Source organism: Plectropomus leopardus, chromosome 17 (assembly GCF_026936395.1).
Source record: "Plectropomus leopardus strain MGB_pleo_1.0 chromosome 17, ASM2693639v1, whole genome shotgun sequence".
Lineage (NCBI taxonomy): Eukaryota > Metazoa > Chordata > Actinopteri > Perciformes > Serranidae > Plectropomus > Plectropomus leopardus.
This window is the reverse complement of record NC_142192.1, coordinates 31,152,368-31,282,328: the sequence shown is the minus strand read 5'-3', so window position 1 is coordinate 31,282,328 and position 129,961 is coordinate 31,152,368. Positions and strand designations below refer to the sequence as shown.

Here is a 129,961-nt window from a genome sequence, read left to right as displayed (position 1 = left end):
TGGAAAAATTTGGAAATCCACCCTTTAAAAAAAACCTATAAAGCTCTGTGTGAGCTCTTTTAGTCCTCCCATGTTTTAAGTGTGTTAAGTGATCAAAATTGAGTGAGATAAATATATAAATTCCACTATAAGCATATCCATACCTTGGGTATACTTTGCAGTAGTATTTTTTTAAGCAGACATTTTTGTTTTATTGTTTTTGTTTCTGTATAATATAAATGATATCTTCCACATCATGCTGAGGATGTCAGATTAAAAATTACTAGGAAATTGTAAATGAACAAATTAAAACCATCTTTAATCTGATTTTCGTTCATGTAAGGTAAGTTAAACCATGTCCTTATTAACACATACACACACACACACACACACACACACACACACACTAACAGAATCATCAGGGGACTGTTTCTGCACCCTGACCAAATCGGGCCTCTGATTCTGGTCAAATAATCTATTGTCAAAAAAAAAACCAAAAAACAAAATTGATAGAAAATGTGTTGAGATCATTCCCCATAACATTATTGCAAAACACACACATACACATACATGCATGCACACATGCACACAAACACACACACACACACACACACTTTAAGTAGTAGTATTTCAGAAAAAAACCCCGATACAATTCTGGTAGAAAAACAGAGATCATGAACAATATCAACACAAAATGAACACATTTGAAGAGAATGTTAAATTTGTATGTAGTTATTTAGAAATTTAGAATTTACTAGAAAGAAAGCCAGCATTTTTGTATTGCACAAGCAGACCACCGTTATATCTTTGGGCTAAGCCATGTTGTGATTCATAAACATGCACCAAAAAATTATTAGTACTGGAGTTCACTGCATAGTCTTCATCAGAGTGTTTCAAAGGTGGAAATGTCAAACAGAAATCAGTGATGTGACAACTAAACAAACAGACATTGATGGACAGTTGATATCTCCAATGCAAGGTAATCTTAAACTTCACTGACGTAATGTGTTTCTCCAAGTCTTGACATGTGATTCAGGAAACTAATAGTAATGAATAATCAGTGAGACCTTTGTGGGTAATTCTGCTCCTCATAAAACCTCCTGAACATTGAAAACTGAGGGAGTTCTTGCCAGAAGAAGTTTTAGCCGGCTGCAACCTGCAATTCACCACTAGATGCCACCAAATCCCCCTAAATTTTTACCTTGAACAGTTTAAAGTCACAATGGTAGCTTTTGTTCTATGACTTGACAGATGTATCAGTGTCCTCTTGCTTTCTGTGCCCAACAAACTCTTTTATAAACGGCTGTTTGACACCTGCAGTCTCAGATACAGTCCCAGCACTCAATACCTTGCAGATGCTTGTAATGTGTGCACATGAATATGTGTTGGCCTATATGTTCACAATTGAATGTATATTTGTTTGCCAAACAACAAACTGGGATGCAGTAGATTTTAGCAGTAAAAAGTGAAAACATATATAACATATATAAATAAATAATATAACCTACCTCCAGAACTTTCAAACACTTCTATTGTGTCTCGCTGATACTGAATACACAATTCAGTGTACTCCCCCAAATGCTCAGGAAAGCTGGTGAACATTTTTTTCATCCAGTCCACTTTTGGTTCGGCTATTATTTTGTTGCTGTCACAGGAGCCCACCTGAACTTCATCAACCACTCCGACACGCACAAACTGTGGGAAGTTTTGAATTCCAGTAGATGCAGTTATTAAATACTTCAGTGAGTGTTTCACTGCAAGACATCATCCTCAATATACCTTTATTTATACAACACCTTTAAAAACAGAGATTACAAAGTGCTCTGGCAAGCAAATTAAAAACTGCATCTGTCTGGAGGGAGTAGACACTCTGCTTTTAATCTGATCAGAGTCATGTGCTCTTGATTAGCTGATAGCAGACAGATGAGCATGATGAACAGAGGCAGGAGACAAAAAATTAGGGAGGGAGACGGCCCCCACTCGAGCACACACAGAAAACACAAAACACACATATGTTTAAAGAAGTGTTCATTACTTTAGAAAAAAAAAATCAAAATTAAACTCACATTTTGTGCTGCAAACATCTAATAATTCTTGGATTGAATAATTGGATTCTTGGATGAATAATTCTTCTTTTTGCAAATTATATAGTAAAGACAAGCATATATAATGTTTACCATGTTTGCCATCTTAGTTTAGTGTGTTAGCATGCTAATTATCATTAAACACAAGAACTGCTATTTAGCATACTTAGCTTTGCAAGCATATCATCATAAATCCAAATAATAGGACAAAAAAATTACATAAGGCAAGGCAAGGCAAATTTATTTGTATAGCACGTTTCAGCAACAAGGCAATTCAAGGTGCTTCACACAGAACATTGAAATACAACAACAGGGGGAAAGGAAACACATTTAAAACATTAGAAAAGAAGCATGTAAAAGGTGATTAAAAAAAGCAAGTGGGATAAAACGGACCCTCAACAACTGATACAGAGAGAAAGAAAGTCCACATATGGTGTTGCTAAAAAGCATGCTAAACACATGCAAGTGATAATTCTTTTATCCTTCTCTTCTAAAATAACTATACAAATGAAATTTTTATTATTTCATTTCTCTGAGCAGAACCACCAGTTCAGTCGGTCCTTTGTGGATGTAAAACAGTCAAAGTTACCTGGGGGCCATTTGAATGTTAACAGGCTGGATCCCTGAAAAATAAAGAGATTAGTGATGTCAACGTTACAAAATTCATTATATAATTTGAATTAAATACATGTGGTCCATCAGGCTGGTTTATGACATTTCAGAAAATCCCATCAAATTTCAGAAAACACAACCACATTCAGAAAACTTAACAATTCACAAAACAACATACAATAATAAAGTTTCACAAAACACAACTACATTTCAAAATGTTGTTTTGTTTTCTGGATTGTTACATTTTGACCCTGAAGGCCAATGTACAGAGTGTCAAGACATTTATGTAGAACTATCATGGGTATTTAATAAGTGAATTCAAATTTGCATTATAATGAAAGATGAGTAAAAACATTTTGTTTCTCACCATTATTTTTCCTTTTGCACATAAAGACCCCAATGATGCCGACTGCCAGCAGGATCAGGACTATAAAAACTCTGATAATTAGAGCACCAGCATGGACCTCTCGGCCTGAAACAGCAGAACATTTACATGAGAGTCACTTGTATTGTTTGAACTCAAAAAATGGGAGGGCGACAGGGCAACCTAACAAAAAATTGCCACAAAATAAGACGGACATTTTTAAAAAAGTTACAAGAAATTACCCAAAACTGAGTAACAAAAAAAGAAAGAAAAGTGAAAAATTAAATACATAAATAGATAAACAAGAAAATGAACTCAAGAAAGTGCTAATATACTGTTTTCTGTGACATAGTTTTAAATACATAATCAGTTAGAATAAGAGTTATTAAAATTTTATGAACTTTTTTTGCTGTCAAAAATGGGATTAATTGTTGTTAACTACTGAAATTCTGTAATTAACTGCGGTTTTAAAAATCATTTGACAGCCCCAGTTACATGTTGCCGACTCATACATTCCTCTCAATCATAACTTATGATGCAATATCAGTGTGTGGCAGTGTCACTTTCTGCAGAGACTCTGCCCGCCGCCTGTATTTTCTTATTGTTTTCTAATTTTTTGTGCTCGACAGGTGTATGGGAGTAAACATCCATAGCGCTCAGTTGAGGTTGAAGCTTTATAAAAATGTAGTGCAAATAAAATTGGGGCTAAATGCCAGATGAGAGTCTGGGGTTGTTTTTTTTACTTTCACCTTTGCTGGTGAGTGTTTACAAATAGTAACCAACAATCCTTCACAGAATACCTGTTACAGGAGACAGTTTTGAGTGTAAAATGAAGAGCTGCATCCTCAGCAGAGACTTTAGTCTGATATGAGAGTGAAGTTTAATGTTTTCTAGTGTTATAACTGTGACCTGCTTCCAACTAACGGCCTAAACCACATGATGGTATATTAGCGTCTACAGGAAGGCACTGCTCACCACAGTGTAAAGGAAATCACAAGGTCTTGTTAAGAATAGACGCGATTAGCTGAAATGTTCAAGAGTCCAGAATAATAGTGGATTTGTTGCTTGAATTTCAAACAAGTGCACGCAAATGTCAGTAAACTTCATAATGGAGAATAGAATAACCATAATTATAGCCTGTTAACATGCATCATCTGCACTCACAGAACTACAGTTAAAATGTGTTTAATACACGCTTAAGGAATTAATACACACACTGCCGCAGTTTACCACAGTGACACTAGAGGCAATGCATTCTATGGGAATTAAAAACTGTCAGTTACTGAGAAATTCAGGTGAAGAAGCCTAATTAATACAAATGGAGGTATGGTTGCATCAATAACATAAAAATAAAAAGCATGTACAGCATGTGAGGTAAAGTTACCTAAATATCCTTTTACCACCTTCTTTGTATCACTATCCATCCAATATTTGATGCAATATTTCAGGACTCCTCTGAGCAATTATTAAAATGTGCAGTATTCTTCCAACTCTTGAATGTAGGCTATATTTAACACTTGACACATATACTGTACTAGTTTTATATTTTACACACTTTACACACACAGCACATATATTATACATTTTTAGAATTTAAATATTCACGTACTAATTGTTTATTCCTGTATTTCTTTAAATTTATATTCTTACACACTTTATACTCTAAGCATACTTTTTTATTTTTGATATTTACATTCAAGTGCTTATTGTTTACTATTATTGTATTTCTATTTTATATTTTTACATACTTGTGCTGGTACTTATTTCCATTTGCTAAACTTCTCTATGCTGGCATCAGAGCGACTGTAACAAACCACAACTTCCCCCGAGGATCAAAACCCAGCTAGCAGGGAATATTCCCACAACATTGGTTAACGTTAGCTACAAGTTGCAACAATGTTTTAAAGAAAGCTTTTTAATCTAATGTTCAGAGAACATTTTAAGAATGTTTATCATTTCAAATAATGTTCCTATAAGGTTAAATGATGACTAAGACATAATGTTATAATTGCAACAATCTGGGGATGTTTTGGTGATGTTGAGGGGTGATGGATCATAGAATGGTCTTTTATAAAATGTTCCCACAATGTTACATGAGAACAAAGGAAGAACATCCTCAAAGCAACATTCAGAACATGTTATTGAGGCCTTTTAAAAATAAAATGAAATTGTCATGTAATGTGATATGTTAACAAAAAAACCCAAACGTTTTTGACACTGATAGAGAATGATATCCTGACTAAATGAAGAACATTCTGGAAAACAAAATAAAAAGAAAACTTGCCACTGAAACAATACTTTAACATTGTATTAGTTTCATTGTACCAGTCTCAGAGCATTGTTAGATAAGCTGGATAAATACTTCTGATTCTGATTCATCACCTCTGATAGACGTCTTACCTCTGTTAGTCCTGATTGCTGATTTGTCCAGTATGGTGATGATGTCGTCCTTCATGCTGGAAAGCTGGAACACACACTCGTACCTCCTCCAGTCTTCAGGAGGGACTTCTGAAATGTTCAGATCACTGCTCATCTGGAAGGATCCATCGTGGTTGGGGAGGGTCTCTCCGAGATCCACCTCCTCATGAATCTCCTCTCCGTCTTTCCTCCAGAATATCACGGCTCTGTCGGGGTAGAAACCTGTAGCGTGGCAGCTGACTGCAGAGGACGGAGACTTCTGGAGGAGAGACACTGAGGGGATATCTGCACAGAGAGTCACAGTATATTTTACATCATATTCACTGTGATATTAAATTACATAAGGATGCAAATCGCATCATGTGATTCTACCTGTTCTCAGCAGAGAGATCCTCCCATAGTCCACATACTTCTTCAGCCGGTCAGGACACTCCTGGGTGAGGAACTTTTTAATGGAAGCCATTCCCGCTTTGTCATTGCTCCACTTGTGTTTGGTGATTACACCCTGCTGTACTGGAGTAATCCATGTCTCTGTCTTAAGGTCAAGTTCGATGAAGTCTTCTCCATCATACCCGTACTGATTAAAACCGTTGATCTTCCCAGTCTCATCATCCCACTCACAGCCGAACATCCTCTGGAAAACGTGCTTACCTGAGCGACAGAGACAGAGACTGCAGTCAACTGGCAGCTGAAACAGCGATTTGAAATATGCTGCTACTTATATACAAATGATGATCTTTACATCAGCAGCTTTTAAGATTGCCCTCTCTATATTCTCATGTCTTACATTTGTTTGCTGATAACAAAGTAGAATAAAAATGTTTTGAAAAAGTGAAACGTCAAAATACCTCCAGTTTGGTTGAAGCGCAGCATCAAAATCTCGATGGTGGAACTGAAGAAGCGTTGACCAGCACGACACTCATCAGTGTACCAGTCCAGCTCTTTTGCATCATCTTTTTTTAGTGTTTCCATCCAGTCCTGTTTGGGTTCTGCAACTGTGGTGATGCTGTCGCAGTAAATCACCTCAACTCCATTAACCATTGCAACAGCAACAAACTCCGGGACATTTGGGACTCCATGAGATCCGATGAAGAACATTATCAGTGTGTGTGTCACTGTGAAAGACACAGGTTCTCTGTTACACATTTAATCATGTGTGATTACCTGAGCACAGCAGACATTTTTTAAAATTCTTTCACTAACTGTTAAAAAAGAACTTGCAGCTGTTTTAACTGTAACAAAATCATTCAGGTTTTTCCTAACTTCCACCAAAAAGTGTGCAGATTTTTTTCAATCCACATTTCAGGTTTTGACGCACCGGCACCTTGTTCACCACAGACTACGTAAAACAAGGTCCACTTGCAACAACAGTAGGTGCTCCACATTAAACAGTTATTTGAATTAAATTTAAAAAAATGCAACATGATAAATGTTTTTGCAAATGCAACATGTTTACCATGATTGTTTTTTCAGTGCATTTTTTATAAACTCAATAAATTTCCAATTTTAATCGTCAAATTGTAAATAGTCTGATTTTATTTTAAATATCTGCCTAATTTCCAGTAACTTAATCTAGAAATGACCTCTTTTGGACCATCTGATTTGTTTGATTGATACCTCTAAATTTCAGAGTTAAGTGTGTATATGGCAATGTGTATATAGTATAGTATGAGTGATCATCTAGCAAGATGGAAATAGTCAAACTCCTCAATCCACTCCTAAAATCTATCCCAAAAGATTTGCAGCATAAGTTAACAATTGAGCTTAGTTTATTTTGTTACATATGAGAATAGACATTATTCTTAAAACCACCAATCTAAAAGTTTAGTCTCAAGTAAACAGATTTCCCAGAGATAGTAAGCTATGCCCTCATGTTGAGCCTATAGATTATAAAACTTTTTTTGCTGTAAAGTTGGGCATTTTATTATTATCAACAAAAAATAGAGAAAAAAATACAAACAAATGTCTATTAAATTAATCTGCTGTTATAACAACAGGATGATATGTAATCTTACCTGGAGATGTGACACAACAGAAGAGGAGCAACAAATACAAACTTTTCATCATGTTTTTGGTAGAGCTGATCTTGAGCTGAAAAAGTGAGGCTTGTGTTCAGGCACGAGAGATCACAAACTCAAATTCAGGGAAAAACCTCAAGCCCAAGCAGTTGAGAGTGTAAGATGAACAGATCTGATGGCTGGACTGGAGTTCAATTCTGTTTGTATAGTTGGCACATTTTTCATAACATATCCATTTTGTGAAAAACAAAAAATATCATAAAAAATCTGTTATGTATTTTATTTACAAAAATCATTAAAGTATTTTTTGTTATTTTGTTTTTAATTAGTTTTGTACGTCTTCTTCCACAACATCATAGAGACCCCCCTCTCTTTTCAGGCTAGTTGGTTCATTCCATACACAGTGAGAGAAAGCTGTGTACAACGTGTGATATGCAATGTAAAGACAGGATAATAGAGTCAAGTTTTTCTTTATAAATACATAATACTCAGGTTAATACCAACAGCATCAAGGTTTGAATTGCTGTTTCAAAGCAAGCAACTGGTTTTGCTTATGCCCAATCTTGAAGTGTATAAGAGACAGAGAGACATACCGGATGCAGAGAAAATCACACAGGAAGAGAAGGGCAGAGTTGCAACACTTTTCTTCACCAGGAAACTATTGTGACGTATGTTTTGACTAACACTGTGTAGTAGTTAAAGTGTGATATCAGATCATGATATCGGTTGTCTCATAATGTTTTGTCTTTTCTGAGTCCAGGGTCTGTTCCAATTTGTGTAACTAGATTACAGCATATTTCATAACAAATAAATTATGATGGGTTTTTCAGTGAACTATTAATTACATAAACTCAAAGTGACTCAATTTTCTTTTTGGTGCATTATCACTATACTCTTTTCCTGATGGGCAGTCTGGTCCTGTGTTCGCATGTTTGATGGATGTGAGAGAAATCAAACAGTGGTGTATGCTCTATGAACCAGCACCTGCACTTCATATCGTGAGGCTTTGTTGCAGCTCGCCCTCTGTTGGTACGCAGCAGTTCAGATTGTGACATCACTGTTCATGCTTGGTGGACAGGTGGGTTTTCCTTAACCCCAAATTGCACAAATTGAAACTGTGAAAACAAAACACACCGAATGAAAACATGTAAATTTAAAAAAAAACTCCAATTCATTGCAAAAAAGCTTTTATGCTCACATGAGGTGGTATTTCAGGCGATTTGAAAAAGGCCACATTTTGCAAAATTGCAATGGAAACAATTTTTTGGCTTTTATAGGTGAGAACTGGCTCCCTCGTGATGCAGCAGGTACTACAAGACCTGATATTGCATCACATAACTCTTAAACAGTTGAGTAGATCATCTAGAAGTTTTGAATTCACAGTTCCTCTGTGAGTTGTGGATGCTGTCCGGCCACCTTCTCAGCTGATGCTGTCCAGTGACGAATCATGACGCAAATTAGAGTTAAATGTGTAAATAGCACTGTGTGACAGTGAAGGATCCCCATCGCCCATCCCCCACATGTCCTGAAATCTGAGAAATGTTTTAAAATCTGTATAAGTATATAAGTGTGTGCTTGTACTGGGGAGCTCTGTTTTCTTGCGTCTGTGCTCACCCGTCTGTGTTAGGTACATCTATTTGCTACATATCAAATCAGGATGAAAGAAAAATCATTGTAGCAGTAAAAAGTAAAAAATAAATTTGCCAGTTTGTTGTAAGCGTTGCATCAAACTCTCAATGTTTGAACTGAAGAAGCGTTGACTAACACAACACTCGTCAGTGTACCAGTCCAGGTGTTTTGGATCATCTTCCATTAGTTTTTTCATCCAGTCCTGTTTGGCTTCAGCTCTATTGATGTTGCTGTAGCAGTAAATCACCTCAGTGTCATCAACCATCACAACACCCACAAACTCTGGAAAATTTGGGACTCCATGAGATCCAGTGAAGAAAAACTCCACAGTGTGTTCAACTGCAGGATAAAAAAGAGTTTAGTTTTTAAGTTATATTATCACCATGGTTACTCCACTGTGGAGATTAGTTTAAAGGTGCTTTCTGGTGCATAAAAAGTATTTTCACTACAATTAATAGGCCCTTGTCATAAACACAGCTCAGACTATGTTATGAAATATGACAATAACCTTAAGCGTAAAGACATTATTATAAATGCAATGTGACAATGTCAAAGTGAAACTATGATTCCTAATGTCATGATTCACATACAATGACCAACAACTTTTACAGTAACAATAATAACAAGATGTAATATCACAATGTGGTCTTACCTGTAGATACAGCGTGACAAAAGAGAAGCAACACAAATAACGTTTTCATCTTGTTTTGATGAGTAAGTCTAAGCCTTGTTAAACATTTACCTTTGATACTGAACCTGTGGAGCGTAGGGCGTCACCATTAGAGTCATAAAGGAGTCTATGATCAATGAAACGATCATGGAAATATGCTTTACTGCTGCTACTTACAGAAACATTTAATGTCATATCTAAAGATGCATGGTGTTATAGACAGATAGATAGATAGATAGATAGATAGATAGATAGATAGATAGACTATTTTAGAACATGTAAACAAACAAAGATAAAATTAAAACAAAATGACAATAACAAAATGGATAACAATCTATACATAAAATTCAATTAATAGATTCAAATAAGCGACAAGAAGTTGCATCATACATGTTAGAAAAGAAGTAGGAGGCAATATAAACTTATATCCTACAATTTCTCAGCTTATCAGTTAATTTGTGAAGTTTATCTCTAACATAAAGAAATTACATACACTAACATATTTACAAATGCAGCTTAACATGCAAACATACACAGATATCCATAAACTTACCTATATATATAATTTGTATATATACTTTCCATTCCTGGTAATAATATACAGTATAGTGGAAAAAAGTACATCCTAGCTAACAAATTTTGGTTTCTAAACCAGTCAGGAACTTCCTTTTTCTTAAGCTTTGAATGTTTATTGAGCCTTCCTGCATAATATTTTACATGCAACTTACATGTCTCCATAAAGTGTTTTGGAAAGGAATGTTGTAAAAGTTATGGAAGTAAAAACCTCAAGGAAATGTTCCAGTAATGTCATGGGAACATTCAGTGTTAGCTGCTTTTGATCAGATGAAAGTAGCAATGTAACAAGTAAAAGTACAAAAATATCTGTGTAAAAATATACTTAAAGTACCAAAAGTAATTGAAGAGTGACTTGCATTTTTAATTTTGACTTCGGTAAGGGACATACAACATGAAAATGTAGTAATTTATTCATGTTTTAAATAAAAAAGCCACACTCCATCAAACCCCCTCCTCTGAAAAATAATACAGTCCAACATTTAAATATTTTCTTCTCTTCACCTTAAACTACAGCTGATGGAGGCAGCGATAGTCTAGCAACGATGAATGTTTTTCTCAGTGGAGTATGGTGTTTTTGGGCTTCAAATCCCCATCGGTAAGGGCTTTCTCACAGCAAGGTAAAGCAATGAAAAATATGTCGTCATGAAATATCACTCAAAAATATTGCTTAAGTTGTGCCCAAATCTGTAATGTAAACCTGCTTACAGTCGTTCAAAAGCAACGTTGCTCTGTCAGTCCTGCAGCAGTCATTACTTTATCTCTATGAGAGACCTATGTAGGAAAATTTTGCTGACCCCTGATCCTCGACTCAGTTCAGCATCTTCTTCTAGTCTTCAATGCCCACCTGTCAAGTGGTAGTTAAATATTAAAAGTGCATTTTTTTACTGTATTGGTGTCCACATTATTACAATAGTTTATATGGTGAACAGAATATAAGTTGCTTGTCCACAAGGGGGGGTTGTTTGAAATGCTTCCTGTTAGAATACTTACTGTTAGCAGGCTACAACCCTGAAATATACATAGCAGAAAACAATGTTAGAAAATGAAGAATTAGAAAAAAATATGTACCTTATGCATCACTATCACTTGTCAAATAAACGCACAAAGGAAATATGCAGAATCTGAGGTGCCTAGGGATGTCCTGATCTGATCTCAGACATTGGTATCAGGGCCAATCATAGCATTTTGTTATTTTACAGAGCCTGATGCGATCTTTTGTTTAATGTCAGTTATCACAGAGGTGTTTTTACTTTCCTGCACAGCAACATGGTGCACAGTCTTTGTTAACCGCTCCACTCAGCTGCCCCTGTCTCCTCTCTGTTAAGCTATTGTGTGTGTGAAGAGCAACATCTGAGACTCGCAATACAGGAAAAAGTCATTTACCAAAGTTATGAGCACTTGTTTAATTTTAGCCCAGTGTGACTCCCCCATTTGCCTTTAATTATAATGCACAGTGTTTCTCTGCCCTGCTCAGAAGAGAGAGGAAGATATGAGAGTAATGCAGAACTTACTTGGATCGGGGCGAAAAAACATGATCGGGACATCCCTAGAGATATCTATTCTAAATGCAGCGGTGGAGTAAAAACATCCTTGTCCCTCACCATGATTGTTCCTTCTCCAGAAAAGGATCCCAGTGATACAGAGTGCCAGCAGCAGCAGTCCTACTAAAACTCCAATAACAAAACCAGCAGGAAACTCTGAGGGAGAACCTGGAACCAAAGCAGAACATACACACTATGGGTTCCTTCATGATGTTGAAACGTATCAACTCTTGCTTTGAATTTTGCGTCTACACCTCCTTCCTTTCCTTGTTTCTCATGCGCTAACTACTCTATCCTTTCCTTGTAGCGCCATCTGTATGTAAAAAGCCATTAAACTTTGCAGTACTTCTCAAAGTAAACATCAGCACCTTTATCTTTCTCTCAGTCACTTTTGGCCAATACTGTCTTTCATAAAGGCACAAAAAGTCACTCTGTAGAATTTTTTATTGGAGCTCATGTGGGGGATTTTTTGGGCATTTGTTTTAAAAAATATTACCGTATTACAATGCATGTTCCACGTATCCTAATACAACAGATCGCATGATATCTAATGAATTAGTGCTGCTATTGGTTAGGGTAGGCTTAGGAAAGTAAAGTAACATAGCTTAGGTTTAGAAAAGTAAATTTGTGTAAGTAAAGTTTAGGAAAGTAAAGTTACAAAGGTCAGGTTTGGGAAAAGAATCATAGTTTGGCATCATCACATCATGTACTTAACGTAAAGCTGCATAGGTTAGGTTTAACATGGTTTTGTGTACCTTAAAATAAATCTTACTCAAAGTTCACTTACTTTCAGATGAGACATGAAAATTTGTCTCCTGGGGAAAAGTTCTGTTTTACATTACTTATTTTACATTATTACTTCCATCATGTGATTGCAGCCTTCACAATTATATGTGTCATATATAAGATCGGTTGCATTCATTTTTGCAGGCTATAGGCTTTATACCAGGCATGTCAAACTGGTCCACAGGGGGGCCGGTGTGGCTGCAGGTTTTTGTGCCAACCAACCAAGAGCACACAGTTTGACAAATCAACTGTCTGAAGACGGAGATCAGTTGATTAAATGAGTCAAGTCTGGTGTGCTGCTACTTGGTGGGAAACAAAACCTGCAGCCACACCGGCCCCCCTGTGGACCAGTTTGACATGCCTGCTTTATACTAACAGTGCATGAGCACATCCTGATGTGTTATGTATCTATTATGTTTCATATTTACGCCTGTGTTCAGTGCTTTACCTGGCTGCAAGACAAATTTTCTTAGGGACAATAAAGCTAAAATTGAAACTGACATAGTGGCACTATACACAACAGTTTCTCAAAAGTTCCTCTTAGGTTTATGGCCTAATTGTCCACCAAGATTCAGAGTAATTTGTATCAATGTCTTTGGGATTTCCAAACAGGTAATAGATAAACACAAGCTAAAAAAAAAAAAAAACACTATCATTGCAGATCTCATTCTTACCCCAGTTGGTTCTGATTGCTGCTTTGTCCAGTTTGGTGATGATGTCCTCTTCGTGAGACAGCTGAAACACACAGTCGTACCTCTTCCAGTCTTCCGGTGCAATTGATGAAAAGTCCAGTTCAGCACTCATCTGGAAGGATCCATCGTGGTTGGGGAGGATCTCTCCAAGTTCAACGTCCTCGTGAATCTCCTCTCCGTCTTTCCTCCAGAACATCACGGCTCTGTCGGGGTAGAAACCTGTAGCGTGGCAGCTGACTGGAGAGGACGGAGACTTCTGGAGGAGAGACACTGAGGGGAGGTCTGCAGAGAGAGAGCTACATATGAGTATGCTGAGAAACAAGAATGGCATGTGTGTGTCTGTTTCCTTTTTGCTGGAATAAATAGGCACACTAGAAACCAAGAAGGCACATGAACATTGAAACCATGTACAACATTACATCTGGCCATGTGATCCCACCTGTTCTCTGCAGAAAGCTCCTCCCATAGTGCACATACTTTTTTAGCCAGTCAGGACATTTGTGGATGTAGTAGTTTTTATTGTATTCTAATCTAGCTTTCTCTGCATCCCATCTCAGTTTGGTGATGAAAGCCTGTGGTTTCGGAGCAGTCCACGTCAGCGTCTTCAGGTCCAATGCAATGAAGTCTTCTCCATCATAACCGTACTGATTAAAACCAATAACCTCTCCAGTCTCATCATCCCACTCACAGCCGTTCATCCTTTGTAAAATGTGGGCATCTGAGAGAGCAAAGATGAAAGTGGCATCAATTGGCCATTAACAGAGAACATCACATTTTCACCACAGAGAACTGGAGAGAGAACATTTTTTAACCAGTAAAAAAAAATGTGATATGAATATAAACATACTGTACCTCCAGTGTGGTTTAAGCGTCGCTTTAAGCCTTCAATGTTGGCTCTGAAAACTCGCTGATTACCAGAACACTTCAGAGCATACCAATCCAGGTGTTGTGGGTCATCCTTGATTAATTTTCTCATCCATTCCTGCTTGGGCTCTGCTGTCTTGATGTTGCTGTCACAGTAGCCCACCAGCACTTCATCAACCATCGCAGCACCAACAAACTCTGGGAAGTTTGGAATCCCAGATGTTGCGGTAAGGAAATATTTCAGGGAGTGTTTCACTGCAAGAAAAAGAGAGTTTGTTATAGAGTTAACATTGTAGGACTCCTGGTTTGTCTCAAAGTCAATGGGTTTTTTGGATGTGTTTTTGGTTATAAGCCTGAAATAAGGTCTTTGGCTAACACAAGATCAAGAACTTTATTTGCCATTTTTACATGCACAGTCAGGCAGTACAGGTCAGGTACATAGGGATTTTTGTGCAAGCTCAGAGTAAGACAACAGAGATACAAATCATAAACCAAAAATGATAATAATAAATAATTGAAATTGAAACACACACTATAAAAAACAATAAGTTTAAATAAGTTACAGACTATAAAATGCTATGGCTTACATATTGCAGTTTTTATTGCACTTTGTCCTGAAACGATAAATAACTGTAGCAGAAATTGGGATTTACATAGATGAGGTAAACATATCCTCTACCCTCCTTATGTCTTCTGCCACCAGTCTGACTGGAGTTGGAAAGAAGCTGTGATATTTTAAGCTTTCATGTGTCTTATAAAAGGTTATTGCCAACAAGTGGCTAAATTAGACTACTGTGCCAAACACGGCTTTGCAAACTGCAACCCAGTGTAGTTCATTTATAGCTTAATCCTAGGAGTGGTGTTAATTTGTGAGTATTAACTTTCTCAGCAAAATCCTTAGTACAAACATAAACATTTGTTTACCACAGAGCATATTTTCTGCAATAATACAAAAAAAAAAAAATGGATACATTCTTATTTGTGGAAGGTATACAGGCTAACTGAAAAGCTGATTTGTTAATATTTTGGTCATTATTGTGTCTATGCTGTAATATTGCCTTGTTGTATGATTTGTTTGCTGTAGTTGATGAGTCTGGTGTGAAGGATTTATGTCCTTTACCAGAATATTTCATTAAATGTCATTACATTTATACACTTCATATACAACGCTATTATTCTACTTTCAACTTAACTAAATGGATGAAACAGCTGTAGTTTTAATTTTAATTTTAGCAGATTGAGAATATTAATAAAAGAATATATAAATCAATTAATAATCAATGTATTATTATGGATTAAGATACCTAGCTGCATATCAAAATATAAATTATTATTATTATTATTAGTAGTAGTAGTAGTATATGTATTTGTATTATTGCTATTAATATTCTAATTATTAATTAATTTATTTTATTTATTTGTTTAATCCACTGTGAACTTGTGTAGGCTTACTTACAGCAGATATTTGCTCTCTTGCGGTTGTGTTCTCATGCAATTGCTGCCAAGAGAAACTATTAAACTTCGTAGTTATATTTTTTGTTTAATTGTGTCATATAAACAATAACATGTAGGAAAACCAAATCCGCACGTCCCCTAACGTTAACTGACGTCGGTGTTCTGTTTCCTGGCAGCAGTTAAAGTTGGCTTTATGACTCCCAACCGCATGACGATTAAATCACTTTATCACTGTCATACTTATAACTAAAGAATATGTTTGTTTTTTTCTAAGAACCACCGTATTAAAGTAACATTACAAGTAATGGCGTTATTAGAAATTCGTTGTGACAAAGGGAAAGTGAAACTATGATTCATAATGTCACACTTCACATACAATGACGAAATCAGACAAGTTACAACAAAAATAAACACGAAGTAAAGTGTGAGTCACACTGGTCTTACCTGTTGACGCAGCTTGACAAAAAAGGAGCATCGCAGGTAACGTTTTCATCTTGTTTTGATAAGTCTGGAGCTCAAAAGAGAAAGCTGGTGTGACATTTGTCTTTGATAGACTGAGCCTGCAGGTTGTAGGGCGTGTCCATCAGAGACTTCAGCTGTGTCTCAATCCAGGGACTGCAGCCTTTGAAGGCACAATATTTCTGAGCAATGGCATGATAATGGAAATATTCTACAACTGCAATTTTCAGCAGGAGCGGACATTCTCCCCTGTTGGAGAAATTAGGATTTAAGGGCATTTTAAGGATTTTGGGACGTTTCTCGGATTTCAAAATATTTCTTGGATTTTAGGACATTAGGGGTTTGACTAGGACCTCTGTCAGAAGGTGCAGGGGGTCCTTGGCAATTTCCTTTCTTTTTTTTTTAAACAAGCTCAATATTTTTGATGCTGTTTTACGCAGATTTGGCACTTCATGTATACTATACAAATACAATTCCCACCTTGAATCACATTATTTATTTTTATAGCCCACATTCTCTAACATGGCCCCCAGTTCAGAGGAGCAGACATTCATCCCACAGCCAACCACTAATTCATCACATGTAGGCCTAACTGAAAACGATCTTCAAGGTGATACCACAATCATCATCATCATCGTAGATCATCAGACAGATTATTGACAATTAATTAATATCCATCACATTTAAACAGACTTTTCAAATTGCTGCACTATTCAGGACAAAAAAGAAAAAGATCGTGACACAAAGGGCTAATTCCTTGGCTTAATTGCATTTTGTTTGAAATCCCTCCAGATCCTCCTCGTGAACTGTATCTGAAATTATAAATGGAACTTTTTTTTTCCTGCTTATGTGGCTCATTTTCTGATGACTGAAAAATATTTCTCCTGCAGCCTAAGTGGAGGATTGTTGTTGCATCTCAACTAATGGTGACAAACGGTTCAAAGGATTTGTTCAGTTTCTGGGCGGGAAATGCAACACATCTACACACATGCTGCACAACAGCAGGTGTAACTCGCTTTTATGCTATTTTGATTTAATTTCACCGAGCCAGAGGGAAAAGATGGATGAGAGTAGGGTTGTCACCCATTCAATACATCCTGAAATCCCAAAAAGGTAAAAAAAAAAAAAAAAAAATGTCTTGAAATCCGAGCAATGTCCTAAAATCCTGGAAATGTCCTAAAGTCCTATAACTACCCCAAATCCTAGAAATGCCCCAAAATCCTAGAAACGAGTTAAAATCCTGCAGCAACTGGCCTCTGAACTCCTGCAATCTTGCAAAATTGCCCCCCATGCATAGCAAGATGTTTATCCTTACCAAACAAATATAACTAGTGAAATAAAAAAGTTCACTATTTCCAAATGAAATGTTGGCCCAGTAAAGTAAAAGTATAAAGTAGCATTATATGGAAATACTAAAATAAAGTATTAATACCTAAAAAATTGTATGTCATCTAATTTGGCTGCTGTACTTAAACATTCCACCACTGCAAATACGTTTATGCAAAAATATTTTTATTATCTGTAGCAAAAGCTGAGAACCCATTTTCCCTCTGACATTTGTAACCAGGCTGCACACGTTTATCACATATATGCTTTATAACAGACAAACGGACATACATCCTGTTCTGACTCCTGCAGCCTGAAGTGACGATTCAAATACTACAAGCATCTCGCGATATTTCCACTGAACACTCACCTGCTTTATTTACATTTTTAAATCAAATATTTTTTTTTATTTTTGTGTTTTATAAATATTGTAAAATACGACGACGTCCTATTATAATATAGTCTCATTATAAATAAAACATAATTTCCATCTAAGCGATGACGAGGGGAGCACAGCGGGAGGAACGTTCTCGCGAGACTTGGTTGAGTTAACTTGAGTAAATGCCACGTCTTACCAGCAGCATCAACGCAGGGACAAATATCATCAGTTTACCAAAACACGCTGCATTCAGGACAGAGAGAAACCAGCGGCGCAGCAGGCACTGATATCGGACACTATCCGGTGAGAATAATTACTCTGTTACTTCATTGTGTGTCAGTTTCGGGACGTTGATCCCGCTGCAGCAACACGTTAGCAGTTTGGTTGCTAGCTAACGTTAGCCGGGTGGTTAAAGCTCGGAGGATTTCTGTGTACAAGTTTCGGAAACCGGCGATCAAAGGCCATTGATTGATGAGCGGTGCTCCTGCTGTTTACCGTGAGATTAAAGCTAACACCTCTTCAGAGTTGAGAGATTATCGGCTTTGCATCCACGTCCGATATTTGAATCCGCCAGCAAATAAACACAAACTCAAAACAAAGCTAACTAAGAGGGATGATTGTTGAATTAGCTTCAGTTAGCTCAGTCTGCACCTCTGGTCTGCAGCTGCAGGAAAAACTGAACACACTGTACAGTTTTACAACAGTGTTACATGACAGTGTTTATTAAAAGTCCATTTCGAGGTACTCCACTCGTGCATTTCCATTTAATGCTGCTTTATACTCATGGGCTATATTTTGAAAGCTAATATTTTAATTTTAGCCAAATCTATAACAGCTGTAGTTACTTTTATAGATTCAGATGAATAGTGCAAAAATACAAATCAATAAGAAGACAAGATAATTTAAAAACAAACAAGGAAATGACCTGTAAAAGCACCTTAAATAATGAAAATACTAATATTAGTTATAGTGATGATTCTCAAAAATTAAAAAAAATGTAATTTTTCTAACTGACAGTATTTGGCATTTTGCAGATTATCTGTACCAGTGTTTTATTTTAATGATCGCCAATAAAACTAATTACTTGCAAAAGTGTCAGCATGGGAGGAACTTTTACTGCGAATGAAAATAGCTCCCTGAGGTTTTACCTTCCTTTTTAATTTAAATTTTCACTTGACTTTATTTTTAATGCATCTTCATTTTGAGTTGTTGCAGTGACAAATTCATAATATTTATACCTGTGTTGCAATATAACAAAGTACATTTACTGTACTGTAGTTAAGTACAAATTTGAGGTTCTTGTAAATAAACAAATATTTTATAACAACAAAGACAAACAGATGGTTCCTCTTTATTTTAACTTAAACTTGCTGTGAATCGACAGTGATAAAAACATGAAGCTAATGGTTAATTTGCACGTCCAAAATAATGTTTAAGGCTACATAAATAGTTTCTCTCAGTCATCTGGAAGAGTATATTAGAGTTTAAGTTTAACCATCTTACAGCCTTTATTAATTCTGTGTCTTCTTCACTGTTCTCTTCGTCAAAGGGGATAATATGGGCTGTTTACGGCTGCTGGCACTGACACTGGCCACATCTGCGGTACTCCTGCTAGCCTCCCATTCAGCCGCCGCTCATAGCCATTCCCACGGCGACCATGGACACGCCCATTCCCACGGCCACCATCACCACGGCCACCATCACCATCACGGCCACTCCCACGGAGCACACGATGACCACGAGGAAGTGAGGATGTTCCACGGAGCGAGCAAGTGGAGCGCCGAGGCCAACCTCCCTCTGCATGGAGAGGAGGAGCACCACGGACACGCACACGATCACGGACACGCACACGATCACGGACACGCACACGATCACGGACACGCACACTCACACGATCACGGACACGCACACGATCACGGACATGCACACGATCACGGACATGCACACGATCACGGACACGCACACTCACATGATCACGGACATCAGGAGGATGTCGTGCGAGTGCACAAGGAGGACAGTGGACACGGACACTCACATGGAGGAGACAGGGTGAAGAGGGAGGCAGGAGGAGAGAAGAGGGACATAGTGGAGCTCTGGACACAGGTGTGGTCATGGGTCAGACTGGGAACAATGGGTTGCCTTAAAAAAGTTTTAAAATGTCTTAAAATTTTTTTCTTTTAAATTTCATTTGCTAGAAATGTTTGATCTATTTTAGTGAATTGGCTTGATTTCTTTCAAAATGTGAAGAGAGCAATAAGTAACTTGGGGAAAAAATACATACAAAAATAGAAAGAAATTAGGAAAAAGTCGCAAAAGATTAACTAAAAATTTCCAGCAAAAAAGAGGGAGGGAAAAAGGTTAATAATATATTTTTTTTAAAAAGGAAATTACCTGAAAAAAACCTGCTTAAAATTAATAATAATCAAAAAAGATAATTAGATACACAGTTTTTGGAGATTTTTTTTCCTAGCTTTTATGAAAATAATTTCCTAAATCTACAAAATCTTGGAGTTTGTGGGACGTTTTTTTCCAAGTTGCTCGTTGCCTTTTTCACATCTTTGCAAAGAAGAAATTAGACCAATTCTTTTCGTGTTCAAAGGTTTAAATATTTGTGAAAGATTAACAAGAACAACAAGAAAATTGATGTTGATCCAGGTTTCAAAAGGTTAATTAATCCTTCTTTTAATTTCTTTTTGTCAAAATGAGTGAAGCTTTTCCCACATGAAAGCAGACGTTTCTGATGTTACAAATCTTTAATCCCATCACTTTTACTTCATACTCTCCCCTTTATGACAAAATACACATTAACACGGGGCAACACTTGTACTGCTTAACTTTAAATTTTCCCTGCAATGATTGAAAAAGAAAAAGATGGTTTGCATAGAAATGTGGCTGAAAAAATACCCTAAAATGTTCCTGTTTCCCTGTCTGCAGGCCATCGGAGCGACGCTGCTGATCAGCGCTGCTCCGTTCCTCATCCTGTTTCTGATCCCAGTTCAGTCCAACAGCGACCAGCATCAGAACCTGCTCAAGGTGCTGCTCAGCTTCGCCTCCGGTGGTCTGCTGGGTGACGCCTTCCTCCACCTCATACCGCACGCTCTGGGTAGGTAATTGACCCATAGATGCCTCTTTCTTCTCTCCATCCATGTAGGCTAACTTGAAATAGCTTGTTTAGGTAGATTTGTAAAGTCAAATATTTAAATTTTTGCCCGCTTCTTTAACTTACAAAAAGTCTACAACAGAGAAAATAGTCCCGTCTTGATTAAAAGCTGTATTTCCATCCTTATGCTTTAATGGCGGATAATCTACTCCATACACAATGAGCAATGAAACATTTCTGCAAACTTTATACGAAACAAAAAATATATTCATTGACCTGCTGACGACAAACAAATGTGCATTAAAAGCACAGACACAGTAGCAGGATCTTCAGTTTTGTCTGGGTTTAATATCTGCTTCTTGGTCGTTTTTGTCGTGCACAGAGCCGCACTCTCACCACGGAGAGGGAGACCATGGACACTCGCACGCAAGTGGAGAGTCACATGACCACGGTCACTCCCACGGTACGCAGCGACATCTTTCTCTTTCAGTTTATGTGTCATCAGTTGTTGCTTTTGTTATCTCAGAGGTGCAAAAATAACACATAAACAACTTCAAGCTCGACGCTGTAATGAGCACGCGTGTCACAGTACCAGAAACTTAGTAGTCGATACCAGTGGCAGTGAAACTTTACGATTCTAGACATCCAATTTGGTAAAAAACAAGACAATAAGTTCTGTTTTCTTGAACATACACTGAGGGTTTCCCATTTATTTTTGCAGTGTCACCACAACTAAATCATCCGTCACCACAAATAGATTTTCAGAGCTGGACTGGGTGTTAGACGCTTTATTCGAATACGGGTTATTTATGGCACTTGGGGCGGAGACGGCGAAGCGGAACTTCAGGCGCATTGAAAGTGAGACCTAACGGTTCGTTCTGCTGCATCTAAAAGTTAACTTTCACCCCCAAACTGCTGCTTCTGGCATGTGTTTGGTGTCAAAGTGACAGTTAGTCATGAGCAGAAGTAACGGGTGTGAAATCAGTAGATGTGTCAAACTCTTTTCATGTATCCCAGTTTGACGCTCTCCGCTCTCTGCCTGCTCAGGAGCCGCCCACGCTCACATGATGTCGGTGGGTCTGTGGGTTCTCGGCGGGATCATCGCCTTCCTGGTTGTAGAGAAGTTTGTGCGTGCGCTGAAGGGAGGCCACGGACACGGACATTCCCACGGGCACTCGCACGGTACGCCGCTGCAAACTGAATGATTTTTTTTATGGTTACACATAAAATATTGATCTACTGAACAAAAGTATGCTCATTCTTAATTTGATGATTTTATTTTGTATATGTGACGGCTGATCTGGTCTGAGGCTCCACTGAACTTGATTTGACATTTTCAGATGCTCCCAAAGAAAAGGACAGTGATGGAGAGGAAGAAAAGGAGAAGAAGAAAGAGGAGAAAGGAAGCACAGATGAGAAGGAGCCAAAGAAAAAGGAGACAAAGGGCACAGGTGAACATCAGAGAGTTTTAAAGATTTACTGCCAAACAAAGTAGATGAACCCAACAGCTCCATCCGATGGAAATTTACTCAGCTGCACTGTGAAGGCGACAGGAGATATCGACAATTTAAACTCAAACATGTGACAGTAAAACATGATATTTACTAACCTTAGTGTTTGTTGTTTTTTAGAAAAGTGGAGTTTTTCTTTATGGTAAGATTAACTGTGACACAAAAAAAACCCCAAAATACTTACCTGGGTTATTTTGATTATTGAAGAGAGAAGGTGGGAGGAGACATTTACACCTCAGAATATGGTGAGCTGCTATTTAAAGATATGAAGGTTAAAAACAGCTTTGTGTTAAAAATCAAACTAAAGTTTAAGAAGAGTTTTGAGACATCCAGCTGTGCTTTTCAGCAAATGTAATTTTACTTCAGAAGTTAGGCATCAAAAAGTTTTTTGTTTTTTTTTTCAGTTTTGAAACTCAGATATTGTTGCTAATATTAATGAATATTATACTCTGGATACTCCAAAAGTATCAATATATTGTTTTGGTTATACTGTGCTAAGTTGATTTTTTTATTATATAAATTATTAATATCATAAATAGAAATTAAATTTTTGGTTGCTTTTTCAGCCCATTTTGCTGTAATAAAAAATGACTGAAGTAAGATGAACAGACTTAAAAAGATAGAACAGATGTTGACGGTTTTCCTTTGGGGACATGACTTGCAGTTGAAAAAAAATAATAAATTGGCAAAACATGTTATCATAATACTAAGCATTCCGTTAAAATATTTACTATCAAAGTTAAATTGTATCATCACTGAAGTATCGTGATAATATCGTATCGTGGGGCCTCTTGTGATTCTCAGCTCTGATGATAATGTGTTACATAGTTTTATTGTGTAAATGTCGACATGACAGAATCTGCTCTTTATTTAAATGTTTTTTCAGAACAAATCAATACCTGAATGGCTGGACCGTGTCCAAAATCTCTCAAATAGAGACAAAATCATAATGCTTAATATCTACCAATATTTGCCTTCATTTTTGAGTGTAAATGTACAACTGAATGAAAAAAAGGTAACATGGTGTCTGAAATCTAAATTTAAACTCACTCAGGGATGGCACATGGAGGGTTAATTGTTTAAAGATTTGTTTGGTGAATTAGGGAGCGGTTTTGGTCTCAGCCCAAGTCGAAGCTTTCGACAGCTGCCAACTGGCCTCGTTTACTTTAATAAAGACATCATCATTAGTGACTCACCATTAGCTTTTGCTGATCACGTTTTTAATTTGCCTGAAGGGTTGAAAGTTAAAATATTGCTGAAATGTGTTTGTCTCTTGACCTCATTTCAGTCACGTTTATGCAGGTATGTGCTGAACGAGTCATTTCAAGTTCAGAACAATGTGGCCTCAATCTGAAAGAAGTGGCTCATCTTTAACCCCAGCAATGCTCCGTCAGCCTGTCTGATAGATATATATATACATATATATATATATATATAGATATATATATATAAATATATATACATATATATATATATATATATGTGTACATACGGTACAGCAGGTTTAAAACAGCGTGTTTATACACTCTTTAAGCCCCTAACCTCTTTTATTCTTCACTCACACAGACATCAAGGTGTCGGGTTACCTGAACCTGGCAGCCGACTTCACACATAATTTTACCGACGGCCTGGCAATCGGAGCGTCATTCCTGGTGGGTCCAGCTGTCGGCGCGGTAACCACCCTCACCATCCTGTTGCACGAGGTCCCACACGAGATCGGAGACTTTGCCATCCTCGTCCAGTCTGGCTGCACCAAAAGAAAGGTAGCCGATTACTCACGTGGACTCTCATGATAGACAGAAAGGGCGTTTTTTACCAGTTTTAAGTTGGTAAAAAATATAAAAGTCATGTTCACATCTGGGGAGTTGGGCTGCGAATACATCCAGATTGATGCCCATCCCTATTAACTACAGATTTTATTTCTCACCTGTATATGAGCTAAGGCTTTTTGGATTGGATTTTAATTGAAGTTTATCTATTTATTTATATATGTTAGTATGCATTTTAGTCTGACCTTCAGATTTTTTTCCCATCAGGCCATGTGTCTACAGCTGCTGACGGCCCTGGGAGCTCTGGCCGGCACAGCTTGCTCTCTATTGGCTGAGGGCGTGGGCACCGCGGCGACCGTCTGGATCCTGCCGTTCACGGCCGGCGGCTTCGTTTACATCGCCACCGTCACCGTGCTCCCAGAACTGCTGGCGGGCCGATCCAGTTTCGGCCAGTCCCTGATGGAGATCTTGGCACTCCTGTTCGGAGTCGGCATGATGGTTCTGATCGCAGAGTACGAGTGAGACGCAGCGGCGTGGACGCGCAGAGAAAAGGTCAAAAACGGTTGAAAAAAAAAAATGCTGGTTTTAAGTAGAGTCCAAGTGGATTGTTATTTGTCGGGGCTGCGTTTTCCTTTTTTTAATACTGATTCTGTTTTGGGACGAACACCACGTGCTGATGGATGATTTTTGTCGTGTTGTGTTTGTTTTAGCAGTTCACGGTCACATCCCTGATTTGTGTTAGTGTTTCTTTTTCGGCTCCTTCTTCGCGGGAGAGACTGAGAGCTGGAAATGAGCGACCTGATGGAAACGCTTTATTTTGAGGTGTTGTAGCCTGAGGGCCTCCATCTGGACAGGAGGGGAAATCTTTCTGTCCGCCCGTCCCAGAATTCCCTCGCCGCTTTCACTACACGGATCACCCAGCTGCACTTTCACTACTGCGAAAACTGACGGCCAGTTTCCTCCAAAAAAAGTGGCCACAACGCCAATCAGCGGTCTGTCTCCGTTATTCTCACTACAGTGAGCCGCTCAGTTACTCGAGTTTAATGTCTGTTTCATTTGGAGATATTGAATGTTCATATTTTTTACATTCCAACAAAATAAAAGTAAATGTCGTGGCTTCTGCAGACGTGCTCAAATGGCATCATGTAAACTGTCAAATCATTAAAACCTTCATGAAAGGAAAAGCTGTTTTAACCTTTAACACTCCCACACAATCTGTTTCCAACTGACGGATGATAACAGACGGTGAAAATACTGACACCTGTGATCAACATCCCCAATAAAGGCTCATCACTTCCAAAGATTACAATCCGGCAATTTCTCTTACGTACACTTAACATGTGCTGTGCCGTGACAGAGAGAGTGTAAATGGTTAAATTTTACATGTAAGGCAGGGACACTCAACCTGCTTTATTTAGGGGCCACTTTTGCAAAATGACAGGAGGCCAGGGGCCAGTTGCAGCAGCCCACGTTACTAGGATTTGAGGACATTTCTTGAATTTAAGGACAATTCCCAGATTTTAGGGCATTTCTAGGATTTTGTGATGTTTCTAGATTTCAGGACATGTCAAGGATTTTAGGACGTTTCCAGGATTGGGGACAGTTTGGGGATTTCAGGACATTTCAAGGATTTTAGGATGTTTTCAGGATTTATGGACATTTTTCAGATTTTAGCATGTTTCTAAGATTTTAGGACATTTCTAGGATTTTAGGACTTTCTGGGATTCTAGGATGTTTTTTAGGATTTCAGGACATTTTTAGGATTTTAGATTGTTTCCAGGATTTCAGGACATGTCTCTGATTTGAGGAGATTTTTTTGAAGAATTTTAGGACATTTGTAGGATTTAGTACTGGATGTGTTTAGGATTTTGGGGCTACTCTCTGATTTCGGGACATTTTCAGGATCTTAGGGCATTTCCCAGATTTAGGACATTTCTAGGGTATTAGGACATTAGGGGCTCAGCAAGGAACTCTGTCTGGGGGTTTGGGAATCCTCCACTGGCACTTTTTGTTGATAAACCAGCTCTGTTTGGATGCTGTTGTATGCGCTGTGGCACCGTGTGCAAACTAAAAGTACAAAAACAATTCCCAGTGTTTATCACTTTATTTATATTGTGAATTAGAAAATGGTTTGGGGGCCAACCGGGACCCTATCAGGAGCCGAATTTTGCTGTGAGTATCACTAATGGATGGTATTCGTGTTAAGATAATTTCATCCGGTATAACCGGGCTGACCACAAGAGGGAGCGAGAGGTTTTGCACTTTGTGTTTTCTTTTTACGGCCTCGGCAGTTCCAGTGAAGGATGCATGACTGGGTCGCATTAACATTTCACCTTAACATTTCATGAGCGTCACACCCATGCTGACATGTGATGAGTGATGTTGTTCCGCTACCGTCAACTTTAACTGCACACTTTCAACTTTTTTTCTTTTTAAGTATTGAACTGAAAAATCAGTGTTGGAATCTCTATTTCTATGTCTCCAATGAATCATTTTTCATATTTTTCTTTTTCTAAGAATAGCAGGTGCTGCACAGATTATAAAGCCTTTTGAGAAAACTTTGTGATTTTGGACCATTTGAATGAAACAGACTTAAAAAAATTATTTAAAATATGAAAATATTTTCAATGATTAAAATGGACTTATGTGTTGTAGTCAATCCTCGGAAACCTGAAGCAGCATCAGTTTTTCTGTGCTGCTTTCAGGCATCTTTGACAACCTCTGAGACCTGAGCAAACTGATACGATTTTTTCAAAAACATTGGAAAAATGCAAGGGCCAACTTGGTAAGAAATTTTATGAAGATATCATAAGGTTTTTATAGTTTTATCACGATTAACTGAACATTTTACTTCAATTATGATTAATAAAGGATTATTGCTCTTTTTGGGGGATTTGTTTTTTGCCCTCATAGTTCCAGCATTTTATATAAATGAAAAGCTCCACCTTAAACAAACTGAAGGTAAGTTTAAGCACGTTGTGCTGATAATAGGCCAACCTCTCCTGACTGCAGGACTCTGACTTCAAATTCTGTGCTATTAATCATTTTACTCAGGAATTAAAAACTTTTGAGTCGACCTACTTCTCCTATAGCTGCCAACAGCCTGCCAACATTCCCAGTTAGAGAAAGGCTGAAAATAAGCTCATGTGCTTGTGGCCCCGGGCCCCCAAAACATTGCATCTGCCCCTGGTAATAATAATGAGAGCTCAGTGCGAGCGGCTGGATGAGACACAGGGTGATGCGTCCTGGTGTTTCTAAATAATTCATCCAAAGTCTGATTAAAGCTGAAACTAACACAAAGTCGTCTGCAGACTTCTAAAGACGTCACTTTCCCACCAAGCCAGTGATATCTATTTGCAACCTTCCTTCATAAAGGATGATTTGTATATGTTAAAATACATGTTCAAGGCAACATTTAAGACTTTCTGTGCATGCAAAAGGCTTATTTCTTCCAGATTTTCCTCACAATTTTCAGTTTCAGAGAGCACTTGCACCCTTGCTGAGAGTTCATCCCGCTGACAGGTGTGGAGCGTCAAGATGCTGATTAGCTGCATGATTGCTACGCACGCAGGTGTGCCTCAGGACGGGCAATAAAAGGCCGCTCTGAATGAACAGTTTGAGCACCAAACACAATGACTCACATGGTGCAAGATTCAAGTTATCGGTCATTAGCATGCGCACTGCAGGAAAGTCCTTCAGAGCTGTTAGCCGTGACCTGAATATTGATGTTGCTTCTGTCTATATCACACACTGACAGGGGGGACTTCAGTTCAAGCGAAGAAGGCAATGAGCAGTCTTAGAAGAAATTAACCTTTTTTTTCTTTTTAAGTATGAGAAAGTATAAAAAAAAAAAGAAAACTTGCACAAAAAAGGAAAGTTAAAAAAAGAAAAAAGAAAATGACTTGGAAAAAGGAGCTTAAAAGAATTAATTACCTGGAAAAGTAAATGTATAAATATTTGTAAATGTAAACTTTGAATTACACTTTGTTGTTTTTTTCTACAAATTTCTTGCGATTTGCCGAACATTTCTGTTTTTGAAAGAATGAAAGCCACTCGCAAATGTTTAAAATTTCTGAAAATAGTCTAAAAACAGCACAAAAAAGTGATGTTGCAGGTTCAAAGGGTTAAATAGTTGGCAGTTGAACAGTTGAAGATGTTTTCTGAAAGTCATGGATAAAAATGTAATGGTGGTGTTGGTATAAATGACTCAAAGAGTTAATTTTATATGAAATGTATGTATGTCTATTTAAAAAAAGCACTTACATGATTGAAATATGAAGCTACAATTGATGAAAAAACAGTTAAAGTCAATTTCAGATAAAATGGTTGAAAAAGCTAAATGTAAAGATTTAACTGATTGAAATATATGGTTGAACTTCAGTTAAAGATAAAAGCCATTGTGTTAGAGCAAATTATTATAATTTTTAAGCATTTTTTTCAGGTCATGTCCATGTTTTATTTTTTTCGTTTAAACTTTTTTGCATAAAAAAAAAGTACGCCAATATGCCCGGGTTATGAGTGGTTCAGTAAACACACTTGACACATGACGCCCGATGTTTTTAAAGCGTCATGTCGGAGAGCTTTTCCAAAGAATATCAGACAAAAAAAAAAAAAGAAGTTGGAAAATTTCTCAGCCTCCGGTTTGGGACCCGCTGGTGTTGAGAAGACGGAGCAGGCAGGTGTTGTTTCGTATATCAAAGTGACAGGTGGCAGCTTTACAGTCAGGAACATGAAACAGAAAGACACAGAGTACAGGTACTCGGGTAGGATGTACTGCACAGTGTGTCTATAATGTGTTTTATTTCCTTGTATGTTTGCAGGGGATGCATGTGTTCAGTCGCTCCACCCTCTGCTTTATCAAAAACTGAAGCGTGCAGCAACATGTTTTTGTGATGATGGAAATTAAGCTTGTTTGTAGCACACCTTTCTCTCCTTCCTTCTCTGGCTCACTTGTCAAAAGTTTTTGTTTTTATAGACAAAAGAAATGATGGTCACTCCTCTATACTTCCCCAGAAGAGCGATACGTGCATGTGATTGTCATCGTGACTCTCAGCAGTGATTATATCCCACTGGGGTTATTTCTTAATCCCATTATTTTATTCAGTTTATATCCTCATTCTAAAACCAGCCAGCAGTTAAAGTTAAAGTTAAAACAAACTTACCTGACATGATCTTTCACACTAAAGTAAATAAAAAACGTACAAAGTAGGACCAAGGGTGGGGTATTTAAACAGATAAAAAAGTGTATCCAAGAAGGTCAGATCTCATGCAGTGTGTTAACCCTTGCATTGTTATTCAGCACGTCTGAAATCTGCACGAAAAATCTGCTCTTCAAAATCAAGCTTTTAAAAAATATTATACATTACTATGATTTTCTTCTTTCATTAAGTTCATTTTTTTAACCAGCATCAGTCCTCATCATAAATATCAAACATTCTTTAATTTTAGGAATTTTGACCCTATCAATGCCAGGTTTTATTCGTGAGGCAACTATATTTGAAAACAGCTTGGATTTCTTTCAAAAACATGCCAAGAAATGGCCCAAACATTAGCAGGAAATGAATAAAAACTTACGCGAGAATTAGAAAAAATTAACAAAATCAAACAAAGACACACAAAAAAGGGTAAAAACCTGACAAAAAAGACCATTAGCTAAGTGCTAAAAGAAATGTAAATGTTTTTGTTTTTTTCAATAAGAAATTAAAGGAATTATAAATATAGCTTTCAGGACATTTTTCCCTCATTTAAAAAAAAAATCTAATAATCCGTCGCAACTAATTTCAGATCATCGCCTTTTACTTTTTTTTTTTTTTTTTTTTGCAGTTTGTGGGACATTTCTTGTAAAGTTGCTCCTTATGTTTTTCCCATGTTTTTGAAAGAAATCAAGCCATTTTGTTCAAGTTTTATAGGTTTTAATGCTGTTGAAAAACTGTGGATCAAGGTGTTAGGTGTTATTTCATGTGCTTTATTTCCTTGTTTGAGGACACGTGCTGAGGTTTTGATAGGGTGGAGTAACTGAAGTGTGTTTGTGATGAGCGTGATGAACCAAAATTAGGCTTTTGTGTGCCACACCTTCGACTTCTTCCTTCTGTAGAAGCCCACTTGTCAAAGCGGAAGGTGCTTTCTGTCAGAGACTGATAAGCATCTGTAGTCACTCCTCTGTATTTATCCCGAAACAGTTTAAATGAATGTGTGTCATCAAAGTGACCTATGGAAAAACAATAAAAGGTGCTGTGACTCTCAGTAGAGGCATGATCAGTTACGTGTTTCTCCAATTCTTCAGAGTACTGACGCTTTTATTTGCTCCAGTTATTTTAGCGCAGCTTATTTCCTTATTAAAGACAGCCAGCAGAAGAGTATGTAAATGTAAATGCATCTTAGAGAATAAAGCACACATAATAAATCATTTTAAAAAATATATCTTTTAATACAATTTTACAGCTATATTTAACAAAACATGTACAAATACATCAAGGAAACAAGAACACAAACAAACATAAATAAAAACATAAATTATAATAATCATAAATAATAATCATAATATTGATACATGAATATATACAAATATTGATATTTATTAAAATGGGGAAAAAATGAAACGGACAGAAACAAAAACGAACAAACATAAGTAATTCACATCATGTCTCACTGAGGTTTTGCTGAATACGTTTTTGCAGTATTCTTAAAATCTGACAGAAAAGTGTTGAGATGAAATAAGGCAAAAACAGATACAAAGATGGTTGTTTATGGATAAAAAATTTCCCCATTAGAAAGTATTAATTGTTACTTGTATCATCATGATAATAAGTTATATCTTTATATTTTTAAATGATGAGTGATATTACAGTTATTGAAAACATGAGAACTTAAATTAAACCAAATATCAATTATTATTTTACACTGACAGAAAAAATGGATTAAAGTTTCACCGTCCAAAGAAAGAACATGTTTTCAACATCTCCCAAGATTTTGAAATGAACCTCTTTGACTTTGTCAGAAATACAAAATTCATGAGGTAAACCATGTTTTCTTAGTTTTTTTTTTGGTTTTTTTTTTGCCTTGTAAATGTGAGCTCCGCTGTGTTCAGGTGTGACAAGTGAGAGCAAGAAAACACGATACCAGGAAGCTAAAATCAAAGCAGCTGAATTAAATCCAGACATCAATCATTTTATCACCTGAACAACCTTCTGTGACGAGACAAAAAGTGAAGAAAAAAACCTGTTACACATCTGACAGACAATGTGTGGCATGCAGATCGAATTACACACGTGCTCTAAGTTTTACCAAAAGACAATTAGTATCAAAATTGTCACGTACACACAGAATATAATTAAACCTGTGAAGCAGAGAGCAGAGAGTGGATGTTTCTCTGTGCAGATTGTTCCCTTGCAACTACAAACAGTTCATGAACGTGCTCAACCCTTTAACACCTGGATCGACATCAGTTTTCCAGTGCCACATTCAGAGGCCTTTCACTAGCATTTAAACATCCGAAACCCAAAAATAGAGCAACTTAGCAAGAAATGTCCTGCAAGTCAAAAATGAGGGAGAAATACAGCAGGCTGTAAGCATGTTTATTTTTGCTAAAAATTGGGGCATTTTTCATACAGAGGATTTGCTTGGTTTTGGAGCCACCCTCGAGTGGCCATTAGAGGAACTGCAGCTTTTGGTGCTTCCGCATTGGCCTCATTTCTCGGGCTCAGAGGTTGCGGCTTGTTTGCAAATTAGGGCTTTGATTTGATCAACTAGTTATTTTAATGACTACACATTTTGCACTGTACTTATTGTTACGTTATATTTGTAGTTATTAAGGAGTTCATGGTCTGGGGAGAAGCTGCAGCGGGTAAAAGTTACGTGAAAGTAATGCTAAGCACCACTAAAATGTCTGTAGGCTGTAAATTGTGTTAATAGACTGGATAATAATCAGCCCAGTTGTCAGAAGAAAATCTTGGCATTGTATATTTCTGTAAACCATGGATGCATTACATTTGTACATTTCCTACATATCATATCAAGGTTTCTGAAGAGACATAGTGTATGAGCTGACTTTGTAAACTCCAGATGTGCAGGAAAAGGGATGGCATGTGACCTGTGCTTTCAGAAATTCAAGTGTTTCCGTTTCTTTTATAAAAACGCATCAATGTGTTTCCGCGGATGATAGTGTTGCGAAATCTGTTGTTTTTGCCAAGAAATCACAGCATTTCAAAAAAATGCCCTTTACCTTATATATTCACCTTAAAAATCTTACATAAACTTTTGATTTGACCTGAAGTTACCTCAAATAAGCTTTATTCAGAATCATCGTGTGAGGAAACTTGCTGTTGCTGGGAAGAGAGTCAGATGTTGCTCCAGTACATCTTACCTCAGCTGACATACGAGGGCACTGGGTTTGTGCCATAAAAACCCAGCCCGTTCTCATCAAATACCACAACTTTAGCAGTGATTTCAGCATAACATCCCGATGCCAAAAGACACCTTTCGTGTCCACGCGATACGCCGCTGGACGGCAGCTGGACAGAACCAGTCCTGACGTTATTATACACTGCCTGACAGCTGGACAGCACTTGCTGGGGCAACATGATACGTGAATGTGTGTGTCAGCTGAGAGCGTAGCCAGACGGAGCCTGTCACGTCCATATGATACGCCGCTGGACTGCGTCAGGTTGAAACGGTAATGATGTAAAACAGAATTACGAAGGTCTTTTCAGAGCGGGCAGGAGGGGCAGCAGATGGGTCCAACAAACCACATCTTTTAATTGGAGTCCGGCTTCCATCTGAATGTTTTATTTTCTATCTTACTTTATCATGTGCTTGTTTTGCCTAAACATCCATTCCACCATGTGGCTTTGTTGACGTCACGGTAGCGGCATCCCATAACGTCAACAACAGACACAGAGGGATACCCAGAGTGTAACATGAAGACGTAAAAGTGTCACTGCTAAGTTGCAATAAGTGACGAGTTGGGATGAGAACAACATAGAGAGGCAAAACCGGGTATTTTACGCCAAGGTATAATTATTTCTAAACATTTCCTCAAATGATGCATGAGCCTAACTGCACATTTACCATGGCATTGTTGACACACAAAGAAATGTAAAGTTTCAACATATGTGCAAGATAATAATGTACAAAGTGACTTTCCTTAGATTTGTATAGACACACAATGCCAATATGTATTCCAATGATTGGGTTGCAATAATTCAACACTAAAAAATGGTATTTCTGTGCAAAGTTTGTCAAGACATCTTAGAAATGTCAAATTTTCAAGTTGGAAAGATTGTTTACTGGTTCTGTCTTTATTCATACAGTTTCCAGTTGAGAAGCAGGCTGGAAAAGTTGAAAGTAACATCATATTTAGTAGAGGTGTCCATGTGTGTCCTCCATTAAAATAAATAAATAAATAAATAAATAAATCTTCACTCAAAAGAAAAATAAACTCAACTGATGGAAACGTCAATGAGATCATCAGTAACTCAGAGAGGATAAACAAACTGGTTAGATTGTGGTTATTTGGGGTTTAATTTTAGGTAAAGTAATCAAAGGTTTACAGTAGAAACTAATATTGGTAAGTTATAAATAAATAATATATAATTGACAAAGTGTGGCTCAGACATTTCACACGTCTCTCCAATTTAAGGTTATTACCTCCTACACATATTCACACTGATGATGCATCACTAGGTATATCCTCGCACAGAGGATGAGTCAGGACGTAACAGGTATTTGTGTCCCCCAGTGGACAATTATGAGTGACTGTCATACGAGTGTCATAACTGTACTTACACACAGTTTCACAGTTTGTCATGAGGTTTAACCACCTGGACATAAAGAGAAACCGAAGAATGTCAGAGCTGAGTTTCATAAAACCAGCTGAGAGAGTAACTTAAAGACCTATCTTTTTGATTTGTATTTTTATTGTTAATTTGGAGTTACTTTACAGTTGGATTTTTAAGTCTTTATTATAATTTTTTACTTTATCATTCTTTCCGTTACTGAAGGTAGTTCTCATCTCCCTGATGTTTGTTCTCATGATCGTTTTCTTCATTAGTGTGGTAATTATGAGTTATTAAGTTATACTCATTAAATTATACAAAAGGGGGCTTTCTCGCCATGATTGACAGCTGTGCCAGCCAGTCAGTGCACTCACATTCAATGGAGCGGCTTGTGATTGGTCAGACAGGTGAACTCCCAGTTCACTTACGAAAGGAAAACTTAAGAAAACAGTTCAGTAACGTACAAACATCATTTGAAGGATGTAAATGCACCATTCAGCGGATCGTAATAAATTACGAGGCAGACATCATTAGAATACTGTCTGTCTCATAATTCATGGTGAGAGTGAAATATCACTGTTCTACATCGTTTATAATGCCTTATTGAGTATATAGCTGAATACATTACATTTCGTCTTTCAAATTAGCTGAATAGACATAGCTTCTTGGAGACATGGCAGCACTAAAAGTGTTAAAAAACACATTGCAATCCTCGAACGAAAGCCAGATCTGCAAACACAGAATGATGGAGTGAAAAGTCATTTATCGAATAGTTTGAAATAAATCACATTGTTTAAAAAAATCCTGTTAGTGACATGAAATGTGCAGCAAGTTCTAAAAACAAAATGACAAAATAAAGACTGCATCCTCAGAAAACCTGAGCAAATGAAGAAAACGTCTTCCAAACATTGACCAGACATATATACAAGTGCTGTCGTCAAAATACTGCAAATAAAAACAGCACAAGAACATTAGAGTTTTCAGGAGACACTACTGAGATAAACATGTTGGTCAATAAAAGGCTAACTTTGGTGTAACCAGTATCGACATCCGGTCCATGGGTGTTGGCTCCAGAAGGAACCAGGAACAAAAGCAAAACAAAAACAAACGGTTGATGTTGGGGAAACTTTGTGGTGGGTGAATAATGTGACTAAAGCTGGTGACACTTCCTTTGACTTCTTCGTGTAAAAAAACTGTTGGTAAGAATTGGCGCCCTCACATTTACCCCGCGATAGCTTCGTACCTACGTCTAATTATTCTTTATGAGGCAGAATAAACAGATGACCATCGACCCTCAGCTTCCTTTAAAAAAAGACATCATGCCTCATCTGCTTCTGCCAGGCAAGAGTCGCAGTTCCCACAGCCACAAGAGCTCCTTCATTTTCGATTATTTTTAGTCATTTTAGACATTTAAACAAATGGTTGAGTTGGGCAGACAGCAATGATCAAGTGCTTTTATTTATTATTATTTTGTGTAAATTTTTACTTAAAAAAACACCCAACAACTTATGCCTTTTTTTTATTACCTTATACCACTGAGAGGAGATGCACTGAAATTTCATTGTACATTTTTGCAGTGACAGTAAAGTATACAATTCATTTCCATTCAATTCAATTCTATAAGACAGATGTATTATGTAGCATCTGTAGTTCCATAAGAGCCTATTCTACATTAAAGTAATAAAACAAAAAAACAACCTGCTTGTTACAGTTTCCTTTTTATGGCAAGTGCAAATAAAAAGTACACAAACTATTAGGCAATAGCACTTTTATAATAAACAAATAATAAGGTGAATGTGTGACCTATATAAACAGACTCAGCCTGTAATACCACAGGCTGGAAATACAAAATGCAACATGAAAATGAGGAATAATTAATCACATAACAAAAAAAGGTGTGTGTAGTGTTATTTTAAAAACTGAAAGCAACCCATGACTCATTAAAACAGCAACTTACAGAGTTATTAAGCAGTTTTGTTGCAGTTTCTTTTCCTTGTATAAATTAGGCGTGACTTCCAAGATACTTGGAGTATTTACAAAGCCCTCAAGTATGAGCCGAGACTTGAAATGTGTCTTAAAATGACGGGTCATTAAAGTGTTATTCACAACTTCACAACACAAAAGCTTCAACAAAAGAGACTGATGCTTAAGCAGTGAAATAGTTTTACTTTTTTATTTAAATAAGTGATAAATTAACTTTGTATTGACTTTATTCGATTTTTTTCACTTCCTGATGCCTCTGTCTGACAGCTGTGGTATTGCTTGCATGTTTTTAAATGGGGGCGATATTTTCCATTAGCCCTGGTATTTCCTTATGCTTTATGTAAGATAATCTTAATGGCAGTGATTTTTTAAAATTTTTTTCAATCTGGGTCTGCATGTCAGCAAATCAGATTACTAGATCACACCTGTGATCTGTAACTGCACAGAAGAGAAACATATTTTATCACAATTAAAAATGTTTTCAAGGCGCAGTCTATGACACAAATGAGAACAAAAGGGACGATTTTCAGTCGTCTTACGTCTTATTACTGTGTAATATTCAGTTGCTGTTTTCTTGAGATAAAATGTGTTTTTTTGAAGTCCTGTTTCCTGCAGTCTTCTGTATTTGGGTTCACCTGCTCTGTTCTGCTGTGTTTTATCCCGTTTTTTCTTTTGTAAAGCACTTTGTAAACATGTTCGGGAAATTGCTACAATAGATAAAGTATATCATTATATGATTTAGTTCAAAGCACCACTAAGTCGCTGTAAACGTGTAGTCTTAAAATTCAAACCTAAAAAAAAATACTATTGTGCAAAGATTGCGTAACCTTTTGAAATCTGGATCAACATCAGTTTTCTTGTGCTGCTTTCAGGCGTCTTTCACACGTATTTAAACCTTTGAACCCTGAACAATGTTTGATTTATTTCAAAAACCTAAGGGGAAAAAAGGCAATGAGCCTCTTGACAGTAAATGTCCCACAAATTGCACAAATTTAGTAGATTAAAAAAATCATTTAAAAAAAAAAATCAAGTAAAAAAAAAAGGAAAATAAACACTTATATTTCTAATTATCATTAAGATGACATAATAATTATTACCCTTATGCACGTTTTTTTCAAGTAATTAACTTATTTTGTGTTTTTTTTTTATTGTTATTTTCCCATTGTTTTGTTGTTATTTCTCACTAATTTGGGGTTTATATCCTCCTATGTGGCTCATTGCTTTCCTCCCATGTTTTTGTGGTTTTGAAAGAAATCATTCAGAAATCAGAAATGTCCCCATTTTTCAAAGGGTTAATGGGTCTATCTTCATTCACAAAATCATTTTATTAAGGGTTTTGTAAATGTTATTTTGCAACTTTTTACAGTTGAGATTCCGTAAATGTTTTTGCCCGATGGCAGAGTAGCAAAGTAACAACTTTAAAAATAGAAATAAAAAAATCTAAAGTTAAAAACTCAACTGACAGAAACTTTTAAGAGATCTGCAGTGGTGTATGAGGACAAACAAACTCTCTCTGTAAGAGATGTAACTGGACCAGCCTTGTGTCATAACAGAAAAGGTAACGATGGACCACAACCCCTGTTTTATTGGCCTCTAGTTAGGGATAAAAAGATTTTTTTCGTAAATTAGAAACTGAAATACATTGGCCGTAGGGTGCATCAGTCCAACAGGAGAATGCCCAGGTTCAGCTCAGTTCACGTGTCCACCCTTTTAATTGGGTCACCTCCTACATGTCATTGATCTAATTAATGCCTCCACTCTGTAAAACCAAAATAGAAACCTATAATCTTGCTAATTGCACAGAGAATGAGTCAGCTTATTTCAGATGTACTGGGCCAAAGTCTTAACCACTGAATGACTCTTACTAATGTCTATCATATTTGTATCATGACTATCATGAAACACAGATGTCAAAAACGTAGTTTTGTTGGAAAACCAAGACAATACCAGGTGATAATGCATTGCATTATGTTTGAACATACAAACACCAAAGCAACACATCAACAGACTTAATGTTGTATATTTTATCTGAAAAGAGATGAGAAATATTTAGTATTACTGGTCAAACTAAATGCCTGTGTCATGGCTGTATTTGTATTTGTCCTATTGTCCCCTCCTCTATGAGCCTCTCCCAAACCAGACCCCACCCACTCACATTTACTTAATACTCTTCATATGTTTTGTATTGATTTCATTCAGTCTATGGTAGCCTATGTATTCCCTTTTGCCGTTGAAATATATAAATGAATCCATAACTTACCCCCCCCAAAAAAAAAAAAAAAATAATTAATACATAAAAAGGGAATAAAATTTTTTATATAAATAAAAAATGTTTTGCTTAGATGTGTAAATATACACCACTTTACAATAAAATAAACATGCCTACCATTTTATGGAGACTAGAGAAGAGTGTATTTTATCATAAATGCATGTGGCATTTAAGATTTTAATGTCCGCATGACAATAATACTAAATGTTTAACTTAGTTTGAGCAGTTGTAGTCCTGCAGGACTTCATTTATAAGGAGCGTCTTCATGACGAACACAATATGGCGTTGCATGTGATCAATAAGTCGATGTCTGTGCAGGCTCTCTGTCAGAGGGTTTATAGTGCTCCAATATGAATCTCTAAACAATATGAGGTGTGCATGTGCAGAAAAGGTCATCCACCACTTAGACAAACCACGTCACCATCTCACTTACATGTCCGAGATTTTTCACACTTAGATCCTGTAGCTGTTTTTATATAAGTAAAAGTTTAGTGTCTGGATAAAGAAAACAAACTGAGGTAAAACAGAAATATAATTTCAACAAACACAGGCCTACCTCATGGAAATATTGTTTTGTTTTCAGTATTGTTATTGTATTGTATGTAAAAAAATGTCAAATTAATTGACCCTGGAAAGGAAACATTTCTTACATTTTTTAAAAAGGATGAATCATAGTTGTAGGACTTGTAGTTTATATATACGTGTGTGTGTGTATATATATATATATATATATATATATATATATATATAAATTGCGCCCCTCATAACATGTCTGTAACCAGGTGGTTTGTCTAAGTGGTGTAGCCATAGCTAGCTGACAAAGATGGTTGACCTCTCTGCACATGTGCACCTTGTATTAAGTAGGGACTTGCATCAGTACTTGACAGGGTTTTATAATCTATTCCCACTCGCCTCCGTGAATGCAGAAACAAAGTGGAGGTGGTCAGGGGGAGGGTGTAGACGGGATATAGAGTGTGGTTTGGGAAAAGCCCTGCAGCAGCTCTGCCAGCTGTGCTGCAGTGACTAACGAGGTGGGTTGCCTAACGAGGTGCACCTGGCCTGAGGAGGAGGCGATTCAGTGGGTTGCATTTTGAAAAGATTACACTCTGGAATCCAGTTTCAAAAGTTTGCATTATCAGGCCCCCAAAACACCGCTGTTGTGTGAAAGAAATACCAAACCGCAAACAAAAGTTTAACAACTTCTGCAAGAATCAAGTAAATGGACCCTATAAGTGTTACATCTGCTCTCGGGAGCAGCTTGTTTGTGTTTTTGTGTAATCTTATAAGACTCACTATAATTTCTATTTTACATTAACACTAAAGGATGCATTGTCTTTAATGGAAAATGATACAACAAATGTTTTTCTCCAAATGTCTACAAGTAAATGAATACATTCATAAGCAACATTCATACTTGATATTACGTATATTTCACTTGTGTGTTTTTAATACTGTGTTTAATAATGCATCGAGATATTCCCATCTGAATGTGTGTGTCTGCCGGTGGTTTTATTGGAGTGATTAATCACTTTGTAGCGTGTTTCCTTCTGTGCATAACTCAAGTGTGGTTTATAAGTATGAGGCAACACTTGAAATATGTCTTAAATGCCGGGTCAGTCATGCATCAGCTTCAAAACACATTTTTTTTTTACTGTACCATATTTCCCATAAGCCCCATGGTTTGATAATGATAATGGCTGTGATTTTTATCAGGACTTTTCACTGCTGGCTGGTGTCAAAGCGACGTAACTTTGGATGATTGTGTAGAGGGTTGCGTTGTGTTGCCTGTTTTATGAAACAGTTAACCAATTTACAGCCATCTGCTGTAATAAGAATTCATGCTGCCAACATTAACTGGTGGTAATGACAGAATTGAATATCATGTTGATTAAACATCTTGCAATGTTGGAAACAATTATGTCATTTGAAAAAATGACAAAGGAAAAAAAAGCCATAAAAGTCAAATCACTGGAGATTTTCAGTGTTATAAGAATCTATCATAATAGACAGGGTTGTCAGCTGTGGTTATAAACCAAGAATAACTATGTCAAAACCTTTTTTTTTTATTCATTTATTTTCAAAACACAATTATCTCTATTAAGTCAGTCCACCTTTGCCTCCTACAATTATGTTCCTTTATTTCTAACAAATTTTTATTAGCTAATGAATTAAATTAAAATAAACTTCTTAGTCAATGAATGAATGAAGAAGCAGGGAAGCTTTGTATTATTTTCAAACAGTTTTTAATTATTTAAACTACGTGATTTTAGTTTTTTTCTGAATTAGTAATGATTTTTTATTCCTGCACATGCTCACATGTGAAAGCTTCAGAGGCAAAGATCAGAGAGAAGTTGCCATAAAATATGAGTTCAAATTCCCCCAGCACAACCCCACCCACTTATGTAATGTTTGACTAGACAGGATCATATTTCTTGAAACTTGACATTCATTTTAGCACCAGCTGTGCTGTGCGTGTGTGTGTGTTTGTGACACTAGTTGTAGCAGAGACGAGCACAGAAGTGGTTTTGAGTGTTATGCCAGATATCTGTTTGCGTGTCTGTGGACAGATTTAATAAATGCGATAACATTGTACCAGACTCACGAAACTTTGCAGGTGTTTTGTGACATCAAAATGGGTGTGGCCTGAGCAAAAAATTAAGGTCCCATTTGCCCCCTTCATTTATGCCCTGTTTTAAGTCATGTTGCACTGCAGGTGGAGTGATCCCATCGAAAGATGTTCTCTAGTTTTTCATTTATTTACTCATGAGTTCTGTTGTATTTTTGGCAAATTTTAAAATTCTACCTCTACCGTCAAGATTAAACATTCTGATACTTTTAACAGCCATCGTAACTACACGGTTGACATTTTTTTGAGATCAAATTGCTTTTCTAAGAACAGCAAAACCAAATTCCAACTTATAGAGATGTTTTTATACGAGCCATTTTAGTATTTTATTTATACTGTAATTGAATTCTATGTTATCATATTGAACTGACTGTATTTTTTTTTCTATCACACTTTGGCACAGTTTCTGATGCTTAGGTCACTGACCACACTCAAAACCACTTCTGTGCTAGGTCACTGACCAAGCATCAGAAACGGTGAGCGGCATTTGATGAGTTCAGAAAAGGAGCGGGCTGAACCAGCTCCCAGATCTCCCTGCTCAAATTGTGTCACCCGGTGGAATTTTGAGATTGTAGAAGCGGATCAAGAGAGAGACCTGCTCCTCTCTCACTCAAATGATCAAATTGTAAAACTCAGCAGATTAAATGTGAACCAATATTCTGAAAATGCATTACTAATTTCTCGACTAAAATGTCTTCAGAAACTGCAGTGCACTGTTGAGATGTAAAATAAAAATGTGTGAACAGGAAGTTGGCACCAAAGAAAATACAAAAAAAAAAAAAACTCAGACAGGAACATTTTTTTGTCTCTCTCTGCATTTTGTTTTTTTCTAAATCAAACTGAGATGGTTCTGTTGCAGTGCACAACCTGTTTTTCTTTGTCAGATATCAAACAGCTGCAGAGAGAGAGGGCAGCATTTCTGTGCCAAAAGAGTGTCAGGAGACGTAGTTGTATGTATAAATCACATCACGAGCTACCTGTCCTGCTGCAATCCAGCTGTAAATGTTAATTAAGTTGTCAGTACATAGTTGGACGTGTAGAAGAGTTTGTGCTTTTGCTGCGTTTGTGAGCAACAAGAAGAAAGTGACTTCTGATCAGTCTTGACTGGCGATATTCAGACCACAGATGGACGCAGGTAGAGCCCCGTAGTGTTTCAGTGAGGTCATTATTGTAAACGTCTGTTTTTACGTCGCCTTGGCAACACGCAGGGACCGCACTTCAATGTGTATTTGTATAGACTCATTAAGACATCTGGAATGTGGGTTATGCCAGTCCCAACCCAGAGCAGAGGGAAGAAAAGAAAGACGTATGAGTATGTCCTCAGAGTCATAGGACGGGGAGGTAACAAGGAAAAAGAAGGCAGAAGGTGGTAAATTTTTGTGATGACACATCCAAAAGATTAGCATAATGTCCTGAAGCGAACTGTTTTTTTCTTCATAACAATCTGATATATTTTCCCCTCCTGCAAATTCTGCTTTCATTTCCTTGTACACGGTGCTTTTCTGATCTACCAAAACAAAACCTTCAGGATGGCAGTCATGCCAACCTTGGGACTGTCGCTGTGTGTTGCTGAAAATAAGTCCTACGAATGAAGTTGAAATAAAACTCAAATCTTGTCTTTGATATACATTTTAAATTGGCACCTCAGCTATTTAGTGGCAAACTTCCATTAAGTTTTAGAAGTAACAAGATAATAAAAACAAATCAATAATAATATTTATATAAACCAAAAAAAGAAAAAAAATAAATACAACAAATATTAGAACGTTGCAGGAAAACATTGCAAGAAAAGTTGTTTATGTTTGTGCCGTTTTATCACTATTAGAAATGCAACTGAAACAAATGTCACTATTTCTATCCTCATTTATATTGAAAGACTTTACAAATTTTTGTTCAGCTACAAAATAAGCTTGAAAAGGTGGAAATCAGAATGAGCAGCTCATTCTTACATAAAAGTTGTAAAAGATGTCCGCCCTGTCAGTGCTTTCAGTGTACGAGCGCAACGACAAAAGCCACTTTCTGCATCCGGCTGGACGGCACTGTCCACATGTAATGCACAGACGGTTTCACTTGAGACTGTGGCCAGACGGAACCAGATGTGCATGAAACAATGAAGGACAGCGTCAAGTACTAACACCTCCAGTGACATCGAACATAAAGTGTGCAAGTGCATTATAGGGTGGGCGGGTGGATAGGTGGATGGGTCCCACAAACAAGTGTCTTTTGTGCTTTTTTAACACCGTATCATGTGCCTCTTTTTCTTTTACTTTTGTAAGTTTTTGTGTCTCATTGTCGTCATCTTAGGTCTCTTTGTAGATGATGTAGATCTCTTTGTTGTCACTTTAGGTCCCTTTGTGGTTGTTTTCCCCCTTTTCGTAGTCTTTATGAGTCTTTGTCATCATTTTGCCCAGTTATGTTGGCATTTTGTGTCTAGTCTCTTTGTAGTTGTTCACATCTCTCTGTTGCCATTTTGTGTCCCTGGTGGTTGTTTTCACCCTTTTCTTAGTCTTTGCGAGTCTATTTGCAGCTTTTGTGCATCTCTTTGTTGTTGTTTGGTGTCACTGCACTTTGAATTGCCCTGTATATGAAATGTGCTATACAAATAAAGCTGCCTTGCCCTGCCTTGCCTTGCCTTGCCTTGCCACTCTAAAGTCATTTTGCTTGATTTTATTTAGTTTTTTTGTGTCTTTTTTGTCTTCTTTGTGAGTCTCTTTGCAGCTTTTGTGCATCGCTTTGTTGTCGCTTTGTGTCTTTGTTGTCATTTTGAGTTTCTGCAAGTGACATTTTGCACATGCCCGCCTGATGGACTCCTTCAGTAATCCACCTATGCTTAAACTCACGTCTACGTCCTGTGAGCTGGACTCAGGACCCACATTAATGAGCTATTCTGCAGCCCTTTTGTCTCCAAGTTTTTTCTGACGAGGTCTTTGATTGGTCCTTTACCTTTGTGGTTACGTCATCTGGAAATTGACACACCTAATCTTTTTTTTCTATTCACTTTCACGTTATGTAATCTTTTACACCTGTTCCTTTTGTGTTTTACTGTAAATTGACGTGTGATTGAGAAAAGTTTGATGCTGACCTTCCTTATCACTCTCCCCCCAGTTGGTCTCTTGTTACACCCATCAATGGAATTCTCCTTTAAAATATCCTGGTTAGCGTCGATTTCTTCCAGAGGGCAAGTTTTCTGTTTCACTCATGGCAAGTGGTTGGTCAACCATGTTTGTTTGACAAAAAAATGGCATTCAATTCACATAAAACTCAGAAAATGGTTATTGTTAAAGAGAGTCACACACTAGAGAGCACTGTACAACTGATGTTCGTTAGATAAGTAAAGTTTATCTTTGTGAAATTACGTCTGACGGAAAGAAAGTCTGCAGGGCAGGATGCTTTACAGCAACATGTTTTTTCAGAATGATGTCCATGACAGGCAGCAATTTGTAGAGAAAGACATTTGATACGGGCGAAGCAGCTGCAGAGTCCCACAAGGCTTCATTCCTCTTACTGATGTTAGATGCAGCTGAGCCGCAGAACACAAGGAAACAAATTAGTTCCTTTTGTTACATAACCCTGCAGCAAGAACAAATAAGGGCTTGCACTTCTTTAGAAAGCTTCTGTGTCAAAGACGATTAGTCCCAATTTCTTCATTATTCCACTGAGTTTGCATTTTCCCATCCACTCAGATCTCAAGTATTACAAAATGTTTCATTTTATTTGTAATATTTATGAGCCAGCACACGTCTTTCATATGCTTCTATGCTGGTGATAGCCACAACCTGAAGTTTTATGTTTTCGAGTTGCTCATCCTTCTGTTCCATTCTCGTGAACTCAGTATCTTCAGAACGCCTTTAAGGACTTTTTTTCAAATTTAGAACAAACAAGAACTGATTATATTTTGGTGATCATAGGTCAGCGGTCACGGTCACATCTGTCTCATTCTTGTGAACACGATATCTCAAGAGCACGTTGGAGGAATTTCTTCAAATTTGGCACAAATGTCCACTCACTCTTAACAATGAAGTGCTTTGAATGGTTGTCGTCCCTCAGATTTGGCTAAAACGTTCACTTGGTCTCAAAATTAAACTGATTAGAATTTGGTGGTCATAGGTCTGACGAGGACCATCCTCCAAAAGCAGGAAAAAACTAAGCATCTCTATATGGATACACCTCTTTACAGAGCACGTAACCATGGAGAAAATAACCACAAATCTAAATCATCAAATACACCAGCTCCAGAAAACTTGGCAGCCAATCATCATTGCATTTCTTCCAGGTTAACACAAGATACAGTTAACCACATCCCTGATATACACCCACATTTCTTGTTGCTGTTGTTAATTTTTTAATTTTATATTTATTTTGTCTTTGATTATTTGATTATCTTTGATTTTATATTTAAAACCTGTACATTTTTTCTTCTTCTTTGACACATGCCTATTTTTGCACTTTTGTATATTTTATATTTTGTATATATTGATATTTTATATATCTTTTCTGTACACACGGCTGCTGTGACAAGTTAATTTCCCACAAGTGGGATAAATAAACGTGTCTAAGTCTATTTTTTACATAGGTCGAGGACAGGGTCACTGTGACCTGACAAAACATGTTTTTGGCCATATTTCAGGAAGTTATTTGCTAAAATGTACATAACAATGAAGTGCTGACATTTCATTTTGAAGAGAAGATCAAATGTCGACTTCACTGTGACATAATGTTCAGCAAAATCTTGATCGGCGCACAAAGGTGCACAACTGCATGCCTGCAATTCTAGTCTCCAGATATCTGAGCTGTCTGTCGACAAACAACGTCAGCTGTTTATGTTTTAAAAGAAGCCGAGCAGAGAGACAGAGTGACATGTCAACAAAACAAGCAAAAACATTCATTTCAGCTTCAGTTACCATGTAAGTCATTGGATCCATAGAGGTGAATGAAGCATTGACAGAGTGAGAAAAGTGAAGTGAAAACAAACAGAAATGATGCCAGAACTGTGATTTATATGAAAGTAGAGGAATGTTAAAACAAACATATGCTGTTTACAGTATATTGCAGACATGTAACAGTATTAAGTTACACCCATGTACAGAGAGCTTAGAAGTATATTTAAGTCCAGGTCATACTTTAAAGTTACAAGTCCTAAGAAATGTACCACTTTGGTTCCTGCCTCGAAAAAAATAAATTTTTTATGGTTAGTGTATGAGTAAAACAGACGTGTGTTAAAAATCATTAACTATACTACTAATGTTTCCATAAACCTTTATTTAGTCACTCGGGTAGAAAGTTAGTTTTAGTTTGAAAGGCAGGAAATATGTAAATTAATAAAACTAGTTTATTTCTGTTATCATTTTCAGTCTTAAGGTTGCAGATTGGAAACTTCTCACGTGTGGCGAGTGTGTCAGAGAGCTACAGTGGCTCATTCTATGATAAGGAAAACAGAATTATTCAGATTTTGGGATGATTATAAACTATTGAACATAGCTGATTGTCTAGTTATGACTATTATATACAGTTTCTGTAAATATATGTCACTATATCCATACACTAGACATTTTTCTTAGCATTTTTCTTTTGCAAGTTTTCTGGAAATTTGTTTAAATGTGCATTAAATCTGAATGGTAACTTGGCCAGTGCATCCCAACATTTTTACATCATGACCCAAAAAATGAAGCAAAGCGTATTACACATCAAACATTGTTTATGTCAATGAGTCGGGAGAAACTGAATAATTTTTTTTTCCTTCTCAAACTCTCATTTTTCTAATGAAAATGTTAACGTGTTTGTAGTTTACGAAATGCAAATATTAAAGACAGCTTTTTTTTCTTCATTCTTATCTTGTTAGTCGTGTCATGACCTTTCAGATTTATTATTATGGACCCTTGCAAAGGGAAAACAACAAATGCAAACCAGGATATCTTTTTAGACCACTTAAAAAGAAAATACAGAGGAAAGTAGTTTTTACTTTGCAACATCTAACAAGTGCTTAAGAATCTCTCCTGCTGGCTTGACTTTGTCGAAGTGAGACCAAAGACAAAACTAGGCCAAGAGATCATCAGGTCTAATTCAAAGCAGTCGAGGTTGTATCGTGATCAGATATGATCAAATTCCAAAGAATATTGTGTGTAATTTTTATAAATAGAATTCAATCCTCTGTCTGTTTTTAGTTTTTTTAAACTGCTTGATTTGTGTTGTCTGACAGTACTCAGTTCAACAGCTGTCACAAAAAAAAAACAAATACATCTTGACAGGGGATTTGTTCAGCCAGTAGGTTTGAATGATGAAATCATTGACAGATCAGTGGAAGAATGTGAAACTCATGAACCACGAGGTGTTGTCTTTTTTTCCGAATCAGATAAATTATCTTACAGGATGATGATATTTCCTCTGAAAAGTGACACACAATTACTTTATTTCAAGCAGGAGCTTAACAACTGTTTAAATGTGGAGCTCTGAAGACCTCTGCTCCCGTCGACTGGATTAGTTTTACCGCGGAAAATTGCTGAAGAATGACATGAATGAGTAAGCAGTGAATGATTTGTTTAGTGATGTGTATGTAAAAGATCCCTGTAGATATAAGATGAATCTCAAAAAGACAAACAACAAAATACCTTTATTAACTTTGTGATCATATATCTGTACACGTAACGATGGGGAATTAGTACTGGTGACAGCTGAAAGATACACACAGGTTTTTGAGCAACATATGCTGCCATCCAGATTAGGTCTCTTTCCGAGAAGTCCCTGCACATTCCAATAAGAGAAGGAGCCACATTCTGAATGTGGTATTACGTCTGGGTTTCACAGTAACAGGGTGTGGGTACTTAACTGTCGTGCCTGCAGTCCAAACCTGTCTGCCAAACTATTCTGCCAGAGCCACTATTAAGCCAAATTCCCACTTTCAAACAACTTATATTACATGAACATAAACGTCTTACAAATGTGCAAAGTCATGCTCCCTGATGTATGAGGGTGTGAGCTTTGAACTCCATTGAACAACGTTTATATTTTAATTACGACAATTGAGACAACAGCAAAATCACAGTGACCTTTTCCACCCATTACTATTATGTTGTGGAAAGTAACAAACGCTGCAGCCTATAGGAGAGGTCAGGCTCTAATTTTAAGAGGGTAATGAACAAAGGATGTTTCTATTGGTGTTCCCAGTTGGGTACGTTCCTTAACTAATGGTAAACGTCCTGATTACTTATGTTGGCGTAAGAAGCACAGGTACACATCCAACCAATTACTAAGCTATTTATGTATGTTCAATGTGTGTTACGTAAGAATGCACATTAAGAATAATAATAAGAGGAAAAAGGGAATGTTACCTTAATTAGAACTGAACAGTCACTTCTTATTTGCTGACCAATCCAACCTTTCAGTTGCCTCCTCACCCCAAACATCCCCTCCAAACTTAAGTTACATCCTTCGTAGTCCAAACAGCAACCTCTGAAAAATGAGGCCAAAAACTCAAACCTTAAAAGTGAATCAGTCCCCATAGATTCCTTGCCCATTTTTACATAGAAACAAACATGTGTACAAGTAAAACACAAAGATTTTGGTCCCTTTAGAGAAAAACTCTATGGAGGGTAAATTTCTTTATTATTCTCTCAGATTAATTTTATTAAGGCAAAAACATAATTGAGGGCTGACTGCTTTGAGTGACACTATCTGTAAGGCGGTCTATGAACCAGAACCACCACTCACTTCTCAGTAGCTCCACCCTCTTGTCCAAATATGGTTACTTCTGGCTCCAGACATCCAGGATGGCAAGGGCCAAAACGTGACTCCACAAACTAATGGTTGATGCTACCTTGGCTCTATTTTCCACCTATTTCGCTCCTATTATTTTTTTATTAGTCTATTATTAGTGGATGGTGACGGTCGTCCCAAATACTTGTTGAAAGCAGCTAAGTTTGTTTTATTCAAGTACTGTACTGAAGTATTGTAACTTTAACGTCACTACATTTGTTTGATAATTAAAGTTACTTTCCATATTCAGGTCATATTCAGATATTCAGCTTTAGATAAGATTTTAACTAGCCAACTATCAGATAAAGTTGAAAAAATAATAATAAAAACTAATATGTTTATTCATGTAGCACCTTTAAAAACAGCGTTTACAAAGTAAAAGCAGAACTGGGGTACTTAGAAAGTAATAAAACAACTGAAAGTGAAACTGTCCTACTGAGCACAAGCGAGACAAAACTAGAGCTTTAAAACAAGTAAAATTAAAACAAGAGGCCCAACAATGCTAGACTCAGGGCACAAAAATGTCAGTATACAGTAAGAAAAATAGAAATACCAAAAATAATAAAAGCAACAAAACAACAAATACAGGAAATAAATTCAATAAAACATGGATAAAATACATAAAAAGATGACATTGCATGAAAGCAAGTCTTTGGGTTCTAAGAAGTGATTTAAAAGAAGTCACTGACTCTGCAAGTATATAACGTTGTTACAGTAAGCTCCATCTTTACCAGTTAAAGTGAATGAGTATAATCCAACAATATATTATAAAGGGCCATTCTTCATAGGGAGTATTTCTACTTTTAACAGAGTATTCCTACATTGTGGCAATGCCACTTTTACTTAAGGTTAAGATCTGAGTGCTTTTCCCAGGCACTGCTTCAAACAAACAACAAACACAGACACACATTCAATAGATTCACGTCAGTTCAGCCTAATTGCCTTTTCTATTGTAGTATTAATTGCTGGTCGCTGAAACTCTTATTTTAACCAACATCATCGTACTGGTACAGTCGATTCTCTCTGCTGGGCTCACCTGCTGCAGCTCCTGGGGGGGCGTGGCCTTAGTGACACTGCAACTGTTCAAGCCAACTTGGGCTTGGTGCTTAAATACCGGTGTTCAACCAGCCACCATCCATTTGCAGAAACAGTCAGGCAGGAAGGATGGCGGAGGACAGGAATGTGCCCAAGTAAGTGCCCACATTAACATCATTTATTCACTTTTATTTTAAAAAAATATAAGTTATTTTGTGTGTATATATATATATATATTTCAGTTGTAGAAGCTAATTTTCAGATTGTTATTTTTTAAATGTAATTAGAAATAATGTTAAATAATGGGATATCATCAAGCCCTTTAAGTTTTGTTGGTCTTTTTGTAGTTGCAGTTATTTTATACCTTCATTTGCCATGTTTATATTTATTGTCGTGTAATGTAAACAAGGTAAATTAGCTATGCACTTATATGTAAAAAGATTTTTTTAGGTCAGGTTATTCCGATTAATCAAGCCATATATACGTATATATGGTGTATATATACGTATATATACATATGAGAAACACATTATTAGGTACTGTGGTTAAAGGCAAATGATGATAACTACTTATTTAACAATTATCAATTATTAGTTCAAGTTGTTAGTTTATATCTAGTTACAACTACTTTATAGAGTGTTATTTAATGATTAATGGTGTGGAAAATAACATTTTTGTGGATTATAAATGATACAGGTCATCTAAAGAGTTTTAAAATTATGTTTTTAATTCAAAATTCCATTGTTAGTCTTTAATTTAACCAACATTTTTTATCTTAACATTATAATGAAATATTTTAAGAATTATTTCTTTTTTCTTTTTTTTCTATCTAACTATTAAATAATTTGTCATTTTTTCTCTAATTTGTGACATCATAACTACTTCAACATTTTTTCCTTTAAGCATACATGTATCATATCATTAAAAATTCTGCCCTCACTAGTTCTCCACCTGCCTTTCTACTTCAGACTTTGACATTTTGGCGTCTTTTTTAGGAGGCCGTGGGATACCTGTCGAGAGGTTCCCATCATAGACGATGAGCAGACGCCATGGAAGATGATCAAACTTCTAAAGATCATCACTCTGTGTATCGTCACTGTGTTCGTGTTTGGATTGGCGCTATGTAGCAAGGTTTGTAGTTATTTACACTTTTTTTGGAATTTGAATTTTGTTATGTTTTTGCAAAGAGAGGAGCATGTAGACAAAAAGAAAACAAAGAAAAAGACCTCTTACAAGTAAATTCTTATACCGTAATAAATGTTGGTCCCTGCCAGAATTGTGAGGATACAGATTAAATTTTGGTATAATTTAATTTAGGATTATATCAAGTTAGATGTCTAGGCATTGTCCTTTTAATTAATCAACTGGTTAATTTATTAGTATTACTATTATTATGCTTTATTTATGTATTTTTGTTTATTTGTATTGGGACAAGAACAGAAACACAAACCGATGACTCAAACTGTAGCCTTTATAACCTTAGTTAGACGTACGTGTAAAACTACATAAACTTGAAGTTAAAATACAAAATAAACTCAACCTCAATAGAAACTGTCATTAACAATGCAAAACTCAGAACTCGAAAAGGAAAAAAAACAAAAAAAAAAAGCTCATGACTACAGTACTGACACCTCAGCTGTCCATTTATCTCTGTGTTAACTGACCAATGATTAATTAACATCACTTCATTCTATTCCAGGCTACATTACTCCTCCTCATTACCTTAGCCAACGAAGGTACAAAAACCCTGCCAGATGAAATGAGACCTGTCGCTCTGCTTTGCATCGGCTGCGCTATTATCATTTCCAGCGTCTTCCTGTTTATCAAAAGCTTGTGGAAAGCCTGCTACAAAACATCAAAACTGCCGAAAAAATCAACTATTGCCCTGGTGAGTCAAGAGTCGACATTTCCAAACTTCTTTTCATCTTTGATTGAGCATAAAAAAGGCATCCTGACTCTTGTTCAACGTGTTCTTCTGCATCTCCCTCAGGTTCTGTTCTTTGAGCTCCTGGTGGCAATGGGTGCGGCGATTCTCACCATTGTGGCAATGCCTCACTTGGACATTGTGACCAACGTGACGATACTAAACGGTGTAGCCGTCACTCCTGCGCTCCTACAGGTGATCTGTCAGTGCACCGCCAAAGAAAGAAACCGCTTCCTCGTGCCGTCCATCACTGCCTTCCTCCTGCTTTTGCTTGGTTACGTCCTGTTCCTCTTTCTGTACATCACAAAGGATCCTACTAATACCAAGATGGCCATTTGGGTGGGTCTGGCTGTTGGCGGGTGCTTCCTGGTGTCTCTCAACTGGTGGGAGAGCTACTTCAGACTGATCAGCGAGAACAGCGGCGCCGTCTTCCTCAAGAACCTGTGTAAGGACATGTCAAAGTGCCAGAACATGCTGCACATCCTCTCCAGCCTGCTCAGGATCCTGGTGACCGCAGGTGTGCTCGGAGCCTACGTCCCTTTGGACAAAATGGACTGGGACATTGTGACATCCATCCCAAGTCGTGAGACAAGAATCATAGCCATCACCATTGGGGTCCAGCTGATCTCCTCTGCACTCTGTCACTGGTTCTCTTTGATAGCGTGCAAGATGCATGCCCTGCGACGCTGCTTCATCCTGCCTCTGTACTTGGCCTCTTTAGCTGTCATGGTTCTGTACATTGTCCCCATCATTGTATACTATCAAGACTACAGATTAAGTCTGAACGGGACTTCAATCAACTTCACATACTATTGCAATGAAGTCGTAGACGGAAGAAACCGAAGCTTGGATGGCAGTGTGTTCCCTGAACTGGTTTTGGATGTCACACACACCCTGTGCTCCCTGGACATGTCAAGGATAACTGACATCGGCATACTGACAGGTAATAAACTAGAACCTGGTATTAATTATGATGTATTTTAAAACATATTACACTCAAATATAAGGTTACTGTAAGCCCTTAGAGCTGTGAAGTACTTGCATGGCTATTCTGTTATTTAGTGCTGCAATGTAGAGATTAAGGTACTTTGAATTATCTGAAGTTCATCTTAAATGTTTCTTAATCTTTCAGGCTCAGCAGTGTCCTGGTGGCTTGGTCTTGTGTTGGCCACCCTCCATCTGTGGTACCTCAATGTGTATCGAATCCAGAGGACCCAGGACTTGTTCATTAGAAGGTTGTATGAAGGCGCCTTCATCGAGCAGTCTCTGCTCCTCAACACCCGATTTGACATCCTGACCAGAAACAAAGCAAAGACGTAAGTGTGTGTCGGAGAAGTTCTCCATTTTTGGTCTTCACAAGAATCATCTAAAGAGGCTTTTTTAATTCCTGGATGTGTGTTTACACCTGGATTGAAATTTTAGGCTGATTAGTTAAGTCTGTCAAGTTAAAATGATATCTTCTCCAAACATGTTTCTAAAATTTGCAAATCCTGTCATGTTAAGTTTCAGGGCATTTCAGACAGCAATGATATATCTTTGTGCGACCATGTGGCACGAAACCCACGAAGAGATGATGAACATCATAATCTCAATTTTCAGGTGAGGTTTTGTTGCATTGATTACTGAAGTAGATACTTTTTGGGATCAAATGAAGTTGTGAATAAATTGCCTCCTAGAGATGACATGAATTCAGTTTTTTGATACTTCAAATTCAGCTGAAGAAACACAACCTCTTGTAGGACGAAGGACAAAGATTTTATTTTCCAAGAGTTTGTGTCCTCGTCCCAGAGAGTTTTGATAATGTACTCTAAACAATCACAGCACTTACTTTACTGCAGTCAGTTTCCTCACAGTTCCTCTTTATGTTTCTATGAACACTACAGACTGGACAAGTACAGGCCAAAGAATGGGAAGTTCACTGATTTCACCTTTGAAGCCCATATCTACTTCGATGACGCCTTCCAAGATGTCAGTGGGGGTCGTCAACTCAACCAGTACGCAGAGGACCTTGTGGGAATCCTTGCAGAAGTTTATGGGTAAGATTTGTGTTTATCGATATCTAAAGTTACTGTTCATTTTAGTGGTAAGCGTCAAGCACAAATGGCAATGTTCTCTAATTCTGTGGCCAGCATCTTCACAAACATCGATGAGAAGTTCTTTAGAAAGAAGCAGCAGATCCCTGATCAGAAGGTCATAAGGACACCGTACGGGGGTCGTCTGGTGCTTGAAATGCCTCATGGGAATCTCATCGTGGTTCACTTCAAGGACAAAGATCTCATCCGCCACAAGAAGAGATGGTCTCAGGTAGGAAAATAAAGATTTGTAGTCATTTACAGTACACTTACATGACTAGCAGTTCACATTTTTTCATGCTCAGCAATGCTTGAAGACTTGAAAAAATACTAGTTTTGTTCATTCCTGTCCCTTATCCTTCAGATCATGTACCTTTACTATCTTCTCGGCTACAAACTCATGACCAAGTATTACAATCGCTGGAAAAAGGGAGAGAGCGAGGCTGAGCTGAAAAGAGAGGTCCAGGTGGGTTCAGAGAAACATACCAAACTTCTTTTTTTAATGTTTTTTTTTCTCTTTTATAAGCTTGCATCCAAAGTATTTCTAAAACTTAAAAGTAAATCAAAACTATGCCCACTCCTACAGAGAGAGAAGCACAACACCTACATCCTGGCTTTAGATGGGGACACAGACTTCCAACCGGCTGCTGTGATGCTGCTCATCGATCGTCTGAAAATGTACCCGCGTGTTGGGGCAGCATGTGGCAGGATTCACCCTACTGGATCAGGTTGGCATACTGTACAATTTGAATATACTATAAGAAAAATGAAAAAAAAAAAAAGTAAATCAAATACACGTCACAACCAATCCTACCCCCTAATATCCAGTAGAAAAAACATATTTGTGTTTAGCTTTATAATAGCTTTATATCTTCTGCAGGTCCGGCGGTGTGGTTCCAGAAGTTTGAGTACGCGGTCAGCCATTGGCTCCAGAAAACAGCAGAGCACGTAATTGGCTGCGTGCTGTGCAGCCCTGGTTGCTTTAGTCTCTTCAGAGCAGAGGCACTGATGGACGACAATGTAATGAAGAGATACTCGACCAAGGCCATGGAGGCAAGCCACTACATCCAGTACGATCAAGGTAACAAGTTGTTTGAAATGACTTCTCATCTCTCGCTCAGTCACGTTGATATCTTTCACCATACAGACCCCAAAGAATGAGTCCTAATACCTAGAGAACCATAAGCATTTAAGCACCTCCAGTATCCTTGTCTCAAAGTTTTAATGGGTTGTTGGTTAGAAGCCTTTAATAAGGTCTATGGTTAACACAAGCTGAAGACATTTCACATTTTGTTTTATAATATAAAATATGTCTGTAAACTTGAAAGCCTTTATGTGTCTTTAAAAGGGCGGTTGCTAACAAGTGGCCAAAAGACACTACGGAACATCATCACTCCAAACCACGCCAAACACCACTTTTTGACCTCGTGACGGTGATGTCGTGACTGTAGTGTAGTTCGTTTATAGCCTAACATTAGATTTTGACTTCTGGCGATTGCATTTAGGCTTCAAAAATACAAAATGTTAAGATCCTAAGATTATCTTGCTGTGTAAGTATCATAAGTGTTTGATTGCCACACAGCTTATTTTCTGCAGTGATCCAGATTTAAATAGAAAGATCCCATTGGCTTTTTGTCGAGGGAACCAGGGTGATATTAGCATCTGGGTTTGCCTACAGAAAAACCTCATCCCCAGGGCAATCTATCGGCATCCCACTCCTTCTCTCACATATAAATATGTTGTCTGTTCCCTGCAGGGGAGGACCGCTGGCTGTGTACTCTGCTGCTGAAACAGGGATGGAGGGTCGAGTACAATGCGGCGTCCGATGCTTACACCAACGCACCTGAGGACTTCAAAGAACTCTACAACCAGGTGAGTGTTGCAGCTGATCAAAACCTTTCCAATAGTATCATGATGGTCATGAAATATTCTTGTTAGCAAACTGATGAGGATCTCTTTGGGCACAAGTTGAGCCAAAAATCATATCAATAATGCTACCATTTCTTTGTTCAGCGTCGCCGATGGGGACCGTCCACTATGGCCAACGTGGTGGATCTGCTCGGCTCCACCAATATAATTGCCAAGAGAAACCCATCCATGTCCAAACTGTTCATGTTCTATCAGCTCTTCGCCATCACCTCAGCCGTCCTGGCTCCTGCTACCATCTGCCTTTTGATCGCAGGTCGGTGTTTGAGGATGCAACCTTCTTTTTTGGTCACCCACTATGCATATGACTACCTCAAGAACGTTTTTAAATAATTGCAAAAAACTAAAATGTCTTTGTGCCTCTTTTTGTGGCCTCCAGGTAGTTTGACCTTCATCCTTCCCATCCCCTCTGCCGGAGCCCTGGTCCTGGCTGTGATACCTCCCGCCATCTACCTGGGTTTATGCTTCAAACTCAAGTCGGACACTCAGATCAAGATTGCAGCCATCATGAGTGTCATATATGCATTCCTCATGTTGGTGGTGACAATGACCATCATTGGTAAGTTATATTCAATCAGGTATAACTTGTAGACACGTGTGGCCTTATGTACAATACTTTATTTGGATTTCTTCAGAGGCCTCTCTAATTCTAAAACCTTTTTATCTTTCTTCAGGGGCAATGGTGAAGGACAGAACCATCCTGACACCCAGCAGCATCTTTGTCGTTGCCATGGCCATCATTTACATCATCACTGCAGTAATGCATCCTCAGGAAATGCACCTCTTGTTCTACGGCTTACTCTACATCCTATGCGTCCCCAGCGCCTACCTCCTGCTTACCATCTACTCCATGGTCAACATGAACAATGTGTCCTGGGGCACCCGAGAAGCAAAACCTGCCCCTGGAGCTGCCGCACCAGTGCCCACCACCCCGCAATCGAAAACACAGAAAGGTAGAGACCAGGTTAACATTAAAAAAGAGAGTTTATTTTGAAGCCACTGACAGTGTAACACTAGAACTATACAATTCATGCTGACTGAACTGAATCCAATTTTCACCCTTGCAGCCAAAAACTGGTTCCAACGTCTCTTCGAGTCGATGAATTGTTGTAAAAAATCCAACCAGAATTCTGGAGGTAGGCAGGTTGCTGTCAACCAGGAGAACCTGATCCCAGAGCCCACACAGCCTGAACCCCTGCCTCAAAATACTAATGTAGGAATCCCAGAGGAAGAACAGAGGTAAGTCCTCGAGGTGGAGCAGTCACTACATTTACATGTTAGAAAAAGTTACTCAGTTTACTGAGCAGCAGTTTACTCTTCATGTATACACCTGAACCAGATCTGAACTGGCCTAGACGTTCTTTACATGTTTCATAGAGGAAAGGAAGAAAACTAAACAAGAAAAAGGTTTAAAAACACTGGTTTGGCACTTGCTAACTTGTTTGGTGTGTGATAGGTCGACCAGAGGAGGGTCCAATAGCAACTAGCTGAAAGGGGGAATAGCTCCATGTACCATGGAGTTGGGCATGCTTTAGTCAATAAATCAATTCTTACCCGGTGCTTCTATACCGAGACAAGGATGGTTTCCCAAGTAAACTAACAAGTAAACTGTGCATGTAAATGTACCGAGTGATCAAAATGTAAGTGCCAGTATTACAAAGTGTGGGATGATACTGATATTTTCTCTGATTGTGTTTCAGGCAAATGGAGCCAGAGCCTTTCAACCCTCCTGCCCAAAGTAAGTCCAAATAAATATAAATAAAAAAAAAAAGACAGCATTTTTTTTTCTTTTTTGCAAAATCCATCTGAAATGCGATGTTATCTAATACACTTCTATCTTGCTCTTCTCTCCAGCTTGGGTCGCACAACTACAGGGTGTATCCAATGACATGCAGCTGCTGGAGGACTCACTGGACAAGGTGTGTATATATGTCTCATTTTTTTAGGTTGGTGTGATTAACAACCTCTCACAGAATTGCAAAACACTTGAGCGATATTTTCGAGATGAGATGACAGCATTTCCACTGAGTGATGTTATGCGACTTCTCCTCTCGCAATAACATTCTAAGAAACATGGCGATGGATGTTCAAAACATTAGCAGGTTATTTCTATTACAGCCACCACACTAGCCGTCATTATTTCCCATCCAAGGCAATGTAGGCATGTTATGCGAGTGACAATTGAAAGACAAGCCGGTAGGAGTGGACACGTATGAGGGCATTCTGGGAGGTGATGTCCATGATTTCACAGAGGAATTGTGAATTCAAAACTTCCAGATGATAACTCAACACCCCTTGTAGCACATGCTGCATCATGCCCAAAGGAGCTGCTTCCTACCAACAAGCACACATAGCATCCTGTGACTTATAAAAGTTGCAAAATATGGCTTTTTCAAATTGCCTGAAATACCACCTCATGCAAGTGTAAAAATGTCTGTGATAAATTGGAGTTTTTTTCAAAACTGACATGTTTCCATTAGTTCTGTGTCTAAGCATGCAAAAATAACTGAGTATTTAATTGTAAATTTGCGCAGGAGGAGGAGGAGTTCTGGATAGAGCTTCAGAAGAAGTACCTAGAGCCTCTGCCGAATGACAAAGAGAAACAGAAAAAGGTTGCCAATGACCTGCGGGAGCTGAGAAACAAGGTAGGTGTGGAGAGCTGAACTATATCTAACAGGAAACTTTTGTGCAAGTAATCTTATATTAATCCCATCTATCTTTTTACACACAGATAAATTTTGCATTCTTCATCATCAATGCCCTATGGCTGGTGGCGACATTTACCCTCCAGCTCTTCGAGGAAAACTTTGCCATCAAGATCCCCAAGGTCGACTTAAACCTTGAGCCAACGGGAGAAAACATTCAAATTGATCCCATTGCCTTCATGTTCATTCTGGGATTTGCAACATCAGTTATTATCCAGTTCCTCACCATGTTCTACCACAGGTGACCACTCACATCAAACTGCTTTGTTTCTTCTCAACACGGCTCAATGATGTTCATATAACAATTATGTTTTTTGTTTTTTTTAATATCATCTCTTTTTTGATGTTTCCATCCAGAATCTACACTCTGATCCATTATGTGGCTTTTCTGGACACGGAGCTCAAAGAGCAAAAACCTGAACCAGAGGAGACTTACATCTCTGGCAAAAAGGTATTTACAAGTATTTACGTAGTGTTTTATGTAAATTGTACATTTTGCCACAAAATAAAATAATATAAAATACTGAAACCAATTATAAAAAAACAATTAAAAGGAAAAAAACAATAAGAAATAAACTGAAATTATCACACCCTTTCTGGAAACGAAACTGAAAAAGTAATGAAAAATGCAAAGCTATAACTCTGGCTTCTCTGCCTGCAAGTCAACAGTTATTAATGCAATGATATTAGAACTATTGGTAAGTCTTTAGTCATTGTATAATGCAAATATACAAAGTAGTAAATGGCACAAAACCTAGGAAGGAAACGTTGTGAGGTTGTGCATGGTAACACATTACTGTAAACAACATTTTTTCACCATGATGCATCTAAACAACACATGCCTCCACAAATGGATTGTGCTTGGGGTTGCCACGTAAGATGATAATAACAGAAAATAAGACTTTATTACCCTGCAAATACTTTCCTTTAATTAATGTGAGACTGAATGTACTGACATGGGTCCAACCGCGCCCTGCTGCTGATGAATTAGTCACCTGCCAGAGGTGTTCCAGGTGTGGTGGCATTTAAGGTGATCCGCTGTCCTTTCTGTCTCCTCCCAGATTGAAGCTGTCTCCAGCGCAGAGTCCAACTTACAGGAGGAGGAGGAGGAGGAGGAATCTGAGTATGAAGACATTGACGACATTGACTTATATGTCAGACAATACAACCAAGGGACCATGGTCTAAACCCGGACTCTGCGCTCAGCACGTTTTAGCACTTTTAAATATCCACTGTATGTGAGATTTTACTCCCCAAAATGTCATTATTATGTACAGTATACTATTTATGTTTACATCTAGTCAAGTGCAACATATTTATAAAGAAAATTGTTCTACTTGTTGATTGAGTTTGTCACAAAGTGGTTTGCAGAAAACAAATGATGTGTGGGGTCAAAAAAAATATATCAGGAACAGAACAAAAACAAAACAGCCTCCAAAAACCATTTGCATGTGTGAGTTTGTGTTGTGTGCAAGTGAAAGCACCGGGCAACATGAAGTGAGTAAATGTAACGTTTTTAATGTTATTATTATGAAGGATCTGAAGTTTTGAAAGTTTTATGTGTTTTCTGCCTCTGTGTTTGATGCAGTGTAATGTGAAGAGGAATGAATGAAGTTTAGACCCAATGTGAAGGAGAGCGACACCGTCTGTGTCCACTGTTACAAAATAATGAAGTGCTTTTGTCAAGAAAAATCATACCTTGAATCATGAAAATCAGGGAAGTCTTAGATCAGGGAATCTTTAACAGAAATGCCAAAGAGATTTAACTGTGTGATACCTTTTTGGAGCATGAAATACTGAGCTGTATGATCAGAACGACACATGGAGAGTAACATTGTCTGCAGTGGTCACCGGTTGTTGGCATTATTAGCATGTGGTCTGTGTGTTGTACACTGTGTTTAAAACATCTTGGATCCAAGATCTTTGCATAATGTAGAAATTGAGATTTTATTTTGTTTTATTTTTTTTGTGGAATTTTATCATAATTGCACTTAATATGATAAGCTTGTCAACCATCACACAGTCCTAAAGCGAAATGAAAAGAAATTCTGTGTATGTGATCTGTATTGCTGTTATCATTAACTGCTGAAGATTTTTGGGAGCTGCTGGTGATTTAATGTGTATCCAAGGTGGCCAATTGGCCGCCAAAACTGTATCGAGCATTACCAAGTATCAGATTGTAATCTTTGTTTGTATTTATTTTTGAATGAAGTCGAAAAAAAAGTTGAACTAAAGAAAACGTATTTTTAATTTCATGTGTTAGAGGCTTTTTTAGTTTTAAGTTGCATTTTGTTCCTGTTCTTGAATAAAGCACTTTGTGATGAACATTTTTTGAATGACTCTCGATTTTTTGTACTGTCTCTGCAACGCTACACTGTTGAAATAAACTATTCATTTTACCTTTAACTTCAGTTTTCTTGTGCTGCATTCAGACACCTTTCTCAAACATTTAAACCTCTGAAACCTGAGAAAAGTGGTTTGATTTAATTTAAAAAAAAAACATGAGAAATAACACAATTAGCATAATGGCAAGTCATGTTACAGAGCTACAGAGCTTCATTCTTTGGGGGACTTTATACAAAAAAATAAATAAATAAAGGTCATCGAAAACAGGTGGAGCTGCATTGCTGTGTGAATTTAGTTTCAACCCACACACCCATCTGTACTTGTCTGAACATGTCTGAAGCTACTAAATGTGAACCTATAATTTCATGCACAATTTAAAAAATGTAAATTATTTGCAAAAAACGGTCATGTAGTGGAAAAGCAGCAAAATATGTTATCTATTCAATTTATTTTTAGCAGTCAAATGTAAGATATAGTAAACTAGAAAGATGTCTAGACAAGAACGGCCCCACTAAAAACAGTAAGACTGCGTTCATAACATTAGTTCATAACAATAGTTAGTTCACATAACATTGTGAACTAACTAACTAACTGAAAATACAGTAGTGTGCATGCCAGGCCAGACGTTGATGGTGTAACTTTGTAATGACAAACCATAGAAGAACACCAAGTGTATGCACATACATGCGTCCTTCTACAGAGCAAGAAAATGATGGCGAACGCATGCACGAGAACTGACAGCTGATCACAACAACGGTGCGACAAATCTTCACTTTGCTGGAGGAGCAAACATTAGAGCTGCATGATTTCAGGTTGTCTTTATGTATAAAATGTGTGTTAATCCTTTGGTGTGTTGTTTTACACACCAATGGATTATTTTTAAAAAGATAAAACATCTCATTTTTAACTTTTGGTATCAGATAAAAAAAGACCTGTTATGCTTTTACTTAGTTCCTGTCATAATATATCGGATGCTTATATCAAATGTAGCTGAAGTTTCAAATAATGAGGTAAACGTATGACAGTAATCTCTTTAAAATTTAGACTTCAGATCGCTCTGAATACTTGTACTTTCAGAACAAGCCTACATTTGAGAAACTGGAACTTGAATTGAAAACTTTGTTTTACCTGCACGTGTAAGTAGTCTGCCTGCAATTAAGTGAGGAGGAACCCTGACCTTTAAGATTTGCATATGAGTGACTTCCCGAAATACCAGAAAACCGGTTTTGTGTGTTTGTTTATGTGATAAAAGGTCAAACCATTAATGATCACGTGAACTTCAGTCTAAGATTGATCAGCTGATATTTCCTCTCAGGACTAAGGACTTGAAATAAAAACATATCCAATAAAAACAGTACACAGTGAGTTCATTTGGCACCTTAATCATTTGAATGTATCAGATTCACTTTGACTGCAAAAAAAAAAAAACAGCAACTTTTTACTCAGTTGGTGTCCAAAACTCCAATAAAATTTTTACTTAAACTTGCAATAACTGATTTTCTTTAGCAACTTCACCTTTAAAGTTGATATGGTGAACTTATGAACAAACAGTTACTTATTTAACCCTTTGAAACCTGAGAAAACTGGCTTATTTCTTTAAAAATAAAACAAAACAAACAAACAAACAAAAAAACATGGGGGGGGTCAATGAGTAACAAAAAAAATAAATAGCACAAAAAATAGTCCTCAAAGTTAGAAATATTATACAGTTTGCCTCTTTTTACCAGGTTTTCTTGTATTTTTGCAATTAATGGGACATGTCTCGCCAAGTTGCCACTTCAGTTTATTTGCATGTTTTAGGAAGAAGGCAAACCAGTTTTATCACGTTTCAGAGGTTTAAAGTGTGAAAGGTCTCTGATTGTAGCACAAGAAAACTGAATTTGATCCAGGTCTTAACGAGTTAACCAATCACGTTTTGCATATACGTATGAACATTTTAAAACAAAATCACAGAGGCTCTGTAGTTTGTACTAAGATGGAAAACTTAATTATTCCATTCTGTCATTTCGAAGCCTTGATTTCGGCATTTGGACGAGTGTAACGCTGTAAATGAGCGAGCGGTGGATCTGACACGACGATCTGAAAGATCATGACTCCTCTTGATATTCTCACACTACGTTCTGGCCTCTTTCCAGTCCGGTTAAAGTGACCTGAATCCAGAGCCAGCGTGCCGTTATTGTCATACATCTGTTGACAGTGATGAGTTAATGAAAGGATAAGAATGTGTGGAAAACAACAAGAATGCAAAACCCAAAATGCAGTAATGAACACCTACCGAAGGTCACAACAAAAGCACAGATAAATGTCAATAATCAAAGGTGCTGCATGTGACTCTGGAGAAAGAAAGTCAGCAATTAAATCTCATTCACAAGTTGTCAAATACAGACACTTTGGGTTGGTAGTCAAATGACTTTTGTCAGAAATTGGAGGACTGTTCTTTATACACGGCTGTAATCTGCCAGTAAATGTGTAGAAGTAAAGTTTGAGAACTGGAAACAAAATAAGAAAAAAGAAGAGGTCCTTTGAATTTTTTTTTCCAACTGGGCAAATTTTAACGCTATTTCACGTATGAAAGTCCCTCTAGGTGGGTTTCCATTAACCCATCCATCCATCCATTTTCTTCCGCTTATCCGGGGTCGGGTCGCGGGGGCAGCAGCCTAAGCAGGGAAGCCCAGACTTCCCTCTCCCGCCACTTTCATCCAGCTCTTCCGGGGACCCCAGGCTTCAGCCCAGCTGAGAGACGTAGTCTCTCCAGCGTGTCCTGGGTCTTCCCCGGGGCCTCCTACCGGTGGGACATGCCCTGAACACCTCACCAGGGAGGCGTCCTGGAGGCATCCTAATTAGATGCCCGAGCCACCTCATCTGGCTCTTCTCAATGCCGAGGAGCAGCGGCTCTACTCGAGCTCCTCCCCGGATGACCGAGCTTCTCACCCCATCTCTAAGGGAGAGCCCCAGCCACCCCACGGAGGAAACCTCATTTCGTCCGCTTGTACCCGCTGATCTTGTTCTTGTTCTTCGGTCACTGCCCAAAGCTCATGACAGGTGAGGTAGGAACGAAGATCGACTGGTAATCGAGAGCTTCGCCTTTCGCTCAGCTCCCCTCTTCACCAAGACAGACCGGTGCAGAGTCCGCATTACTGCAGACGCCGCACCGATCCGCCTGTCGATCTCCCGCTCCATCCTTCCCTCACTCGTGAACAAGACCCCGAGGTACTTAAACTCCTCCACTTGGGGCAGGACTTCATCCCCAATCTGGAGGGGGCACGCCACCCTTTTCCGGCTGAGAACCATGGTCTCAGATTTGGAGGTGCTGATTTTCATTCCAGCCGCTTCACACTCGGCTGCGAACCGATCCAGTGAGAGCTGAAGGTCACGGCCCGATGAAACCAATAGGACCACATCATCTGCAAAGAGTAGAGACCTAATCCTGAGGTCACCAAACCGACCCTCAACACCCTGGTTGCGCCTAGAAATTCTGTCCATAAAAGTGAACAGAATCGGTGACAGTGGCAGCCCTGGCGGAGTCCAACCCTCACTGAAACGAAGTTCGACTTACTGCTGGCAATGCGGACCAAGCTCCGCACTGGTCATACAGGGAACGGACAGCCCGTATCAGGGAGTCCAAACCCCATATTCCCGAGAACTCCCCCACAGGACTCTCGAGGGACACGGTCGCCCATCGCTTCTCCAAGTCCACAAAGCACATGTGGACTGGTTGGCAAACTCCCAAGCACCCTCAAGGATCCTGCCAAGGGTCCAGAGCTGGTCCACAGTTCCACGATCAAGGAAACCGCATTGCTCCTCCTGAACTGGGTTCGACTATCCGGCGGACCCTCCCTCTCTAGTACCCCTCGAATAGACCTTACCAGGGAGGCTGAGGAGTGTGATCCCCCTGTAGTTGAACACACCCTCCGTCCCCTCTCTTGAAAAGAGGGACCACCACCCAGTCTCTGCCAGTCCAAGGGCACTGCCCCGATGTCCACGCAATCGTTGCAGAGTCGTGTCAGCCACGACAGCCCCACAACATCCAGGGCCTTGAGGAACTCCGGGCGGACCTCGCCCACCCCGGGCCCTGCCACCGAGGAGCTTTGACCACCTCGTAACCTCAGCCCCAGAGATAGAGGAGCCACCCCGGGTCCCCAGGCCCTGCTTCCCCAACGGAAGGCGTGGTGGGATTGAGGAGGTTCGGCATTCTTCCATCGATCCACAACGCCCGAGTCGAGGTCAGCAGCGCCCGTCGCCACCATACATAGTGTTGACGGAGTACTGCTTCCCTCCTGAGACGCCGGATGGTGGTCCAGAACCTCTTCAAGCCGTCCGGAAGTCGTTTTCCATGGCCTCGCCAACTCCTCCCATGCCCGGTTTCGCCAGCAACCGCTGCCGCCACACTCCGCAGCCTGTCGGTACCTGTTCGCTGCCTCCGGAGTCCCACAGGCCAAGAAGGCCCGATAGGACTCCTTCTTCAGCTTGACGGCATTCTTACCGCCGGTATCCACCAGCGGGTTCGTTGTTACGCCCGACAGGCACCAACCACCCACGCCACAGCACCAGTCGGCCGCCTCAGCAATGGAGGCACGGGAACACGGCCCACTCGGACTCAATGTCCCCAGCCTCCCCGGGACATGGTCAAGCTCTTCCGAGGTGGGAGTTGAAGCTCCTTCTGACGGAGACTCTGCCAGACGTTTCAGCAGACCCTCACTATGCGCTTTGGGTCTGCCAGGTCTGACCGCGTCCTCCCCACCATCGAGCCAGCTCACCACCAGGTGGTGAGATCGGTTGACAGCTCCGCCTCTTCTTCACCCGAGTGTCTGATACGGCCGCAAGTCCAACGACACGACTACAAAGTCGATCATTGAACTGCGGCCTAGGGTGTCCTGATGCCAAGTGCGCATATGGACACCTTATGCTTGAACATGGTGTTCGTTATGGACAACTCCGTGGCGAGCACAGAAGTCCAATAACAAAACACCACTCTGGTTCAGATCGGGGGCCATTCCTCCTGATCACGCCTCAGGTCTCACTGTCGCTGCCAACGTGAGCGCTGAAGTCCCCCAGCAGAGCAGGAGTCCCCAGAAGGAGCACTCTCCAGCACCCCTCTAAGGACTCCAAAAGGGTGGATACTCTGAACTGCTGTTTGGACCATAGGCACAAACAACAGTCAGGATCCGCCCCCAACCCAAGGCGGAGGGAGGCTACCCTCTCATTCACCGGGTAACTCCATCTGCAGGCACCAGCGGGGGGCACAAGTATTGCCACCCCTGCCCGGGCGCCTCACCAGTGGCAACTCCAGAGTGGAAGAGAGTCCATCCCTCTCAAGAAGACTGGTTCCGAGCTCAAGCCATGCGTCGAGGTGAGGCCGACTATATCTAGTCGGAACTTCTCAACCCTCAGCACCAGCTCAGGCTCCTTCCCCACCAGAGAGGTGACATTCCACGCCCCAGAGCCTAGCTTCTGCAGCCGAGGATCGGACCACCAGTGTCCCCGGCCTTTCGCCTGCCGCCCCAGCTCACATTGCACCCGACCCTCACGGCCCCTCCCACGGGTGGTGAGCCCACGGAAGGAGGTCCCATGTCACCTCTTCGAAGCTGTGCCTGGCCGGGCCCCATGGGTAAAGGCCCGCCACCAGGCGCCATCGAGCCCCACCCCCAGGCCTGGCTCCAGGGGGCCTCGTGACCAAGCGTCCGGCGAGGGAACTCCGAACCATTGATTGATGTCATCATAGGGGTCTTGTGAGCTACACTTTGTCTGGTCCCTCCCCTAGGACCTGTTTGCCATGGGTGACCCTACCAGGGGCATGAAGCCCCCGACAACTGAGCTCCTAGGATCACTGGGACACGCAAACCCCTCCACCACGATAAGGTGGTTTCCATTAACCCTCAAATTGAAAATGAGAATACAAAATACGCCTAATGGAAACACGTCGATTTTGAGAAAACGCCCATAAATCGCAAAAAAAGAAAAATCTTAGGCTTGCATTAGGTGGTATTTCAGGCTATTTGAAAAAGCTGTATTTTGCAATTGAAATAAACCTGCTAATTTTTGAACATCCATCACCATGCCTCTTAAAAGTTCTATCACAAGAAAAGGAATCACCGAACTTTCACTTTATAGAAACACAGTCATCGTGAGATTGCGTTTTATCGACATATAAAAAATTTCGCTTGAGTTTTGCGCATATCTGTAATGGGAACCTCTTAGTGACTCTAGAGAAAGAAAGTAAAAGTAAAATCTCAAGTCTCATGGCCAAGTCATTAAATACTGACACTTTGTGTTGGTACTTAAACAACGTTTGTCGGAAATAGGTAGAGTGTTCTTGAAATCGGCCAGTGAACAGAGCAGAGGAAGTGGACAGAAAACGAGTCGCCTTGGGGATCCAACACAGCTATGAAAAAAATGAAGAGGTTCTTTAATTTTTTTTCCAAAAAAAATTTTCCTTGTTTTTTAATGTATGACAGTCCCTATGCTTAGTTTTATTTGCTGTGTCTTTGCTTTCAAATTCTAGGGCTGCAGATCTTAATTGAGTGCAATCAGCATCATGGGACACACCTGGTGTGTCCCCACACACATAAAAAGTGCAGCCAGTCTGTTGTGAGCAGACATCCTCACACGACCTCTTGGCTTTCTGGGCTTCGTTTTGTTTCTCATTGTTGTCACAGCCCAGCAATGCTGCGTAACCTGAAGTTACTTGCATACCAAAAACAGATCCATAGTTCTGTAAATGATAGTTTATCTTACATGATGACACAGTTTCAAATGACCTTAATAAAGCAACATAATTACAATAATGACTGGAACAAATTAACACACCCTGGACAAGTATGCACGGATCCGCATTATGAGAGTGTTTGGTATCTGGTGCAGAGGGACATACTCTGCATTTAAAGCTCAACATCACAAGCTTTCAAATTTTGATGACTTTCTCTCAGTGGTAAAGCCGAGTTTTTTGAACTGAGGTGAAGTCAGGTAGATTTGGACATTAAACAACATTTTACAAAAAACAAACAAGACAGTTTATCTTTTTAATTTACTGGAACACGTCAACACAGTCAGGTAGGGTTTCATGATGTGTATGAAGGTCCAAAGTTTCTAAATTGGTTTACTTGAAAATTAAACTGAAAGTGAGCTGCGATTTTTTGGATGTTTCTAGGATATCATGATTTTTGTAGGATTTGGGGAAATAAGTCGGGTTCAGGACATTCCTCAGATTTTAAGGGCATTTCTAGGATTTTAGGATGTTTGTTGGACTAAAAGACCTTTCCAGGATTTTAGCATGTTTCTAGGATTCCGTGACATTTGTAGGATTTTTGATACATTTCTCAGATTGTAGGACATTTATATGTATTTAGGACGTTCAGGGATTTTAACATGTTTCTTGGATTTTAGAAAGTGTCTAGGATTTTAGGCTATTCCTAAAAATTTTAGCATGTTTCTACGTCTAGGGTTTTAGGACATTAGAGAAGTTAGGACTTTTGTTAAAATCCGTTATGCTTTTAAAACTTTTATACCAATGATTAAAAATATATCTCTAAAACACATAAGTCACAGATTCACAGGCTACACGACATACTGTGATCGTCACCTGCTCCCTCTGTTCAGACTCTCAGTGCCCTTTGCAGGCAGTTTTAGGTTCATTGATGCCATCTTGTGGTTGCCACTAATTCAACACTCAAACAACAGCTGAGAGATTATAAAACACATTCATAGAGCTGTGACCTTCACTTGTTTAGTAGGTGGTGGAAAATCCTTAAAATCTCCAATAACCTTACACTTCTGTATTATGATGCAAATGCATACATATTTAATTATTTTATTTTTGAAATTTTTTTATATGTATTGTTGCAACTGAAAAAACCCTACCACAATTTATTGTACTGAATTGATGGTAATTAAATCTGCATAATCTGCACCCTAACTGGACTCTGAAAGTCTGCGGAAAGTTTGAGACTCCTCGTGGACCAGATAAATTGTGGATTTGGATAGTCCTTAGCACGCCTAAACTTCCTGAGAACGCACCGCAAAGTCTGCGAGTCTGCAAGTCTGGTCATGTGGCTTCAGCCTCATAAGCTTCCTCCAGTGTTGTTTCTGTGTTTTGCAGGATACAGTCAGTTTGCAATCTTCCATCCATCCACTAGATGTCCTCAGACTTTCCCTCCTTTGCCTATCCCCCGACTGCCTCACTAATCTGCACACCTGTTCTCACTCTCCTCATCAGCCCTGCAGGCACCTGACCGCCTCCCCATTCACCTGCATCTCATTCCCTCATCAGTCTCTCCGTACAAAAAAACAGTTCCTTTCACTTCCACTAGAACAAGTCTACAGGTTGACATTTTCTGTACTTTTGCTGACATTTTCTCACATTTATTAGTGCCCACATTAAAGGAGCAACTCATAAGTCCACAGGCTGCTATATTTGTCATGATGCAGTGAAAAAAAATTGCAGTTTGAATGGGTTTCAATGGCAATTTTTTTGCACTTAACAATATGAATGTAACAGTTTTGGTTATGCAATGTATTTTAGACTTAGTGTGCCGAGCTGGAAATTCTAAGATTAAACAAAAGATCACAACTTTGCCAAAATTCATGCACACACACAGCCAAAATTAAAAAAAAAAAAAAAAAAAAAAGAGGAAAGAAAGTTGCATAAAACAGTCATTGAAGGTTAAAGATAAACAACTGAAAAACTGAACCTCCAAAGATACACATTTGCAAATACGCTCACACACTAGAGAGCAGCACCTGCACATCAGAGAAATAATGTGTACCTCTGGTTTGATGCACTGAGCAACACATTCTCTATATAAACAAACTCGGGCCTCGGGTTTTGGTGGAAGCCAGAGGAGGGTTGTTTTTTGTCCGTATTTCTTCATCTTGTCACGACAAAGGAAAACTGTGGAATTACACAAACACTGAACATCAATTTCATCAATTACCTAAAATTAACAACAAAAAAGAAAGTCAAAGAACAAAAAAAATGCAGAATATTTCATGCTAAGTTGGTGATTTTCTTCTTTCCAATGTTTTTGAATCAATTCAAACTAGTTTTCTCTTAAATGTGTCACTGCGCAGAAAGTACTCAACAGAGTGTCTTTCTCTTAATACGTTTTTTAGTATCAGTAGTTGTATTTATATTGACTGCTATCTCTGTGATGTTTGAGTATTAAAGTCCATCCATCCATCCATCCATCCATCAAGGCTTGAAACTTCCCGTAGGTGTTATCAATTAGAGGACATTGGTGCATTGCAGTGTGTGAGCTATTTATTTAGTATTTTTTCAGCAAAGTGACAATAAAAAATAATTTAACCACTCTGTGCCTTATTCATACTAATGATTATCATTCATGCATTGAGCTGGAAGAAAAAGACCCAATTTATTCAAATTAATCTACACTTTTACTTGGACTGGACTGGAAACCGCTGCCTTTGTCAACAACATCACTGACAACGTCTCTTGATGCCTGAATTATGTAATAGTCTTTGCAGTCGCATCGTTCGTGTGGTTACAGAACAATACAATAGGATATAAGATAATAATAATAAGATACACCGTATAAAAATAAATTGGAATGTTCTGCCTTTGGACAACTGCAGGGTGTTGAACCGCAGAAGGTTTATTATCTGACACTGAAGAATGTTAAAATGACTGATGAGCAAGTTAAACTAAAGGAAACACATTTTTGTTTTTGCATATGTCACGAGGAGCCACGCCTCTCTGCATGAAGCTTACCGAGCACGGCGTTACATATCAGTTTACAAACATGGTTAACTAGATGTTCATAAAATGTTTGGTATTTGTAGTTTCATAACAGTCAACTTGGGCAAGATATGGCATTTGAATAATATATGAACATAAATAAATGCATTACAAGCACCAACTCTTACCAAAATAAAAAAATGCTAATTCCAACATCAAGAAAGAAACTGTCTTTGACAAATTGAAAGAGAGTAGTTATATGCAAGGCTATCAAAAAACAGCATTCATGAGGAAAAAAGGTAATGCCTGCACATTTACTCCATGCCACACAAGATTTAACAACTAAATTTATCAATGTTTTTACTGTTTATATTTTGTTTTTCATATGTTTGTTGGGTGTGGTTTTTAAATAAGGCAGTATAGGTTTCTACTGCACCTTCTCATGTAATGTGAAACAAATAAACATAAACTGTCAAAACAGACACGCTTTTTTATAGAAGGCAAAAAGAACGAGTAAAAATACGCCCCAAAAATGTGTTTCAAAGACCATTTTCAGTCACATTTGCTGATGAGATGCTTTTCTTGAGTTTTTATTTCTGTTGTTTTTGAAAAGAAAGCGATGCATTCTCCTTCACTTTTACGCAAACTTGAAATACTGCCCTCAGGTGTTCCCAAAAGGTCAGCCGGACTTCCTTGTACCTTATTTGGCTTTTCATCTGCAACAACCTACATGTTTGGGGTGTTACCGTTTACTGGAGTGATGTGATTTACATACGTGATTGTGCCTCCGTTGTCATGTTGATGATATCTGGATGTGGGGATGAAAAACGTGATATATTGATAGGAGCTGTCAAGTGTTCACATTATTCAGAGACATGGATGACGGCAGGGGCTTATCAAAGTGAGTAGAAACTTTAATTAAAAAATCTCTCTCTCTCTCTCTCTCTCTCTCTCTATATATATATATATATATATATATATATATATATATATATATATATATACTGATACTGATTATTTTATATAACTGTTACTTATATAAATTACTTATTAGTTAATAATCAAATTAGGAATCAGCCAAAATACCAACCATCCATTTGTTGATTTCTTTTTAAAGCATCATTTTTGTGGTACTTCATTAAGCCACATTTTGATCTAACTTAATTGCCTTATTAAATATTTGACTTCTTTTTTAGGGTTGATTAAGTAAAAAAAGGTAAATGAATTAGAAAAAACAACATTTATTTCATAAACTAACGTAGCAAACTTAACTTTGCTATGTTATAAAAGAACTGTTTTCTTAACAGAGCAGCTTTTTATCATCTTTATTATTATTCTTTTATATATATATATATATATATATATATATATTCTGTTTGGGGTTTTTTTGCTCTAAAAGCAAATCAGTTAAATAAGACTGAACACATTTATTTATTATGATAGTATTTGACCATAATATACATTCATAGTAAAAAATGCATCATAGTAACGATGCCAGTTATAATGATCCTTTATGAAAGTAATTGTGACTCAAGTAAAAGGGTAGATTTTAAAGCTTCAGTTTGTGATTTTGTTGTGTTGCCAGTGGTTGATGATATTGACTTCACTGAAGAAGTGTGCACTGAAAGTTTTCTGACTGATATTTTCAAACTCACAATTAACATAATTTAATAGCATAACAACTGCAGTTTTAGTTATCATTTAGCTACAAACAGAGCTGCATTAAATTAAAATTACAAAAAAAGATGTGGCGTGGTCTACTTTGATGACATCCATTTTTTTTTTTAAAGTTATGTATTTATGAACATCATAAAGGCTATGGAGAGATATTTTTTGTCTCTGTATAACCATTTGTAAAATAAGTTAACTATGTGTGTTGTCTACCAACATGTTGAATTAACAAACGTCCTTCATACATTTTGTTTCTGTAGAACGTGGGATACCTGCCAAGAGGTCCCCATGATTGAAGATGAACAGACGCCATGGAAGATGATTAAACTGCTAAAATTTATTTGTGTCTGCCTGGTGGCTGTGATTGTGTTTGGGTTGGCTCTCTGCAGCAAGGTTTGTTCCATATTATTATATGTGCATATTTACTAACCTGCTGTACAGCTAAAACACACTTACAAATATCCCATGAGGGATTATAATCTTAATTTAATCAAGGTTTTTAGGGGGATTGTAATCAGCACTTTCAAATTTGGCAAATTTGTTCAGGGGAAAGATTGACTCTTGTTTTAATGGAATTTAATATTTGTGTAAAACTGAAATTCAGATGGCCCTTATCTCTCCGAAGTTTATTAAAGACTATCTAATCCCCCATGTTTGTCTTGAGGGCCTCCTCCCTGGACAGTGAAACAAGTCTCAAAAATATGCCTTGTCACCCAACCGTGCCGCCTCTTGATCCACAACACCTCTCTGTCCTCTGCACACACACAAAGTAGTCTGTTACTGATGAAAGCAGGCTCCTGATATCAGATTCAGCCAACAGCACACCTCAACACAATCAAAAACACTACTGACATATGTATTGCTGTTCAACAGAAGAAAAAAGTGTTTAGTTACTCTCTAATCTGCTAATCTTGTGGATTTATAGTTCAAAAGTAGCAGTAAAAATTAAGATTATCTTAAATGAATGTCTTGTTTTTTGAATATTGAGGACAGAATTAATCTGCACTGACTCCCTTTCACATTCACTCACATCTTTCTGTCTTGCGTCAACTTTCTTCTCTGTTGCAGACGTCTTTTCTCCTCCTCATCACATTGTCCAATGAAGGCACCAGGATCGTCCCAGATGAGCAGAAACCTGTCGCTCTGCTGTGTGCCGGCTGCGCTCTAATCGCTTCCAGTGTGCTTCTCTTACTGAAGAGCCTCTGGAAGGCGTGCTACAAGTCCTCGAAGCTACCAGCCAAAAAAACTGTAGCATTGGTGAGAAAAAATTTGAAATAACTGTCCCTCAACTTCAAACCTGACCCACCATAAACACTTGTATTACACAGCTTAGCCTACATACATCACATGAAATGTCTTAATTCCACAGCAACTAGCAGTCCCTTTTCTTCAGTATTATCAGTGATCTGCATCTCCTTCAGGTTCTGTTCTTTGAGCTCCTGGTGGCAATGGGTGCGGCGATTCTCACCATTGTGGCAATGCCTCACTTGGACATTGTGACCAACGTGACGATACTAAACGGTGTAGCCGTCACTCCTGCGCTCCTACAGGTGATCTGTCAGTGCACCGCCAAAGAAAGAAACCGCTTCCTCGTGCCGTCCATCACTGCCTTCCTCCTGCTTTTGCTCGGTTACGTCCTGTTCCTCTTTCTGTACATCACAAAGGATCCTACTGATACCAAGATGGCCATTTGGGTGGGTCTGGCTGTTGGCGGGTGCTTCCTGGTGTCTTTCAACTGGTGGGAGAGCTACTTCAGACTGATCAGCGAGAACAGCGGCTCTGTTTTCCTCAAAAAGCTGTGTAAGGACATGTCAAAGTGCCAGAACGTGCTGCACATCCTCTCCAGCCTGCTCAGGATCCTGGCGACCGCAGGTGTGCTCGGAGCCTACGTCCCTTTGGACAAAATGGACTGGGACATTGTGACATCCATCCCAAGGCGTGAGACAAAAATTATAGCCATCATTATTGGGGTCCAGCTGATCTCCTCTGCATTTTGTCACTGGTTTGCACAGGCAGCCTGCAAGATGCACGTCCTGCGACGTGGCTTCATCCTGCCTCTGTACTTGGCCTCTCTGGCTGTCATGGTTCTGTTCATCGTCCCTGTTATTGTTTACTATCAAGACTACAGATTAAGTCTGAACGGGACTGAAAGCACCAACTTCACAAGCTACTGCAGTGTAGTTGTAGATGGAAGAAACCCAAGCTTGGATGGCAGTGTGTTCCCTGAACTTGTTTTGGATGTCACACACACTCTGTGCTTCCTGGACATGTCAAGGATAACTGACATTGGCATACTGACAGGTAATAATCTTGCTGGGCATTTTTGGCTGCGTTGCTCAGGGTTTTGATTGATTGATTTCATTTCAAACATTTTTTTTCAAGACCATAAACTAACAAACCATCAAAAGAATAGTGCGTAAAAAAGAAAAAGAATAAAGACAATATAGAAAATAGGTTTAAACGTGCACATTTACTTTATGTATTTATATTTACTTTACATAAGATTTGCTTTCCTTAAAACCTGTGAAATCAAGTATCAATCACTTGTGATCAATTGTGGAGGGTTTGAATGTCCTTTTTTGGCATCAAAAATATTAAAGTAGTCAAGTCAAGTCAAGTCAGTTTTATTCATAGAGCCCATTATCACAAAACATGGTTTGCCTCAGAGGGCTTTACAGTGTACGACATCCCTCTGCCCTTAGACCCTCACATCACCCGAGGAAAAACTCCCCAAAAAGAACCCCTGTAACGGGGAAAAAAAGGAAGAAACCTCAGGAAGAGTGGTAGAGGATAATGAGGGATCCCTCTTCCAGGACGGACAGACGAGCAACAGATGTCGTAAATAGCAAATGAAATACAATCATGGCAAAAAAGGAAAGAGAAAGAGAGAGGGGGAGAGAGGGGGAGAGAGGGGAAGAGAGGCACAGCAATAATAGAAACAGATGCATGTCATATTACAATAATGGTAGGTGTGAAATTAGTAATTGCACTCTATGATGATGTTGAGGGAGATGATAACAGTCTCATGCATATGTTGAAAGGGAGGTGGAAGTACCACTTTAACATTGCCAACCTTAAATATTTTATTCTTTCTGTTGTCACCGTATATATACTTGTAACTAAGAGAAACTAAGAGTTGGTGTGTAAAGCTTGGGGAGAGGGCGAAACAAAAAAAAACAAAAAACAGTACTTTCTTGTGCTTTAAAAAACAACAACAACTGACTGAAATCTTCCGTCCATCTTTCCTCAGGCCAGGCCGTGTCGTGGTGGCTCGGTCTTGTGTTGGCCACGCTCCACCTCTGGAACCTCAGTCTGTATCGCATCCAGAGGACTCAAGACCTGTTCATCAGGAGGCTATATGAAGGAGGATTCATAGAGCAGTCACTGCTGCTGAACACTCGATTTGACATCCAGAGAACTGCAAAGCGAAAGCAGTAAGTATGGGATCTGTGTGTTTGTGTGTTTGTGTGCTGGAAAGATCAGCAAAACCCCACAAAGTGAGGTTCATGGGTGCTTGTTTTGAGTTTGGACTTAATAAATAGTTAATTAGTTTAGGTTTCTGGTTCTGGCTAGATTAAATCAGGGTTTAAATTGGAATACAGATGAACGTAATTAAAAAAAATCATCCAAAAGAGTAGAAAATACCGCTAAGCAGTGATATAGGAAGTGTTTGATGCACTCTCTTCTACACTCTTTTCAAACATTTTCTTTGCCTGCTTTGACGTTCTTATACACTTAAATGAACATCGTCTGTTTTTTTGTTTTTTTTAAAAAAGGATATCTCTGTTTTTCATCAGTCTCAACTTTAAAAAGCTGAAACAATCAGTTTAATGTTCATAATTGTACATACACAGCTATATATTTAACTATAAAATCTTAATCACACACCTGGTTAGCTCTGAGGGCATGCTGACATGTTACATAACACTTCTGATGACCACAAATTCAGAGGAACATAAGCCTTCAAAGGCTGGAAAATGGAAATACAAGGAAGTCAGCAGTTAATGCTCTGCCAAAATACTTCACGGTCCCCAGCCAACAAAATGAGATGATGCGGGTAAAATCTGTCTGGCATCAACATGTCTAAAATTAGAAGAAATCAGAAGACATTAATCAGGTGACAGTATGTCCAAAAAATCCCCAGATCCTTCACTCGATACATGTCATTGTGATAGGTTTGGATAAGTGTAAGGGTTAGGATGTGTTGTAGGACAGTGGTTTGTGTGAAGTCAGGATGCCAGTGTGTGTATTTTGGATTATTTTCAGTTTTTTTATTCATTTTTTTTTATTTTGGCAAATTAGTTTTACTTGTCTCTTTCAGATTCAAACCACTAGACCCAGTGAGGGTGTTCCTTTGTGCCACCATGTGGCATGAAACCTACGAAGAGATGATGAAGATAATCATTTCAATATTTCGGTAAGTTAACAGAATCAATATAGATAGTCGTTTAACAATCATAAATAAACAATCATAACACCACAAACGGTTCCTTTCCAGCCGTGTTCGCAGGTTGCTTTTGTCATTGGGATCTTATGCTGAAATCATTGCAAAAGCAGACAAATTTGTTGACTTCAAAATGAGAATGGACTGGAAGAGTTTTGATTTTTCAGCCTCAGTTTAAAACAATTTCATCACAGTTGCTGAATGTGATTCTTGTAACTCTTCAGATTGGACAAGTACAGACCGAAGACAGAAGGGGAAACAAACGATGTGAACTTCGAAGCCCATATCTACTTTGATGACGCCTTCAGAGATGTTCCCCGTAGTGAGGGGCGCCACGTCAACGAATATGCAGAGATGCTTGTAGGAATCATCAGAGAAGTTTATGGGTAAAAACTGTGAAACTCAAGCTTGATTTTTTTTTTAAATAACAGAATGAGACATCACAGTTTGACTGCCAGATGATCGCACAGACTCACTTTAAATGAAGTGTCTTTCATCCTTTGTTATCAGTATCTTTGTAAACATGGATAATGGCCTGTTCAAAAAGCAGCAGCAGATCCCAGATCAGACGATCATCAGGACGCCGTATGGAGGGCGTCTGGTGGTCACCATGCCTCTTGGAAACAGTTTGGTGGTTCACTTCAAGGACAAGCAACTCATTCGCCACAAGAAGAGATGGTCTCAGGTGGGGAAAAAATATGCAAATGAGTTTAATTAATAATAATAATTTTGAAACATTTGAAATGTTAAGTCCTGCCTTTCCTTTACTTCCAGTGAGATTTAGTGGTGTATGAAGTCATTTTTGGAGAGACTACTCGCTGAATAGTATTTGATATTTTACAGGTCATGTACTTGTACTATCTCCTGGGCTGGAAAGTTGCGACCAAGTATTTCAAACGATGGGGGAAAGGAGTGGACGAGGTTGAGCTGAAAAGAGAGTTTCAGGTGAGATGAGAGAAAAAAAATGACAAAAAAGCCACAGTGCATATTACAATATTTTGATCGTGAAATTAGCTACATTTAAAACACAGCAAACTGTCCCTGCTTCTTCAGGACGAAAAGCACAACACCTACCTCCTGGCTTTAGATGGCGACACAGACTTCCAGCCTGCTGCTGTGATGCTGCTCGTCGATCGTCTGAAACTGTACCCACGTGTTGGGGCAGCGTGTGGCAGGATTCATCCCACCGGATCAGGTGGGTCAAATACAGAGAAGGACAGGAATTATCATTAAAGCCAAATTAGATGAACCGGGTGAACCTGGTAATTTCATCTCCTTAACCAGTGAGAAGCAATGCCTTGCTGTCACTAAGTACTCTCTGTCTCCTCCTAAGCAGCTAAAACACTGATCCAAATACATTTGCACCGAGTTTGAAAGACAGACTATATGAGATGTATATGAGATATATGATGAGATATATTAATAGACAAAACCAGTGAAAAGTTTTCAGAGACCTATGTCTCTGCTGCTGTCTGCTGTTTACCTGTTCTACTGCATGTTTGTGACGTTGCACAGACACACAAACAAAACAACATACACACACTCACATGCCAGCTGACAGAAAAGAAGATTCGCTCTCCAGCAGAATACAGGCTATTGCTTAGATTTATCTGCGTGCACTTGCCAATTTTAGCAAGAAAGGGGTATAACAGTTTTGTATTTCCTCTGCAGGTCCCATGGTGTGGTACCAGAAGTTTGAATACGCTGTGGGCCACTGGCTTCACAAGACAGCAGAGCATGTGTTTGGGTGTGTGCTGTGCAGCCCGGGCTGCTTTAGTCTGTTCAGAGCAGCGGCGCTGATGGACGACAACGTGATGAAAAAATACACCATCATGGCCTCAAAGGCTCAACACTACATCCAGTATGACCAAGGTAGCCTTCAGAAAATTATGGATAAGTAGACAAGTCTGATCAAAACTGGAGCTTGTTAATGCCAGAAAAACTGAAGGAGTGGGAATTTACAAATTCAAATAAAAGTTAATGGTGTGGTGTTTGAGGTGGATTTGACACTGATGATCTTGGATGGTCCCTGCAGGTGAGGACCGCTGGCTGTGTACTCTGCTGCTGAAGCAGGGATGGAGAGTGGAGTACAACGCGGCCTCTGACGCCTACACAAATGCCCCAGAGGAGTTCAAAGAATTTTACAACCAGGTAATACCATGAGCCTCTCAATCATTATGTAAATCACTGACAAGCACGTGTTGCCTACATGTGAACGATGTTATGAAATTCTTTGTGCAATTTTTTTTTTTTTTTTTTTTTAGATTCAATTGCCAAACCAGTTTTGGTCTCTGAAAATACTTTGTTCTATTGTGTCCAGTCACACAATTAATATTGTCTTGCTGATTATGTAGCTGTGAAATAGGATTTAAACTGAAATTTAAATTAACAATTGGTCATTACTTTGAAAATATGTTCTTAGATAAATTATGGGGGGGGGGTTCATCAAGATGCTTATATACGTTTTTGTCCTATCCATAGTTATTGCAGATATTTTTAAGATGAAAATGAATAATATAGATGTTTTTTTTTTTTACTGTGCAAAGAAAAAGGTAAGTCTGGAAACTTAATTAACTCATTACAATAAAGTATAACTTGACAAAGCAGCATAGGGCTGAAAAATGAAAGCAATGAAAAAGTGCCAAAAACTGAATGTTTTTGATCTGTCTTACTATAACAACATTATGGTTTATACTAGACTACTATACTATACTAGACTCTATTTATTGAGATCATTTTTTTAGCAATCATTTGTGAATATTTCCTTTTTGGTTCTTGCTTATGTTTCTTGAGTCAAACTGTAAATACTTTTAATTGCATTTTAATTGGTTTGAAAGGTGCAATAGAAATACAGTTTAATTGATTAGCTGATTAGTTGATACACAGGCTATGGACGGGATTATTCCAGTTAGTCTAATGCGATTATTTACTAGCATCTTTTACTTAACCAGAAACATGCTGGGTCTTCGACTGAATAATGTTTACTTCCATTTTCAGCGTCGGCGATGGGGACCGTCCACCATGGCCAACATTGCGGACTTGCTGGGGTCTACCAACCTTATTTCCAAAAGGAACCCATCCATGTCCAAACCCTACATGTTCTACCAGTTATTCAACTTGGGCTCGTCCATACTGGCACCTTCCACCGTCGTCCTTATGATTGCAGGTTAGCCTTGTATTTGGTAGTTTAAAGGACTAGATAGGCATGTCCTTTGAGTGTGCATTAATGTTAAAATTGTATTTAAATACAGAAAGCAAAACAATACATTAATCTCTTCCCTAATGACACCTAAAAGTAATGAAATACACAAAACTCGATGAGGCACAAATAAATTATGTTCATCGTTTCTTTGTTCACAGTACCTTGTTGGCCACTTGACTGGAGCTAAGCTTTCTAAAACTCTCCTCGTTCATACTTTTAATTTTATTTACTTTCATGTTAACAGGAAATAAATAAATACTCCTAAATAACAGTAAAAATGTAAATATAACACTTACTGCTGAACACTGATGTCATTACATTTATTATGCTACAGACAAATTGCAGCATTTACCACATATGTGATTCAAGGCTAATCTGAGCATTCTCTTTAGCAGCATAGTTGTTAAACCGGCGCTTTTACTTTCTGTCACTCATTCAGGTAGTTTTACGATACTGCTTGACATTCACCCCAACAGCGCTCTCATCATGGCTGTAATACCTCCTGCTGTCTTCCTCGGCATCAGCTTCAAGACAAAGTCTGATACTCAGATTCGTATTGCAGAAATCATGAGCGTCTTCTACGCTTTCCTCATGATGATCGCAGCGCTTGTCATAATAGGTACACAAATACAACAGTCATCAATGCACGGTCATACTGAAAGGCTTCTGGGTCTCAATTTCCATCTGGGTCTCCTCCATTAGGGAACATGGTGAAGGACAAAACCATCCTGACTCCAAGCAGCATCTTCATCATCGCGCTTGCCGGGTTCTACCTCATCACTGCACTCATGCATCCTCAGGAGGTTGGCCTGGTGGTCTACGGTTTGCTTTACATTATCTGCATCCCCAGCGCCTACTTGCTTCTGGCAATTTACTCCATGGTTAACATGAACAACGTGTCCTGGGGAACCAGGGAGACGTCTGCCGCTGGGACCACAAAGCCTGCAGCTGCTATTCCACAAACCAAAGCCCAGAAAGGCAGATAGAAGTGGAGACTTGATACGATCAAATTTAAACTTTTACTAATGCTGCTCCATTGTATGTTTGAGATGAGCTGAAACTTGATGATTTCTCTTGCAGTCAAAAGCACCTTCACACAGTTCTTCTCGCAAGCCAAATGCTGCAGAAAACTCTGTCAGAGGGAAAGCGCAAATCAAGAGCTCATCGTCAGCCGGGAGAACCTGAACGTGGAGGCAGCAGAGCATGAATCTCAACCCCAAAACACTATTGTGGAGGATGTGATCCCTGTGGAGGAAAAAAGGTAAGAAGAGTAAGAAAAGCAGCATGTTCTGGATACATTTAAACTGTGTTTTTGCAGTGTGCAAAATGTGGACTGTTTAATTAAATTGAAATGCAATGCTAGCTATTATAGTAACAGAGATAATACATAACGAGTTTTCAGTCCTGTAGTGACGGTTCAGTAGGTGAATACACTGAGTCTATGATGAATTAATTGGTTTATTTCTTAATTTGTCTTAGACGAGAGGAACCTGATTATACCCGTCCTCACCAGAGTAAGTCCTAATATGAGGCAATTTCACAAAAATAAGTTGCAGAAGTTGATGACTCACACTCATTCAAGATGTGTTATACTTTCCTGTTGTGCTCTTTTCTCCAGATTGGGTCGAACAACTGCAAAGTTTGTCGGATGACATGCGCCTGCAGGAGGATACACTCGACCAGGTGTGAATTTTACATTTTATGACTTGACGTACTTGTACAATTTTAAAATTCCTGTGTCCCTCTTTTACCACTGCTAAAAAATTGTGATTGCATCTTTTCAAACCTTTGATTGTGATGAAGATTTGTCATGAGGCAACAACCATATTGTCAAGAAATTTGTTGCACTTGTGCAAGAGTAAGAGGCCTACAAAAATGCACAAATGATGGTTAACATGATATCCTATGAATTAGCGCCCAACGAATGATATCACGAACTTAGCGTAAAGTTGCGGAGGTTAGTTTTGGGAAAAACAAATGTGGTAAGGATGTACCTCAATAGTCTCACATCTTTGTAAAGTAATGACCAAGTTCAAACAGTTCTGAACACCAGTCTCTTGGGAAAAGTCCTTTGTTTTTGAGACACATCTACCACCCCAACCTGCCTCTGTTAGGGTCCGCTTCCTTCTTTACTTAGATCAACACTTTGGTCATAAGATAACAGCCTTCCGAAATCCATGCATTATAGACAAATTATGTAAGCTATGTACGAATTTATGTTATTTACTTTTTGTAGGACAATGTACAAAGATGAGAACAGCCTGATTTATATTTAGTGATGTTTAATCCAGTACTGCAAAGAGGCCAAAAACTTCATGATCCTATGTAATAATTTTATCAAATTAGAATATAATATTAAATGATGGGTATATTTTCATTTAAAAGAAGTGAAAAAAGTTATTATCCTTATTTGTGTTTTAGAATGCATAGATAATCAAACCTTATAAGGACTTTGGGATGCACCATTAAACACAGCAGGTTGCAGTGTGATAAACACATGAAGTTTAATTATCATTAAAAGACACTGTATTTCTCTGCAGGATGAGGAGCAGTTCTTTAGAGAGCTGACAGCTAGATACCTGGAGCCAATTCCTGTGGACAAAAAGAAACAGGAAATAATGGCTGATAACCTCAAAGAGTTAAGAAACAAGGTGAGTCAGAGTGGTGATTTCGACTACATGTCGGTGAAACGTTATGCTGATGATACTGTGCTGTGTTTTGTCAAATAAATGTAAAAAATAAAACCATGAAATCCTTTGTTTTTAATAGATTACCTTCGTCTACTTCATTTGCAACGCCCTCTGGCTCATAGCAACCTTCACTCTCCAGCATTCAGTCACGTCCGTCTTTATCCAGGTGCCAAAGGTCAACATCAACCTGGAGTTCACCGGAGAGTACATGCACATTGACCCCTTGGGTCTGATGTTCATCCTGGGCTTTGCTTTGCTGGTTGTAGTCCAGTTTGTAGCCATGCTGTACCACAGGTCAGCTCAAATCAAACTTCTTTTAGAGCAATGTTTGAATGTGATGATGAGGAAAGGTTGATTATTCCTTTCTAACTTTCTTTCTTCTGTTGTTTTCTATTCAGAATATACACCCTGATCCATTTTGTGGCCTTCCTGGATACAGATGCCCTGTCTGAAAAACAAAACCAGGAACAGCCACTCAAACAGGTACATACAAGGCTATGCTACTATCTCTACTACTACCATAGTGCTGCTACTGCCAACTTAAAACCTGATATAAATGTAAACATCATACTCAAAAATTGCATTTAGGTATCCTGAAACTGACACTGAATGGTAAATCCAATCGAAATTAATGTTACTCCATGAATTTCTGTAATAAATACCAATAAACCAATCAATTTTAAAATCAGGGTACTATTGGCTGTAATATACCAGCAGTGTAAAACAGACTTCAGTAAATCAGGTATCATGTATATTTATATGTATATTTATATTTGTGTATATAATAAAATATATTTCATGGAGCAGACCCTGGAAATTATTGTGCCGCTGTTTGGTCACGATGAAAATTTGCTTCAAAGCAAGGTGCACGTTTTTGGGTGGCTCACCATACCACGCTAACCCACTAATCTTGCTTCATGGTACACGCCTCTTTTTTGGTCACAGTTTTATAAGCTACTGTGTACTACTTTCTAGAGCACAAAACATCCCAAAAAAAGTATGTGAGAGTACAGATTTTACAGCATTCTCAACAGAAGATGAAAAGTCAGCATTGAGGGTAAATCTTTGAATTTTCAACCCCTTCTGACCCCTGCTTCTAATATTTATTATCTGGCTAATAAATGTAAAGTGCAATTAAACATACGAGCTCTCAGATAGCGTAAGCGATGTGATTCTGTTATGTTGTGTGAACAGCCTCACCTCGTATCTCCATGGTGACAAAGCCAATTTGTTGTTTACAGATCTATAAACTTGAGTTTTAATTAACATGTGAAGCACACAGTGAGTGGGAGTAAAGCCATTCGGGGTGAGTCAATGAATGTGTCAGCTAGTGAAACATACCTCCATCAAATTTAAGGTGACAGTTAAGATTGATGGCAGTATATTCTGTCATACCCCACCCTTTCTTGGTCAGACTAGGAAAATTGTTGGCATGTCATTGGTGCAATGTTCTTGATCTAGGTGTGGTACTATTGTTAAACTTAACGTCTGAATTCCCAGCAGGTCAAAGATAATGAAGATGATGAAGATGATGAAGACGATAGCAGCGATGACTTTATGTTCCCAAGTGTCTTCAGCACAAGCTACCACGGTGGAACTCTAGTGTAAACAACGAGGAACCGAAATCTGTTTTTAGCACTTTTGAAAAACAACGTATTACACGTAGGAATCGAAAGAAGCTAACCACATCTTTTTTTAATTATTTTAGCTGTGCTGATCGTGATATTTATTGAAACTTTTTCAGTATGTTATAATGCGCTTCATAAAAGCGATGGCATCTCGTCTGCTGAAACTGTCAAATAAAATCATATGTAAATAATATGATAATGAATATGAATAATATGAATATGAAAATATGTAAAAATGTATGTAAATGACATTACTAGGCAACAACACAGCAGTTAATTAAATTCTGTTAATGACTGACAGCTAAGGCCCATTACTTTTAGTTTTTAATTGGTTGGTACTCAATTTGAATATTAAAAAAAATAGACCACATGTGGATGAACTAGATGTAAAGTTCAAAAAACTGTGGCCTCTTGTTGAAAGAGTCAAAGAGTGAAACTGAAAAATAATGAGTCTTGCTGGTAACACAGTGTGTTTTAACACAGTGCATCACTGTCACTTTATGAAGGATCTGAACTTATTATTTTTGTCTTTAAATTTCTTTGCTGTCTGTTCAACACATATATGAGAGATTAAACCATACGTTTATGAAGGTCAACATGATGACAAGAAACTGAAGAAATATTTATACTCTATTTTATCACTTTCACTTTAATCCTAGGTTTGGGATGTACTGCTTTTGTTTGTTAAAAGGGTGCCTTTGAAAAAAAATCCACAATGAGGGATGCTGATCATTTTGATGAACTGCAACAAATGTTTTGATTCTGCTTCATTATCAGTATCGATGGTGTATAATGTTACAGTTAAAAACTGACTTTAGATTTTAAACTTGATCTGTCTATTTATCAATAAAGCAATTTGAGATTAATTTATCTGGTCTATTTTTTTCAGTCTGATGTTACTGATTATTTATTATGAATTGCTGGTCTTAAACACACTGGTGGTGTTGTTGGGGTTGACCTGATTCACTACACACTCACTTCATTGATTGCACCTGAGACAATTATCTGATTGCCGTCAGCTGACGCCAGCCTTCGTATATCTGTGCGCTCCTGAGACATGCCCAGATGAAAACCATCAGCTGAAATGTGCAAGATTTAAGACTGTTTGTGAAGGGCTTTTTCACAAAGCAGTGTCTTATTCTTTTTGGTTATGACTTTTTAAACACAAAGCAAAGTAAAAATCTATCTCCTCTTTCCTTTTTTTCCATCATGTTGAGGTTTTTTTTGGTTTTAGCATTGCTGTGGTAAACATGAAAAATCCACTTGGTTAGGAAAAGCTTAATTTTGGCTTAGCATACCCAGTTTTGTTGTCAAATTCCCAGCTGAAAAGGCAGCCATGTCTCAGTAAAATCACTTTTCATGACCCTATCCCCAGTGCAAACACAGCAATGATTTGCTAGTCATTGGTCATTGTTCATGGACAGTGGTCTGCAGTCTCAACTCATGTACCATGTCATTTTAAAAATGTTGATATTATACATAAGAAACATGCAAACATATTACTGGTTATCAGAAACATTTTTTTCTTGCTGTCTGGGCTGACACAACCACATGTTAACCACAGGGCTGTCAAAACAAAAAAATTAAAAATGTAAAGAATAGCAAACCAAGCGGCAAAACACTGAAGCTGAGAAATGAAGTCAATGCTGAAGTGCCAAAAACCGGCCACCTCAGGCTGGTTCCGAAAACAGAGTTAAACCTGGGCTGCACTGCGTGTGTGAGCGGGAAAATAGCATCATTAGTGTCGAGTCAGTTGGTTGCAGGTTCAGAGAGGTCAGCAAACAGACTTTAAACAGCTTTAAATATGAGACCTTCTTTAATAGTTTAATACATTATGACCTTGCAACTTATCAACATTTAAACTGCATATTTAACAGATAGCACTTTCAATTATCTTTGAACAACTACACTGCTGACTTTATTGCAGTTTTTGGATGTTGTCTTATCACCTTTGCATGATTACTCTGTGAAACCTGGATTGACGTCAGTTTTCTTGTGCTGTGTTCAAACACCTTTCACAACTAAAAACTTTTAGTTTTTTCTTTTAAAGGCATGAAAGAAAAGGCAATAAGCAATTGGGCATGACATGTCCTGCATATTGCAAGAAATTAGTAGATTTATAAAACATATTTCTTTAAGAAAATACCTAAGTAAAAATGCCTAGAAACTATTTTCATATTTAATATCATAATTACATATTTAAAAATATTTTACAGAATTATTATAATTTTTAAGCACTTTTTTTTCTGTCCAGTTTCCTCTTTTCTTTGCTTTGTTTTTATTTTCTCTCTTTTTTCGTACATTGTTTTGTTAATTTTCAGATAATCCTCTTGTACGTTTTACATTAACATTTTACTAATTTATTGCAAATGTTTGGTTCATTTCCTCCAAGCTGCTTAATGCCCCTGTCTCATGATTTTAAAAGAAATAAAAACAGTTTGGCCAGATTTGAAAGGGCTAAACAGATTAAACACACAATTTCTGACAACTTGAAAAGCTTTTTTCACATTAAAGTTTCTCTATAATCTTATGGTAGTATTTACAAATCCATTTATCATGTGTTACAGAAATTTACAACAAAAAAAGTAGAACTGAGTTTATAATCCATCACTACTGTAAAATTTAAATCAAAGTGTAACAGTGTTTCAAAACATTAAACTTGATACTGCAGCTACTGTACACAGCAGAAAAGACATGATACCTGGAGAGTATTGTGCTCAAGATACAGAGAAATGTTTCTTAGTGATGTGTAAGTAATCTGCAGAGCAAGTGCAGCTGTGTTTTATGAGCCTGTTGCTAAGAAGTGATGTTTATTGTGTTGGCTGACCACCTTTCAGGCTACATTTTTATTATCATCATCCACATGCACATGTTTCATAAAAGCCATAAATGCTCTGCTCACTCCTTTACTGAGCCACCCATGAAACCCTTTCTAGCAAATCTGGTAGCAGAAAACAAAAACAGTCATAGAAACGGGGTGACTTATTGTACAGTTTCAGTTCACCTACCTTTCAGTTTGACCCCTGAACACAGGACAGCGTCAAGTTATTTCTGGATTTCTTTTTAATAGGCTCACTTCCCTCCTCACATCTTTCGTATTCTTCCTCATTCACCACAGTTCCACTTTTCATCTGTGACTTTTATCACATGCATCAACACACGACTTCACAGGAAAATCTAAATCTGACCTGCATGTGTCCGTCCAGTCAGTCTCTTCACTGTAAGGGCTCAAAAGCCTTTAAGCTCCTCAGGTCATCGCTTATGTAGGTGCAATTTTTCATATGCACCTTGAGAGGGAAATATCACAATGAACTGAAGGAGTGTACAAGTGGCTTCGTATGTATTTGTATTTGTATGTACTTTACTTTACTTAAGGTGAACCTTAAAATCTTCAAGGATGTGGATTTTGGCTCTTTTAGGCAGCTAAAATGTGTTTTTCTTGCTGCCCTCTGCATCAGTACGTTGCTTTGGTAGCAATGCTGTATCTTCAAATTGGGGGTGTGCCGATCTGAACTATCACTTTTGAGACATATTTACACCCTCTGCTGAAGCCCTTGTTAAAGACCATCAATTCAATTATTTTGTTTTTAGGTCCTAATCTTGTGTAAATGTTTTCTTATCACTTGTTCTTGCTATATGCCTAATTATATCTGAACATGTGTCATTTTTTACATTTTAAAATCAAATTATATCTTTTCTCTGAATGTAAAATGTTAAAATATTTTTAGTAACTAATTTCGGTGACCAAATTATAAATGTATCCAGTCAGATATCATCTCTTTGGGGTCTAATTTATTAATTTTTTTGTCCTCTTGATATAACAACGCAGGTGAGGGAGGTGAAGGTGGAGGCCAACAGTCACTCTGTATGTGTTAAATCATGCCCACTCCTGAGCCGCCCAATCACAGCATTAAAAACACGAAAAAACAGCAGTATGACCCTTTAATGCTCAACCGCATGTTCAGGAAACTCCAGGAGAGACTTAAACTTTTGCTACGTCCACTGATGTCTGACTCCGTCCCACCACCACCACAGTGCTGGGTTTGGACCCGCTGCTGTCATCCAGAGAGCGTTCGTTGGACTGCGTCGTCTGTCCGTCCACGTCGTCCGCCAGAGCTCTCCTGTACACGCCCGCCAGACTCTGCTTGAACCGCCCCCTCACGTCCAGCCCCATGCAGAAGTACAAGAGCGGGTTCACACAGCTGTTAAAGTAGGCGACGCCTTTCGCCACGGGGTGCCAGATCTTCACCACGGCGTTCTTACTGTCTCCCATCTTCACCAGCAGGAGGCAGTGGTACGGCGCCCAGCACAGGAAGAATGCCACCACTAATGAGGCGAGTATACGCAGCGGTCGTGACTTCCCCGACAGGCGGGTACGCCGGATGCCAATCCCCGCCAGGATGTAACAGATGAGGATGACCATGAAAGGCAACATGAAACCACACAGGAAGCGGATGGAGTAGAGCGCCAGCTTGGCGCTGTTGTTTATTTCCTTCTCCTTCACGTCAAAAGAGCACTTGGTGAGGTTGTTCTTCAGGTAGACTTGGCGATAGTAGAAGTACGGAGTGCTGAAGATGATCGCAGTGCTCCAGACGCACACGGCAACAATCCTGGCGGCCCACAAGGTGCGGCGCCGCTTGGTGAAGACGGGCTGCCAGACGCAGAGCGCCCGGTCCAGACTGATCACAGCCAGCAGGAAGACGGAGCAGAACATGTTGGCGTACTTGAAGAAGCCGTTGAATTTGCAGAGGAAGATGCCGTATGGCCAGTGGTCGAAGAAGAGCTTCTTAGTAAGCGAGAAGATTCGCGTGAAGCAGAAGATCAGGTCGGCTATCGCCAGATTCACCAGCCACACGTTCGTGACCTTTGGCTGAGGAGAAAACAGAAAACAAAAGAAAAGGTAGAGAGGAGAAATGCAGGGAAAAATGACTCTACTCTCATATGTACATGTAGATATGAATAATAAAATGTTAGCCCCAAAAAAGTCCTCAGTGTGCAGCTAAATAAAGAACTGTCTGTCAAAAAACAGAAGTGCAGCCATAATTTAATTTGTATATAAAAAGCCATTAGGGAGTAATATGTGGTAATAAGCGGCAATATTGTAATTCTAACTTATGTTACATAAGTTTTCCGAAAGAAGAACACTTTTAAAAATCTTTTTCTGTTCCTCTTCTTTTTTCTTACGGAGCTGTTGTCCAAGCAGCACACTTCCTTTTATTGATATAGTATTTTAAGGAGATTTCCACACACAAAATAGGAAAATGAGCTTCAGGGAATCATTTCTTTCTCCTGTGAAAGTATTTGTAATTTATTAAATCCACCTTGAGCTTGAATCCGGCCACCCAGATCACCACAGAGTTCCCTGTGATGCCGAGCACGACCGTCAGCGTGTAGAGGACAATGGTGACGTTGTCCATAATGGCGTCAATGTCCACGGTTGTCGTATCGTCTTTCTTGAGAGACTTTAGGACGTGAGGCAGAGACGTATTGGAAAACATGGTGACACTGGAAAATAGAAAAAAAAATGTAACCAACTTATAACTTTGATTTTTTTATTAGACAATGAGGAGGAAAACTAAAAAAGGTGACCTGAAATATCAACCTGTACTCATTCCCACGTCACCAAATATATATAAGATAATAAATATCAAAATTATTGGAAGAGGGCAATGAGCAACTTAAAAGAAATGAGCCAAAAATTTGAAAAAAAGTAAAAGTTACAAAAAATGACCCAAATATTTGCAAGGAAAGGTAGTTACAAGAAAATTACCTGGAAATTAGTAATAAAAATAAAAGATTAAAAAAACCATTAATAATAATAATAATATAAAAATAATATTTTTTTTAATTTAATTTTTAATTAATTTTCTGTTTCTCGTCTCTTTTTTCAAAAAAATAATTTTCATATTTTTGTCATTTTCTTTTCACATTTTACCAATTTCTTGCTTGTTGCTTTTTGTTCATGTTTTCAAAAGACATCAAATCGATCTGCTCAGGTTGTAAAAAGCATCTGAATGCAGCGCAAGAAAAACTGATGTTAATTCAAGTTTCAGAGGGTTAATAACAGAGCAAGAGGGCATCCAATTGTGGGACTTTTATCAGCTGTTACCACAAAATTACAACTTCTTATATCGTACACACACACACACACACACACTCACACACAAACATGTTTTTCCTTGAGTCACAATTGACCATGTTCATGTTAAGTGAAACACCAGGAGAACGATGCTCAGCTAGTTTTTCTCCATTAGACAGAATATCCTGTTTTTGTGGTTAAATATTGAACTTCTTCATTACGAAGAACGATCTCTGTGTTTCCTTCCTGTTTTCACTCATCATGCAGCACAGCGGGAAGTGAGGAGACTCTCCACGGTCAACCAAAGACAATCTCTATCTTATTTGCCGGTTTAAAAGTGAGTTTGGGTTACTTCCTCTTGAGCTTTCATGCTAAAAACTCTTCACCCAAGAAGTCTTACTGAAGCAAATGCATCTTATAAACGAGTAACCTTTTCTGATCACAAGCCTTTTTCTTCATATGATGTTATGAAAATAGACGGTATGAATGAAGTGTTTGCGGACGAGTCAGATGTACCCGGCTGAGTCACTGTGCTTCAGTGTCTGGGAATGTGCCAAAATGTCTGTATATGCGCGAGTCAGTGTGTGAGTGTGTGTGTGTGCAGGCTTAAAATACAATAATGGGTGTGGGAGAGAAATATCTATAACTGACTGTTCACTGCCACCTCGATTGCAGCTGAGACAACTCTTTGGTTTTTTTTACTATTTTACTATTTTCCACCTGATTTATTTCTAATTTTTGTGGCTGCTCCATTTGTAGTTGCTCATTGCCTTCTTACCATGAGTTTGAAAGAAATTATAGCCAGTTTGCTTAATTCTCACATTCATGTTAAAGAAGCTCAATAATGAAACTGAATAACAGTCAGGTAAAGGTCAGCTGACATCTGCATTTGTGTCATCAGGTTTCAAAGTGGCCATGTTTCTGCAAGAAAGGAGTCTGCAAAGTGTGACCCTGAAAAATCCATGACCTTACACCTCACAGTTCACTATTTGATCTGTCGATCAGATCTCATTACAAAACCAGAAAAATACCACAATGACGCGTGGCACAGAGAATTGAGATGGCAGAGAAAGACAAATGAGAGATCCTGGACAATGATGAGAACAAGCAGGTGATGAGGAAATTCAAGACGACTTTACCAGTGGGAGCAAAATGATGTTGAGCTTTAAAGTAAGAGAAAACAGTCCAGCTGACCAACACAGAAGTCGTCTCTGCAGATTACAGAAGGAAGCTGTTGCCCTCAAAGGGAAAACCCAGAAGAAAGTTCACAGCTTCCCTCAAACCTCAGCGAAGATATGAAACAAAAACCCCATAAAAACCTTGTATCATCTGGTGGTGTTACTGAAAGCATTGTCAGATGGATTTCCATTAACCCTCAAATTGCACAAATTGAAACTGCAAATATAAAAAAAAATGCCTAATGGAAACATGTCGATTTCAGGAAGAAAAAAAAAATCCAATCTATCGCAAAAGGGTTTATATGCTTGCATGAGGTGGTATTTCAAATTAAAAGTAAAGTTTCTTTGGAAACAAACTCTTTCCTTTCACACCTCGCACATGTGATGTGGTTTACCAGCAGGAAAGAAAACACACAACCACAAACTCGACTTCTGAAGAACTTGAAAAGAAAAGAAGCTCTGTGACGCTCGCTGGGCCAAGATGACGTTTCCTTCAAGTTTGATTGGCCGCAGGTGTTTCCCATTTCACTGACTGTGTGAGAGACACTTCCAGTTTTACCACCTGTCCTCCTGAGACAGGCTGCAAACAAAACTCTTTGTCTGATCTACTGTCTAAAGTGAATCAAAGGAACATACCTCAAATGTTAATTATAATAATCCATTATAATAACGTGTTTGTGCACAACTGCAATAAGTAGAGAGATTTCATTTGAAGAGGAATCGCTCTAATAATAATAATACATTTCTCATAGAAGGCTTTTCAAGGTACTGAAATACTCTTAAAAACATTCAAAAGATTATGAAAAGAATAATAAGATGGTTGAGTTTGAGTCCAGTCTGTCTGACTTGATGCTTGAACTGGAGTCAAAGGTGTCAGCACTCTATTGTAGCAGCTGCAGCCCAAACCTGGTTTATGTGAAATTTCTAGTTCATCTATCTTTTAACCCCTTAAAATCTGAGTCAACATCTCGACACCTTTCATAAGGTTTAGTAAAGCACAGATTAAGTAAAGTAAATATATACAAACACATGAAGTAAATATAAGTAAACCTTTGAACCTTGAGCAACACGGCAAGAAATGTCCCACAAACTGCAAGAAATGTATAGATTTAAAAAGAAGAATGTTTCAAAGGTAGGGGAAAATGTATATTTATAATTATTATCATAATTATATATTTAAAGTTATTTTATAGAATTATAATAATTTGTAAGCAGGTAATTTCCTTGTTTTTATTTATTTATTTATTTTTTCTTTCCTATATTTTATTGTTTGTTTGAGGGGCTTAAATTTTTTTGTTTCAGGGGGGTTAATGTTTTGTTGTTGTGGTTGTGGAGTTTTTGTTCATTTCCAGGTAATTTTCTTGACCTTTTTTTTTTACTAATTTCTTGCTAATATCTGGGTCATTATTTCTTATTTAACTTACTGCATTCTTCTGTTTTCTTCAAAAAAATCAAGCCAATTTGGCCAGGTTTCAAAGGCATTAACGTCATGATTTTTATATTTACAGCTTGATTCATACATGACATGAGGTCATTTACAGAAAGAGCCAAAACACTTGCACACTATTTGGCACCTCCATTTAACGAGGAAGAAGACTGCTTTCAGTTCAGCTTTCAAGTCTTTTGCACAACATATACAGGGAAGTGGTCCTTTGCAATACAAATTTTAGATCCCTGGTTCCTTTCAACAATCCTCATTAAATATGTTTAACAAGTAAAAAAAGAGTCGAAGACACTAAATAACGCTGAAGTTAAATTAAAGGGATAAAAGGTATACAGAATCTATATTTTTAATGTTAGTTATAATGTATTTGTTCTCTGCATCACTTACGAATTTTTTAAAAATATTCTGCAATTTAACCCTTTGAAACCTAGAGTGAAATCACTTTTCTTGTGCTATGCTCAGATACCTTTTACAAGTATTCAGCACCTAATATCCAAGCAAACGGGTGCCATTTCTTTCAAAATTGTGGGGAAAAAGACTGAGCAACTTGGCAAGACATGTTCCACAAATTACAAGAAATTAGTAGAATGAGATAATCTGTTTAAAAAATGTCTAGAGAAAAAAATATGTATTTATTTATTTACTAATATTTTTTACTAGTAATGTTCAGGTAATTATCTTGCAATCTATACTTTTTTTACTAATTTCTGGGCCATTTCTTGGTTTGTTGCTCATGTAATAGTACCAACTGCTCCACTCATGTCCCTGTTCCCTTTCCATTTCATTTTTTTGAAAGTGAAAATTATATTGAGAATTATCATAGATACATGTTTAAAATTATATTACAAAATTATTATAATTTTAAACAAACTTCAAGGAAATTTAAGCACATTGTGCTGATAATAGGCCAACCTCTCCTAAATGCAGGACTCTAACTTCAGTTTCTGTGAAACTGCTGTGCTATTAATCATTTTACTCAGGAATTAAAAACTTTTGCCAACTTTTCTTATAGCTGCCAACAGCCTGCCAACATCCCCAGTTAGAGGAAGCGGGATGTAGGACATGTCTGCACTGGGGACTGTCCGCATGTCCGCACGCTGGAGCGGGATGTCAGACTGTCTGTGCTGCCTTTCCCTCCTCTGCTGTCACTCCTGCTCTTAATCAGCATCGTGTTTTACCAGTCAATCAGCTCTCTGCCTGCTCTCCTGCGGATCACCTTCATCTGAGCTTCTCTGCGCGTCTTTCCACATCTCTGCACATACGTTCACCCGAGTTTTGTCCTCTTCTCACAGCAGTTTGCGTGTGTGTTCTGGTTTTCACTTGAGAAGTTTTCCCTTGATCGTACAACCATGACCCTTTAAAACCTGGACAAACTGGCTTGAATTCTTTCAAGAACATGGGAAGAAGTCAATGGGCAACTTAAGAAGAAAAAAGAAGCAAGAAATTAGTTTAAAAATTAATTAATTAAAGCACAATTAAATTACCTGAAAATTGGCACACACAAAAATGTATTTATTTCTTTTTTCCCATGTTTCAAAAAAAAATCATACCAACTTACTCAGGGTTCAAAGGTCTGAATACTTGTTAAAGGCATTTGAAAGCAGCACAAGAAAACTTCTGCCACTCCAGGTTTCAAAGGGTTAATCATGGTTAAACCAGCCAAAATATATTTATGTCCCTGAACTTGCTACCCAAAAATATATTAACTTTGTGTTAGGATTACATGGAGAAATTAAAACACAGATGAAAGAAAGCAGGAATAGTGTACATCCTATTTTAAAAAAAAACAATCTGCCAAAAATATGTTTGTCATCATTCTCACAGACTTTGACCCAGGGGAGCGGTGTTTGTGACAAGCAAATGACAACATCTGTTGTTGTGTTTGTTTTTTTCTTACAGACATTTACAATCTTTTCCAAACCATTCTGTTGCATACGTTCTGTGAGATTAATTGCTAATTAATCATCGTTAATGCAAAACTTCCTGTCAGCTGGAGTACATTTTCCATAAAGAACACCTTAATAACTTTAACCCTGCAGATGGGAAAGTTTCAGTGAACCGGACAGAGGAATTAGACTGAGTCAATGTTGTTGTTGTTGGCATCAGACTATGACAAAATGGACATTTGTTAATTTGAAGCAGATGTTTAAAGAAAATGACTTAAAGACAAAGTGTAGTGTGTCTGTGAGCAGCACTGCTGTTGGCACAGGAAGTGCAGCAAAAAAACCACAGATTAAAACATTTATGAGCCTGCTGCTGCTGCTTAATAAACAACAGTTTACCGCGAGTACTGTTTCAATATGAGTCCTGCTCCATCTCAGAGAACCGCAAACCTCAAACCGCTGTGTGAGCTACATAAACCCCTCATGTATAACTGCACTGCAGTGGGAACTTATCTCATTAAAATTCCCATCAGGCTGTCAGCCTGCAAGACTATTATGTAAAAGTAAACAAATTAGCAGACAAATGTTTCCCTAGTAAAATGGATGAAGGATGGTTAATGTCAGAATAATCAAATGAAATCTGAGATAATGCCTTAATGAAATTATCTTCAGGAAATAGCACTTCAACACAAAAGACAGCAGCTTCAGTCTCAATAGTGGTAGAAAGAAGAAATAACCCGAACCCAAAAAAGATTTCCTGTTTTAACTTTTTCAAAGTAGGTGGGTTTCCATTAACCCTCAAATTGTGCAAATTGATATTACAAATATAAAATATGCCTAATGGAAATATGTCAAATTAAAAAAACAAAAAAAATACCCATTTATTGCAACATAGTTTTTAAGCTCACACGAGGGGGTATTTCAGACTATTTAAAAAAAAAAGAAGAAGCCATATTTCATAAAATGCAGTGGAAACACTTTTATTTATTTATTTTTTCTTTCTGCCCAATGACAGCTGGGATTGGGTCAAACCCCCCCGCGACCCTTGTGAGGACAAAGCAGTTACGGAAAATGAATGATAAATGATGATTTTTTTTCTTTAATATGTCACATTGTGCTATGGCTACTGTATGTGCTTGTCAGTAGGAACTGGCTCCCTCGCGATGCAGCAGGAGCTACAGGAGCTGTTATTGCATCACATAAATTAAAAAGTTGAGCAGATCATCCAGAAGTTTTGAATCCACAATTTTTCTGTAAAATCGCGGACTATCAAATCCCAGAAATCCCTCATACGCGGTCGCGCCCACGTTAAAGGGCCCGCCTTTCCATTATCTCCCCCTAACACTTAGATGAAAATAGTGATAGCTCGTGCGGGGGCTGCAAAAGCAATAAACCTGCTAATGTTTTGCACATCCATCATCATGCTTCGTGGAATTTCATGACTCATTGGAAACATTGTAATCTTTTAATTGTTTTTTATCAATATCTTGAGAATATCACTTAAGTTTTGTGCAAATCTGTCATGGAAACTCGCCCTACGTGTACGCCACATAATATCATACCTAACATATCGATAGTTTCCAAAAATGTACAATGCCAACATTTTTTTTCTTTCAAGTGGGTTGCTCTCCTACATGCTTCTGTATATTCATCAGTTTCATTATCAGGGTGGTAAGTCAACTTCATTTTATCGTTGTTGTTGTTAAGATTCTGCCTTTGATGTCACACATGACCATTAACCTTTTCCCCCCTCAGATGACATACTATTAAAACATTGCCATGACACATTTGAGAAAAAGTGTGAAATGTCAAGCAATGAAAGTGTAAAATATTTCTGCTGAATGCGTCACAAATCTGATGTATGAAAACAGAAAACTGGACTCAGAAAATGTCCTGATTTCTTACCTGCAGATGTTTAATGATATCGCAGTGCTGAGGTCAGCTGCTTCAGTCTCAGTGGTCAGAGGCAGAAGTGAGGACGCAGCTTCATGAGCCGTGTGTGTGTGTGTGTGTGTGTGTGTGTGTGTGTGTGTGTGTGTGTGTGTGTGTGTGTGTGCGTGTGTAGTTCCCCTGTGTTGCTTCAAGTGGTTTTATTGCCAAAAGTGGGACATGTGTTTGTATGTGTCCTCTCTTTCCCCCCTCTCTCTTTCACACAAACAGACACACACACACAAACAAACACGTATTTATATACTTGTGAGGACCATTGTTTTCATAATGCAGTACCAGGCCCCTAACCTTAATTAAACCTCAGCCTAATCTGAACCTTAAAACAGGTCTTTGAATCTCTGTCTGAACCCAAAATGCTCTATTTTTTTAAAAAACGTCCTCTCAAGGTCTAAAATTGCAATTGGCTCTAACAAAGATAGATTTACAAGCACACACACACACACACACACACACACAGAAATAGACTCTTCCTCTTTCTCTCTCTCGTTTTAAGTCATGTGTGTCTGGCTGCGTCTTCCTGTCTTACTGCTTCTCTTTTTCTCACAGTCACACTCACTTTATCTGTCTTTCTATCACACATACATACAAACACGCACACGCACACACACACACACACCCCATGCATGCATAAACACACAGTGGATGTGTGTGGATGACCATCTTGTCTTAATGAGAGAGGAGCTTCATTCGTCTTCTGGGCCAATCAGATCCCTCTAAACAGGGACGATGACCTCGTGTTATTACAACACATAATTTGAGATAATCTTTATTATTCCACAAGGAAAACCACAAGGACTTTGGGTTATACAGGCTTTTTTTTGTTACAAACAATTAATCTTCTCAGTTTGGGGGAGATTTACAGACACACAAAAGATACAAATATATACAAATCATTTTAATGTTGAAGGGATGTCAACTTGATTGTAATCTCGTTTTCCCACACATCATAAAATGATCATTGCTGTTTATGATAAACAGAGTCACAGCAGGCTTCCGGTAATAGAAAGTAAAGAGGGGGTAAAAAAGGAAGAAGAAGAAGAAGTAGAAAAAGAAGAAAGAAGCCACAAAAGAGCAGCTAAGCTGTTGAAGCAACTCTGGATTTAAAATTTTTTTTTGTTTGTTGTTTTTTTTAAAAGACAAATACATGGTAATAGTTCATGTTTTTGCTTTATAAATATTACTTTCAAAGTAGATATTTGGCTATTTGTCACCCATTTATTCAGGATAAATGCAGATAAGATCCTGGATGTTTCTATGAAAAATGAATGAATAACAAGCCCTTCTTTGCACAACGTGAAACCCAAACTACAACCACTTTGTATTTTTCGCCTCAGGAAAACAAAAGAGTCATTGCACCCATCAGTAAGGCGCTGGTTGTTCTCCTTCTGTGTTTTCATAACCATTTTGATGTTTTCTTACTTCTTACTTTACTCTGCCTCTGAGAAATGTGTGCAACCACTTCCTGTTTTTTGTGTCCCCCTGGGCCAATCACGTTTCTGTAAACAGGGCTCACGACCTCCTGATGTGGCAAAGAGGTCGTGAAAGTAATGTCATCACTACATGAAAAGTCATTCAACAAAAAAACATTCAGATTTCCACAAACACCAATGAGATATTTGAATGCATTTAGTTATGTGTTTGTTTATTTGTTTGTGTATTTGTTTATTTATTCATTAACATTTTATGCCTTTTCAAAAAATATTTTTAGTGCACGTTTTACAATGATGCACTCTAAGGTCTTGAAATTTGACATGGACATACTTTGGACAAGTTTCTAACAGTGAAAGTTTAACATTTTTAGATTGCATGAAAAAATCAAACTTTCATCAGTGATTTAAGGTCAGGATTTTTTTTTTAAATTAGGAAGGATGCTAAAATTGTATTTAATAAATGTTTCCCTTTTTTACACTTCATATGTGTGCATGTCTTTGATATTCAGCTTATGAGATCATGGATACCGAATACTTGATGTTCTCCTTAATCAAAAAATGTTGCAGTACAGACATGCAAGGGCCTCTTAGTCCATATAAACAAAAGTTGCACAGAGCTGTAACAGTTTAAAACAAAACAAAACAAAACAACATCATTTTGGCCAGTGACCTTTTGTTTAGACCTGTGTGTAAAGTGTTTTTAACCCTATTTAGGAACAGACGTTAGCTTAGGATTAGGTATGTGCACGCATGATTTCCAGCAGTCATTATGTCTCCAAGGCTGCACTCTGGTGGCTCAAACGTGTGTGTGTGTGTGTGTGTGTGTGTGTATGTGTGTGTATTCTCCTGTGCTGCTCTCTGGTGTCAGAAAGTAAAGTTGCTTTATTGTGATTCTTCCACATTTTCAAGCCCTGCTGAATATTTTTTTTTAATGCGTGCACAAGAAAAGCAAAAAAGAAATTCAAAGAAAAATATACTTCTGTACGACAAGAGCAGTTAGGTTTGATTAAGTCAGTCAAGAAGACTTTCCGTATGGTGAGAATCCTGGAAAGGTAAATTAGAAAATACATCTTTTTGTAATTTGGGTAAACTTATGCTTTGAAATATATTTACTTTAATGCTGTGTGCTGTCTGATTATTGACTAATAAACGTATTATTTCTCTAACGTGACACACACAGTGAAGATTTCACCACGGACGCATAAAAAACCCAAATAACATAATGACTAAGTTCCTGTTTTAGATATTCATTCCTCTTTCACTGCACAAACACATTCTGCAGAAGTTTGGATGAACAGCTCGTCATCTCTCGACAGGTAAAGATACAGATTATAAATGTGTTTTTTTCCTAAAATCGGTAATGTATTTACATGAGGAAAAAATGCTAATTTGTTTTGTGAAATCACTTGTGTAACTTTAGTCATTTCTAACTGTAACCTGTTTGAGTCAGTTCTTCTTCCTCTTTTTAAAATCTCAGTATGACTTCAATATCACATTTTGATGTTTGCATTGGCTTTATTTGAAGTATTTTGTTATATGTTACATTAACCCTTTGGGCCCTGAATGAAGAAATTACAAGAAAACAAGCAAGAAATTAGAAAAAAACAATAGAAAAAAAATCTAATTACCTGACAAAAAAATAAATATATTTTTGAAATTAAAAAGAAACTTTAAAAATCAAACAAACAAGGGAGTGGCCTGAAAAAGTGCTCATGACAACTGAAGTGATAACAATTCTGTTACATTTCAAATTTGCAATTATAATAATTATCAATATAGTTTTTCCCTAGCTTTTTCTAATTTTCTTAATCCACAAATTCCTTGCTATTTTTGGAACATTTCTTACCAAGCTGCTCATTGCCTTTTTTAAATGTTTTTTGAAAGAAACTGCACCAATTTGCTCAGGGTTCAAAGGCTTAAATGCATGTAAAAGGTGTCTGCAAGCAGCTTCATGTTTCAAAGGGTTTAAAAAATGTCTGAGTATTTCTTTTTATCATAGAGCTATATTTGTTGTTATTTGTTTGTTTGTTTGTTTTTAATTTAACTTTTATTTATTTATTTTTTTGGTAAAATGTTCGATTGTTCTTGTTGAATTTAGACTTGTTTTCATCCAGCTGTGATGGATGTTGTTCTGGCAGTTGTCACTTTGCTCATCACTCTGATGCAAGGTCAGTAGTTCCCTCATTACAAATGTAAAGAGTCCTATTGTTTGTTTGTTTTTTTATTTTCAAATCAAAATTTCCCTCTTAGTTCCAGAAAGTTCAGTATTAAAGACTAATTAAGTTGAATAAATGTCAAGGAGAATAAATGGTGGCAGGTAATACTTTGCTGTTGCTTTGTCAACATAAATCTGTTTAAAAGAGGAAAAATTGTGCTTTTCCTTATTTTCTGTCATATACGTGTGTGTGTGTGTGTGTGTGTGTGTGTGTGTGTTTATATGTTACAGTGCTGGATGTTCATGTTAAATATGGGCAAAATGTCAAATAATGAAGTAAACGTTTGTAAAAGTAATCCCTGTGAAACAGTACGGCAGAGAGTATGAAAAGAAATCAAGTGTTTTTTGAACATTAAATGTATTATATTAAATATATAAATATGTTCTAGTAGAAGCTCTAAATACAAGTATGAACCTGAAATTGAGTTTAATAGGTATTTAAAGTCTCGCATTTTGCTCCTACAGGTGTATCTTGTAACACCTGGGGTGTGACGCTGCCCCGAAGCATCATGGGCATCGCTGACTCCTGCGTCACAGTCCCTTGTCGTTTTGAGATCCCCAACAATGAGGAAGCAAACTTTGTAAACTGTTCGGATGGTGGTATTTGGAGGAGAGGAAGCATTGGCGGTCGTTATGTCCTCAATGCACGCAATCCTAGCTCTAACATGCTACAAGTAAGTCGTCTCTTTCAGTGACAAAACTCATGAACGCCACTGAAGTTGACTTTCACCTGTCAGGCTACAAATTGCTGGCATGAAAACAATTCATTTTCTAACAACAGAATCAAACATCAGTGCTGTTTTTGCACAGATTACATGTGTATGACAGCATCACTCACATTTTTAGTTCAGTTGTGTGCAACTGTTAATTATTGTTTAACAAATTGTTAAACAAAAAAAAAAAAACATGTTTAAAATAGTTTTGTACTTTTAGGGGCAAATAGTCGGAGACATACTGAAGAAGAACTGCACAACATTGTTCCGTGTTTTCCCAAAGAACTTCAACGACATGTACTTCTTCAGGCTGGAGTGTTTAAACCACATTAAGTTCACTTTTTCTGATGGAGTCAACATTAGCGTCCAACCAGGTATGAATAAAGGTGATCAGAGACACTGGGAAACTGTGACTGAAAATGGTCGTTCTGTTGAATTTAATGTGCAAATATTCAACCTTGTTATTTATCACTAAATCTTAGTCTTCTACTGTGAGTATTTAGGTGTTTGGTGACACAATTAAACAACATTTAACTGCACACAATTAAAAGTCACAAAAAGAGAAATTTAACTCTACATTTAATTACATGGTTTACTTACTTATTTACTCACTGGTGCAAATATCAAGGCAGATTCGCAAAATCTACACACTTGGTCAGCTTAAACACTCCTCTTCTGAAACGCTCCTGATGTGTCCTGTCCTGATGTGTCCCGACACAAAGGACGGAAAAAAATCAAACTTTTCTACGGATAGACAGTCTTTTTTTTGAGCCTCAACAAAGGTGGAATCCAACAGACGCTTGCTATTTTCAGCTGAGCAGATTTCACAAATATTTGAAGCCCCTATAAGTCAGTTAAGATGAGAGAGGAGGTTTTTCTTTAACAATTATGGATCACAGCAACTAGGAAGTGTCTTTGAGAACAGAGTCACACATGTGCACACAAAATGTGATGTTGATTGGTCCAGTATTTCAGTAGTTTGCAAGACATACCTATGCACACCCACGACCAAATGCACGATCACCTCCATATATATTTATTAGGATGGTTGATGACCAACCCAGAGCTATAATAGTGTGCATTTTGGACTCACATTCAGCAGTTGGACAGATCTTTGTTATCTTTGGTTCCTCCCGGACAGAGCTGCCTCCTCCCCGGCTGATTTCTAAGAGTCCGTTGTCAGAGGGAGACCGGGTGACCCTGCATTGTGTAGTCCCACTTCCCTGCTCCATCCTGCCCCCCTCCATCACCTGGTACCCCCGAGACGACTCCAGGCAAGAGCGTACTATCACAGATCAGGTAAGGACTCGATTATTCATTGATTTTTTGGTGGACACACTTTACTACAAACATTTAAGCAACTCAAGTATTGTATTTAAAGGTCAAGTATACAGAATTTAGAGGATATATTGGCAAAAATGGAATATAATATACTCATCTAGGGAAACTGGTTTGTCTTTATTGTCTTTTCACTGCTTTAAATCACCTGGTCTTTTTGTTTTGAAGAGGAGACATCTGCAGATAATTCAGCTCACCCTAAAAACCTGACGAAGAATAAACACCAAAGGAAATTTCAGCTGGTTGCAATTTTACAGCTTGATGCCACTAAACTCCTCTTGAATGTCTGACAGGTGACCATGATGTCCACTGTGCACTTCATCGCCTCAGCCGACCATAACAACCAGACCATCAGCTGTTCTGTCTCGTACCCGCTGACAGCAGGTGGCAGCAGCCTGCCGTCTGCAACCACTCAGAGGCTCAACATCCTGTGTGAGACAGTCGGTGTTTGTCTGGATCTGTTTCAGTGACTACAGTAGCGTACTTTAAATATCATAAAAAGTAAAAGAAGAGAAAGGATTTTTTTTTTAAAAAAACTCTCTCTCTAAAGTTTTCTTTTAAATTGAAATGAGACATGACCCCTAGTTTCACACGAATTTAGTAAAAAAAATTACAAGAAAATAAACACACACAAAAAAGGGTATTTTCGCTGTAACATAATTAAAATATATAATAATGGTAACAATAATAATAAGAGGTATTTCATTTTATTTCTCTATTTTTTTAAACAATTTTTCAGGTCATTTTTTCGTCACCTTCTGCTAACTTTCAATTTCCAGACATTTCTTATCAAGCTGCTCATTGCTTATCCCCACATGTTGTTGTTGAGGTTTCAGAGGGTTAAAAAAGGGGTTACACGTAGATTTCAACTTCTCGGAATAGTCAAAAAAGTTTGAGTCTTGGAGAAGATTACAAAAAGATTTGAGGAGGAAACATTGTAACTCTAAAAAGTTCCTCATTTATCAACGGAAGTAAAAAAATCCAGAAACTCTCAGATATTGATGACTGATTGATTCTTTAATTCACTGACTCATTTGTTCTCCTTCTCCGCCTTTTTCTTCCCTCCTGCCTCCTCTATTATAAAGAAGCAACGCTGATTTATTGCCCATTAAGTTGAATGTATCAGACACAGTACAAAGTAGTTTAAGAATACAGTCGACTTGTTTCAACATGACTTCGACTCACATGTCCTGAAGGGTTTTTTTTTTTTTTTTGCCAGATGGAAGTTTTCCTTTACCGAGACAGTGTTTAAGGTGCTGAACTTGTCTTTACTTGGTGTTAACGGAAGTAACAAACCACTGAAGTGGATCTGCAAGCATGACTCAACACGTCTTTGTTACTGTAACTGCAGGCAGAGGAACCTGTAAAGACGAGCTTTTACACAAATTATTTTTACTTCTTCCTGGTCTGGGAGTAAAACAACTCTCCAGCACTGAATTATAAGCAGCAACAAAAGCAGTAATACACCCCCTGCTAGACTAGAGGTCAGAGCTAAGCCCCTAATGTCCTGGTAACATCCTGAAATCTGACAAATGTCATAATTTCCCAAAGTCCTTAAAATGTCCTAAAATCCTTAAAATGTCCTAAAATCCTAGAAATGTCTTAAAACCCTAGAAATGTCCCAAAATCCTGGAAATATCCTAAATTCTGAAAAAATGTCCTAAAATCCTTAGAGCATCCTGAAATCGGAGAAACATCCTAAAATCCTAAAAATGTGCTACAATCCTATAAATGTTATAAAATCCTATAATCCTATAATGCTATAAAATCCGAACATGTATTGGGTTGCTGTGACCCTGTCCTCCTGTAATTTTGCAAAAGTGCCCCCCAGGCAAAGCAATTTTAGTATCCCTGATGTGGAGAATCCAGACAACCTGCCATTTATTTTGCCAATAAAGTTTTGACACAGATATCCATGTCTCCTTGCCAACAGATGCTCCCAGAGCCACCGTGGTAACACTCAACATGCCTGTTCCTGTTCCTGAGGGCCGCACGGTGATCTTTACATGCCAGAGTGATGCAAACCCACCTGTGAGCCTCTACATCTGGTTCAGATTCAACAATGGCAACGTAATAGAAAATCTTTATTCATTGGTTTGTCTTTGTTTACTGTTTATGCATGTGTGGTCTTTCAGGAAACATATTTATTTCACCCAGACCCAGACAGTAAAAAACACTCAAATGTACATCAGCATGATAACAGCTACCTTAAATCACAAAAGTTTTCTATGGGAAAATTCAAATCTGTTGTTTGAACTTTGTTATGGCTCGTGTCCTGGTCCTGTGGCACATGAACTGCAGCCAGCCACTAGGAGACGATAGAGATGTTTTAGATTCATTTCTGCCAGCCCGTTCTCATTCTGAAGTCATCAAATACTATCGCTTTTGCAGTAATTTTGGCGGAAGATCCTGACAACAAAAATCACCTTTTAAGGCTGTATGATACACCACTTTATTACATTCAGACTGGAAGCAAACACCAGACTTCCTCATGAAAGTCCGGGGTTTGTTGGACCAATCAGCCGCTTCTCCCACCCACCCTATAGGGATCTTTGTGCTCCTTTTATTATATCATTAGTGGCAGCGATTCAACCTGACACCCTCCAGTGGCATATCATGTAGACGTGACAGGTACCATCTGGCTATGTTATCAAGTGATGCTGACTATCGGCGTATCATACTGCCGTGGCAGGTGCCGTCCAGCAGTCCGGTGGCATTTAATAACATCATGAACGGTTCTGTCCAGTCACATTATCATGCTGCCGTGCAATGTGCCGCCTTGATTGTCCGGTGGTGTATAACAACAAAACGAACAGTTCTTCCCAGCCACACGTTCAACGACGTTCACCAGCGTATCGTGTAGTCACAAAGGTTGGCTGCACTGTAAAAGTGGTGGCATTGGATGACGTAAGAATGAGAACGGGCTAAAACTAAACAGCTGTCATGTGTCCTTGTAAACATATATCTCCTGTTGTGTTAATGCAAGTATGCAGTAATGTGTGTTTTCCTTAAAAAAATGGCCTGATTTTATCTTTTAACTGGAACATTGATCACTTCTCCTCATCACAGCTGACTAAGAAGGGGCAGGGAGAGATGCTGATCCTGCAGGCCCGTCCGGAGGACAGCGACTTGTACCTGTGTGAAGCTCAGAATGAGAAGGGCTCTCAGAGGTCCAGACCCGTGTTTCTGGAGGTCAACATCACTTCAGGTAAAGTAAGAGTCATAACATAAACCAAAACTGCAGTGCTTTAACATGCTAATACTGTTCATCCGGTCCTCTGTACACGTATTTCCATAGAATAGTGCTGCAGCTTGCGACTTATTAATTGGAACTAGTCAATGAATCAGTGAATCTTGTGATCACTGATTCATAAGTGACAGAAATTCGAATGTACTAGGTGGTGACTCTGCTGATGAAGGTTAACGTATTTGACACCAATGATATCTGCTGCCATTTCTTCTCTCTTAGCTAAGTCCATTATTTCAGTACAGTATATGGCAAATATGTATGCATGACCGCACCATCTATCAGAGCAAAAAAAACAGAGAAAGAGAGACTTCATCCTCTGCTCAGAATGCCATAACTCCACTATGTCTTTACATTAGTAGTTTACTGCCATATTAATGCTCTGTATATTGCATACAGCACATTTCAATAAGTTAAAGGAAAGTGAAAAAGAGGGCCTGATTGCAAAATAACTGAAGGGTTGAAGATAGATTTTGATTAACATTACAAAGTGGAAAAACACATACATGTTTATTATTATTCCTAAAATTACAACAGTTTTTTTCTTTAAATATTTTGATAATTGATTGTTGTTGTGTTAAACTATGTTTTTCAGGTGGTAGTGAATGTGTCGTGTTACTTCCCTACATTCTGTTTGGAGTCGTGTTGGTGCTGTATATCCTGACTGCTGTTGTGGTTGTGTGGAAATATCAGAGGTAAGAATATAATTATTTGGGGGTCATATCAGTCTTTTTTAATATGATCTTTAATCAAGATTTTGCAGTTTAATTATTAGGTGCTCCATGTTCTTCAAACTACACAAACGGGTGTTGAACAATAATTAGTTGCTCTGCCAAAAAGAAACTTTCCTCGTAGTTTTGGCATTCACATTCCTTTTGTGTTTGTTTTTCTTCTCTTCCCAAGTATCTCCAGGAGGCTGAAGGTAAGTGGATTTTTTTTTCAGTTTGACAGGCAGCCAGACGGGAGTGAAAAATGCTCCCTGTTCAACACTAATACTGTAGATCTGATAAGGCGTTTTGACATCCTCTGCATGTCACGGTCTACTCACAGTCTCGTCTCGCTGACATCCTTCTTCTCTCTTTTTGACTGAGGCAGGAAGCCGTTTGGTGACTAATCTTTAAACATGTCATCCGTCATTTTTCTTGCTAAAAAGTGAGTGTCTTCCCTGCAGCATTCACAAAATAAACAATCTAGGTCTAACTGATCCTCCAAATATGCAAGTTGAAAAGTGCAATGTCTGAAAAGGCAAATGATAAATGTGAAAAATAGTTTGTCTAGTGAGATCATGTGCAGGATTTGTTAGGAATAGGCACAATAAATCACACTCAAATTCAGCAGTTACTTAAGATGTTTTACATGTTGCGTCTTTTCTTGACTTACACATGGGGGTAAAAAGCTATTGTGCGCATGCTTATTCATTTGTGACCTATGCTCAAAGTTTTTTTTTTTTGTTTTTTTTCACCTTGCATATCAATGATTAAAAAAACAACTGTTTTTCCTTAACTTCAAAAACGTTAGTTTAATTTTAAGTTCAGTGAATTTTAGAAGACAAGTCGAGGAAATTGTGTAATGTTTCGAAACAAACTAAAATTCTTTCATTTATTGAAATTAATCTTAATTCTGTTGAACTTAAATCCTTAACTTTGAATAACTTGATCGTGATTCAGTATTACTTAATATTTTTAGCTTACATAATTTAATCTTTAGTCAATTGTACTTAAATTGTTTAGTTATACTGAACGATTTAGGTACAACTGAATTAAGTTTTGTTTTTTTTATCATGAAAAATTACCCATAACTTTCCTTCTCATAATACAGTCAACTTAAAATTTAAGGCATCATGGACACTAACTTCTTTTAAGTGGAAACAACTAGTTTTTTTTTACAGTTAAGAGTTTACTTTGCCTCAAGGTCACACTGTGAAGACCATGAGGTCAGTTTTACTCACTGCACATCCGTAAATCATTCATATGTTGTGACATTACCACAGTTTACTTTCCTTTTACTTCCTCTTTTTAAAGCCACTTTTTCATCACTGCAAAAAGTAGTAACATTTAGTCATGGTGTCTGCTATTGCTCTCACATCCTGTATCACAGAGAACATGCTTATTTGAAACATCTTATGATATATAGATATATCTGCATACCTTTTCTTTTCTTTATTTTATTTTATTTAGCAGATTGAGCTGAAGGGGGAGCACACCTATGCTGACCTGAAGACCTGCGGTGTCGCCTCTGACTATGACCAACTACAGGTACCTGCTAATCTTATAGAATTATTAAATGAAATATTATATTTGTTGTCCTGATGGGCACATAAATATATCAGGAGAAAACTGAATAGTAAAAGAATGAGTTTAATTTTACAGCAGGTTCTTATTCGGAAGTTTTCAAATATCCCTATTTGGTCAGTAATTTCAGTGTCAGACAGACCAAAAGTCACCTTCTGCATCGGTATAATACGCCTGCAGACAGCTTCAAATTATAATACTTTTCACTTTAGTATGCTACACCAACACGTCCTCACTCCAAACTCATCACATGGCGCCACTGTGTCAGGACCTTCAGCTGTTGCGGTGATGTCAACAAATGCACGTCACAAAAATGGACACTTGCGTGCGGAAATCACTGACAAAGTGGTGCTATTTGACAAGTTTGGAGTGAGAATGGGCTGGGATGGCATCAGTTTAATATAAAAATGCTGGAAAGTCCCTTGAGAGCGGATGGGAGGGGCTGTGAATAGGTCCAACAAACCCTGAATTTTCACCAGGGAACCCGCTGTTCTCTTCCCGTACAAATGTTGAGCCAAACCATGATGTTTGTTTTTAAACCTTAACCAACTTAACTTAACTTTTGTTGCCTAAAACCTAACCAATTGCTTTTGTTGCACAGAGAAACAAAACTGCAACTTAAGTGTATTCTAAAAAGACACAACAGTCATACATTAACAGGACGTCTCAGGACGTCAACAAAAAATAGTGCGTCATATGTAGATGTCAAAAGTCCACCGACAAGGTGGCTATGTGTGACGAGCTGGGAGTGAGAATATATTGAATAGAAACAGGAAGAAGGGGGCGATGTAGCAGGACAGTGTGTCTCGTGTTCAGACTTGTTGAGGCATGTTCTAACATGTGGGAACACGCTCCATTTACACAACTCTGCTTTAGCTTGCTTAACAGACAGAGTTCAAAACTCTCTGGAAAAGATCCAAAGGAGACAACAGCGTGTGGAAGTGTCCCAGTGGGTGTGTGTGTGTGTGTGTGTGTCACTGACCTGATGGGGAAGTGAAAACAGTGTCCACTGGTGCATTTCGTCATGCTATCGTGTTTCCTCGCTTCCTCGCATGTCTTACTTCCACCCGCGGGAGATGCCAGGAAATCCTCGATTCCATATAGTGTCTGAAGCAATGTTAGTTACTTATGACGTGCTGCACAGCACCTTTCAAACCGCTTCGGACCCATGTCAATAGAACCAGCTATTTAAGAAGAGTTTTAAAACCTTAAAACAGTATGTTTCGTAGACAGATAGGTTTTTAAAATAAAATCCTTGTATAAACAAAAGGCTCTTATTCATAATTTAGGTGAACTGCTTAACATAACTGATTACTATTAGTATTGTTAGTTGTTAATTTTAATCATCATTTAATAATAGTTTTATAATCCATTTAACCCTTTGAAACCTTTGATTTGGAGGTTTTTTTGCCATTAAATACATTTAAATAAGCACAGTGTATATAGTTTATAGAAGTATCTGTGTGTTGCTCTGCCTATGCAATACTCATATTTTTTAATGTTTCTTTTTTAATCCCAATAAGTTTCGACAGCCTAAAACGATGCCCACTGCTGACGTTCCCAACTATGAGAATCCCATCGCCCTGCAGGCCAATTTAAGAAATCAGCCGCCATCGAAGTGGACCTGAAGGAAGGAGTGAAAGTTTGCATTAATGAGGTCTAGATGAATGTGTTGAATTTCAGTGTATAAGAAGATTTTGTGTGCAGAGAGTTCAAACGTGTTTATTTCATATTCTTTATCTACTTGCTATTTGTGAAGTATTGTCAAGATCTGTACGTGTGAATAAGGAGTTCTTGTTGCTGAGTTCAGTATAAACATCTAAATGAAAAATAAGGACGTTTAAGAGGATAAAGACTTCTTTAATTCCTCATAATTCTCAAATCTTTCTCTACTCTAAACAAAATATCCGCTCGGCTCTTTGGGGATGTTCTGAAGCTTGAGGTTTTACAGCCTGTGACTTTTTATGTCACAAAACAAAATCGAGACATGCAGTATCGTAAATGCTGGTAACACTGGTGGTTAGGAGGTTAAACCAGAGTGAGGATAGAGAGCTATGCTGACGATAACACCACAGCCTCATTTTCCACACAACTTCAGTCAAACTGCTTCAAAAGATCTTCTTGTACGACACACAAAAAGACGATGTCACTTCTGCTTCGTTCGTTTCCACTTTGATCTCTTTGTGACACATAATGTTTGGTCATTTACTGGTGCACAGACACACGCGAGCTCATGATACAAAATAGTTAGTGGTGGAAGAAATCCTCAGATCCTTTACTTAAGTGAAAGTTTTAGGACCGCACCATGAAAACACTCCACCCAAAGTAAAAGTCTTTATTTAAAGAAAATTATCAACAGTTTGATCACAAAACACAACGCCACAGATGGCATGCTGACTGCAAGAATATCCACTAAAGCTGTTTCCTGTAAAACTGAAAGTTCATCACTTTACCATAGGACATCTCCAATGTCATTTCTATGAATTTGGCAGTACATCCAACCAGCCTGACACCACTGAAGTCAATTTAAAATAGGCAGGTTTCCATTAACCCTCAAATTGCGCAAAGTGAAACTGCAAATGTAAAATATGCCTGATGGAAACACGTTCGCTCGCACATACACCCTTGATTTAATGACGGCTAGTGCGGTGGCTGCAATAGAAATAAACCTGCTAATGTTTTTAACAACCATCATCATGCTTCTTGGAATGTTATAGCTAGAGCACTAGTTGCATAACATCACTCAGTGGAAACGCAGTCATCTCGCAATTGTGTTTTATTGAGATTTCAGAAACATCACTTAAGTTTTGCACCAATCTGTAATGAAAACTTGCCTAATGACTATCTGTTATTAGGTCAAGACCAGATGTGCTACCTTGAGATTTGTGCAGAAATTCAGTTTTGCAAACGGTCTTTCAATAGGCTGCTGGTCTCCAACAGTCATGCAGGTGAAGATGCTGAACGTGGAGGTTCTGACCTTGGATGTACTGCCAAATTCTCAGAAACAACATTGAAGATTTTGAACTGATTAGCAGCTGGCACCTTGTATGGAAGCCTCTGCCATTAGTGTATTCATGTGCATGTGAATGGGTGAATGTGACTCATAGCACTTTGAGTGGTCGAAAGACTTGAAGAGCGCTAAACAAGTGCAGGTCCATTTACAATTTATCCATGAATGCTTCTTCTGTACTTTATTATGTATTTCAGTATACATTGTTATATACATTTTTTGAGCTCTCTTTTGAGTGACTTGTCAGGTGTGACAAAACAACTTTGCAGCAGCATCCAGCCACTGCAATATGTTGGCATCTGGGACAACAACTTTTTCATCCCCAGACATGTGTCCAAGACCATAAAAACCTGTCAAAAACCGCACAAAGACGACAGACGAGCCAAATCTTTAACTTTCTCATAACGTGGTAACAAGCAGACACAGACAGAGTGGAAACATGACATACTTTAGTCTTGATTGGAAAAAGTAACAGCTGCATAACATAAACTCTCCATACATGATGATATAAACCCCTTGGAGCCGAACTAAGCATGAGATCAGAGTCGTGTCGGGGTCTCAGACAGAACGGCAAACTCCCACATCTTCGAGAAATTCCACAGGAAGCACTGACACGCTGGTAACTTCAGCGTTTGCTTTGATTTCACGCTTCAGATATTGTCTATGGGGAGATCTGTTGTCTGGCTGCCACGCTGAATTCCTGCCTAATGTGGTTAAATTGGCGGCAGTTTGGCAGAATTTGATCCCTAAAAATAGAGTCATGGGCCGAATGCCAAAACGTGTCTTGTCTTGTCTTTGCTGAAGGTCATAGTTAAGGTGCTTGCTTGCATCTTTTCATGTGTGGATGACCTTTATTTTTTTCCTGTTGCCAGTGATAAATGTAATAATTAACACCTTCTGCAAGTTTTTTTTCAAACTTTCTGTGAGCTCATATAGATGAGCCAAAAAAACCTGCGTCCGTCAGTCATTTGCATGCTTCCTCCCCCGCTCGCCCATTCACGGCTGCATTCCTCACATTCCTCCATTCAACAGAGGTCAGAAAAAAGAGAGAGAGAAAAAAAGATTAAAAAAAAGTTAGATATCCGGAGCGTGGGTGGCTGGGGAAATGATTAGCGAGCCTGTGAAAACCACTATTGAGGACAAGCCCCCTCTAAACCCCTCCTGACACACACACACACTAAAACACACAGCCTCTCCATTACCCCATATGGCATTATGTTTGATGACAAAAGGAGGGCGAGCGAGTCAGCCCTTGCAGCCGTTATGACGTATGTTTCCGTGCATCACTTTCACTGGCACAAAGTTCACCAGTTCACGCCAAACACCATCTGTGACCTGGTGACAATCACAAATGTACATTTAGAAGAAAGCGGCGGTTGTTTTGAGGATTTTCAGGATGCAGCTCTCATGTATCAAGTGGGTGGAGATTTAACTATCACAAACATTTCATAAGAAGCAGGAAACTTAGTAGCTTCTTGGAAACTCTGCAACGTCATTCCTCAAATAAAATTTGAACCCACTGACGATGCAGCTTTGACTCAAACCAGAGCACCAGAAGTTCAGTGAACGAAGTGAGTAACGTAATGATGCTGCAATTTTGTTTTTTAATGACACTTTCACCGTGACTTAACATAGTGAGTAACCTATTTAACTGAAATTGAACCCACGCCTGAAAAATTTCCATTAAGGCAATAAATTTTCCAGTGATAAAAGTTGTGGTCAGGGAAAAACCACATGGATAATGTTTTTACTCAATATGAGAAAGACACGTTTGCACTGCCATTGCAAAATGGATTAGATTAGTTAGATCTTTATTTCAAACATGCCAAATAAAATAAGAGAACAAAACAACACCAGTATGTTTCCTCCTACACCAGTAGGAGGAGAGGGAAGTGAATACATATCAAATCCAACCTTTTTTTTTCTAAATTTTATATAAAAGAAGTTAATTTTAGACATGATATATGATTATATTCCCAATTTCTGCCCCAGTATTCACCATATACACTCTGATCCTATCAAAGAATTAAGACACAAACAAGAACAGATTAATCTGAAAAAGCAAATACACACACACACACACACACACACACACACACACAAGTGTATGTGCGTAGGCATTAGCAGAAAGAATTAATAACGCTAAACCAAACCCACCCTGCAAAACTCTCACATGAAACACAACTAAACCCAAAAACTCAATGCTCTATTTGTTCATTTGTTTGTTTACACTGACTTTTGTTTGTTTTCTTGTTGTTTTTGTTTTATAAGTATCTTTATGTTCATTATTGTTGTTGCTTTCTTACTTTTATCCAATATCCAGTTCAATATCATTGCTTTGTTGACTTTGTTTTTTGTTATATTTTTGTGCTAAATGGTGAAAAAAATGCTTTAAAAATGGAAATTCCTCTCAAATCATGTAAACTTTCTTTCATTTGAAACAGCTTTGAGGTAGTAGATGAATTTTAGCACTGTACATGATTTGACCTGTTTTAAAATCAACCAGATCGCTGACTTCAAGTGCTTTTTAATTCAATAAAGAGTGGCTTTGTTGGTTCTCTGTAAGTGTTTTTTTTTTGTTTTTTTTTACAGTTATTTCGGCTCTTTTTGGTAGTAGGAAAGTGTGTCAAGATTCTGGGTTTTTCTGGGCCAATCAGCTCCCTGCCTGCTCTCCTGCCTCATCATCACCTGACTGCCCTCACCTGAGCTTCTCTGCCCTTTTTCTCCAGCTGCACTTCATCCCCTCGTCAGTCTACTTTGTATTTAAGTCCTGCGTCTCACCTCAGTCTTTGTTGCTTCCTTGCGTTGGTTGTGTGTGATGCGATGTTCAGATGTTGAGTCCTTGAAGTAAAAAGTAATTTTCTTTTAGAGTTCCTGTTGCCTGAATCTCCTGATATTGTACGCCAATATTAACTATCAGCACACTTTTTTTTTTTTAGTTTTCCTTTTTCTACCCACAAAAAGTGATGCACTGTAATAGTGAGCCATGAGCAGTGGTGGGCAGTAACAAAGTACATTTACTTATACTTTATGTATTATTCTCTGGAAACCTGTTACTTTGACTCCACTACATTTGAAAAACAAATATTGTACTTGTGAATCAGCTACATTTTTATGAGGACTCCTATAGTCTTTGCATCTTTTTTTGTTTTTTAATTGGTGAACAAAACAAACACATGCATACAACATGGGGGACAAAACATGAAAATACATGGGAACAAAATGAGACAGCCGATAACATAAAATACCAGAACATTAAGTAAGAGTGCTGGAGTAGATGTTATTGAGAGTATGCAGGATATTTGTGAATTTAGTGGAAGGCAGTGACATGCATCAGTGTGAAGTAAGGAGTATCATGAAGTAACTACAATGCAAAAGTCCATTAACTGTGACCATGAACTTCTTTGTATGGTGTGTTTGTCACAGTGGTGTTTTGGTTCTTCTACCTCGCGCCTGTCCAACTCAGATCAATAGAGAGGAAAATCTACATGCGGCTGTATATATGTAATGTATGTCCTGTTTACTGCGCGCAAACTTAATCACAGCACAAAATAATTTGCCATACAACCTGAGACAGCAGATCAAGGTATTACTTTTTTTTACCTTTCAAAAAATGAAAATGAGGAAAAAATTGTGGTCCTTTTGTCAATTTGTGCTTCTATGGGCATTAATGCAGGCTCTGCAGCACTCAACAGGTTTTGCAAACAAGTTAGTGCATTCAGAGGGTTGTTTTGGAGTCTGTGTTAATGTATTGTGACTATATACAACATTGTACTGAGATTTAAAAAGGTACTTTTAACAGCAAGTATTCCAGTACTTTAATTTGGGTTGTAATTTGACTCAGCGACTTTTACTTGTATTGGAGTAATATTTGACTAGGAGTATCTATATTTTCATTGAAGTAACAGAACGGTGTTCTCTGTCTGCCACTGGCCATGAGGCTGTGATCAGGTGACCTATGCACTGCAGGGAACAAAACCAAGGAGGGTCAAAAGTAGAGAAATCAAAGTCTCACGTTAAGTCACAATCTTATGTTATGACAAGCACACAGTGAAATGTGGTCTACAGGTGCCGGATTTATTGCAATTTTTGAATATTTATGCTTTGTACGTATGTAAGTTGTGAATACTTATGGACTTTTATGGATTGTCCTGTTCTAGATTGTGTAAACTACTTGCTGTTTAGTGCTTTTTGTTTATGTGTTTAACAGCCCAGGGACAACAGATGCAAATTAGCTGCAAGCTAACTGTAATTACTTAATGGTGTGCTGTTTCTGTAAAAAAAAAAAACCAAAAAAAACCCCAATGAATTAAATGAAACTGAGGCCCTCCACACATCAGGGGGCACTATGGAACCTGAGACCAACCAACTGCAGAACTTTGCATTTTTTGCCTGTTTTAGAGTTTTAAGTTGTTTTCTATACAAAAACAATAGGTCCCTGGCATGTTCATGCTCAGGCCCAGATAATGAGTGGATAACAACGTAAAAAAACAGACCCCCACAGACTCTCTCCAGTTTTTAAAATGATGTTTAGACCCCCCTGAGGGGATCACATTGGACGGCTTCAGTTCCCGCTGTAGCGTGTTCCAGATTAAAGGGTCTGAGTGAGTAGGAGGAGGCCTTTTTACCAAATTCTGTCCGGACTGAGTGGATGGAGAGAGTGACGCTCTGGGAGCTATGACAGCACTGTTTATGTGACAATAAAATAAACAAAATCTTCTGTAATCTTTTATTGGCACGCAGCTGGAGGATTAGCTCCAGCTGGATTAGCTCTGAATGTGTCCAACTAATGCGCACAAGACTTGTGGATTCCAGTTTTCTGGACATTTTGTGAAACTTTGCTTACCATGCGGATTAATCCACATCTGTGGAGTATACAAACAGTATCTGGGTTAAAAATGAAAATTGTTGACAGTTTGCAAAGTCTAGACAGTGCTTATTTTTCTTTCTAACTCTATCTGACAGATCGAGTCAGTAGCCAGTTTATTTTGCTCAATAATTGGTCTGTGTAAGCTGTCAAATGAGAAATTTTACGGACAGTGGGCGATATTTAGTTTTCAGATGGATTGTTTCCAACATGGTGTCCAGGAACAAACTTTCTCATTTTACAGCTAAATAGTACACTAAAATATATTTCCGAGATCATTTGAGGCGAGAATAGACATTTTGATTATGTTATACAACTATACTATTTAAACTGGAGCTGCCTAGTTTTACAGTTTGATGACCGAGACTCTGCTGCTCTATCTTCGTTCCTTTTATAGAGAATGGTCCAGTGTGTCCTACGCCACAGGAGAAAGGAAAAGACAACACGTTTTCATCCCAAGTCATCACATGTTGCCGCTTTGCGTAATATGAAGCTTCTGTGGCTTCATATTACGCTCTAGGAATCCTTCTGCGTCTGCTTATGACATACCAGGGTGTCAACAAATGTGCATGGTGGGACGACACTGCACGTGTTTATGTTTAGACAACAAATGCACATGGCAACCACTCCAGGACATCAACAAAAGCTCATGTTAAAGTGTAGAAAAAACATAACACCAGTCTCCTGCATAAAAGTCCAGGGTTTGTTTGATCCATTAACCACCCTTACAGCCCGCCAATAGGGACCTTTGTGTGCCAAAACTATATTTATAATTTCCATAGTTTTATATATATATATATATATATATATATATATATATATATATATATATATATATATATATATATATAAAACTAAGACTTGGCTTCATTTTCAGTCCAGGAAGTTGCTTCTTGGTTCATTACTGCAAGCAACATAGTATTTAAAAAAAAAAAAAAAATAGATAAATTATAGCTGCCACAGTAATTCAACTAAAACAGATACATTATTGAAAAAGAAAGTTAACACTCATCATGTTACAGAGATGACTTTCACTGAAAGGAACTGACGCGATCCTAAATGCATCACCAGAAAAACTGCAGAATTTCACAAGTATAACCTCAATTTCCTGAAAGCAAGGATTAATAATTTATACAGTTTCTCAGTTCTGTCCTTGGTGGCAAAAAAATGTTCAGCCAGGAAGGAATGCATCTCTTAAAAATCCCTCTTATTTTGAAACTCCAGAAATTCCACACGAGCAAATACGCAGTAAGGAAAGGAGTAATGTTATTGAATGACTACATTTCCGTCTTGTTGAGTTTTAGTTCCTGTTATCCAGGTCATATTTTTTTTTTATTAATTTTATTACTGGCGGGAAGCCACACCACTGGGAGCTGCCCAGTGTGACCGGCTGAGTGTTTGTCCTGACTGTGACAGGAGGAAGGAGCTCGTTGTTTACTTTAGTTTATCATCTTTCCTACATTTATTATTAATGGACGATGCTGACGTTAATTCATCTGCACGCTTTGCTTTTCACTGTTTTTTTTTCTTTTGTCATCATTTGCTGTTTGCTTTCAAAACACACATACATTATGAGGACATTCAGAAATTACTTAAAGGAGATCTCAGCGTCCAAAACTCTATTTATCATATGAATAAATGATTTTTTTCTTGTCACTTTCTGCTTTAATTTTATTCACTTTTTTCTTTGATGCGTGAACAAAAGACAAAAAGAGGAAAAATGAGATGACATCAGAGGGAGGGAGAAGAATTGCTCAATTTAGTATTTTCAGATTTTTTTTTTCATTCAATTTTATGTGTGATTGACTTCATTCAAAATCACCTCAACAGACAAAGCAATTTGCTTTTCAGATGAGAGGGGTGAGGGGTGGGGTGGGGGGGGAGTCCAGCGTGGGCGTTGATGCTCGAATGGCGACGATGGCTGATGACTCAGGTGATGTGTCATGCTGCTATGCTATAAAAGGGAACTTTTACATTTTGTCCACACACACACAAACACACACAGTACAGTACACAACACTGGACTCAGGAGGAGGTTTGTTTACTACAGCAGCAGCAGAGAAGATGAAATGTAAGTTTGTTTATGGTTCTTTTAAAAGACTGAGTGGAGATGTGTGTGGTGTGTGTGTGTGTGTGTGTGTAGAAGTGTGTGTTTGTGTGGAGGAGGGGGGCTTTACTGCACGTGGTCTTGACTTTTACTTTTAGCCTGAGTGAGAGAGAGTTTGTGAGTGAGACAATGAATGAAAGTTGGTGGCTGTGGGACATTTTGGGCTGAAACACAATGTTTAGCTGCAGTTTGAAGTGTTTTGAAGTGTGTGTTTTGAAGATGTGATTGAGTTTCATTTAAATTTCACAAATTGTCAGGTTGGGCTGTGATTGGCTGGTCCTGTGTGTGTGTATGTGTCTCTCTCTGCGTGTGTATTTGGGGGTTTTCCCGAGTAGTTTGAACTTGTCAACAGTATAATTATGTCCAGCTGCATCACACTATTAGTACTGAAACAGTAAAACAGCTTACCTTGAGTATTTACAGATACATTTTTTCAGCTTTGTTGTTGCAATATTGTCATCTAAAAAGATTAATAAACATGGAAATATGGAAACAAGTAGTGCCAACTCAGAAAATACCGGCATTTTATCAGTATATTTCGTCGTAAAACACAGACACAGAGACACTATTCATGGTGGTTTGATATTAACCGGGCAGCGACAGTTTGTGACAAAGTGACGCACGTGTCACTTTTGTCATTGGGCTTCAGCATCAGATACTGACGAAGCTCACAGCGGCAGTTTGTTAAGTATAAAAACTGAGAAAGGTTGCATAGGGCAGGTGGGTCCAACAAACTCTGAACTTTAATGCGAGAAAGTGCTGTTTGTGTCCTCTGTAAAACCAAACATAAGTAGATTTGTTTTAATGACAGTGTCGGGGGCTAATATGCTAATATGCATGCTATGCGAGGGACATTTGTGAACCTGTATGAGCAGAATATGTCCATTTGACGTGTTGGTCCATTCACAAAGCGGTGGTATTTGATGGGTTGGTATGAGAATATGTTGGTCATACCAGGACCAGACTTAACAAAATTGATGATAGTGATTGTGTCAGATTAGGAGCTCATAGCATGATCTATTCTTGCTTTTACTTGTCTGTGACTCCAATCACTTTTTATGATTTGCATAATGTCTGGTTGGTGCCAGTACTGGTTGTAGGGTTTGTAAACACAGTTTTATGAATGAAAGTGAAGCTGGAATGATTTGTGGTCACTGGGCGGTGAAGGTGGTCTGACTCCGACATTGCACACCACTCTTACCCAGTGAAGAGTCTGTTACTAACTAATTACTTAAACCTGCTGACTTATAACAACAACAGAAGCCATTAAACACTCAGTGTGTGTGTGTGTGTGTGTGTGTGTGTGTCTGACATGGGTAAAATGCATGAGTCAGTCAGGCAGACGGTGATGTGATCATTGCACATCCTCAGGGAACTTTGTATAATGTAATTTGCACACTCACTGTATCAGGATGGATCATGGATTCATCACTGTGATGACAGTCTGGCCCGGTGGCCGCCTGCGGTACTGCAGCTGTGAAGATCCCCACTTCCTGGCTGATGTCAGACTGTCTGTGTCAACACTGATGATGTAGGAAGAAACTGCAACATGCGCAACTGCACGCAGCACATGACTTTGGAGGTCATAGGCCAGTGAACAGATGTTACATGTCTGATATTATTACTATTATTATTATTTTGAATTTATTTAAAACTTAACAAGACATTTAAGAAATTAGTAAAAAGTTACGAAAAAATTAAAGAAAATAAACTCCCCCCATCAGTGCTGAAAATTAAAACGTATCATTAAATATATCATTATACTAATTATATGTAATTTAAATTATGCAATGCATATATTTAAAAACTAATTTTTCATGTCATTTGTTGTCACCTTTTTTTTTTTACTAATTTTGTGCAATTTGAGGGACATTTTTTTCCCAAGTTGTTCATTGCCTTTTTCCTGATGTATTTGAAAGAAATCAAAACATTTTGCTCACTTCTCTAAGGATTAAACAGCTTGTGAAAGGCGTCTGAATGCAGCATGAGAAAACTGACGTCCATCCAGATTTCAAAGGGTTAAATACTAGACAATAAAAACAAGTCAACTTGCAGAGTGTTAATTCCCTCAAAGCTCAGTTTTTACACACTATGGTGTCAGAAAATAACACCCAGGAACCAAAAAAATATCTTTAATAAAGAACAATGGTTTCTAAATTTCTTTCTCAACACTTTGGATTTTAAAGCATCACCAGCAGGGAGTCTTCAGTGTGTGCAGCGTCCTGCATGTCTATGGAAATGTGATTTAAAACTGGAGTTATATTAAATTATAGGCTGTAAAATCATTGTGCTTGCCAACGTGCCAAAACATAACAAACATGATCATCTTATATGAGGATTCACAGATGTCTCCTCTCATGTTACTGACAGGTGAAATAAAAAAATTAAACTTTTTCCTCTTGGGTGCAGCTTAAAGGCAACACTGACATAGTATCAGCTCATATCACCTTAGCTAAGTGTTACTGGTAAACATGTTAGATCTAAAGTCATGTTTGCAACCCTTTGGCAAATATTCACTCATCTTTTAGCTCCATTTTTGGTCTCCACCAGCTCCTGAGGAAAATACTTGCTATTTAGCCACTAAATACCTCACAATGGTTACCAACTAGTCGCAAACTGTCTGCTGTGTGGTGCTTTTTGTTGTTGTTGCCTCCTGCTGCTGGAAACATCGCCGATGAGAGCAGTGAGAGTAAACCAATACCTCAAAGCTGCAAGCTGGACCAGCAAAATCTGCAAGACGCTAAAATGCTTTGTCGAGCTGACAGGAACTGCACATTATTCACAGAGCGTTTGTCAAAACAAGCAGTATCATTTACATTGCACCCATTGCTAATATTAAGAAAACTGATTAAGGCCGCTTAAAGTTTGCTGTTGTTACCTATCTGTGTTTTTGTTTTTTGAAAGTATTGCTTTAAATTTTGCACAAATCTGTTGTAGATAGTTGCCCTCTGACAGCGGGAATATCTCCCTATATATACTGTGGGGTCTGCACGTCTATTCGGCATGTCCTGTTTGGCCGGTTTATGCTTTTCTCAGTGTGCGAATGCGTACTCTAGACAAGAGGATTATTACCCAGAATTTGGGATTGTCAGAGCAATTGGCAGTCCCAAGTGAACAAACTCTTGAACTCGTTTGGTTCTTTTGATTCAAATAAAACACTTTGCACTAAAATGTGAAGATCTGGACCTGAACCCATCAACACCACTTCTAAATACCTGCATAATTCAGCTGAAAAAAGCGGTTTAAGGGTTGTGCCCTCACCACAATTTAGCTAAGACAGATACCCTTGTGGTTTGCCAGTTCCTTGAAAGTAAACAGTTGCTTTCTCGGTTGGTTTTGGAGGATGTCGATAGGCCACTTCCTTGCAGACGCCATTCACATCTGAACTCAGAAGTTCATGAGAAGTTCTCGAGAGTAAAAAGTGCCAAGCTGAGGAAATGAGGCGTTGACTGTGTCAGAGAGAGAAAAACACAGGAAACTCCAGTGTTTCTGCGATTGACACGAACTCTAACGGAAAGTGTGGAAGTGTGTGAGACGCTGCATGCGTGTGTTGATGTTTCGTGTGTGAGTGAGCGCGTGCTGACGAAATGACCCGCTAAACAGATCAAAAGACGGCAAATTCACTCTGCTTCTCAAGCAGTTCTGCGCTGAGCTGTAATGCTTTCACAGCTGTTTGCTCTGCCAAATACATGACTGTACGCTACACTGCCGGAGGATGTTTTCCTACTATGACAAGAGGGTTTTTGCTGATGTTTTCTTCAGTAAATTTCCAATAGCCTTATGAATCCGATCCAAATTTTCCTGTTTGTGCTGACTGAATATCACCTGACGCGACCTGTCAATTGTGCAATAACTGATACGTAATGAGGTGTTTTGGCAGAGAGCTGTAAGTGAACATCTGTTTGTCATTTAGGCTTTTAATGGGATCCTAAGTATACGTTTCCTCTTTTGCTCCACTTTGAAAGCAGAAATCTTAATGGTGCCGTTTTTGTTTTTTTTTTACGTTAAGAGGCAGAATCCAGGTGAAGTAAAAGGTCTCACCTTCAGGTGCCACCTGAAATCATCATAACTGTCTGCCGTGAAAACACTGTCAAACTGACTAGACTGTAACATTTTTGGCTGGAGGTCAATGTCTGACTCACAGTGAGACACACATGATACAATATTTTATTTTTTTTTTCTGTCAAAGAGGCAAGACAGTGCCATCTCCCAGGTCTTGAATAAGATCCAGACATGATTTTTTAACTTGTGTAAAACTAATTTGCAGCTGTTCATGTTTCCTGTTTCCCTGCTAAGTTTGTGCTGCAGCTGCAATGACTCTGAACAGGAATAAACAAGTTAAAAAACAACATATGATTGAGACAAAATACAACTTTGGCAACAGTATATTAAAAAGACCATGCACACATGTTGAAATCACAATCCTGAATATTTTCAAGAAATTGCACCAGGTTTTTAATACTCTTTACTGACAGCATTTTTGCAGCAATAGCTATTTTTGTATATTAGTTTTTATTGTTTGTGACGGGGTTCGCCATCCCTGCGCTGGATTCAAATTGCTTGTACACTCACAAGGGACTGACAGGATTTTTTTTTTTTTTTTTGTGATGTTTAACAGGAAAGAGTGTCACTATACACAGTCATCCCCAGGCTGAAAGAACACTGCTACATGTAGCTAAATGCTAATCTTATGAAAACATGTAATCTTGGTTGCAAAGGTGTTAATTTGTCCCCAGTTTTGGATTAAGTTTCTTCTGGATCTTGTGCAGTTGTGAATATTTTGCTTTAGGAGCTTTTATTGTTAATTATCACAGTAAAAGTGCAGTCATTCATGACTACCATGGCAGAACAGATACAGTGAGATGCAGAAAATCTGGACACGCTGACATTTTTTTAATTTCATTTTAATTTGGGATGAGACAGGCACTGAAATTAAGTTTTTCAGGGTCAATACAGGTGTTCCAGCAAATACAGTATGCAAACAGTAGAACCCCAAAATACAAGCATGAACCTGAAAATGAACATAATAGATCTACTTTGAAAAACTGATGTTGTGTACTCTATGTGGATTGTTTTTAAGATAAAACTGCACAATTGCAACCTTTTAGAAACTGAAGATAATTAGATATTAATTATAACCTTTTATAGCTATTTTAAGACATAATTAGAAACTAGAAACTTGGATAATTAAAATACATAAAGTTAACAACTGCATCAAAAAAATATATATTTAAGCATCTGAAGGAGGTCAAAATAGAAACAATAAAGGGTATTTACATAAAAAAAAACCAAAGACTTTTGTCTGAAAACTTGATTCTTTCACTTATAAGATAAAACTGCATGAATTTTACTTTATCTCTTGTACCAGGAGTGGTGATTTTCCTCAGAGTGACATTTGACCTCAAAGTTACTGCAGTTAGTGTCTGAGTGATAGTAAAAGTGTTTAAAGTGCACCGCATCAGACTCTCATGACAAAGTGGATGTTTTCCCTCCAAAGAGTGCAGCCTGAGGCGTCTGTCCGGTGACATCACCTCATAGATTAATCTGAGTCAGACCGCCCCACCAGCTCCCCTCTCCTTTTCCAACAGGAGGCCCAGAGCAGGCTGGGAGAAAAAAACCCACAGCATACCTCTCATTCCTTCACCCTGATCTAACACTAATGCACTGTTCATTTCTTTGTTGCCCTGGGTTATGGGATTTCTGAAGTTGCATAAAGCAGCGGAGAGATTTACAGACATGAACTGTCTTGATTAATATTTTATTTCCTTGAACGGAGATCATCACTAGATAAGACAGCTGAAGAGACCGAGACATAACAAAGCACAGAGGATTTCTGGGAATTATTCATCCTCAGGTCGGCTGAGAGAGCCGACAGCTTGATGGGTCTTTGCCATGCATTTATTAAACACAGGGTGAGGTATTCAAACAATGGAGGCTCATTCATTCTCGAGAGCTTAGAAAAAAAATGTGCTTCCACATTTACTTCCGCCTTTACTGCAAAAAGTCAGCTCTCAAAAATAAAAAAAATTATTAAACCAGTAAAAATGGCTTGATTTCTTTTAAAATACAGGAAGAAGACACCAAAATTAGCAAGAAATTAATTACAAGACAATTATCACATAAAAAGAAAGACACAAACCCAACTGGAATTGACCTGGAAAAACTGCAAAAAAATTATAATAATTCTCTAAAATAATTCCAAATGTATAATTATAAATGTAGTTCCCTGGATATTTTTTAAATAAAAAATAAGAATTATTAAGTCAATATGTAGGAAAAGGTTCTTAAATTTAGCAAATGTTTGTGCCATATCCATAAAACTCTCAAATTTCAGGACAATCAGGGAGCCTCTGTTGGGCAACAATAACACACCAAATCTACTCAACTTTAAAAAACTATTTAACTGAAGCTGCACTTATCAAAACGTTTATAACAACAATGGGTCACGTGACTATTTAATGCCAAAGGTGTTGCTCTTGGTGATAACCCCATGGAGAGTTTTCAGTGAAATCTGACATTCTCTGCAGCTTTATGGAGCGTTTTAAGCGTCATTCAGCTCATTGTTTTGATTTTACGGCCCACAAATTCTGCTTCATTAACCCACAGACTGTAAAAAGTGATGGAGGCAGCTACTGTGACGTCAACCATTGATTTGTGGATTCTTGTTTTGAGGCATTGAGTATGGAATTTCGACCATCATTTTTTGAGTAAGAAATAACGATATTTGAACGAGGCGGTGGAGCTGTGGAGGAGCAATCGGACTTATAGACTTTAACGTGGCTTCACAGACAGTTTTCAAAAGAAATTTGCTCAGGGTTGATAGGCTTCTAATCGCAGCACAAAAAAAGACATATCAATACAGGTTTCAAAGGGTTATAAGATATTTGAGTTGGTGGAGACTTAAATCTAAGCTATAAACAGATTGAATATTAGATTTATCAAGCGATAAACAGCATGACTGTATACCCCTCCATCCACTTTGGACTTTGTCAGCAAAGTTAATGTAAAACATTAGGCTACTTCTGTGGATAATTTTACATTGTTTGAATCAGCAACTAACCATTTTGTTATTGCTGATATGATTATTTGCAAAACCACAAGGCATATAAAATGTTCCCCAGATATACATATGATCAGTTTGCAGAAATCTTTGAACACTCACACACATTTAGCCACTGAATATGTGGTAAATGTAAAACTGCATCTGACCTATTTTCAGCCTCAAAAGCTCCGATGTCACCGCAGACCTTTCATCTCAAAACTGCTGCTCTTATCGGGTTTTTGAATGTCTGGAAAAAGGAGTGCAAATAGAATACATTGAAAGTGACATGAAGCATAATTTATTTAGGGCAGGGGTTCATAGAGTTTTGATGACTGAGCGTCAGTTATGATTTAGGGCTGCTCAGTATCAGGACATACGATGTCAGCCACATTCACCAAGCAGTTACACAGACTCTACATTACTTAAGCTGACCACACCTACAAGTTTCTGATCTATCATATACATGGCTTGCCTGTGTTAACTTCATTAGAAATAAGGGAAGAAGGCAAGCAGCAAACAAGCAAAGAAGTGACCCAAAAAAAAGCAAAGAATCATTCAAAAATACCAGAAAATTAGCTTAAAAACAGAAAAAGGGGGGGGAAATGTCAGCTGCTACACTCCCCGCTGCAAAGCAAACGCAGCTCAGTCGCCACCTGTTGTGACCGTGTGTGTAGTTGTGAGTGCAGCTGTAAACACAGTGAGCAACTACTGCTGAATGTTATTCTGCTGTCGGTCTCTTTGCAGTGATTTGGTGCTTCAAGTTGAAGGGCTGGCAAACTTTTTAATGCAGACTGATTACCAATGATGCAAAAAGACTCGTAAGCTATGGAGGCCAACAGAGGTCAAGAAAACAAACTCTATTTTAATGAAGACTGATTGCCATTAATGCAAAAAAAAACCCAAAAACAACAACTTAGAACAACAGAGGCCGCAGAGGTCAAGAAAAATAACTCATTTTAGTGCAGACTGATTACCAATGGTGCAAAAAAAAACCCACCCAACAACAACAACTTAGTACTACGCAGGCCAACAGAGGTCAAGAAAACAAACTTTTAAAATGCAGACTGATTACCAATGGTGCACAACAAAACAAACAAACAAAAACTTAGAACCATATAGGGCAACGGAGGTCAGGGAAAAAAAACTTATGCAGATTGATTACCAACGTTAAAAAAAAACACTTTGTGTGGCAAACAAACTTTTCAAATGCAGACTGATGATGCAAAAAAAACTTGGAACAACAGAGGCCATCAATGGTCAAGAAAACATAAAAAAAGACCAAACACAAGCAGGTAAAGAAAATATCTAGCCAATAAAGAAACATGTCACTAACAGTTATTTGTTTTTATCTTTTCTTGTCTTTTCAGTGATTCATGACTCCACCTCTTGTCTCCTCCACCTGCTGCTTTTGGCCGAGCTGTTTGTCCTTTCATCGTCTCATCCTCACAATTCTCCGCTCTGTGTCATGTTCAACTCTATGGTCCATCACGTGCATAAGCTAACGGGCTTATCCAAAAAACTCCATGACTTGGTAAGATTTCACTGCAGTTGTTTTTTTTCTTACTGAGACAAAGCTGTATTTCTAGTTAGTGTAGTAACGCCAACAGTGTATATTTTAACCCAAATGTGATCTTTTCCTGACCATAACCAAGTGTTTGTGGTGCTTGAACTTAACCACACGATAACCACAGCATTGTTGAAGCGTAAAGATTCAAAATATCCTCTACATGATAACGCAAATGTAATGTTACAGAGGTTTGCAAACACTTGAATGCTTACATTTGGGTTGATTTATTTATCTGACTTACCAATTAAAGGTGCAACTTTTTCTCCTATTTGTTTCTCAAGGTGATTTCCAAATGTTCTGTTTCTAAATTTATTTTAATTTCTCGTCAACAGACAGATGATACACTCTTGGAGGGTGATGAAGACAGACTGGACAGTCTTCCTCATATCCCACACACTGCGGCTCATTTCAACTCATTACAGGTAACGCCTCTTTCTCTGACGCGACTGTGTGTGTTAGCAGGGGAACTTCAATAATAAGTAAATTTATATTTCCTCCTCCCTGTCTGTTTGATGTTTCTGCAGGTGAATGAATCTCTCTCGCAGCTGTACGTGTACACGCAGTCCTTCAGGCTGCACGTCGACTGGCTGAAAACAGCCAAAGAAAACATGAGTTTGCCCTCCCAGTCAGCAGAGGACGCCAGAGCCCCTCTCCTGCACCTGTCCAAACTCGTGAATGCATCTCTTCACCAGGTGAGGACGCCAGCATGGATCTGTTCATTTACAATAACACTTTGTTCACTGAGTTTAAAATTAATAAATAAACTGTTAATACATAACTTTATTCAAGTTCAGGAAATAACCAGTCACTTTAAAAAAAATAAATAAATAAAATAACATTAAAAAATGTTGAAAAAGGATGAAATACTTGCAAACTGTTTCACCAAACAGAAACAGAACAGAAAAGCATTGAAAATGATATGGAATAACCTAAAAAAAAATGCTCACAAGCAAAGTTGTGCATCAAAATTGGATGAAAAAAAAACTTACAGAACTACACTGCTACATTGTGAAAAAGCTTAAATATAAATGTAGTTTTAGGTACTTAAAGATTTCCATTTTCCAGTTGAGGTGGTTCAAATTTTGCAGTTAAAGGTAAATTATTCTGATTTAATTTGACTTCCAGGAGCTGCTGCCTAAACTTCTAAATCTTAATCATTCTGTTCGTCCCCAGATGGATGAAGCGGTTCCTCTGTCTCCGTCTCCTTCCCTCCCCGTCGTCTCCACGGCCTTCGATGTGCTCCAGTTCTCCATAGAGATCTCCACACGCTTACAGTTGTTTTGCGATTGGTCAAAAAGACTTTTGCTGAGACTCCAGAAACTGTCCTGTCCTCGGCATTAAGCCTCCGTCTTTATCACATATGCTGAGCAACTGCAAACGTCTTCCTACAAAACCACTTTTAACCCGGACGAATTTTAGGTTTGTCAGTCCACTGCTTTGGTTCAGACTGAAATATCTCAATAACTATTGAATGTATTGCCGTGAAGTTTGGTACAGATATTTATGTTGCCAAGTGGATGCATTTTGACATTTTTGGTGATCTCATAATTTTTAACATAGCACCACCGACAGGTCAAAGTTTTCATGAATATCCGGTGAAATATTCATTTATATTCATGAAATATTCATGAAATATTTATTCAATCATTTGGTGGAGTGCCATTAAAATTTGGCACAGACATCCCTATTCACTTCAGGATTATTTATAATAACTTTGGTGATCAAATGACTTTTCATCCAGAGCCACAACTTGGTTAAACTTTTAGACCGATACATTGTTTTACGACCATATAATGGCCTTTGCACACTGAGTCAATTTTTTCCATCAAAATCGCCATACATTTAAAAATAAACACAATCTCACATTGTGTCGATTATGTTTGCGCACAGAAAGTTTCAGACAAGTTTGATTTTCTGCGCTTTTTTACATCCTTTAAAATGTTGAGAGATTTTTTATTTTTTTAATTTTGTACTAAGGCCACGTTCAGACGAGAAAGTCAAAAATCTATCAGACAGTAATATTCATGTGGATTATAATGAAGAGGAGGATGTGAACTGCTCAAACACAGATAGAAAACGATAGTATCGAGACAGAGGGAGGTTAGCTGCGGTGCCAAAAGCAAATCACGAGCAAAGAGAAGCAAGAATGTCTTCTCAAAAAACAGCTCATATAATTTCCAACAAACATGCACACACAACAGTTCGTATGTTCGTATATCATAGGAATTGAATTAGCACAAGGACTTTATGATTGATTCCTTAAAGGCAACAATATGCAACTTTTTCCTTGATTGTTGAGTCTCATTCCCAAGTCGTCAAACGCTGATGTTTTGGGTTGTTGCTTCGGTCTGACCAAAGTTGTATAATGTTGCTTCAACGTACAGTTATGTAATTAACGTGCAGTTTCCTCAGTTAGGTTGAGGTGAGTTAAGTTATTGCGGCTAGGTTTAGAAAAGACACATGGCGAGGATGAAGCTTAAAATGACTCAAAGTTCACTCCACTGAAAATGAGTTTTCAAGGGAACGTCCCGAGGGACAATCCACATTTTTGTGTACCAATTTGGGTGCATTACTTTTCGTAGAAAACATAGTTTGTGAGAACAGCGTGAACTTTCACAACAAATAGAACAGCAATACACACCGGACTCAGCGTGAAATTTTTTTGTGCCCAACTTTTTTTTTCTTGAGTGAGGGATTAATATATGCATACAGAAAAAAAACTGACTCAGTGTGCAAAGGCCTTTAGATTCGTGTTTTAGCCACTTTGCGATTTTTAACATGCCGACATGCTAAACCAGAATGGTGAACATCTGCTTAGTGTAATGCAAACTGACGTCAGCATCAAAAAAGTAAGAATTTCAGGAGTCGCAGCTGAAACTGTTTTGAGATTTCTAGACGCATCAATTCAGCAGCAAAACAGAACGTAAATTTATGGCATTTTCTTCTGTGTCTCATTTTATATGTAGCCTTTAAAACGTGCCGTACTGACGCACTGTGCAGAGGCACCGCCACCTGTGACCTCTCCCCCCTCTGAGACTGTTTACATTCACAGTGCCTGCTAAAAGTGTCGATCTACTCAATGAGCTAAACGACGAGAAAATGTTGTGGAACAATTAATATTTTTCTACTGTTTTTTTTTTATTATTATTTTAACCTATTTAGGATTCTATTTATGAGCTTTTTATATTATAGTGTGAGATGCAGGCATCTCGTTTTTTTCTATGGGTTATCTATTATGTAATATTTAATAATAATATTAATAATAAAGTATTGTCATTCTGTAGTGACTTTAACAGTGCTATTTATTCTTTTTGTATGTTTTGTTTTTGTAAGTTTTACATGAAGTCGTTAATAAAAATATTAGACTTGAAATTGAGATGTGACTGCTCCATGTTGATGATATACTGTTTTATTTTATTTATTTACACCTCACACTTCATCCTGCATCAGTGATCAGATTAGCAAAGTGATTAGCAAAAAGTACAAGAAAATTACATGAATATTAGTTTTAAAAAAATATTATAATAACAATAATAATAATTAAAAAATGAAAATAATAAATATAAAACAAAGAGGACAACAAGACTTTGAAAAAGTGCTTTAAAAAGTGCTTCTTCACCAGCTTTTTTGTTTT

The 129,961-nt window shown here is 38.1% G+C and overlaps 8 protein-coding genes across 13 annotated transcripts; 5 read left to right on the top strand and 3 right to left on the bottom strand.

Annotated features, from left to right (window-relative positions):
• Positions 1-2,278: 2,278 nt before the first annotated feature.
• Positions 2,279-9,144, bottom strand: LOC121957485 (major histocompatibility complex class I-related protein 1-like). Its single transcript, XM_042506077.2, has 7 exons — positions 8,069-9,144; positions 7,473-7,548; positions 6,306-6,572; positions 5,830-6,108; positions 5,440-5,742; positions 3,043-3,147; positions 2,279-2,686 (listed from the first exon to the last, which is right to left on the bottom strand). The coding sequence occupies exons 2-7, from the start codon at positions 7,522-7,524 to the stop codon at positions 2,649-2,651; spliced, it is 1,044 nt and encodes a 347-aa protein (XP_042362011.2). The 5' UTR covers positions 7,525-7,548; positions 8,069-9,144; the 3' UTR covers positions 2,279-2,648.
• Positions 9,145-9,919: 775 nt separating this feature from the next.
• On the bottom strand, positions 9,920-16,271 carry LOC121957482 (major histocompatibility complex class I-related protein 1-like). 3 transcript variants are annotated; one of them, XM_042506073.2, is made up of 7 exons: positions 16,133-16,271; positions 14,222-14,488; positions 13,809-14,087; positions 13,352-13,651; positions 11,952-12,059; positions 11,341-11,358; positions 9,920-11,194 (listed from the first exon to the last, which is right to left on the bottom strand). In XM_042506073.2, exons 1-6 carry the CDS (start codon positions 16,179-16,181, stop codon positions 11,351-11,353), a joined length of 1,011 nt encoding a protein of 336 aa, XP_042362007.2. In that variant the 5' UTR covers positions 16,182-16,271; the 3' UTR covers positions 9,920-11,194; positions 11,341-11,350. The 3 variants fall into 3 exon arrangements, with proteins under 3 accessions (XP_042362007.2, XP_042362005.2, XP_087946023.1); XM_042506071.2 differs by having other exon boundaries at positions 9,920-12,059; XM_088089897.1 differs by lacking the exons at positions 9,920-11,194; positions 11,341-11,358; positions 11,952-12,059; positions 13,352-13,651 and having other exon boundaries at positions 13,726-14,087.
• Positions 16,272-17,995: 1,724 nt separating this feature from the next.
• On the top strand, positions 17,996-25,533 carry slc39a7 (solute carrier family 39 member 7). Its single transcript, XM_042506069.2, has 8 exons — positions 17,996-18,155; positions 19,402-19,955; positions 20,787-20,955; positions 21,335-21,415; positions 22,000-22,134; positions 22,293-22,403; positions 24,030-24,226; positions 24,500-25,533. Exons 2-8 carry the CDS (start codon positions 19,410-19,412, stop codon positions 24,752-24,754), a joined length of 1,494 nt encoding a protein of 497 aa, XP_042362003.2. The 5' UTR covers positions 17,996-18,155; positions 19,402-19,409; the 3' UTR covers positions 24,755-25,533.
• Positions 25,534-49,762: 24,229 nt separating this feature from the next.
• LOC121958129 (chitin synthase chs-2-like) lies at positions 49,763-60,619 on the top strand. Its single transcript, XM_042506999.2, has 22 exons — positions 49,763-49,822; positions 50,663-50,798; positions 51,367-51,555; positions 51,658-52,534; positions 52,724-52,907; positions 53,095-53,190; positions 53,475-53,627; positions 53,721-53,895; positions 54,028-54,129; positions 54,250-54,391; positions 54,544-54,744; positions 55,420-55,535; positions 55,677-55,845; positions 55,969-56,148; positions 56,264-56,542; positions 56,657-56,828; positions 57,290-57,327; positions 57,444-57,508; positions 58,124-58,234; positions 58,321-58,535; positions 58,652-58,745; positions 59,356-60,619. The coding sequence occupies exons 1-22, from the start codon at positions 49,797-49,799 to the stop codon at positions 59,479-59,481; spliced, it is 3,846 nt and encodes a 1,281-aa protein (XP_042362933.2). The 5' UTR covers positions 49,763-49,796; the 3' UTR covers positions 59,482-60,619.
• A 10,529-nt stretch (positions 60,620-71,148) lies between these two features.
• Positions 71,149-85,338, top strand: LOC121958117 (chitin synthase chs-1-like). Its single transcript, XM_088090406.1, has 22 exons — positions 71,149-71,232; positions 72,263-72,395; positions 73,071-73,259; positions 73,424-74,303; positions 75,253-75,436; positions 76,324-76,419; positions 76,671-76,832; positions 76,957-77,131; positions 77,290-77,391; positions 77,500-77,641; positions 78,118-78,318; positions 78,482-78,597; positions 79,444-79,612; positions 80,088-80,267; positions 80,351-80,626; positions 80,729-80,909; positions 81,128-81,162; positions 81,267-81,331; positions 82,189-82,299; positions 82,418-82,632; positions 82,737-82,821; positions 83,839-85,338. Exons 1-22 carry the CDS (start codon positions 71,207-71,209, stop codon positions 83,944-83,946), a joined length of 3,831 nt encoding a protein of 1,276 aa, XP_087946532.1. The 5' UTR covers positions 71,149-71,206; the 3' UTR covers positions 83,947-85,338.
• Positions 85,339-85,763: 425 nt separating this feature from the next.
• LOC121957820 (C3a anaphylatoxin chemotactic receptor-like) lies at positions 85,764-96,595 on the bottom strand. Its single transcript, XM_042506607.2, has 3 exons — positions 96,456-96,595; positions 89,288-89,471; positions 85,764-88,836 (listed from the first exon to the last, which is right to left on the bottom strand). The coding sequence occupies exons 2-3, from the start codon at positions 89,462-89,464 to the stop codon at positions 87,949-87,951; spliced, it is 1,065 nt and encodes a 354-aa protein (XP_042362541.2). The 5' UTR covers positions 89,465-89,471; positions 96,456-96,595; the 3' UTR covers positions 85,764-87,948.
• A 2,538-nt stretch (positions 96,596-99,133) lies between these two features.
• Positions 99,134-109,569, top strand: LOC121957964 (myelin-associated glycoprotein-like). 4 transcript variants are annotated; one of them, XM_088090558.1, is made up of 12 exons: positions 99,134-99,246; positions 100,029-100,098; positions 100,611-100,819; positions 101,079-101,232; positions 102,000-102,157; positions 102,490-102,628; positions 104,130-104,266; positions 105,266-105,404; positions 106,039-106,138; positions 106,347-106,365; positions 107,624-107,698; positions 109,258-109,569. In XM_088090558.1, exons 2-12 carry the CDS (start codon positions 100,050-100,052, stop codon positions 109,360-109,362), a joined length of 1,284 nt encoding a protein of 427 aa, XP_087946684.1. In that variant the 5' UTR covers positions 99,134-99,246; positions 100,029-100,049; the 3' UTR covers positions 109,363-109,569. The 4 variants fall into 4 exon arrangements, with proteins under 4 accessions (XP_087946684.1, XP_087946683.1, XP_087946685.1 ...); XM_088090557.1 differs by having other exon boundaries at positions 107,621-107,698; XM_088090559.1 differs by lacking the exon at positions 109,258-109,569 and adding an exon at positions 106,539-106,595.
• Positions 109,570-117,613: 8,044 nt separating this feature from the next.
• Positions 117,614-129,692, top strand: LOC148186716 (uncharacterized). Its single transcript, XM_088090238.1, has 5 exons — positions 117,614-117,682; positions 126,128-126,291; positions 126,660-126,749; positions 126,852-127,019; positions 127,501-129,692. Exons 1-5 carry the CDS (start codon positions 117,676-117,678, stop codon positions 127,666-127,668), a joined length of 597 nt encoding a protein of 198 aa, XP_087946364.1. The 5' UTR covers positions 117,614-117,675; the 3' UTR covers positions 127,669-129,692.
• Positions 129,693-129,961: the final 269 nt, after the last annotated feature.

Coding starts and splice junctions, on each gene's coding strand:
- LOC121957820 (XM_042506607.2), bottom strand. CDS start 89,464: ATGTTTTCCAATACGTCTCTGCCTCACGTCCTAAAGTCTCTCAAGAAA. Junction 88,837..89,287: donor TGGCCGGATTCAAGCTCAAG/GTGGATTTAATA, acceptor TTTTCTCCTCAG/CCAAAGGTCACGAACGTGTG.
- LOC121958117 (XM_088090406.1), top strand. CDS start 71,207: ATGGATGACGGCAGGGGCTTATCAAA. Junction 73,260..73,423: donor CCAAAAAAACTGTAGCATTG/GTGAGAAAAAAT, acceptor CATCTCCTTCAG/GTTCTGTTCTTTGAGCTCCT. Junction 81,332..82,188: donor AGGAGGATACACTCGACCAG/GTGTGAATTTTA, acceptor ATTTCTCTGCAG/GATGAGGAGCAGTTCTTTAG.
- LOC121957485 (XM_042506077.2), bottom strand. CDS start 7,524: ATGATGAAAAGTTTGTATTTGTTGCTCCTCTTCTGTTGTGTCACATCT. Junction 3,148..5,439: donor AGCAATCAGGACTAACAGAG/GTAAGACGTCTA, acceptor CTGCTGTTTCAG/GCCGAGAGGTCCATGCTGGT. Junction 2,687..3,042: donor GTGCAAAAGGAAAAATAATG/GTGAGAAACAAA, acceptor TTTATTTTTCAG/GGATCCAGCCTGTTAACATT.
- slc39a7 (XM_042506069.2), top strand. CDS start 19,410: ATGGGCTGTTTACGGCTGCTGGCACTGACACTGGCCACATCTGCGGTA. Junction 20,956..21,334: donor CCTCATACCGCACGCTCTGG/GTAGGTAATTGA, acceptor TGTCGTGCACAG/AGCCGCACTCTCACCACGGA. Junction 22,404..24,029: donor AAAGGAGACAAAGGGCACAG/GTGAACATCAGA, acceptor TCACTCACACAG/ACATCAAGGTGTCGGGTTAC.
- LOC121957964 (XM_088090557.1), top strand. CDS start 100,050: ATGGATGTTGTTCTGGCAGTTGTCACTTTGCTCATCACTCTGATGCAA. Junction 102,158..102,489: donor AGCGTACTATCACAGATCAG/GTAAGGACTCGA, acceptor AATGTCTGACAG/GTGACCATGATGTCCACTGT. Junction 102,629..104,129: donor TCAGAGGCTCAACATCCTGT/GTGAGACAGTCG, acceptor CCTTGCCAACAG/ATGCTCCCAGAGCCACCGTG.
- LOC121957482 (XM_042506071.2), bottom strand. CDS start 16,181: ATGAAAACGTTACCTGCGATGCTCCTTTTTTGTCAAGCTGCGTCAACA. Junction 13,652..13,808: donor GAGCTTTCTGCAGAGAACAG/GTGGGATCACAT, acceptor CTCTCTCTGCAG/ACCTCCCCTCAGTGTCTCTC. Junction 12,060..13,351: donor AGCAATCAGAACCAACTGGG/GTAAGAATGAGA, acceptor CTTTGGTTCCAG/GTTCTCCCTCAGAGTTTCCT.
- LOC148186716 (XM_088090238.1), top strand. Junction 126,292..126,659: donor CCAAAAAACTCCATGACTTG/GTAAGATTTCAC, acceptor TCTCGTCAACAG/ACAGATGATACACTCTTGGA. Junction 126,750..126,851: donor CTCATTTCAACTCATTACAG/GTAACGCCTCTT, acceptor ATGTTTCTGCAG/GTGAATGAATCTCTCTCGCA.
- LOC121958129 (XM_042506999.2), top strand. CDS start 49,797: ATGGCGGAGGACAGGAATGTGCCCAA. Junction 51,556..51,657: donor AAAAATCAACTATTGCCCTG/GTGAGTCAAGAG, acceptor CATCTCCCTCAG/GTTCTGTTCTTTGAGCTCCT. Junction 56,149..56,263: donor GGTGACAATGACCATCATTG/GTAAGTTATATT, acceptor ATCTTTCTTCAG/GGGCAATGGTGAAGGACAGA.